The 130086-nt window shown below is 41.6% G+C and overlaps 5 protein-coding genes across 6 annotated transcripts; 3 read left to right on the top strand and 2 right to left on the bottom strand.

Annotated features, from left to right (window-relative positions):
* The first annotated feature begins 32212 nt into the window (after positions 1 to 32212).
* LOC114878857 (NADH dehydrogenase [ubiquinone] 1 beta subcomplex subunit 2, mitochondrial-like) lies at positions 32213 to 33076 on the top strand. The gene is made up of 3 exons (XM_029193133.2): positions 32213 to 32390; positions 32618 to 32738; positions 32815 to 33076. Exons 1-3 carry the CDS (start codon positions 32296 to 32298, stop codon positions 32881 to 32883), a joined length of 285 nt encoding a protein of 94 aa, XP_029048966.1. The 5' UTR covers positions 32213 to 32295; the 3' UTR covers positions 32884 to 33076.
* A 77-nt stretch (positions 33077 to 33153) lies between these two features.
* LOC114878959 (tektin-4) lies at positions 33154 to 35332 on the top strand. Its single transcript, XM_029193360.2, has 7 exons — positions 33154 to 33494; positions 33567 to 33850; positions 33942 to 34251; positions 34324 to 34538; positions 34606 to 34828; positions 34891 to 35045; positions 35119 to 35332. The coding sequence occupies exons 1-7, from the start codon at positions 33426 to 33428 to the stop codon at positions 35330 to 35332; spliced, it is 1470 nt and encodes a 489-aa protein (XP_029049193.2). The 5' UTR covers positions 33154 to 33425.
* Positions 35333 to 35374: 42 nt separating this feature from the next.
* Positions 35375 to 37502, bottom strand: LOC114878962 (thioredoxin domain-containing protein 5 homolog). The gene is made up of 5 exons (XM_029193372.2): positions 37034 to 37502; positions 36754 to 36900; positions 36541 to 36649; positions 36177 to 36467; positions 35375 to 36101 (listed from the first exon to the last, which is right to left on the bottom strand). The coding sequence occupies exons 1-5, from the start codon at positions 37213 to 37215 to the stop codon at positions 35637 to 35639; spliced, it is 1194 nt and encodes a 397-aa protein (XP_029049205.2). The 5' UTR covers positions 37216 to 37502; the 3' UTR covers positions 35375 to 35636.
* A 75-nt stretch (positions 37503 to 37577) lies between these two features.
* On the top strand, positions 37578 to 40998 carry LOC114878949 (leucine-rich repeat-containing protein 40-like). Its single transcript, XM_029193346.2, has 10 exons — positions 37578 to 37758; positions 38546 to 38739; positions 38820 to 39023; positions 39095 to 39218; positions 39329 to 39498; positions 39574 to 39716; positions 39792 to 39995; positions 40075 to 40407; positions 40500 to 40685; positions 40751 to 40998. Exons 1-10 carry the CDS (start codon positions 37578 to 37580, stop codon positions 40860 to 40862), a joined length of 1851 nt encoding a protein of 616 aa, XP_029049179.2. The 3' UTR covers positions 40863 to 40998.
* Positions 40999 to 41583: 585 nt separating this feature from the next.
* On the bottom strand, positions 41584 to 118821 carry LOC114878883 (storkhead-box protein 2). Of its 2 annotated transcripts, XM_029193155.2 has the most exons (9): positions 118511 to 118821; positions 118013 to 118321; positions 84622 to 84879; positions 73640 to 73835; positions 48460 to 48915; positions 46516 to 46722; positions 45493 to 45677; positions 44782 to 45255; positions 41584 to 44707 (listed from the first exon to the last, which is right to left on the bottom strand). In XM_029193155.2, exons 3-9 carry the CDS (start codon positions 84820 to 84822, stop codon positions 43526 to 43528), a joined length of 2901 nt encoding a protein of 966 aa, XP_029048988.2. In that variant the 5' UTR covers positions 84823 to 84879; positions 118013 to 118321; positions 118511 to 118821; the 3' UTR covers positions 41584 to 43525. The 2 variants fall into 2 exon arrangements, with proteins under 2 accessions (XP_029048988.2, XP_029048997.2); XM_029193164.2 differs by having other exon boundaries at positions 45493 to 45656; positions 118013 to 118821.
* Positions 118822 to 130086: the final 11265 nt, after the last annotated feature.

Raw genomic sequence — 130086 nt, 5'->3', positions numbered from 1 at the left:
GACACGATGATCTCATCTCGAGTAGAGTAGGGTGAATGCACGAGGGTGGTCCAAACATTCATGATGGCGGATCATAGTTATGGAGGATTACTAATATTAATCCCCACGGTACTATTAACCAATTGATCAATAACAGTAATCAACCATGAAATAGAACCAATGAAACTTTCGATCCAATTTCATTCGTTGAAACATTGACCCTAACATAACATAGCCATGTCAAGTTTCCTACCGAAGTGATGGGAGCACAACAAGAAGAACGCGTATCAATGTTTCTGTACCATTCATCTTGATAAATCAGTGGAATTAAATCTTCATGACTCATAATATTTAAGCATAATAAAATGAATAGCTTTATGATAATTGCTGGTAAGATAAAACGTGGTCTAGAATGCAAAGAGGAGAGGCGAGTAGAGGAACGAATGCGCTTTCAACGCGCGTACCTCTTTGGTTCGCGTGTTTCGGACCACTTTCAGCAAGGCTGCACCCTTTCTCACGCGGTGACGACGACACAGCTCGAGACTCGCCTTTATCGCCTTATAAAACGAACGTCTTACGCGCGCGCACGCGGCCGTAAATAACGACTGGCGATGCTCCACGGCGATACTCTTCTTCCTCTCGACAGCACACGCGAGAACCTGTACGTCGCGTATGTCACACGACTTGAAATTTTTCTTTTTTTACTCTTAATTTCCGTGTCTGAGAAAATGGAGGGCGATAAGCGTTCCCAAGCTGAGTAAACTTAAGATGCGAATCTACGATCTCGGGGTGCCTGGTCGGTTGAGAGTAAAACTCGCGCGAGAAACTATTAAGAGTTCATGCAAATAAAAAATCAGTTTCTTCGATTTATTGATTGCAAAGGAAATACAACGAGGATTCTCCGAAAGTCAGACGATAGCTGGCATTCAACTGGCGAGCCAAAGGAAAATGCAATTTGCATGGTACGCGAAACCGGGATTTCATACAATCGCGCACACGTTCGCTCGTAAATATCGGAAGGCAACGAGCGGCCAGAACATTTTTTTTCCCGACCGGTTTTACGATGCAACGCATGCAACAAATCAGTAGGTTTTGCAATTCCACTGCCGCCGCGATTTACCCCTAACTCCACGCGGCGATCACTTCACTTTTTCCCCTCGTTCTCCGCTGTATTACATTCTAATTTGAAAATTTCTAAATTTTCTCTGGTGCTCGTTCCTTTTTACTATTGGACGCATATAGGTTGTTTGCAACGCGGATGATACGATGCGTCATATCGCTGGAGGCTCTCGGATTAATTTAATGAATCAAGGAGGGAAGAAGATACGACTGGCTATAAATAAACCATGTCGGCTTATCATGGGTACTTTCGAACAGCCTCGATGATATTACGATCTTTTCTTACGTATCGCGATGATTTAGGGGTAAACAAGCGTTAGCTCGATCGCTGATCCTGTCAGTTTTTCACATTCATGAGCAGTAATGTAGGCTTTACAAAATATGTGGGCCCAAGAATGAAAAATTTGAACTATAATTTTATGTAAGTTAAAATTTGTTACCTTTGCTACCAATTTCTCCATCGTCGGACATCGTTTTCCGTTTCTACTTCCTCGGAAATGTATTTAATCACTTGGATAATTGGAGAACAGAGTTACGATCATCAAAAAACACCATCGAAGAAGAACCACTATAAGTTTACTTACAATCCGTACTGTTTACACAACGTTGTAAGAAAGCTCGCGAAACACAACCTGACGCCAGCGTAGAACCTAACGCACTGACTAATACCATAATTCCAGGGCAGCCCTTATTTCAAGCCCTAAACCCTTGAAGGTGTGCCCTCTGCAAATTTACGGCTAGGCACATGTGTTCGATTTCGTGGACCTGTTTGTACCACTCCTCCGACTCAGAAGGGGAACAAATCTTCTGAACTCGAATAAATGGTTAAAAAAGAATCTTATTGTTTTCGAATAAATATTCGTGTAAAATTAGAAAACTCAAAGAAGGATACACCGAAACATCTTTCTACAATTCGAATCTGTGGCACTAAAATAAAATGCAGCAGTCTGTGAAAACTTTCAAGCTGATCCGATATTTGAAATGATGAAGAAACATTGTGACACCTTTTCAAAGGAATTCCGACATATTTTCTAGAATGGTAGGCCGTCGGATGAACAGGATTCAACGGTGAACGCTGTCGTCGCGTGAGCATACCTCCAGAATTTTACGATACAAGTATTAATCATTCGAAACACGTAATGCACGGGTCGGTCGAACGGTGCGTTTACGTCGAAACAGATTTATGAGGAACGACGTCGACAAATTTGCGTTTAATGAGCGGCACCATTCCGATACGATGCTCTGTTTCAACCACAATAGGAACGTTCACTGATTCTGGTCCACAAACGCTTTTTAATTCCCATTTGACAATAATAATAATTGACCGATTTATCAAAGAATAATCTCGTTTTCTAGAGTGCTTCACGCTTGACTGGTTCGTTGCATTGTAATTAAAGAGTCAGTCTACTGGTTTCTGTGCACTAATTGTAAATCATTTTCTATTGTACACGCTTACCTTTGATGGAACGTAGGTGAGGCGGTGAACGAACAGCGGTGACTCTTTTTCGCCACATGAGGAAACCTGAACAGAAAAATGAGAAAAAGTTAGATTACAGATATGTGCTTCTTGCCATAACTAACAGATGAAAAAACCTTTTAGTAATTTTTTTTCCAATACATTTATTACTCTGTTATCTATGTCTGGGCAACGTCCCGTTCACCGTCGGCTACATATTAAGTTACAGAACTTATATAAAAACCTTCATTTTCAACCAGATTATTAATGAATCTCTGACATTCAATCTTAATTAAGCACTTTTAACTTCTGAAACTACAAAAAACCAAAGAGAAAAAGTCAAGCTACGAGATACCTTTAACTCCATTTTCGTTTCTCCGCGTCGACCAAGCGTCGGAATAAAATGGCGTCGCGGCGTTCCGTCGGATAAAACGCTCGATTCACATCTTCTGTTCGACTGGAAGCGTTCGAATAAATTCTAAATCGCGTCAGCTCGCCACGACGACGAAACGGAAACTGAACAAACGGTTTCAGAGGGTACGAAGTGAGGAAGAGAAAAAAAATACGAGGACTCAAGGGAGATCGTTACGACACGGCCTTGGATCTCTATTAGTCCCGCTTAATGTTCGACGATAGAAAAAAAATTGGAGTATTGACGGAAGGAGAACCTTCTGCGGGAAAGAAGAAAAAAATTTTGCTCGACATTTGGGACCGTTTCAATTGTCTGCTTGACCTTCGAGCATTGAACACAGTTCCTGTGTTCTTGAGGAAACCTTGCCGGCGGAACTGATGCCTCGTTGAGAGCCGACGGAAAGTTTCGACTGTAGTTTTATGGGAAATTTTGTCTCTGGTTCGAAGGAAATAATCCTTCTGATATCATTGTAAATGATTTTTATTCAATCGATTGTAAGAAGTTAATAAACTGTTGAATGTAATACGAATCTGTTTCTTCAAAACTTCAAACATATCCGACGGCTTTTGAATTCAAGTCTATCTCTCATTGAAACCCATCTTTTTTTCTAATTAATCAAACTTCATTGTATATGACAAAATAAACCCTCTGAACTTTATTTCACAAGTTCAGTTACAACCAATATGTCTTTAAAATACAACAACTATAAAACGCAAATTTTCCTCATCAAATTCTACGATATCCTGAAATAGCTATCTCTGATAAGAAAGTATCTTCCTAATACGCGTCAGCTTATCCAAAAAGAGCCCAACTTGAGCATTTAATTTCAGAGCCCGAGATATCGTAGAAAGAAGCAATCATCTTTCCGCGTGACTTCATAAATTGAACGTTATTCCGTCGAGACGCCAGGCGTCTCCTATATCGATCCTTACTTTTCGTTTACTCTTGCAACCCCTTTCCATCATGATTAGTCAGCAAAACCTTCTATCTCCAGTTCCAATAAGAAAAACTCCCCAACGGAGATCACTCTCCCTTTCCAATTCTTCTTCTTGTTTATTCTCTCCAATAGCGATGATAATTGACCCTGAAGAGAAACGTAACTGGATGTTTTAACTAGATTAAAGGATCCTGAACGATGGTCTGCTAATTGCTACCAGTTTGTGGCTAACAAGTTTCTCGTAAAAGACATTCGTCCTTGTTCTAATTAAATTCTCGCAGCATCAGCAATTTTTAGGAGATTAGATGAACTGGTAGCAATAATTCGATCAATTGATTCTAATGAGAAATAGGACTAGTGGGTCCTACAAACATTTTAAGTAGTAAGGTCAATCATTTAAGAGTCATCCAATCTAATTTCCCTATTTCTTCCAAAATTCAAGCCAAAGCCAAAGTGTTCATTCTTGAATACGAAATTACACGAATGAACGAGCAGTTTGGGATCAGCCATCTTTGCTGGCGACGCGAACAGGGATGAGAGAGGAGGGGGCGAAAAAGTCTGCTGGCAACGCGGCGATTCGGCATTAAAATTCAGGTAGACGAAAACCGGGAAAGGAAAGGAAGGATCCGGCTCGAGAGGGAGGTTGAAGAAGGTAGGGCTTAAGCTGGAGGAAGGCAGGACAAAGGACCTCCTTCTCTGTCTCTTTCTACTCTGGGGTAGCTCGTTTACCCCCCTCGAGGTAAAGGACGAAAAGGGCAAAGAAAAAAGTAATCGGTAGCATGCGAAGCACGCTTGGCAACCTTCGCGGAGCGTACATTCTACGCTCGTAATATACGGCTTCCGTACGTTGATGGAATATTCGAAAAATCCGAGACGGCCATACGGGTGATAAAACTATGAAAACGGCTGACGAGAATGTTGCCACGTGTGTGGTCGTGAACGTTGCATCGTCCTTCTGCAACCTCGTTTCCATCTGCATCGCGGATCTAACGAATCTTTACACGCTTCTTGCTTGAAAACCAGCATATTAGTTTAAACGGCTTGGAAACTTGGAACTTCTCTGATGAATCCTGTTATAAAAATTGTTTGTGTAACTATCATGGAAATGAATAACATTTACTTGACCTCCTCGATAGACAAGACATTGGTTAGAACAGAGTGAGTCAACAGGCTCGTTAACCTTTTAATAGTCAAACATTTGTAAACCTATTCTCTATCGCTAATCGAATATTTACAATGGCGGGGATTATGTTAACTGGCTCGACAAACAGATTCAAGAAGGGATACAGATCCCTTGGGTAAACTAGAATTTTCGTGGAATTGAAAGTAGAATATGACGACGAATTCACCGCTGAGGCCATGATGAGAGAAAAAAAATGACCACGGATGAACCGGGTTCCCAATGACCCAAGCAACCTACCAAAATATCCTCTTATCTGTTGCTTGAAGCGTATTTCAACGCAAGAAGAACGCACTCTCCTCTTTCACGTACACGTAGGTCGACTTGTGGGCGTATAACAGCCGATATAAGTGTACAAGACCGGGGATATTCTTTCGAATATACGATGGTGCCAAGTTTGTGCCATCGTGTCACACTCGTATTGGTATACAAGCTGACTGTCCCTTGGAATGCAAGACATTTCACGACGGAGAGCCTATCTGAGAAGAAGCAACGCTAATCTGTGTGTTTATCGCCCGACTCGCCGAGAGAAAGAACCAAATCCTTTCACGAGTCTCTGACCATTTTTAGTCAGGGGTTAGACTTGTACGTGATCGCTGCTAATTTTAAGTTTTTTGTTGATTTAAATAATAATACTATCATTTTGAAACAATTTGATGTTATTCAAAATCATTTGGAACCACTGCCATTCATTCCTCTCCCCTACAAACATAGTATCCATATTCCTGTATCTACAATTCATTCCTCAGCCTCCGTCGGCTGAAACCGGAAACGTTATGGATTATAAACTTCTTTCTTTCCCTAGTAGAAGACCGCCCACCCTCAGACTCCCTTGACACCGATGATCGCATCCCCTTCTCGATGCGCGATGGACCGAAAGCCACGTGAATACAATTACTTTGAAACTTAGGACGGTGAACACCCTCCGGACGCGACTTGTCTCCGCTCCTACATCATATTTTACAACTATCGAGCCCGCCTTGTTTCCAGTCCCTTTGAATCCGACTGGCTTTCAATGGTTTCTGTAAGAAGGAAACTGGATCCTATGTTAAGGGATATTCTAACGTTTCGACAGGAGTTTCCTCACAAAAAGACGTTATAAGCGTTTTATTAGGCACCAATGTGACAGAGAAATACTTTATATAATCATAAATTTTCTACAATTTTAATTGCATTTGCTTTCAACCCTTTCCAAACTTTCTCGTACCCGCCTGAATACCTGAGATAAAAGTAAAAATAAAGACGATGAGAGCCCAATGGAATCGAGAATCAGCCTGGAAGATAAGAAGGTGGAGCGACCATCGAGAAGAGGTGAAAAGAAAGAAAAAGAAGACAGAAGGTACTCGAGGTTAAAGAAGGAAAAAAGAAAAGAAGGGTAGAGAGAGGTGAAAAAGAACGAAGAAAACACAGCGGCAGAGAGGAGAGGGAAAACTCGACTGGTCTCGAACCGTAAGATAGGGAGGAGAAATACGCGGTCGTAAAAGGCGAAGCGCAGTCCCCAAAGAAAATACGAATTAAAGCCGCTAACCGGTGATCCGAGAAACTTCTGTATAATCGAACAGAGACGTCAAACTCCGGTCGTTCGAGTCTAAAAACCGGCTGACGAGCCAGAAACTGGTGCCACAGACTGTAAATATTGGAAATTAGATTTTTAATTGAATTACGGGAAGCATTTGAAAACATCGCTTAACGAGCTGCTACCAGAAGAATGGGTTCGCGTGATGGCCATATTGTTAGAGTTAGTTAAAACTCGTAAGATGGAATCGTTAAAAAGTAGAAACATGAAAATTTAAATGAGATTGATATTCTCTTCAAAAGCAACCTTCTAATTTTCTCGTTTATAAACGAAAGCAGAAACAACCAGCACCGAAAGGGCATCAATCATATGACGAGGGACGAAATACCTGTTCTCCAACCCCCATTCGACTGACATTTAATTTTAAAGCATCCAGAGTCCACTTACTCGTAACAAACCCCTGCCACAAAGTCACAGTGGTTACTCGAACGCACACCCTGTCCGAAAATATAGCAGATCCGGCACTCCAGCCCTCAAAAACGGGTATTAACCGAAGATAACAGGGGCTTTTGGTCCGTAAGCCTCTACAATGCATTGGTACCGTGCAGTTTCAACCCTTTCTCTCTGTCACTCCACGTCATTCTATTAAATCCACCCTTCTGTACAGTAACGCTGAAGCTCGCGGGAACGCCCGTAAAGGCCAGCCCTCTCCGTATTTAATTTACTGAATAATTGGAATCAAGCTGCCTCATTTGTGTGCCCGCCAACGCTCCCACCCCTCGCCTCTCCTGAACAACAGAGAAACCCGCCCTGCAATTTCCAACCTCCCCAACGAGAATCCTGAATCCTACGGGAGCCTGATGAGGAGATTTGTGCGCGTTCATAAAACTCTCCTCCAGCTATCCCCTTGGCCTCTCGGCTCATCCTCTTCCCTCCTCTTCGACCGCTAAACTCTACGACGGTGAATAAAGATGGCCAGATAATGGAAGGCTGGAGAAACGGAGGGGATTACTGTTATCCAGTTGGGAACCGGATCTCAATGGTTCGAATAAGCACTCTGCAAAATTTTCTCAAACAATTAAGCTAAAAAACCAACTCTTTCAAGGAGAGAAACAAGGAAGGACATTGGTATTATACGATTTCAATCGTATTTCATACGTTAATCTGAAGATCTCATCATTGATTAGAAATACTATGGGGACCTTGGCAATTCATTTTGCAAGGGGGTTGGTTGTGGTGCGCCTGTTCGTCGGACGAGCGTCTAGGGAGGAGAAGGAATGGGACGAGGATCCCAGGATCGCAAGTGGAGAAGACTTGTCCCTAGATGCGCAAGCGCACTGTAAAATAACCAGAAATCGATGGCGGCTGACTCGACCTTTGCTTTTCATACTGTGCACGTAGTTGAACGTCAGGAACACGTAGTCTGGTAGACTGCCATAGAATGAAATAAGGTGGAATGGTACAAAATGTGACCCAGTGTTATTTACCATGTTGATTGGCAAAATAGAAATAGCCATGGCTACCATGGCACAGGATAATATAAATTATTTACGCTAAAACAACTAAACTCGTCAAAATGAAAGATCCCAGATTTTTTATTTCATAAATTTAGAATTCAGCTTTTAATAATAGAAGTACTAATCCTGTCAGAGTGGTGGTTTCCCCATTGCTTGCTTTAAAATTACTAACATTGTGTTATAGGTATTTTACAATGTCATTACTTCATAGTAATATGCAAAATACTTCTTTGAAATTTAAAAATTAGAGTGACTACCTATGCGCACTACTAGCGGCATTTCCTCCAAACATCAGCAAGACTACAGTCGGTATTTCAGATGGTGACATAATCGATAGCGGACCAAAAATGGCCTGTACTGTTTTACCATCACCATAAGTACCCCATCGTACGGTAACGTTCTGCTTCAACCATGAGCAGTTCATTTATATTCGAAAATGCATATAACAATTCTTTTCCAATGTCTTTCAAATACATTTGTAATGATACGTCCTTTTATTAAGAAAAAATATCCCACTATAACATTTGCAAATAAGATATATTTATATATCCACTGAAGGATCCTTTCCTGACGATCGATATTTCAGATACCCACTATATTGTGTCTGACTTGTGACCAAGACATACTACTGGATCGAACAGTAAAACAACTCTAACATTTTTTAGACTAATAGATTTTAAACTAATAGATTACTTAGGATCGATAACTGTTGCAATTTTACCATTTGTTTTTTAATGAAAGCTTTAGCTTCAAACTTCAATAATTTAAAAATACAAATCAAGGTTAAACATTAAAGTTAACATTTAAATTTCTTATTCTATTCTTTAATATCCAAGACATTATAAAAGTTTAGCTATAAAACTCATGAAAACAAATTTTCTAACACAAGAAAAATTCACGAACAATAAATAAATCCAGCTGAAACTTTCAAGTATACCTCCATACTACAAAATGGTAAACTCGTCAGTGAGCAGCGGGTATCGTATGCGCGCGCATATGATCCATGATGGCCGCCGTTAAGCTGATTGGTGGGGAGCGCTGAGGCGGAGTGAATGCACTAGGAAGGGGATACGCCCGTGATTGGTCAGAGGAAAGGATGAACCAAGACTCTGCTTTACCAAAAAAGGTCGGCCATCATGGATTTCAACATGGCCGTTGCCTACCCGTGCAGGAACATCCTAATTTCTTTCGATCTTTCTTGTGATGCAGAAAATAAATTCGGCTAACAATTATACCGATTAATCAAACATTTATATCTATAATTAATAAATTGTATAACGTTTCATGAACTTAATTTATAAGATACATTTTTAGATTAAACATTATTATATTTTTTGTGAATAAAAAATAATTGTATAGTTAAAAACAATTTGTAAAATCTTAAAATTTGTTGAAGTATTGTGTTGTGGAGTGCTTGTTAAATATCAGTAACTATGTTCAACACAGTATTCAAGCATGAGGATTAATTGTCTTGCGTACCATTTATGAGCAATTAACAGACAGATTATAGCACCTAAAAACACAGCTTTAGATTCGTAAAAGCATGAACTCCCGACGGGAACTAGGCAAGCAATATACCTGTTTGTCGTCAGCCGTAAAAGTTGAAACCAAGTGATCCCTACACAAACTAAGTGATTTGTGCATCCTAAACGGAAAGAAAACAGTCGTAAATTTTAAGTATCGTCAACTGCATTTACTCTGTCAATACTTAATTCATTCACAAACTTCGTTTTCAAAATACTTCGACGTTTAACCATGTATCCGAAGAAGGGTTAAAAAAATGCAAGTACACATTTTGTTATTGAGAAAGTACTATTTTCACGGTAGCAATAAACGTGTGAAGGAAGAGAGAAACATTCAACTGATCCGCATAATATGGGTAGAAACAAGAATCATCATTCACCTGTTCATAAGGTCAATAGGTAATGTGATAACGACCGTTTATAATGGTTACGGACAAAGGAATTACCGTGCAAACCGACACTTAACGTTTATCGTGTCTCTTACCACCAGAAGTTATGTATACCGTTCTCTTAAAAGTGAATGGTAGTAAGTTGTAACAAGATTATTGACTTTAAATCCTCACGAATGACCCTATAGAAGATTGAAGATACAAATATATATTACCAATACCAATGTCTCGACCATATGACTGTGTTTATTCGTATGTATTTCACATACACAAATCATTTGGTCGTTTAATGTTGGAAGTGTGATGGTACCCTTTATACTTGCCATCAAAGGAACATTTTTTACGAATCATTCAATGATATATTTTTATTAGGTGTTCTAATAAAATTCATGGAAAAAGAAAAAGAGAAGCTAATCATCCCGCATCTAAGGCACGTGTTAAGAATCCAACGAATGAAAGTTCTTCGCGTGTTTCGTTTTTAAACTAAGCCTAATCGCGTTAATGGGTCGAGAACACGATTAAATTGGACCCATTTCGTGTGAACGAAGTGTAGACTCTTCTACTGATGAAAAGAACCGCGTGATATTTAGAAGGTATGTAAATAGGACGCGGTTCGTTTCCTTTGGTAACAATTTCGTGTGAACTAATCGTGCCACTAATGGAGCAGAAAAATAAATGGTCTGTGTAAATGTTAGCACGTGTGAGAACCTCGGCTGGATACAATTTGACCCGTGTTTTATGTGTTTTGAAGTTTTGTGTGAGCTAATCCTAATCACTTTACCGATAAAATAGAAAGATTATCATTAACACTATTCCATTGGTAAACTCTGTCAGAAGAGAAGCTTTTGCAAAACCGACTACGGTGACCAACAATATTTACCGGACTCACGATCGAAGATAAGTTTCGTCACGATGCGAGTATTATTTATTGCCTTACGGCTGGCAATAAAGATTTCATACATTCTCGTTTCAATGCTTTACTCGGACATGCATGATCCGCCAAATCTATTTGATGGCCATACTCACTGATAACGAACACACGGTTAAAAACGTACACGAGATAAGCTCAGGTAACTGATTCGCGTCCAGTGAAAGGCTAGCAATCATTGCTAAAAATACTTTATATAAAAATTTAACAATTAAACAAGAACGTGTTAATTTATCATTGAAAGAAAACAGCTAGTATAAGATATTGCAAAGTTGAGAAAAATTAAACAGGCGTGCAAAGTCGTGCACGATAGGGGATGATTCTGCTAAGGGCAGGTGTTTACGAGCAAAATAATAGCCACATTTTATGGAGCCTGACAACCGAGTACTATTACATCGCTCGTAATTGTAATTATTACTATATGCCGCGATTATACTTTCAGTAGCTCCTCTGCATGCTTATCCTAACCGTCACGATACATATCACGTAAACCTAATTCACCGTGTTCTTAACGATCCCTTTTCGTTTCGCGTGACCACTTTGCCAAACTGCGCCAAATAGGCAGTAACCGAAGTTTATTTTTTGGTAATCAAGGGAAAAGCAAATATTACGACACATTTTGCCCGCTGGAAGGACAAAATTAACTTAATGTCCTTAATCCTGTAGGTGACCAGTAGCTGAGTCACCAAAGACAATTAATTATAATATTATTAATCATTACACAATAGAACCAACAATTTTACGATATATAGTTAAGAAATTTATCTACGTCTAAGAAACTCTACATGCAAACGTCTAAGGAAATTGTCAAAGAAAGAACTAAGGGAACCGTGTGTGGATTTGGGAGAAAAAACACACATTCCGTTATGTATAGAGATTCGACGATAGTTTACACAGTGACTCTATCCTATCTCCGGAACTGTTCTCTAATTGTTAAAGCAAACACTCTGATGAGAAAGCCTAACGCAGAGGTGCAGCGGCTTGCCTTCGGTCGATCTTCTTTCACCGCCACAGCCGACGTGTTAGCGTTAGAATTCGCACCTCTGTATAAATTATTAACGGCGAATCCGTTAATAATACGATTACATGTTATGGAAGAGAGACACGTGGCGGCGTGTACGTTTGTTCACGTTTCTTTAATGTTTGTCACCGTTTCCCTTGCAATACCGGACAATTTCCCACGATAACGCATTCGTTGTTTCTATTTGAACCGTCGAATAACGGCGTTTCAAGTGTATTATAATTAAATGATAATATAAAATAGAAAAGTAAAGACTTACTTAACGAAAGTGATGGCAATAAAGATTACACAGTGAAATAGAAAGAACTGAATATAAAGAAACATAATGTATGAATGTTACCTTAACTTTTGCTTCGTCGTCGAACCATCGAATCGGTCGTTAAAGTGCCCGGCAACAAAATTCCAAGCCGATCGGTACAGCAAGGACGCGGTATCACTGCAAGCAGCTTTGCTTCTCACTCACACTTCCGTCCCGGCCATTTCTCGATGAACAAAGACGCATACAAACAATCTCGAGCGTTATCGCGTTCGTAAACCTATATCACACGGCGAACCGACGCGATGCTTCGAAACCCTTCCGATATCGTCCAACTACCTCTTCATATCGTTATCAACCAACAACTTTTCAGCACTCACTCGATAATTCTGATGTCGAAACACTGGACACTCGGTGTTCGAGCGCCGAAAAGAAAGGTGAGAAGTAGAGATAAGAGATGAAGAGAGAGAGGGGGACCAGGGGTGTGTCGAAATTCACCGAGTCAGAGGGGTGAAAGTTTCGATGCGCGCGGGAAAGAAAGGGAACACAGTGGTCAACGACGTCCCAGAGGAACGCGCTAGTCACAAAAGGAAGAGATGCGCGCCTGCGTGTCGTCAACAATGTACTCTGATGTTACTTTTCGAATGCATAACAATGGACCACGTTGGTAAACCGGGGCTCATGCTTTCTGGATGGGACGTACCGCGCACTGAATCAGTTGTTCCATCGCGCAGGTTGCTCGCCCCACCCTTCCGTTCCCCACTTTGCCGCGATAATGCCGTCCGGGGAGCGGCCGATGGACGGCATGGAACGTCATATCCCCTCTATTCGTTCTGTTCTACTCCCACCACTATTCTTCTCGGACCAGCAACGTTCTTTGCTTCGGCGCGTTGCTTCGACCGACCGGAACCCCCCACCATTGCTATCTCGTGATTGCTGGCTAGAGCAGTGCCAATATACCGGGTGTAACAAAAGGACAAGATTTACCAACAGTTGCCGAAATCAAAGCCGTTTCTAGAGATTATGGGATTTAGCAACTTTTATGAATTCACAAGATACACTTTCTGCACTGGATCATATATTCAATCAAAAGAATAGAAAAAATGGTATAATTTGAGAATAATTTTCAGAGTCATGGTTAGCTATCCTTTTTCTGGTCAGACATGAATAAAGAGACCTTTCCTTCTCAGAAAAGTATTCTTTGAAGAGAATTTTAAGTCCGGATGTAAAGTAATACGTCCGGTTAAAGGCAGTTAATTTTGGTTCGTTATGATCCTAGAAGACATTAGCTTCTACTTACAAATAACTACAAACACATAATTGCATGTGCTACTACAGTTTAATGAAAGTACATAACTGCATCTGTTACAGGAAAATTAGACCCGAAATAGAGTCTGTAGAGTTCTAAAACGGGTAAGTGGTACACCCCATAACCAGCGCCATTAAAATTTGTCCGAAACTCCATGGATCCCTCCCAACACTCGAAAGCAGACATCCGCCGATTGGAGTGGCGACCTTTTTCCACGCTTGACTAATTTAAAAAAATTCAAACCTGTTTTCAAGCGCCGACCCAACCCTAGTTAAGGGCGACACAAATGTTTGATTCAAAGAGGGTGTGGTTTCTCAGAAATTCACTATTTATATTCTAGATCAACGACAAAAAAAGAAAAATCCATATGGCGAACCGAGGAGACCAGAAACAAAAATTCAGTATTCCAATATTCTAATAGATTTAAGATGGATTAAAATATTTTATTTATGTAAAATCTGTTGACTCGTTCGAGGGTTGAAGAAGATTATTTGCATTGCTATAACTTTCAGAAAGATGTTTAGCGTTTAAGGCCAGTTTCAAAAACCTTTAAACTCTATAAAGTTTATTTTAAAGTGCGCATTCCTACACGATGGTAGTGCGTTCTATTTTTAATGTCAAATCGACCGTGCTAGATGGAATGGCATCTCCTTAATCCTCCATTCCACTGATTTTATTATTCACGCCATCCATTCGATCCACCATGGTTGTTTCTTTTTTTTCCCGAGCGAACAGGACGCTCTCACGCAGAGTTTCAGCTCGCGTGGGGGTTTGACACTTGAAATAAAATACGAGCCAGTTCTGTCTCATGTCACGAACCGCGCCTACATAAGCCAGTTGTACCGAATAACTGAATACAAAAGAGGCAGATAAGTCGTGACCGTTGTCCTTTGAATATCTTGAAATTTTTTACTTAATACTGGAGAAAATTTTTTCAACTGAGATCAGAGTTTATGGATATCTTTGGGTTAGAATTTCTACTATACTGTGCCCGCAGCACAAATTGAGAAGGGATCAAAGTGGTCAAAAGGCTGACAGAAAACAATATGTCGGATTGATTGCCAGAAAAACAGAATGGTCATGCAGGGAAGAGATAAAAGAAGATTCGTAGAAGAAGAGGGGAGAAGTGTGGTACAGAAGAGCAGTCTGTGGAAGTTACCTCAAGCTGGGTACCGAATCGATCTCTCAGAGCCAGCCAAAGCCCAGGGTCCAACTAACATCCCCTCTTCTTTCTTCTTACTCTTTCATTCTGCACGCAAATTGTACTCCTCACAAACGGCTATCTGGTCTAAAACGATCCTTCTATATGTTTTACTGACCCTAGACCAACAACATCCAAAGGTGAAACACAAACGGATCGATGTAGGCGCTAAACGATCAGCTGATGACCAAAGGAACCTCAAGTGCCCCGGATAGCGAGAAAGCTTACAAATGCATTTGCTGCCTAGTATTTCTATTTAACTTTTCAATTAACATCAGCGCACGACTCTGCTATCGTCGTCACACGCGAGCACGTTTCGTTTCACGTTGAGTGGGAAACGCGCGAAGCTTTTGTCGCACCTGTTATTTAAATTCGTCGCTCCACCTGTCGCGGTCTCACGACATAATAAGCACGTGCCGTTTCTTTACCTTGCCCAAAGATACTATTCGATGTAACGTGCACCAATGGATATAACTGGAGAAATCTTACGCCATAAATGACTTTGTTATGTTATGGCGTTTTACAAGGTGTTAACGAGCCATTGATCAAGGCATACAGTAAGAAACTCATTATTTAACGAGCTAAGAAGTACGAAATACACTAATACTATGCGAAAATGTCCCAAAACATGTGGGAGTTCAGATTCTCACGCATTTGGAAAATATAAAACATAAATACAGAGGTTCCTCGACTGAAAGGGAGACACATTGTTTCAAGGTTCTTCAGAATTGCTTATTTAAAGAAACCTTTATAACGGTGTTGTAGGGTTGAACGCATTGCTACCTAGGAAAGGATTGCGGTTGCAGTGTTGCCGGAAACGGTCACGGGTTTTAGGCGAATCGAGGGAAACTAAGTATGAAAGGATAACTTTCGTGGCCTTGTAGAGGCATTCAAAGGAGTTCTTCGACGCTTCCGTATTTGGTTAACGAAAAAAAAGAGGTGAAAAAATTGCGGTCTGAAATGCTGTAGTCTTTTTGGAAAGTGAAATCTGGTCGACACTTCCTGGTGGAACGACCCACTTTTCAAGGGAAAACGCGTGAACTAGGATCATCAATTTGAGAGTGTAGAAAATTTCTTGGATAGTTTGTAAAAAAATCGTGAAAGAGTAATCGTGTTGTTCTGAATGCATTGTTTTTATCACGAGTTATTGGTCGATTCACTTGGATAGAAACCGATCGTTTCGCGCGTATGTAATCTGGTCGATTAAACGATCGTGACTGAGACGAAACAGGTGCTAGAACTAAAGTTATCGTCACTGTAAAAGATAACGATGTTCATGTATCATTCGCTAAACTTTAATACGCATATTGTTGCTTTCTTTTAGACTATAGACCACTGGAATCCAAATTTCCCGCCAAATATTTTATCATTCAGATCAACACTGATCACAAATTCAATTTATCAAATAACATTATTCAATGTTCATTCAGCATTTTCAACCCTCCGCAATATAACACCTCATCAAGAAAATATGAAAACAATTATTTAAAGAACTCACCGTTTGAAGAGCAAGAAGAAGACGTTCACCAAACTTCGCTGATAGAACTAGTAGAAACTCCTCGAGCGCAATATAGTCGCAAATCCTCTTGAGGGAAACGTGAGGACGAAAGGAGTAGTCGAGAAACTGGTGACGTTTAATGGGTATTACCGACTATGAACATCGCTAGATACGGAACAAGCGAGCAGATATAAGTAAAAAGGTCTTCACCTCTCTGAATCGAATCGAATGGGTGCGGGCATCCCGGTCGCGGTTCCGGGATTACCATGGACCCTGCGTCGGCGTCGTTGCACCTTGCAGCGACCGTCACGGCGCAAATTCATCCCGTCCCCCTTTCTCCGACCCCACCCGTCTCGATGGACGTCGCCCTAACTACTCCACTTCTGTCGCCCCATCCTGCCTACATCTTCCACCGCCGTTGCTTCCTACTCGATACCTGTGTGCCGTTATGTGCGTAATACAGGGTCGTTTCGGGATCAACCCTCCGCTCAAAGCGCACCCTTACTCGGCGATCCGCCTCGCGTCCGTTTCTCGTCTTCTCGCACCGCGACCACTCGGCTATTGCTGAAATATTTAAACATGGTTAAGTTGAATGATATACATTTTGAAATTTATAAAATTTATTGTAATTAAGCTTTATTTGTGAATGACACGCTATTCGTCATTCGTTTGAATGATTGCCCGGCATTTCTATAACAATGGATACATAGATGGACGCGTGGGCTTCGATAGGGCTGTTTCGAAAGCACAACATGGTACACGAGGCATAAACACGGCTAGCAATTTTCTTGTAACTAAATGAAAATAAATTCACGACCGACTAATGCCATTCCCTTCGACAGGCTTTGCTCGAACGTTCGTGAGGTTTTATGAACGTAAATTACAGAGCCCCGATGGCCGCCTCCTGCCAACGCCGACACTCTCTGTATTCCATAGGCTTGGTAACTTTTTCAATTTCACGGTCATTGACCTAACCCTTTCTCTACAACCCTCCGGGCTATATCGTGTAAATAACAGATAACAGCAGATTGGTCGAAATTAATGGAGAAATTCGATTCTGCAAAGGAAATGAAAGTTCGATGAAACGCGGTCTGATCGTTGTCAAGGTAAAAACTTTACTACTGCCAGAACTTGAAGAAGCATAAAAGAGTTATCTCCTTCACGACTACGTCGTATCCACGGTTTTACTATTTCCTACTGAATTCACAGACCCATACTAGCCACGGTCTCAATTGTTCCTCTTCTTTGTCAGTTCTGTCGTTTCAAATTCTACCAATTTCTAGATCGGATCGAATTCTACCCTCAGCTTTAATTAACAGACTATGAAAGATTTTAGAGAAAAGATGTAGATCCAAACACACGCATCCTAAAAATCAATAGAAGAAACAAGGGTTTCTCTAAACAAGCCTTTTCCTCCGTTTCTCAAACACGAACGGCACAGTTTAATGAGTTAATGAGCGACGATAATTTCGTCCCGCGACCTGGCTGCCATAAATCGCCGTGTAAACCTTTTTATCGTCCCTACCGCTACAAACTCGAATATATCATTCGCACCCAATATAAAGAGGATCGGTCGTCATCGAACGGCAACAAATAAATAAAAAAATTTAACCAAACCGTGACATGTTTCGATAATTATAGGATCGAGGTATAAAAATAATTGTAATTAAGATTTTTTTTTAACACCACAGTGTACAACGGTGGTTGCACTGGTAAGAAGAGATGGTTGTGGTGGTGTAGGCGGAGGCTGGCTGAAGTTGGGTCGATTTTGCCTTTGCCAGCATGGCCGAGACACAGCGAAGGGGGAGGAGAGCTAAGGGTGAAAGCCCGTAGGGCTGTGTGCAAGCCAGAAACACGGTGAACCGAAGGCAACAGCCAATGGTGGTGGAGAGTGAGAGAGACCAGAGAAACGAAAGCACGGGGAAGGGAATTTATGCCGTTGCCTGTCGTCGGAGGTTGGATTGAGAGCCGCGAAGCATAAATAACGACACGTCAACCCCTACCGAGGGGGTAATACTCTCGCCGTGGAACGAGGAATCCAGCCAACGTGCTTAAATTTTATCAAAACGAATCGAAATAATGAATGTCTTGTAAAGTGTTCGAAGCTGGCTATAACAAAAACTAGAAAATTGATTTCAACCATGATGGTTATCAAAGGAACTATGGTAATTCGCATGATAATAACGCATAGTTTATCACAAGCTGGAGACTACATTCCACGATTATCTACTCGCGACCAAACCTCGTCCTCACGGTATACCTTTTTCATAGCTTGTTTAAGATCTCATAAACTACCGCTTACTGAAACTCAAAGTGCTCGAGTCGAAGCGAGGGGTTGATATAGATATGTGACCGCTAAGAAACTGAAAGAATGACTATATACAAATTTTCTCTCACGCCATAGAAATCCGAACAAATCTCCAATTAACACTCGACGTCGAAAATTGTGTTGGGTCATGGTGGTAAATTGAAGCTCGGTAATCAATATAATCCTTTATGTCGACGTTTGCAAAATTACGTTTATCGTTCCCCAGAACGTCCTATATAACACGGTGTTCCTTTAACAGCACCGCTGTATTTCTTCTTATCCCCCTCTTGTCCTTTTCCTCGACGCTCGCCATTGGAATCATTTTCGTTCCTGTTCAGGGACAGCATGAATCCAGTCCGCCCTCGGATAGCCTCGTGTCAGCCAGCCTTAATTCATGGCCATCTTAGTTATCTCGACGAGTTGCCAGTATCTTCTTATTCCCGTCGGCAGAAAAGGAACGCGACAAAAATCGGAGAAGACACGATTCGACTCGGCCCATCCCATAAACTAACATTAATTGAAAATCTCGTATATACGCCAACACGGGAGGACAAAGAGACGGTGAACATGGTGGAACGTTCATGTCTACTAGATAACATCGTTAACGATCCGGCCAGCCATATCGAGAATGCTGGAATTATCAGAACCGACGGATCGTCACTTTACTGCAACTTTGTGATTGATCCGAGTTTCATGGGGAATTTTAGGAACTTCAGAATTTTAAGAAGCAATTTTCCATTCAAAGAAAAAGCTCAATTTGAGACGCCAGTATAAGCAAAGAAAGATCCATTTTTCTCTAGGCAATCACGATACAGGTAGATATCAAGGCACGCACCAGGGTCCTCCTTTAATCTCGACAATAAAAGAGCCAATAATCCTCGCGAGCAGAGTAATCTCGATCCACCCTCGAGATTCGTCGGTGAACAAGTAGAAAGGAGCGAAAGGAAGATAGCAAAGGATGGGTAAGAAAAATCTTTCATGAATAAGGGATGAGACGAAATCCTGTGTAGTTGTGTCAAAGCGAAGAGTCTGAATGACGAACGGAGGCTCGGTTTCGGTGTGCACTGGCCAGCTTACGGCGCCATTAAAATAAAATAAAGCCTTCCTCTGTCTTCCAACTCGCACCCGCCGATGCTCGACTCTCCCTGGTCCTCTCATCCCGCATCCGTTTCTTTTTCTCCCTTTTTATTCTCTATTTTGCTCTTCCTTCGAACCTCAGCCTTGCCTCAACGCCGCAGCCACGTTTCCTTTCAGTCCTCCCTTTTTCGACTTCCTCCTACCATCAGCGTTTTTAGAATACTTGCCAGCGCGGATAGCCAGGGCGTAAACGTAAAATCATTGCTTGGTATACGAGCAGAAGAGCCGTCTACGCGTTCCTCTCGAGAGGGTTCGCGTCGTTCGTACAGATCACGACGCTTATAATAACACTTAACCACCGACAGTGAATAGCCGCAAGTTGAAACTTCTCTTCTTGTGTTCCTTTCACCCCTTTATGCCCTCTTGCACCGACTCTTCCTCTTTTTGCTTTTCGTTGGTCCTCGTGGTTGCCTTTTGATTTTTGACAACAAACTGCAATTCTTTCATTCGATAGTTCGATTTAATGATGTATTACTCAATGTATTAAAATCAGCTAATTCTATAAGGAAAGGCTTTAGTCTTATCGGAGAAGTAAGAGGACGACAGCGAAAGATAAGAGACAAGAACGACGCTCTCTGCTCAAGAACCTCTTTCATACGAACGCAACGGAATGATTCTATAGCGCTACCATTAACGAGTCGGGGTTATATGCTGACGCTCGCTTTTTATAGTTATAAACTCGGGCCACGTTCGTTTTCCATTCCCCTCGGATACTTGGACGTCACGATAGGGGATGACTGGCACCAATTAGGCTCGATATAGATGTAACTCGCGATATCTGCTTTTCCGATTCGAGGGATCGTCGGATCGACTCGGATTCTCCCCTCTAGCCCCTTAATTATTTATACAGGATGTTTCAATAAAACAGTTCCTGTTTAAACGAATAATAATTAATTTCTTCAGCTCTTGAAAGAAAAAATGATACTACGCAATGATGGCTACGCAAGTAAGCCAAGAAGTTCCGCGAAAATAAGTAAGAGCTTCGAAACAAGCTCAGAAAAGAAGCGACTAAACATTCCGCGGGGATGAACGCGTGTTTAGTTTAGGACGTTGAGAACAGGGGATGGATGGCTGAGTTAACAATCCACGCAGGGGTGGGATTTGTATGTTTAAGGGCGGTAACGACTAGAAGGGAGAGAAAAGTAATGTCCTGGTCTGGAAGACGAAAAGCTAGGTCCACGAGGAGAGTGAAATACTCCGGATATTAGAAACGTATACGCAAACTCAGACCACATGTACGTTCTATAAGGGTTGCTCCGCAACTTCCATTTCCTCTCGTAAATCTTGTCGCTGGTTTTTGCGCGCTATTCCCCTTCTGTACCTACATTGTGTATATTAAGTCTGATGGAAAAATCTGTAATATCCCGTGCAGACATGATTCGTTTCTGTTCTAAATGTCGTCAGGTAGTCTTCTCTTATTGTTGCTTTTACAGTTTCTCAGCGATATGAAAAGACTTTATTTATTAGAGGTACCAATGATCACTGCTAGCAGTTTCAATTCTTCAAGTAGTTAAAAAATGGAAACGGAAGAAAAATACTCGAGATAATTTGCAACAGAATTCAAAGATAACTCGTTATTATTCCTGAGGGGGATCTTTAAAGCGTGAAGAATATAAGGGTGGTTTTTAAAACCCTGGTTACAACGCAATTATCTCTTGTCGGTTTCAGATTAAACGAACAAACGGAGTTTCCTTATCGAATATAAAATAGTATTAAATATTTTCGAATAAACGTTAGTCCTTCGATTCATAGATAACAACTTACTGATGCCAACTAACAATTCTTCAACACATGATCAATTTCACCTGTCTTCTCTCATCAGCCATCGATAACATTGAGAAACGAAAAACGATGTTTCTTCAAGTCAGCAATGTAACGACGATCCAAGTATTGTTTCACGGAAGTCGATCTAACCGAAGCGTGCTCGTTCAACTGGTCGTTTGATGGGCAATAGACACTCGGTGACCGTTCGACCGGTCATCCAGCAACGGACGACCGTCTCTCCTTCTCCTTCTCGATTATTTTTGTTGTCGTCGTAAATCCTTTTAAACGCGCCACTCTTCTGGATCTTCCACGTATGTCCACACCTAGCTACATCTCCCTCGACGACTATCGTCTCTCCTTGATGTCTCACTTAGCCATTCGTTGGCAATCGTTTTACCGATACACACGCATGCACATCGCTCGACAAGTGATACATTTCGCGAACGATTACGAGCCTCGATAGTTTTCATCTTAACCACCAGCTTTACCTGTTCACGTTTCGCTTCTTTACGCTGCGAAAACACGACTGCCTAACCTTCTGCCACCGAGAACATAATCGACCCTCCGTTGAACCACAGGGAAGCTGATTTCACCACGTTTTCTCTCGAGTTTCTATTTTTTTTTCTCTTTTGGTTTGTTGTTGTGAGTTATGGTGGATGGTGTGGGCTGGATCTTTACTGACTACGTATGATTTTAGGGTTTCAATTCGTTTCCATTCCCATTTTATTTCTCTTGGTTAGATATTTTGGATATTATTCTTCTTCCATATATTAGATGAAACCAAATGTTCGAAAGAGATATGCTTCTACGGATTTTCGAAGTGAATTTGGAAGAACTAGAAGGAACCTTACGTCTGGAAAGCATACGGCAGTAAAGTAGATAGCCAGAAGGTTTCCAGTGACCTTAATTAGTTTATTGGTAGGGATTACGTTTTGGTCGGTCAGTGAAAAGCCCTTTTTTTTCTATATTCCAGGATCAAAGGCTGTCGGTCGAAACGTTTCCGCGTTCCTTACTGTCGGCTGTTTGAGGTTTTCTAGACGGTCCAGATAGTTTCACTCGCTTTCGAAAGGAATAAAAGGACAATGGTATCTGGAATCGTCTTGAAACTTCTACTGGTTTGCGTTTTTACGTAACTCTTTTTCTTATTCTTTAAAAAGTATTTATTCTTTAATAATTTTTCATTACTCTCATGAGTGTAACCTTCTTGTTATTAAAATCAACAAGAAAAAGGTTTAAGGGGGACGAACCTGGCACCCTCTGCGTCCGTGATATATTCCGTCATAAAAATGTGTGTATAAATATTTCGAAGCAAATCGTGCGTGAGAAAAGGGATTACCAAAGCCATGTGTGTCTTCCCGCCGCCACTTTGAGCTTGAAAAAACGAAAGGAAAAAAAGAGAAAAGAAACAGAACACTGGTCGACAAAGTGGCTTCCAGCGGGTAAAATAGTTCGCCACTCCCACGGGGGTTGTGGAACTTGAAGCTGTTAAAAAAATGTTGAAATCCCACCCACTGTACAGTTTCAGCTCGCCATTACAAATAATTCGAAACCAGTTCCCATCGAGGACCACGAATCGCTCTTGTCGGGTGTGTCACTACGTTTTAATGCCCTCTTCAACGTCTAGAACGGAACCGCGGTGTCCCATGGTCGTTCGAGTAAAATCGTTAAAGTGTCTTATCTGTAGCTCGAAAATTCCATTGAAAAAGAAAAAAGAAAACGAGCCGCTCGACCAGAACCAGACCTGCATGATCGTACTTTTGCTTCGTTCCTTCATTTTGTCTTTGCATTTCGTTTCGAAAGTATCGCTTAAAGATGCCGTCGGATACCGAATGTTTTAAATATAAATTGTTGTAACTTTCAAGACGCTCGTAATGTGAAATTTCGTGAAAATCTTGTCCAATTCCTCTGATAATATACATCTCTGCTGATATTCTGTTACAACAACTCGAGTATACCTCCATTGCAAGAACTATAAAATGAAAACGGTAGAGGCAGAAGAAAAAAGATACGCGCGAAGAAGAAAGATGGACGGGGGCCTAAAAAGCCAGTTCGAAAACGAATCAGAAAAAAAGGAAACAAGAGAGTAGTAAAAGGATGAGCAAGCGGCCGCCAAGGAGATCCCGCGAGTAGATAATTGTGTAAGTGGATCCTGCTCAGTTTCTTCCCCTTGAGAAGAGATTATTCCAGCGGAATAATTTGGAGGATCTACTCGTAGCGTTAACGAAATGCATTGCTATAAACTTTAATCCGATTCTTCGGTATATCGAATAAATTTCTGAAGTCTCGTCCATGGATGGACGACTGTAGGTCTACGAGACCGAGCTCCAGAGAACGAGCATCATCTTCCTCGTATAGTTCACAACATATACAGGCAGTGTGATGCAGCGGTAGCATTTATGAGCATCGCCAGCGTGAATATTTATGCGAGGACCATTATCGTCTACATAATACCGGGTATGGCGAACACGGATAAGCGAGCCTCGAACCTGACGCACGAGGACTCGCGTCTCAGGGCCGTAGCGAGAATTATAATACTTCATGAACTTTTGTATAATGATTGCTCCTGTACTAATTATCAAACAACTCAATTGGTGTAGAATTTAGATATTTAAAGCCAAATAAAATAGAACCAGAAGTTTGAAGTCCTAAAAGCTCTCAATCCAAAAAGCTATCTCGTTCTTAAACTTCTAACATAGCACTAAGAATATCTAATCTGAAGAATTTACTAATATCCTAAACAGAAGCTGAAGAGCTTCCATATCTTTCTAAAAATTTCCAGTCTCCAGGTTCCACTAAAGTCTCCCTAATTCGACCTCGTTACACCGCCAAAGAAACCTTCTCATCCATCCCTAAAAAGGTAGGCATCATAAATAACCCTAGCGACAGAATTTCCTCTCTTTCAAAAACCTTATTTTATCCACTTCGTTTTCCATGTCAGAAGACGTGTACGCCATTTTCTTGAAACCTGATTCGACTCCGGTTCTCCACCCTGAACGAAGGTTAATCGGTAAACCGCTTTGAAAATTTGATCCCTTCTCCTACGGTCCTGAAAACGCCCATGGCACCAGCTGGTTGGAGAACCATGGAGCACCGCGGTTGGTATCTGTCCGGAGGAGATACGAAACGCCCATGGTGTTCATGGTAAGCGGCATGTAAGGCCAAGATCCTAAATCACATTTGACTCTGGTAATAGGATTGCTTGGAAAGCCTAAACCCTCGAGGAATGAAATCTGTCTGATAGTAAATCTACCTCTTCCTACACCTCCACCTCCTTAGTATTCTCCTCCATCTTCCCTTTTCTTCCGACCCCTCTCTAAATTCATCGCGGTCCAACGTATCATTTGATGCATGCATGCATTCCATGCTCGTCAAATAAAATGAAGAATAATCGGAAAATATCTCGGTGATTTGGAAAACGAATTTGAAAAGATTCTTCGAAGGCTCGGTAGCTTTGAGCAAAAAAGTGAAATCTTCAAACTTGAAGATCCTTTTTCCCAGCTCCTCATAAAACCCTTCCGCGCTGCCAGGAAGTGAAAACAGGATGGAATGTAGGCCAACGGGTCAGTTTTTTTTTCTTTGCCGAAATAACAAACGATGAAAATTCTAGGCACTCCGCATGATGTTCTGTTGCCGGGATAAAAGGCGCGACGGAAGATGAACAGAAACGGGTCATCCTTTCGGCGAAGAAAATTGAAAGAAAAATTCCAACCGGAAGAGAAACTAACGAAATATCCCCGTTAAAGAAAACATTTCCATTTACTTGAAACACTTGACGGAAAGGCCGTCTTAGTAAAATAAACTTTTGCTTTATTTTGACAAATTCAGCCATGATTGCTGTAATGAATGCTATTGAACAAAATAAATATATAAGAAACTTTTTAAATTATTAAAGAACATCTCGTTACTCACCATGGAAAGAACAAAATCCATAGAAAATAGAATAAAGAAGAACTCCAACTCGTGTATCGGACATATTCGTCGGCAAGACTCGTGGCGTCTCGTTTCACGTGTTAATAAATAGCCAGGTTATTACCGGCAAGCTAATTCCTCAGTCACTCTCTTCATTTAACGAAGCCAATTATGGGAGGTATAAATGTAAGCACTTAATAGTTGTATACACAAGCGCACGCGCGAAATTCTGCTGTTAAACCGTGACCAAATCACGAAACGTCATCATTTTAAGGGTAAGAACTAACTCACCCTCCATTCAAACAAACGGTATTCCTTTCTTGTACGCACAGGATCTTTAGGAGGAGAGATTTATGATTTTTAAAGATGAATAGTCATCAAAGATTTCGAATCTAATACAACTCAGGGATGATCGACGGAAAAAAACTATTGAATTGAGACGGAAAGAAGAAAGTGGACGTTACGTTAGATGAATGATCAAAATGGCACTAAAACGTCTCGATACCCCGTTCGTGTATCATTCATTCGACGCTCCCGAGTAAGACTGAAACCGCCGCGAGCGGTTCATGCTTAAGCAACTGCTCCGCTTAATTGCCGCCATGATACTTTTATTGTACGTTAATTCCGTGATTGTCGTTACGAAATCAATTTGCCACGATACTCGAGCCCTCGTAAAATTTATTTTAACGCGTATTATAAAAACAGCGTTGCTCACGTGGCTCCCCTGCATCGATACACCACGGGTTTTCTTCGTCACTATGTCGGCAACTGTACTTTTATTTAAGTTAACACTCATAAAGTCGTCTATGGGTCTTTTTACACCTAAAAATCAATTATAGAAGACCGACAAATATTTTAGAAGAATTTCATAAGTTAGACACGGAGGAAAGAGATTATAAAGTGCGGGTCTAAGAAGACTTAGCGACGGCCGTTCGTATAGCTACTTTGATGATGAAAGAAAGAAGATTATTCTTAAGAGTACCTCATATTCAACATGAAACACCTTCAAAAAAGCGTTGATTTCCCATTTTCTGGAGGTTACACGACGGAACTATGGAACGCAATGCAGTTACACGTGTTGCCCGCGAACAACTGATGATTCGCGGCGGCTTCAAATCGTTCATGGTCCGAGGCTCGTCGCCGGTTGTTTGTTCGACGAATTAACACGGCTCTCGAACAAACACGCGGCTCAACTTTAAAAGCTCCCTAGCTCGTACCTCACGAACAACCTTCGTTGGTAGCCTTCGAGCTAGCCGTCGCCTTTTGTTTTCTTTCTTTCGAATGGAAACATGGCTGATAAAATTCGTCGAACGAGGAAAAGTAAATATCGCGACTGCTTCGGGACCCGATGTTTCCTCTCGTGAAACTCGGACGTCAACATTGGGCGACACTTTGAACTTGTATCTCGAATGTAATATTGAATTTAGAATAAACCTATTGTTGAAAATGAAAAACTTTCAAAGTTTCATATTTTCATTGTAATCCGCTGTATTTAGATTATTAAAACAATTATAATAATATTTCAAAGTTTTGAAACTTTCAAACAATGAAAAAATGTTTACATAGTAGAATTAAATATAATTGTATACTATAATAAAAAGTGTATAGTCTAAAACGAAAGAGAATAAGCCACTATAAACCTTATTGAAAGTTGCATCTGATTGTGTGCGTTCATAATTTTTGAATGCACTTTGGTAACAGAAAGTGCATAATCTACCGAACTGCCCCCTCACGTCGTTTCCTTAAGTTTATTTTTTTACGGTCTTATGAACAGTCGATAATATAGAATCTCTGTACCTTCTACAGACATATACAATTCCTACTATTCTAATTTATATAATATTTGTTTAAATTTTAAAAAATGAATTTCACTATTTTCTATTAAATAAACTTATTATTCTCACTAACACTCAAAATGAAGGATAATATTTAATACAAAGATAATTATAATAAAATTATAATAAAATCGTTATTTCCTGTACACATATTTGTTATCACTGTTTTTTCAAAAAATTAATCAATTAGTAAATTCTGAAAGAATAAATGTTTGCTAAGTTATCATAGAAGGATAAGGATACAATACTAAACTTGGACGACTGAACTAAGATTTTGGACAAATTCTTTTGTACAACAAAATAACATTAAGTATTAAGCCTTCTGAGGCACGTCGTACAGGACCATCTAAAAAGAAGTATAGGCTGTTAAAGGCTACCAGTTATTACCGCCCATAAAATTTTACGAACCGAAAATATCAAGTCCACTCTACGAACGATAGTGCTCTTTGACTCTCTTCCGGTATCCTCGGAAGATGGAAACTCTGTACCAAAATAACTTTAGAAAATTTCTTTCTAACACATCGATAAACTTAATAAACCAGATTTATAATAAACCAGATCGACTCATTAATTATATTCAAAAACGTATGAAAATAATAGCTTTACATCATTTCTAAGTTTAATCGTTGTATTCAAATTTTGCAATCGAAAATAAAAAACATTGGTTTTTATAAACGTGACAGACACCAATCTTAAGTATGTGATAATTAAATGTCTGAAGATCATTATCGAAGAAAAACGACAACCTGAAGTGTGCAGTTCAAAACTTTCCTGTAAGAACGTTTGAATTCGATTCCGATTGGTGAATTTTACGATTAAGAGACGATTGCTGTGTCGAAAGAACAGCGAATGTTACTTTTATCGATTCCACGGATAAACTGATTGAACCAACTGACGATTCAGCAGCTGCTACCTCATCGGTTGCTGAAGAAGGAGGGTCACCACCCTGTCGCTTTTAGGGAGAGACATATTGGCGGACGTTACTACCAGAGAAGAAGCAGCTTCTGCGATCGTTTCCAAGGAAACTAAAGACATTAGCGTGTCAGAGAGACCGTAATAAACGGTTCATTCTCGGTGAACTGGTCCCATGACGTTCTTGCGCGGACATTTTCTCTTGGTTACCACTTCAAATACAAAATGGAACACGTGCATCGAATGTTGCGCGAAATCACGACAATAATAGTGAATTAACACGTTATAACAATGAAAGTCCAATTCCAATTTATTATCTTTAATAATTGGAATTACAACGTTAATTAGAAGTTACAAATTTCTTATTTTCCACCGGGGTGAAGACTTTTCTCATTATTCTTTAGAGCACGTTTTACAACAGTTCGTTCCATTATTTCGTCTTCTTTTTTCTTCCTTTTCGTTCAAGATATTTTAGACTGACCGTCATATAGGTGCAATAAAATGGTAACTATGACGGTCCATTCATCCGAATCCTTTCGTTGAAAGAATTTCACGTCTCTGGCACGGTTTCTTCGGAGATACGCATCCCCACGGTGTTATATCTTCAAATTTTAGCTATGGTCTTCCTTCAGCCTTCTTTTATTGCCTTTTTTACCTTTTTTCGGTTCAGTTTTCGTCTACGATTCTCCTCGGTACCAGTCCGTTTCTATTCTGCGGTCGAGTCAGAAGTTTGTTGCGCAACATTCGGTATTTTTTGTCCAAAAAGTGTTAAATATTTGTGTTTTGCTTTTTTAATAAACTCTCTTCTACGTGATCAGTGACATTCCGAAAGAATGGTAATTATTGGATGATAAGGATAGAAGTGATTATAAACTTTTGTGATTGAAAGGTTCATATTTAAAAGTACTTTTGAAAAATGATTGTGAGATGACTACGACGATAGTTACATAGCTTCCCTCACTAAAATTGCACAAATGAAACAATCACATCAGTACTGTTTAAATAAAACTTACTTTCACAGAACTACACATATGAAAATTAAAACATTGTCAAAAAAAATCACGAACTTCATAAAAGAAAAATATGCAGCAAAAACACTAAATGACTATAAATGTTAAAAAGTATGTGAATTTTAATAAAATGACTAAATTTTGTGTGATATAAGGCAAGAGAGTGAGATTGCGTTTCGCCATTTCTGGCCAGGGTGAAATTATCGAATTTCTCCGAGGGGTTGCATCTCTCCCGCCTCTGGATCAACATGGCTGCTCTAGTAACCATGGTAACACCATCTGACCATCGTATAAACCTCGTGAAACTCATGCATTGGGAACAGAAGGGGCGGTACGAAATGAGGGTGAAACTATCGCGAAGGGTGTGCTCGAGAAGAAGTGGTATAACAAAATATTCTTGGCCATGCGTCAGCCATTAAAAGGCAGATCATATATTACTTATTAATTTTCCTGATATTTCGTGCCATGACTAATCCAGAAACCATGAGAAGAATGTCTTAAAATGTTAGTATTATAGACGATTATTTAAAAATTTCACAAAAGAATATTTTAAATTAGATACGGCAAATGGACGCTTTTAAGGCATAGAAAGACTAACACAGGGATTGCAAAATGACTCTTATGTTACATCAATTTGATAGTTAAAATCTGACGAAGATGACTACATAAATGATTCATTGATATCCTTAATACGAAATGGTTGATGATTAGTTACAGCAAACAATGATTCAAAGTGAAATTCATGTAATTCTCCTTCATAAATTTCAATAAACACATTCCTCGATGAATGCCATTAATAATATAATGAAATATTCACAAAATGATTTCATTTTGGATAGAAATTTCAGATTTATTCTTTTCATTCATAATCAACTCGCTTATAATAATCACCACATTATTCCACAAGCAAACAAAAAGGAACGCATAGCAATCTTCGAAATGGACACGATAAAAGCCTATATCTTTTCCCTTCGCTCGATAGACTATCCAGCAAATGGATCGCCAAGATGAATATCGTTTTCTCCCCATGTGTTCTAAGGGATGATGGAAAAACGAGTTTCCGTAGAGGTAGGAATTTGCAATACAACCGAATTTATTGGACAGTAAAGACAAAGCAGCGAACGTTGCGTTTTTCGAATGATAAAAGCAGCCTGGTGACTAGATAAAAATTCCCAAGTGGTACCGTAAAATGTACCCGCAACACCCTCCACGAGAATCATAAATAAATTCTGGATTCTCACAGAGGCCTGTAAACACCGGCCTATCATTGCGATACTAAAATTATAAATCGACAATCAAGATGCGGTATCACGCGTAACACGAGCATGGGTGGGTAACAACTTGAATTTCAGATACGAGATTTCATTTTAATAAAAAGAAGAATAAAAGGAGGATCCGCGGATTGTAGTTTGTTTCATTTGAATTACATTCACATACCAATTACCAAGCTGTTAAAAACATTTTCTGATGTTAAGATCTATTAGAAGAAGCGTTAATTGTTACTGACCATTATAATTGCGAAAAATCATTAATATTATTGCCACACACATTCTTACTTTTGTATTATAAAAGAAACCCACTCATATTCGCCTACCAAAAGCATGATATGATCAGTGTAGAATCTTGTTGATCTTTCCCACTGGAATATTCTTAAAAATCAATATCTCCATAAAAGCAAAATTATTTAAATTGAATAGTACCATAGAAGTACCTTCAAATCTCAATTACCTATTAAAAATTCATTTCTAAACATATATCAAAATAGAGGAAACCACCATGTTTACAACAGGACCTATATAATTTATTGGATCATATGTTCAATTTATAAAAAATACATTTACATACATTTTTTATATAATATTCTACCGTTGTAACGAATCTACGTACCACCTAAAGACTCCCTTTTCTGCCGACTAAAGATATTGGTCCCGAGCTACTATAAAATGTAAGGAAGAAGTTACGATACATGGACCAATCGCATGTTCTCCTTCAGGGGTTGCTACCGAGAAACGGGTGTCTCGTTGCAAACCATAAACCCTTCAATAGACCAATGGGAGCCTCCCTTCGGACACCCCAACCCTCACTTTTCAAAGCCAGCTCGTTCTAAACGTAATGGCCGAGCATCTCGCAGCTGATATACTTCAACGACTTTCATCAAAAGTTAAGTTGCCTTAAATTAATCTCGTAAAAAGCGATCGCAAAGAATGACGGACGAAAGCAGGTTCGTTAGACGAAAAAATAAAAGACTTTACAGTTTCGTTGAACCAAAGAAAAGAGAATAGAAAGTGATTTATCTGTGTGTTTTGTTGAAAGTATTGTTGCAACAAAGTTATATAGACATAACTGTTACCATTTGGGTGCATAGATTGGATTTCATTTAATTTATGGCAATAATTCAAAGTTTATAAAAATAAGTGAAGCATGAAATATGCAAAATAATCAGTAAGTTAACTTACCCTTATGTTCCTTGATGTCCATGATTTTGAAGGTTGGAATTATAGCTGCTCAATTGTAGATCCCTTACTCGCGTAAGTACATCTAAAATCACATATGATTTATGTAACAATTTGTTGTAAAAGCATAGTATGAATAATGTTTATCATTAAAATATACGGTAATATATATACGGTAGTATATTTTATGATAATAAATACTTAATGATACGAAACACTGAGCGTTCCATTAAAAATTAGTAATTTATATACTCGAGAAAATAATTGTGTGAATAGTTAAAATACTTTTGCAAAATAGAAATAGAAACATTAATAAACAGATGTACATTTTTCACGTTGCAATGTGCCAACAGCTTATTTTAAATTCTCATTGTTTAACCCCTAAAATTACCAAATAATTAAAAAAATAATGCAGAAAATACTTACGATTAACGACACCAATAATAACGAAGATTCACTTATGCGTTACATTCTACTCTACACCATAAATTGTAACGAATAAGTTTATTTATTAGTCTGAACCTTAGAAATTTGAACACTGTTAAAATGTCGGATTAACTGCACAAGATATGCTTCTACAAATTCGATTTTTAGAAGTATCGTACAATTAGATTCGATTACTCGAAATATCGATTAGCACTAAGTTCCGTCTGTCGTTGACAGAGGGTGCTTCCTGTCACCTATGGATGGATCTATTATTGAATAGAATTTTTAGTTGAGTGAAAAATGTTGCTATCGCGAAGTGCAAGAATTTTGAAAAATGCATATCAACTTAAAGGACACAAGAATGTTGCAGTAAATTTAAATCGATCCCATTATGAGTATGTTAACACATACATTACATAATCTTTTTAAAAGTAGGGTTATGTTTCTATCGTTTTACATTGATTAATAATATTTTGAATACTTAAGTTTGGTGCATGAATGTAAATAATAAGTATTCTAATTATGTTTATTTCAATCAAATTTTGTCAGCCCTTTAAATTGCTTTTGTCTCAAATTTAATTTAGTTTTTAGTTTAAGAATGTTAAACATGTAAATTTATTAGATGGAGTTATCGTTCTGTACCTCCACGAGATACGAAATGGGTAATAACAACTGAGATAGTTGCTGGTATAGGATGGTGGTGGATTCTGTATTCTTTCTGGCACCACAGTGACCATGTTTTTGTAAGTAACAATCATTTTTTATTTACATTCGTAGATTACTACAATAGATTATATAATTTATTTTTTATATATTTAGGGAGAATTTGAGTATCCACATCCAGATGATTGGACTGATGAAGAGTTAGGAATTCCTCCAGATGAATGAATGATAAATAGGATTTATGTATATGTACAAAATACACGAGGTTTCATATACACTAGAGGATTTACATCTTTTTCTTCCATGAATCAAAGCAGATATATCTGATATATCAGATATATTAGTTGGCATGTAGCTAATTTGTATGATACTGTTCTAATAAATATATCAAATAAATTATATGATTAAAAAATTAAAAGTTTTTTTACAATATCATCTTATTAAGTAATATGTGAAAGTGAAATGTAAAATTAAAAACGATATATTACGAACTATACCCATCTTAACTATACCTCTCTTATTATCTATATCATAAAAAGTTAATTTTTTCAAACAGATATTTCAATCTGAAAGTAGCTATTAGTCTGCCCTATTCATTATCGCGAAAGATAACTTTTAGATAGGAATTTATAGGTGCGACGAGTTGTTAAATCGATAAATCTTATGCACGGATTGTCAGATTGCGAATATCGTTCGTAATTACAAGAAAAGACGAAAAATTTATTGTGCTTTCAATAAATTTCGCTTTTTTGGACTGTTTAATAAAAATGGATATTAAACAAGATTCTGCTAGAGAAACTTTTCAAGAAACTTCTAATAATGGAGGCGGTGATACGGTACATTCATTTATCGAATAAATTGCTACTAATGTATAAGAGCAATATTTCTTTAAATAAATTTCCACATAGCGAGCTATACCATGCCCGATGATGGAATCTACAGACAATGCAGCAGAAAAACCACCCCCTTATCTTCCTCAACCAGGAGATGAACTTCCGGCAAAACTGGATGCACAAATGGATGCAATTGGTCCATGGGCAACAGGTCGTGTAAAATATACTCCGGAAGATGGTTTAACAGGAGTTAGACCTGTTGCCGACCGATATTCGATAACTCAATTTGGAGCACCCCAATGGAGAGCTAATAATATGAGATTCTTTCAACAGTCGAACGAAAAAATTCAGGATGCACAGTACGTAAACGAGCCCTATCCCTTTATGACAAATTTTGTAATAATTTAGTCCTAAGAAATGTGAAACAACAGCAGCTTTCCTTTCATTTAGACTTGCTATAAGCAAAGCGAGACGCTGTGTCGATCAATCATACAGAGAAGCGGATAAAATTCAACTACAATCGACGGATCATTTGAAAACTCGAGCAGGGTTGGTGTATCGTTGGAAAATCGATCTGGAACACGTGTTAAAAGATATCACGGAAGAGATAGAATTATTGGAGGCTGAACATCGACGAGTAAAGCAATCTTTATCGGTCCTCACCATTCCTGAATCAATCGCTGGAGAATTTTTACAATTGCGCTCTAAGCGATTGGAATCTGACCTTATTCGCGATGAAGTTGAAGAGGAACTTACAAAGGTTAATAAATATTTGAATGCGACACGTTTCATGTGCAACAGCCTAATAATTATTGACGAATTATTATCGTAGGAAGTAGCCCTTTGTTCAGAAATACGTGATTTACTTGGTAGAACTCGGGACCAAATAGAAATGCAATTAACTGAATTAAAAGCAGCTAAAGTCAGATTAGAAGTCGATTGGACCGATAAAACTGATGCTTATGATATCGACGCTGAATGTATCAAACTGAAAAATGACTCTCCTCTCATACTATGGAAACCCGGAGCCACGAGATTTCCAGGAGAGTGCGTATCATCATTAATTCATTAAGAAATTTTATTAGAAGTATCTTTTATAAAATCTGTTCAATAGACAATCGACACCTTCGAGTTATGAACATTTCACTCGAGAAAGTTTATCCCAGGGAGAAACAGCTAGACAGAGATCTATAAACTTAAGATCCACCTTGGATGCTATATACAGGAATTCGATAAAAGATCTACGAGATCAAGCGACTCGTGTAGATGTAGCTCTAGGTGAAAAGATTAAACTTACGGAGGAAGTGTGTCAACAATTAGAAAAGGAATTACTTCATGTAAGTTTAGCTTTTCTCCATAGGTACATTACGATACAAGGGAGAAATTCTCTGTTTTTCAGTGTTTGTACGAATTGGCAAATACGGAAAAAGCGATAGAAGAGCTTCGTCATTCAACACGAGGATTAGATTGCGCCATGAAGGTAGCACAGACCCGATTAGCGAACAGATTACAACGACGTAACGTGGAAAGCTGTCGAGACACTCCTCAATTCGCGTATGTACTAACATATCTAATCGTATGAGAAAGAATGAAACGTAAGAAACTTGACAAAATACGTTTTGTTTAGTCTCGTAGAAGAAGTGAAATTGCTTAATGAACGCACATCGGCTATGCTAGCAGAATTAAAACGAGCCGAGGAAACTCAAGCGGGCTTGGTTAAAGCGAGAAGCGATCTTGAACGAGAAATAATCGTGAAACGTAAAACGTTGTACATAGATAAAGAACGTGGACAAATGTTGCGTTCGTTTTATCCTTCGGCCGCGGCTCTTTCTGGATTTTAATCATTTTTCAAGAAGGTATAATATACAAATACAAAAGAGATATTCAGATGAATACGAATGGTTTTATAAATATATTTTGGAAGTACATGATTGGTTCACGCAAAAATATAGTAATTTTATAATGTTTTTGTTTTGATATTTTATACAAAAATGAAAAATATATGGCCTGGATTACTTCGGGGTTTCTTTATATAATATACCGTACATGTATAATTTAGTTAAGTATTACACATTTATATTTAAAAAGATCTTAAAATTATATGTATTGCTTTAAAGTTAAATTAATCGCGTGGAAAGTACGTAATTATAGTTCATCGTGCGGCTGCAAGTAACTTTCTACAAATTCGTAGAGATCATCCAAGTTACGAGCACCATTATATTCGGCAACTTTAAGTCCATCACGATATAAATATAAAGTTGGAAAACCATCTACTTCCTGTTCATTGCACAATTCTTTACTTGCATCGAGAGTGCAATCTACTTTGATTATATGCACATCTTCGTTTGTCAGAAACTTCTTTCCAAGATCTTCCCAAATTGGCGCTAAACGTTTACAGTGTCCGCACCAAGGTGCAAAAAATTTGACAAACGAAATGCCGTTTTCAATACCGTGTTTGAAACTTTCACCAGTTAAGCTAAGTAGTACAGTATGAGATGCACTATCTGAATTATCAATTTTAACATTAATTTGATCATTCTCCTTTCCGAGCATTTTCGATACATAGGCCTTCAACTCCTCGTGAGTACGTTGTCCTGAATATTTATCTACCTGAGTGGTCATATTTGAACGTCAAAATATGCTTAGATGTAATAGAAAATTTCTAAAAGAAAATGTAAGCCTCACCTTCTTTCCATCTTCTATCCAAAGCAATGTTGGATACCCTTTTATGTCAAACTGTCTACAGACATTACGGTGTTGTGTACAATCCACTTTGGAAATGCTAACATAATTATTATTACGCAAACTATTAGCTAACTCCTCCCAAGTAGGTGCTAATTTTTGACAATGACCACACCAAGGGGCATAAAATTTTATAAAATGATAACCAGTGGATACATGTATATCAAAAGTATCCTCTGTTAATTCCAATAAACCATTGACTGCTTCAGGAGGAGATGGTGCAACATCATTACTCTATATTAAAGAAATAGAAAGTACATAAAATGAATTAGCCACAGACAGATGTGACCACAAACTTGATAATTACCCCAAGAGTGGTTCCTAATTGATCATTAAGAAAAGAAATTAGAGATGGCAAATCTCTTGTCCCTCTAAACTTGGTACCTCTGCTTTCTCCAGCTTTAAAAAATTTTAGCCTGGAACATTATTAATATCAAAATTTACTTGTTTTTATAAAGACACATTTCTATGTTTTATACTGCTAAAACAATTGTATGTAATAATTTTATATTACACATACGTAGGATAACCAGTAACATCATGTTCAGTACATAAAGTGCTATCAATAGTACAATCTACTTTAGCAATTTTTATATTATTATCATCCTCATTTGATATTTCTGCTAATTGCTCCCAAGTAGGTTCAAGTCTTTGACAATGGCCACACCTATCAAAAAACGAAATATTCCTTATAAATTAAAAAAAATATAAATTACATGTATAGTACACAATATTTAAAAACATTTATTACTTCAAAGATTTTTTATATCATATATACATATGAAACATATTAAACATACCAAGGTGCATAAAACATAACAAAGTGATTTTTCTTTTTAATTTCTGTTGAAAAATTATCTTTGGTATATTGTACAGTGTGCACATGATCATCCTCTTGTTCACTGCTAACTTGACTCAGCATAAATATAATTAAAAAAAAGTGCTTCTTTGACATAATGAAATTCAATAAATACGTAGACATAATCAATTAATACTTTATTAAAGAGCTAAATATTTAAACATAAATATTATATCACTATCAGAGATGTGATCAACAATAATTTAAAGAATTTTAACGCTTCATTATAGTAGATTAATCTTAAGGTTACAGCGTTAAAAATTCAAAATGTCTACGTTATACCTGTAGAAGCTACGAATTGTATACTGTTTTAATTAAAATATTGAATTACTATTTGATTTACTGTCATAGTTTAACAATTCTTTCAACTTTACACTTCCCAACACTTCCTTCCAGCCTCCTACACAAATGGATCGAAACCGCCGATTCCGCCCCCATATATATGACACCATGCACTAGCGACAACATTGTATCATGAAATTCCTATGAATTATGTGTCCACTGACAATAAGAACAATATGAGTGATGCTAAAAAGAAAGTCGATCATTTAGCAATATTTAAGCAACGAACGAAAACTGATGACAATGCGGAAATGTCTGAGGTTACTATTATATCTGCGAGAAAAACTGGAAATTTAAACCTCTCATCGAGAGGATTGTTTACGGGTACACGCAATATTTAAACATGAAATTTTATTCAATGTTATTTACACTGATTTTGAACTCGTTTGAATGCTTGATACCTTGATGTTGCACTCTGATATGAATCAATGTGCATGCTGTTCATATTCGTATTCCATTATTGTTTTTTATTTTTGATTTATATTATTTCAGCATTCATAAGAAGAGTACAAAGTGTTTAGTTCTTAAGGTAAAAGAAGATTTTTAAATATATACTGAGATATTACATTACTTCATGAATCACAATTAGAATCTTAGATATATTTATACATGATTTTATTATTTGTTTTAGTAATAATATTGTAACAGGAATAAATTCTTGGAAGTTAAATATATAGAAAGATTAATCCACCATGACAGACAAATTTGCATCCTTGACTTCAAGCTTATCAACAGCATTGCATCATTGATAGTTCTATTATTATTAAAAAATGCAATGTTAAAACATGAAAAGATATTCATATCATTTCTTGTATCTTTACGTGCTTTTATTAAATGTAGCATGTCATTTTATTCATTAAATAAATATTTTATACAACACATTTTATAGTCATGAATTTATTTTTTTTTTTATTTTCATCCATACCTATATAGCTTTGCATGTTAGACTGTGTATAATGCAATAGAGCAAACAATATTTGATATCATGCAAAATTATTAGATATGGGATATAAGGTAAGTTGTAAAAGAATTATGTTTGATACATATCAATGTTCACAATTAAATGACTACAAATTTTATGAAATATTAAAATCAGTTAAACTTATTATAGTACCTGACAGAGTATGGAGTATAAATGAATTAACTGATCAAGAAGTAAGAGATCTACATTATGAACTTGATTATGTACATGAAAATGAGCGATGGTGGGAGCAAGAACCACTTAAGACATTAGACTTAAGCTTTAATAGCTTGGCAATAATTGATTCCAAAATAGAATGTTTATCAGAGCTGACCACATTACTTGTAAGTATTAAAGTAACTACAAAACATTAAATGTAGTACCATGAAATAAATACTTGATTAACTTAAGTTCCTTTTTATAGCTACATGATAATTTGTTAGAGGATTTACCTTCTGAAATTGGAAATTTAAACAAATTAAAAATACTAAATTTATCAAATAATAAGTTGAAACAATTGCCATCCCAATTTTACCAATTGAATGAACTTCAGGAGTTACGCTTGAAAAATAATAGCATAAATATACTTGATCCAGCAGTTGGAGACTTAATTATGTTAACTCATTTGGTAACTTATAACATATTATTTGGTATTATATTTCTCTACATCCACATTTTAAACATATTTCTTATATTTAGGATCTATCCTACAATAATTTATCTGAATTACCAGTGGGAATGGGATATTTAGTGAGATTGAAATCTTTGGATTTAAGTCACAATATGTTAATAGAATTACCACCAGATTTAACAAATATGAGAGGTATGATTTAATGTAACAGAGATCTTACTAAAACAAAAATAGCTTCACACTGTTTCTTCTTGTATAACACAAAAATTTAATAAAAATTTCCAATATTCTTTTGAAAATAGCATTAAACAAGTTGGATGCGAGTTGTAATCAATTGGAAGTGTTACCACCTCTGGGTGAATTGAGAAAGGTAGAAACAATGATGTTGCAAACTAACAAATTAATAACATTTCCTGATATATCTGGTTGTACATTATTGAGAGTACTACATTTGGCTGACAATAATATTACAGTATGTACTAATATATACTGATCTCAGGTTATTGGTGGTGTAAAATTTTCAATAATTAACCACCATATTTTCTAGGAAATTGACATGTCTTGTTTGGAAGGTGTAGGACGATTAAAAGTTTTAACATTAGGCAATAATAAAATTGAAACAATACCAGAGGAAATAATGAAACTTGTATATTTAGAAATTTTTGATCTATCACACAACAAATTAACTATGTATGTTACTTGAAATAAATTATTATTATTATATTTCAAGAAAGCATTTTTAGAATGATAATGTTTCCTTTATAGAGTACCAAGCCAAGTTGGTATAATGCCCAATTTGAAACAATTTGTGATTGATGGAAATGATGTACAAAATATAAGAGCTGATATAATAAGGTGTGGTACACCTAGAATTTTAAAGCACATACGACAAAGTATTAAAAGTACAAGTAACTTAAGTACAAAAGAATGTGTGATAACAGACGCCAATCCAAGTATATATCCAGATAAGTATGTATATACTTTCAAGTTTGAGTCAAAGTGAACTACTTTTGGCAGAGATACTTTCAAATAATTTCTGGTATTTTAGATATACAATGCAAAGTACAAAGCTGCTTAGTTTGGCTGGACAAAACCTTATTGAATTGCCACACGAAGTGTTGGAGAATGCATGCAAAGCTGATGTAAGCATAGTGGATTTAAGTAGAAATAAACTTTCTGAGTTACCTGATCAATTGTGTATGATAGCCACGATTGCTGATTTAAAACTAGCATCTAATGAATTAACACATATACCAGAATGGATTGGTGAGAAATATAAATACCTACAGGCTTTGGATTTAAGTAAAAATTTTCTAGAATCACTACCTTCTACACTTGGTTTACTTAAATATTTGCGAGAAATTAACATTTCATTTAACAGGTAAACAACTTAACAAACATTTACAAATATAATTGCACGATTACTTATACATATTTATCAGTTCTTCAAATGTATGAATATATTTAATACAGGTATAAAGAAATACCAGAATCAGTTTATGATATTGATTCTTTGGAAATATTAATTGCAAACAACAATTCAATTACAAATATTGATGTATCATATTTACAAAAACTACAGAAGTTAGCAACATTAAATCTTGGGAACAATAATATTGGCTATGTACCACCAGAGTTGGGTAACTTAAAGAATATAAGGTACATAAAATGTATTATACATATATTCAAACAAAAAATTAAATTATATAATTAAATTCTTATAGAAATTTAATTTTGTCTGGCAATTGCTTCAAGCAACCACGGCAAGCAATTTTGGCAAAGTCTACAGAAGAAATTCTTGCTTACCTTAGAGACAGAATACCACGTTCAAATTAAAAAGCTGTTGAAATCCATTTAAATGTTTAGTCCACTTGGATGAATGTTGTACAGAATTAACAAAATATTTAAGATGCCAATTATAAATTGTTATCTGAAGATCACATTTTATAAATAAATTATTTTTAAAACTTAATTAAATATATATTTATGTATCTCACGACCAATAAAATAAAATTACCGCCTATTTCTCAGAAAAAAAAGTATTTGTATTTTAGTTTTTGACCGCCCTGAGAGGAACGGTACTGCGCAGACTCGAGCGTCCGAACTAGATGGCTCTTCCGTCTTTCCACCATTCGCGTGTGTACCACCATTGCGTTAAGAGTTGCGCGTCGTGTAACCGCGGGAAATTTTATATTGTCAGTTATCTCTTTAATTCTTTAGTTCAATTTAATGTTGTATCTTACAGCGTTTAAAATGTTACGGTTTAAAGCGCAGTGTTTCGATAGTGTATTTTATATAACGTCATAAAAGTTGTTTAAAGTGTAAATTAAGAAGTTGTGAACGACTACTGATCACCAACTGTCAACCAACCTATTCAGACTATTTGGTGAGTCTCTTTATATTTTCGTTGTTTAATAATGCTGCTAATTTTGCTGTCACGTAAGATTAAGAGAAGGGCGACTAATGATAAAGCAATTATCGAGCAACAAACCAATTACGATACATATAATAATACATAGTTGGCCATGCAACGCTAGATTGAAAAATGGCGGGCGTGTACTTTTTCTTCCTTCTTTATTATCATACGCTTTCGTTGTTATAATTATGATAGAGCAAGATTACACAATAGTACTCTACAAGTTAGTTTTGATAAGAAATAAGGGCGTAAAAGGCTCGTATCCTTCCGTTTTCGTGAAAACTGGAAGACGTAGAGGTGTATCGAAAATTACTATCGGTGTTAATCGGTAATACAACGTACGAAATATACAAAGCAGACACCGGTCACCAGTGTCTAGTTACCTACCGTCTTACGATTACTATATCTTTTATCGTTAAGGTTAATAATTGTGATTCGAATGTTAAACGGTAAATCCGTTTACATCGCGACTTCTCGTTGCCGCGACACGCCACGAGGTCGCGTTGCAAGCAGTTTAAGGCGATTTAAGTACTATGAACGGTTTTGGCACTTAGATTTACGATTGCACTAATTAGAAAATGGTACCGCTTACTTCCTGAATTGGGAAATGCACCTATTTGTTTGCACAAACTGTGAATCATAATGATTTTGCTACACAGATCGTTTGTTCGGTTTTCGCGTCACGACTATTTCATTCGGTATAGACGTTCTGCGCATGCGCAACAATTGATTCAAATGGATCGTTCTTCCCTCGCAAACGAACATTCTTTTCGATCGAATTTTTTCCTTGAATTTCTTATCGTAATCGTATAAAAAGTACATCAAGAATACGGAATATTTATTATAACAGTCGACACATGGTCGGCAACAAATTGCAACATTAGCGTTTAAAAAATCATGGCGATTGTTATAATAAATATTCTCTGTATATTTTGAACATAGAAGTTATACGTAGCCTGGTTATTCTTAATACGTTTTCAATCAATTAATCGTATCATATTTTTTTTCGTTCGCGATTTCACTGACTATGTCTAAATTTTACGCACAGTTCGCTGCACTACGCTTCCACTTTCTACTTTGGCATATCAACCGAAACGAAATATCGTTAGACGTTTTATAGAATGGTGCTCGTTAAATTAGCCCATTTTAGCACATCGTTCACGAGTTTTTACCTTAGATTGATCCGCTATTCTACACGTCGACGCTACGATATTGGCAGTATTTGGATTCGCATAAAATATCATCCGTCTCTCCTTTATATCTCTCTCGTTCGATTAAGGCAAATTGTCAGGCTATCGTACGCGCGAAGTATATTGCTTTAGCAAATCGCTTTAGCTTGGTAAAGCGATGCAAAACTGCCAACGTTACGACGCTGTGGTACCCGTTTATAGTTTCTTTTGCGTACTACGTTCGATTGAAACAAGAAATGGAGGCACGATGAGATCTGATACACGCGATGCATTGTTCCGAGGTCTAATGAAAAATTAATATTATTATCTCTTGCGTACCGGTCCGATTGAATTGAGGCGAAATGAACATCAATGACAAAACGCAAACGACAATGCAACGAGCGTTCAGACTTAGAGTTTACACGAACGAAGTAACATTGCTTGTGCGTTTTATGGAAGTCGTGTTGAGTGGTAAGCTCGAAATAGTTAGGATTAAGTTAACGAATACTATCCGTGGAATGGCGATTGTTATTTCTACGATACAACACTTTCATTGGGATACTTATCGAACGTTCAGCCGCGTAAGCATATAGATGATCAATGGAATCACGGTGCTCGAGAATCACTTCCGATGATTATTCACGTGTCATTCGTGATTGAACGAATCGTATGACTATCTTGGGTATAAGAGACAACGTTGTGACCGTACGATGTACGTGAGAACATAACAAATTTTTTATTTATTGGTAACTGTTACAATGCTCTCTATATGCTTAAGCAGTACAGCACGTTCTCTCGTTCTTCCGCGTAACATTTCTACCGCGACGCATTTCTCCGCGACATCATCGTGCTAAAGTTCAATCGTTTCACTGTACGAAACAAATTTAAAAAAAAGAAAGAAAGAAAGAAAAACTTTAAACGAGCCCAAAGTCGGTATGAACAGTAACGTCGCAGTTGTTTGGCTTCTCCGCTGCGGCCATGTTTACTTCGACCAAGGTGTCCACGCTGTTGATAGGGCATCCCTTCAGAATCTTCTGAGCAGCTAAACTCGTGAACTGTACTTGCATGTCGCTTAAGCTCGGATACGAGTAAAGATCGCCTCGACTAACCGTTTTTTCTAAATTCGGTTCCGAGCCTTGAGGTGCTCTTTGCTGTTTCGCACTCTCGAGATTCTCGATGTAAACATTGTTGAAAGAGCCTCCGAAACCATCGAACGATTTAGTGGGCGAAGGTGGATTAGACGCGATGTTGTTCTTCGAATCTGGACGAAGAAGGTTTCTGTAACTTAAAGCGTCTTTCGACAAGGACAAACTCAATTTTCGTGAATTATTCATGGCATCGTTGGTGTTCTTCATGCTAGACAGAGCAGAAGTAGGGTGCTCGTTTACCAATGAATTCTTGTCGATATTGTTGGTCGATCCGTCGATCAGGTGTGCTTGACTGTTGTTCAAACGATTGGTTAACTTCAGTTTGTTAGGCACTTCCTCCTCGACTTTCGGTTTGTTCTCTTTGTCGGACTCCGACAACAGGTGGCTCGGTTTTGATTCTTTGGAAGCGTACAACGACGACGGACGTTCGATTTTGCTCGATTTGTTCAGCTTTTCGTCGTCGAGCTTCGACTTGAATAGCTTCTCTTCGTCTATCTTGCTCTTGAAGATTTTCTCGCCGATCAGTTCACGGTCTTGCTTTTCTTTGCAATCGAGCGTCTCCTTGTCGGCGAGCTTCGTCTTCACCGTGCCGTTCTCGAACGTGATCACCGATCTCATGGGAGAGTTATTCTGTTGCACGTAGATCTTTGTGCCCGGCGAACCGGATATGGTGGTCGTGCTGGTTGCGTTCGATGCCAGTGTCACGCTGTTCTGAATCGCCCGTTGTTCCTTCGACGGACTGACCGGTGTTAGATTAGTCGACACCTGTAGGGTGATGGAATTTTGCGCCTCTTGCAACGGTGTCAAGGATCCTTGTTGAACCACCTTCAACGGCGACGATTTAGCCGGAAGCGTGGATATTTTCAACGGCGACGAGGATAGTTTACTGCTGGAAATCGATTTTCCACTGGAGTGAGACGAATGACCGGACGATGTCTTTTGCAAAACCTGTTGAGACGGTCCATTAGTCGATTTCTTCTATTACACGCGTAATTATCGTAGTTCGAGTCGAAATTCTTTACCTTGTGCTGAGGTGATCCGTTCGTTTTCATTCCGCTGACGGTAGAATCGTGACTCGGTCTCCTCGAGTTCGATTGCCTCGTACTGGATCTGCCTAGGGTGGCGGTCTTAGCAGGGCTCGCGTTCGCGGTGCGAACGGAACCGGAACTTCCGCCGCTTCGACTCGGCGACGAGTTGGTCGAATTTTTACCATTTTGCGTTTGATTGCGGCTCTGATACGATTCCTGGTTGGTACTCGGCGGTAGGACACTTGCTCGGGACGTGCATCTGCTCAGGCTGGAGCACTTGGATCTGGGCAGCGTCGAGCAAGGTGATCGATGTCGTCTGGAACTCCTTGGCGTCGAGTTGGCCAACAAACTAGAGGAATCGCCACTAGCTTGGCGTCGGTGTCGCCTAGGTAACGTGGCTGAACGTACGGAACTCGAATCGTCCCATACTTGGAAACTGGCCTGCGATTGATCTAGACCCTCCATCATCTGAAAACGTTACTTCGATTGTCGTTGATCGTTCTTCGCGTTCAATTTGTCGTCTGTTTAGAGAACAAACAACATAGATTCCTTTTTACAAACGAAAGTAGAGTAAACTATATAATTATCACTTGAACCCTTGAGTATCACGATAGGGTCAGATTCTTCTTAGACTTTCTTTGTTATTTCCAGAGACTAGTCGATAAATTAGTATAGTTTACTCTATCTATTCTCGATTCGACTCACCGACGGGCTTGCAGCTCTCGTTTGAGTTGCTACACTGTGCAGATGAACGACTCGAGGATTGAACCACTCGGTAGGAGGATACTGAGCGCTGAACGTGCCCATTAAGGGTGCACCCTTCCTTCGTGTGCTGCGTCGAAACAGCCTGGAGAGTAGACCTATCTTCTCTGAAAAAATCCCGGAGAAACCTTGAGAAAAAAAGAAAGGAAGAGGCTATGTCGCATTTCGTTATTGAGAGATCGGGGATCGGGGAAGGGCTTGCCAGCTAAGGGTGACTAAGAAGCTTAGTTGTTGGATGTTCAGCTGTAGCGTCGCGGATTGGGAAGAGGGTGTTAGATAGAAAGAACGAGCCAGAGCATAGGAGCTTTTATTTCAGAGATAAATGAAGCAGACGGTAGAGAAAGCCCATGGATAAATGATTTGCTTGTCGCGAATAAAGACGTTCAACTCGGCTTGGAACGAAAGTTTCGTTTTAACTGAAAGTCACGATACTCGTGCTCTTCTACGCTTGATAAGCGTTCGCCTTGCTTTTATCTCTATGTACATTGCAACAAGTTCTTCTCGAATACCTCTATTCCATTGCGACGACTTTGCGACCGTGTAACAACGAAAAATCTGTTCGAAAGGAAACGTCGCTATTACGGGAGGCCATTTCACGGATCCGTTTTACTTGATCGATAAAGACTTCCTCGACAATTTCACCGGCGTATACATAGTGCACACATTGTTGCAAATTACTTCTCAAAGAAACAGCGTGCGTCACTGATTTCGTGAAGTTTCTTTTTGTTACAAGGGTTTGATCTTTGAATAATTTATGTAGGTTGTCGTTATGAAGGAAGTGTTTATCGGTCAACTTAAAACGGGCTCCGTTTGATTGTGCCGCGCGAAACAGGACACGCTTTCTTCGATCAAACACATTGAACCACATATCGAAGCATCTGGGTTTAAAAGAAAGGAAAGCTAACACGTCCCGATCGAGCGATCATCACCCAACACCAAAACAATCCCTTCCCCGATTCGACTCACTGGTTGGGCTATGGGGTGCGCTGTCGGTGCTCGCGTATTCCGCGCTCGACGAAGTATCGCTTCTTTCCGGCCTTCGCGGCAGAGACCGCGAACTTCCGCTTCTGTGCAAGCGTCTGGCGGATCCCCAAAGTCGTAGAGAATGTCGCCTTTCGAGGCGGCCTGGCATCGATCGACATCTTGCGAACAGAACTTTGTCGTTTGGATTACCTGAAAGAAAGTTTCTAAATAATTGTTGAATCCCTAAAAATAGTCTACGTTTCAAAGCCTTGACGAAAGTCGATGAAAAGCTCGTTAACTCTAATTTAGCTATTTTCAATCACTGTTCCGATCATGACTCGTGAATCATCTTTGGTCTCTCGATTCTCATGACGCGAGAGTGGCGAACTCCGAGCCGCGTGCTCAAAAAGTGGAACACCCTCGTTCTTGATTTTCATCGTGGTACACAGCCAGAGGCGGTGGCGACGACCGACCGACTGGTTGGCTGCTCGGTTGGTTCGCAAGCGTGAGAATCACTCGAGAAACGAGCCAGAGAAAAGTAGGAAGATTATATACGTGGCCCCCCACGTGATCCCGACAGCGTGTGTAACGGTAGACAATGTCGTGACCAATAGCTAATATATCGGTTGTGCTAAACGCTTTCCAGGGATCGTCGAGTTGCCACGGACGGTCTCTTACTCTTCTCTCATGTCCCTGTGTAAGTGTGCACGCGTCTACCTGCACGTTTGTGTATTTATATACCGGTTGTTCGCGTGTACGTCCTTTATACGCGTCTCTCACGATGTATGGTAAAAGGCGAAGGAAGCGTGCAAGGTGCCGAAGGTGTTTCCGTGTCAATGCGCCAGAAAATTCCAGTTTGCTCGTTGCACCGAAACTTTGACCGACCACGAAAGGCACGAGCATTGCTTTTAGACACGTACAGCTGGTCGCATGCAAAGATTCACGTTGCTTGCCTTGCCGATCAATGCACCAGTCTAACAATGTAGCATCGTTGCACGCGATGTTATACCATTGCCCAGGTGACAACAGTCGACGATAGCCTTAATAGGGAATATATGCCCACGTATTACCATTGGCGTAATATCTGCATTAAAAAGCGGTATACTTGGAGCACCTAGTTCGTTTAGACGAAATTCTTAGTTACGCCAATGCGTATTATCCTACAATGCTGAAATCACCATAGTTGGTCAGCAACATAGTAGATAAAGAAAATCCATTTGAATTTCAAATTCGAACCCTTCTTTGGATAAATGGTATTCTAGAGCCATTCTTTAGCTCAAGTGCCATTTTATCGCACTTTTCAACCACTTAAAAATCTGATAGGATAACAGAGGATTATATAGACTATATCGAGGGGCATTAAGGTACGCTTAGTTCAAAGATTTTCACTCGTATAATGCGAAAGGGGGTCGAAACGGGAGACATAAACTCGTGGCCGAGACGACAGCCACTCTAAATACCAAGATAAGGTGGAGCAATTTAAATCGAACCGCGACAATTTTTTCATCCGATCCACCGCGAAGGAATGCAACGTCTTCCGGCGCGAGCTGCGTGGCTGCCAAGGACGACAACAACATAAACGCAGCACCGGACCCGTCCATCGAGTTCAAAGAAAAACATCTCTCCCGGTGCCTGCTAGCCAACTCCTCTTGGACACTCGGAACCATTGCCGAACACGTGCCCAACGAGTTTGCCCGGATCGACCAGTCTGCACGGCTCGGCGAGTTACTTCGGCTTACGAACGCCTCCTTTCCTCTGGCAATATTTTTACACTAACCCAGACGAAAGCGAGCTTGTTTTACTGCGTTTCTTGGTGCAGCAGCAGTTTTCAGACCTTTTAAGACTGCATTTGCTTGCAAAATACAAAGAAGGGTGTTCTTTGTGTTTCATTTGCAAAATATTTGCAAAATCATTTGAATAGAGAGGCGAAGCTTCGATATTCCTTACCTCCACATATCACATCCGCCAGATTCGTTTGCACAGCTTGATGCGTCACGTCGCCATCCCTTAGGGTGAGCATTTCCCCATGTACGAGCGCCATAGCCTCGTCGTTGGACATGAGCATGCTACCCTGACTTCTGGATCCGCTCACCTCCCTCGAGCATCTCCTCGAACTACTAGAATCGCGTCTGAGCCTCCTGGTTTCCGGTGTCACCACGAAGTATCCCTGTGAGGTGTGATAGATCTTTCGTTCTTGCATCAGTTTCGCGAGTGCATCGTAGACCAGCTCGCGACTTGGTCTCTGCATGGCCGGAAAAGCGTTCCTTAACGCGGATCTGAGCGTGTCCAGAGTGGCCGCTTGCCTCTGTGAAGTTAACTCGAGAATGGCCCAGCAAAGTGCTTCCGGCAGGGGTGTGAATTGTCCCTGGGCCACTGGGGCAACCAAGCAATCCTCGATATCGCCTGAAACGAAACAAAGGGTTAATTAACGTTGCCGAAATCAAATGTTTCAGTTGAAACTTTGATCTACATCCTTCAGATCGCAGACAGAATATTTTATAAAGATAAACGTTAGGATAGTGATTATGGCTGGCGAAAAATGGTCCAAGGTTGTAGCTAACATGAAAGAGCCTCGGCAAGTGCAAAAGTTGTTAAAGGCAGGAGCGACAAGATCAGAAGCACGACGTGGCTATTGGATTTTTAAGGATCTCTCGTTCATTGAAATTCTCCGGGCATATTCGCTCGACAGAATGAAACCGTAATAGCTAGTTGGTTGCCAGGAACTGGCGACATTCAGGCAGCTGCCTTTCTAGTTCTAACCGAGAGACGGTTCGGGTTTCCGAATGCGTGTACCGGCTACAAACGGAGCGTTTCATTAACGAACACATGTAACCTTCTGCTTGTTCAACGCGTAATGTTTAAGGCTTGTCCTCGACGGACTGGTTAGATCGTGTTTCCTTTTGCGAAAACTATGCAGGAAGGTTCGTTTTTTATCCTTCTAACTTTAAGATCGACTAGTAGAATGTCTAAAAATGTAAGGAAGAGTTGCCTTAATTGAGCCATCAATAAAAAATAATTTCTGATCAGTTTCGATTAAAAAGTGTTCCAAATTCTGAAACTTTCTCTTAAATTCTTGCCTCCGTTACTGTTCATATCCATGGAAATGAACGATTGAAATAGCCGTGGTTCCGGACGATATCGTACACTTTGTATTTCAATTTCAAATCCCGTTTGATCCTCTTTTCAATATCATGCAGAGGTCCGGTCCGATGAAACTCGTCTCGCGCCCCTTTGTAACAGATTATTCTGCATAATCCCAAGACGGTTGCACAGATTGAAACTTTAATACAGCGGCTTATGTAGAATTTCATTTTCGATGAGGACAAGGTGGTGGCATTAGGTTCGCGAACGAGTAGACTGTCGTAGATCGTTGCATTCGCATGCGAACGACGTGCTTTTGCAATTCCACTTACAGAATATTCTCGCGAATCTGTCGTGCATAGCATCGGCACAACGCGCGCGTAGGTATGCCTTTTTAAATTTGAAATTTTATGCGATTCCCGCGAAACATTAGCTATCCGATTTCTTCTTAAAATTACATTTGAATGATACAAAGGTGCCGTTACTGCCGCAAGCTTCAGCTCATTTGGCCTTTCACGATATTCATTTCGAGTATTTACATATCCTGCATATTTTGCCAAAAGCAAAACTATAAGTGGCAATAATCGGCGATAATGACACGGTGGTTTCTCATTCGTGACAAACGTGTTCTCCACCCACTTATAAGGTATCCGTGAATGGCATCTTTAATTCCTGGAAAATTAGATAGAAGAAAACATGTACCTACCACGCCGTGTGATTTCAATTTTCATGAAAATGCCCGCGAGTGATGGATTCTCACGCGTGTTAAACAGATACGAAGCGTAACGATCAGTTTCAAACAGTGGAAGCAGAGAAACTCTGAAGTAGCAGAACAAATCTGTTTCCAGGTAACAATACATAATTAATGTCGATCCGAGTGATGTTTCACGGCAAGGTAATTAAGATGGATGGAAACAGAAAATGTCAAGAGAAGGGAAAGGTTCGTCTTTGACGCGAAATTGAAGTGTTTGTTCTTCCGGTCACGTTCTAAGGTGACTTTCCAACCCCTCGAGTCCTTCGCGTTCTCATACATCTGGTCCACGCCCACGAAAAGACTATGGATTATTCTAAGCTCGCGACTCTGAAGGTCTCCGAAATTCCCGTGGTATCCGCATCCTCGTGCTAAGAATATTTAATGACGATACGAACACAATGTGTAGCAAACGGGTTTGTCATCGGTGGCTCTGTTGCAACGCGTGTACAGGATGTAACAGAAAATATCGGCACAAGTCTCGATTTGATTCTACCGAATGATGTATTAAACATCCAATTTGTCGAAAGTAGAACAACCTTTCAACCAAATTTGCTGTGTCAGATATAAAGCGTCGTGGATGACGTTCTCGAGCAATTAAAAGGGAATTAGCAGTAGGTAAATTAGCGAAGTTTACTCTGGAACCTGGATTCTAGCCAGGTCATTCGACACAGTTCAAAGTGGAGCACTGCTGCTAACGATAATGAATAAACAATTGGAAGTTATGTTGAGCAAACAAGTTATCGATTTCGTTACTGCAATTAGTCATTTTCTATCATTGTTCTTTCTCATTCACCCATCGAATTCCCAATAGCAATCGCAATTTGTTAGAACCTTGTACGCGAAATGATCTCTCATAAATTCAGCAATATCGTGTCTGGTTTTTTACATGGTTGGATTAACAGATGGCACAGATGGTACGCGAATTCGCCTCGATGGGATAGTTACTCTATGAAAGTTAACTATCGTCTCTGTGTATACGCGCGTTGAGCCTCGTGACACAATAAAAATATACGAGTCGAATACTTTTATCCGTTCACCCTCGTCGCTTTCAGCCTTGGCGAGGCCACGAATGCATTTTAATATATTTCACCCTCATCCCTGCGTGCCATATGCGGATTTCGAAGGGTAGCTCGAGTTTCTGCACACGGTATTACGTTGACCCTTGAGGAATATATCGATCGTTCTCTCCAGGATTGAAAAGTATTTGCTAAACGCTAAACAGATGTACGTGCGTTGGAATATTTTTGTCTAATCTAATTCGTACTTGATGTATCGGTACAGAGATCAACGATTTTAATATCTGTTGCGTGAAATCGCGTAGCGTACAATTTTTCCAAGGGCACAGCTTTTAATTTGTTTAAACACTGGTGTAACAATGAGTCTATCGGGTGGAACAGGTCGGGGTGCACGGATCACTGCCATTTCCGTGCACGTACGATCGCGTTCACTGTTCTAGTCCCCTAGTTGCTTTGAATCCTCGTTTGCAGACAGACAGGCAGGCAGGCAGGAAGGAAGGAAGGTAGGAAGGAAGGAAGGAACAGAGATGTAATTACGTGTCCAGCTACGTCAGAAAACGCCTACTCGGCTATTCTCGTTAAAGGGTTGTCGTAAATAGGCCAGAGACAAGTTCTGCGTAGAATTACTGGCGAGATCTCGAACGATTTCAGCTACCGTCGTTTTCTCGTTTGTTCGTTAACGAGCACTTCGTTTCCCCCTGACCATATCCGCTTAGAAATACTCGCGTGAAACCTGTTTGCTTCTTCACGGTGATCGTAACATATCGGATAATATTAGATTTTCAATTTCTATCGCTGCTTGCTAGATGGCCGAGCTCATCATACGTGTTCGTGAAATCACAGCAGCTTTGATCGTTGATGATCACGATTCGTTCGCGACTTTCTCACGGAATATTCATATACTCGCGGCCATTTTAATGGAAAAGTTGGAAACGATCGTTACACGAGGTCCAGTTGCCCACTTCCCTGGAATTTCTCTACGGCCCACGGACCGAGTTGCACACGTAATTATACAAAGAGGTAGCCACCCACGCGTGCCTTTTATGGAACCAGCTCCGAGACGAGTCGCGAGCACACCGTGAACACTGAGAACGGTACCGACAGGTGCGCGAAATCGGCAATTTACGAGCCGTGACTCGAAATATACGCGATTTTTTCGTCGTTCCATTAATCGCTTAAGCTATTAGGATAGAACGTGTAAATAATACGCAATGTTCAATTTCAAATTGAAAATAATGCAATATATTTTAGAATCAAAGAGAGTTGCAAAGTTTCACGATAAAATACTCGCTTGGAATTTATTCAAATTTCTTCTTTCCTCGACTTTGCACGGTGGAGACGAACGCATAAGAGTCGCCGCACGTTGCGGTTTGAAATTTATTCGCGAGCGTGGACGGTTTCGTACGTGGAAGCGTGTGTACAAGTGTACGGGGCAGTAAATGGCCCAACTAAGACCGCGTAATGTTCTGCGTGGGAGAGGCCAGTTTCGATCTCGTTTGCGAGATCTTATCCGGCGCGAGCAGGCTCGGAAAAAGATCGAGGATAATACCCGCGTCGTTACATCGAGAACTGCCAACACAGGGATCACGAAGAAACCGAGAAACGTTTCGGTTGCACAATTTTCGTGGGGCTGTCGAGGAACAAGGGACGGAGGGGGAGGCCGGGTTGGATCGTGGAACTCGATACGTCAGTTTCTGGGGCGTGGAACATCGTGTTCCTCGTGAGAATCTCGTCCCGGACGCGTTTTCAATGCTTTCCACTATATTCTATGTAATGCAACGTGCCGCAAACAGACAGAGACAAGGAAACCGTGGAAAACGGTACGCGTCGCTTTCTGACGTCCTGTTAATTTCAAGTTTTCCGAGTGTAATTTTATATTTCCTCTACATAATCGGGTAATTATTAAACACCCGACGCGCTGCGCATCCACGAATAATCGTTACTCGTACATCACAGTGACACAAAGTATTTATCAAAAGAAAATTTCAATCTCTTCGTTGAACAGAAGATGCTGCAGAATGCAGAAGGATCTCCCGCGTGGCAGGATATATAGTTTACCGTTGTCGTCGTAACGATAAAGGTAGAACGCTTGGCGAGATATCCTGTCGGTAGACACGGATGAACACCTGCCAAGCTGGCGGGTCTTGCTCGCCGCTATTATTACCAGTTTCCCTCTCCACCTTTCTATCATTCCGCGAGGCCTTTATTATAATATCCGTACGGCCCACACTTGGATACCGCACTGGCTCTCGAAGTAAGAGGCAGACCCGGTATTCGGTCGATTCGCCCACGCGAATATATCAGTCGGGTATCACCGACAAACAGAGACAGCCCGGAGGCTGTACGGTACGAGAAGAGAGAGAAAGAGAGAGAGAGAGTCGGGTCGAGAAGGAGCGCACTTCGAACTTCGAGACACACGGTCGGATCACTTCCGGTGTACTGGTACACGGTGCAGAACACGATGCATATATCCTTATCGCCGTGATCCATCGTGTCGGTCGTGTTGGCCGACCTCCGCCGCTTTATGGGTCTGCCCATGGGAAATGGCAAAGACCACTTGCAAGGAATCACCTCGTAACAAGACGACCTTTGAGTCCCGGCCTATCCTCTACCAGCCGGCGACGCTGTTCTATGCAAATCTAAAGGATGCTATTCGTATCCATAGCCCTCTCTCGAGCAAACGCCCTCCTTTCTCTCTCTCTTTCCATTCCACCGTTTCTCGTGATCTGCCTTTCCAATTTCGATTCTCGATACGATCTACCTTTGTGCTCCCTTGATTTCGTGCCAAAACACACGCACGTACTCTGTACGGATGAAAAGCTGGCTAGCGGAAGGAATGCCGCTCTGATTTGTTACAGAGTATTAGGCTCGTGTATTGGAACAATTAAAAGTCGGATATCCCTCTTGCCTTGTTGCTAAATTTTCATCCGTTCACCGTATAGACTCGGTTCAGTATTCGACGATGTTTCGTTCGTGGAAGGGGTCAGGATGATTTCAGATTAGTATCAATCTTCTTGGGTGAGAAATACACCGAGTGTTCGTCGCCTTTTGATCACTTATATACATGGTTACCGCGGCGTAATGAGTTTTACCGTCGAGCTTGATGGATTATATTCGCGACGCGTGTTTGCGTGGTCGTCAGTCTGCCGTATTCATTAGGAAAACGTTATACCTTTCACTTCTAGTCGCGAGCAAACAGCCGTGTCTCTACGGGTGTACGGTAGTCTGGCCGGGAAATAGCAGAGTGATTAGAGGATATTAAGAGCAATTAGAGGTATATTCTAATGACACTAGAGCGACGTATAAGGAGACACTGTTTACGACATTTTGTTACCTTTCGAATTTTATTTCGATCGAGACACTTATTTTTTTTGGTTATTTAAAAGGAATTTTACACCAAGGATGAAACTATAGAGAAAGGAAATGAATCAGCTTCGGATTCAGATCCGCACCCTTCTCTAGACCGTGCTTTTATCTACGATTCCCTCGAGAAAGGTGTGGTTGGTGGCAGCTTGGTCAAACGCGGGCTAGATTCCTTGCTCCGATTTATGTATCCCTGTCTGCGATTAATATACTACCGATTTAACAACCGATCGTTTTGTTATCCGAGGCGAGGAATGCAAATACGTTGCGTAAGAGGCGCGAGAAGTCAATCGTCGATAGAAGCACGTGTTTGTCCGGTCGTGTAATAACCATGTTGTCTGGAACGGTTGCCTGATTTAATCGTTCGAATCGTTACCGAGCAAGAAACACCGAAGCTTACTTGGCGAATTACGTAAAAGAAGGTAGCATTGCTAGCAAGTTTCACGGAGGGTGTTAATAATATTCGGGATACGTCTTAGGGATGAAGTTTCAAGTTATGAAACACTCTATGTACACAATAATAGGAAATGAATCGAAAGTTGAACGACGTAACCGAGATCGTCGTTATCTCGTAATAACAATTGAGTTAGGATAGCCACGGTTTTCCCATGGATTTCTGAAATCCGACGTTCGAGTCTGTTACACAGAAGCGATCCATGCAAACAGACATTTGATTGGAGAACAATGGCTCGTTGAACGCGGTGCTTCGCGGGGATGATTGGCACTTCTCGTTGGAATTGGCCGAGTCTATGTATCTTGGTGCCCGCACCGTTGCGCCTTGCCGCACGGACGGTCACGAGAGATGATATCTCGGCTGAAACATATCGAGGTACCCACGACCTTTAAAGAATAAAATCGTCGACGGAAGAGACGCGCGAGACAAAAAGGTCTGTCGTTGTAAATTTCATGCAAATCTTGACTTTCCGTGAATTCGTCGGCTTTCACCGGTGTTCGTGAAACTCTCGCGGTCACAGGACACAATGGGGTTACACGCAGCTTCCCTCGCGGCCTTTTATGAAATCGTACACTCGATGTCTCGAATGGTTTCTTTCCTGTCACTTCTAGTCACGATGACATATCATTATACACAAAGGTCGGGAATTTAGTTGTCATGCTACGTTGAAATATAATTTCGAGGCTCGCATTAAATTTAAATGTGATTGACGTAATTAAACGATATTCCACTTATCTCGAGTGGTTTACGTTTATAAGTGATCGAAGTGCACTCGTTGATCGAACATTCGGAAGGAACTACTGACCGACATCGCCGCCTAGATGCAAATAGGTTGTAGTCCGGTCTCGTAGGTAGGTAACCTTTGAGTAACGACAGTCACGAGGAGTGATGGGAGTCGTGATCTTCGAGGTGAATTCTGCGATTGGATCCGGGTCGCGACAATGTGGTTACCGTATGGTTAGGACGATCTTCGCGTTCCTAATGATCGTCGGTTAAGGCCTCGTAAAGATCCCTGGGTTCAGCGGATAGGCCTCGTCTTTCTGCGTCGACGAGGAACCTCGTCGGGTCGTTAGGCGATGCATCCTCTCTCTTTCGATACCAAACGGAGAAATTAGAATTTCACAGAGAGCTTGTTTTTTTTCTCGCCAGGCTCGATCTGTTGTCGGTCGCATAAATCAGCTGCGAGGGATTGGAGCCGTTTCGAAAGGCCTCTCGGAATCCGATGGCTAACGCTTGTGAGCCTGTCTGCGAAGCTAATGACTTCTTACGTGCTAAAAGTTCGATTAAGTTGATCCCGCTTCGGTTTTTTCCCCGTCAGAGTGCCGTTCTACTGCTCTAACGTTCTTGTCGAAGAGAGCGTAACCATTAGAGAAAAAACTTTCGATTTCTCGCGGTTCTTGTTAAAAAATACAGATTAACATTAATAAAACCTGTTTAGAAACGCGATACAATCGTGCTAGAACTTTGGTCATACTTTTTTCGCGATAAATACTGATAAACGATCCCTGCGCTCAAGAGGGTAATACCACCAGGGGTATCGCCGAGACGAGACTAAAATTTATGGCTATCCTAGGCGTAGGTTGTTGTTAATTTTAAGCTATCTCCTACGATCCCGGTCCGCTTATTTCTCATACTTGCCATTTTATACACTCCCACATGGGGTTGCACGCGACTGTTGCGCAACTCAAACCCCGTTGCTAGAATGAAAATGTCTCTGTGATTCGATGATACAGGCCAGGTGTGTCGCTCTAACAAATTTATGTTCAACTTGTTACCTTTCCGCTTGTGTGCACTAATGCAATCGATCGCGTGCACCGATGGAAAGGTAATTTGATAAAGTTCAACGGATGCATGCAAGTACGTTTAAAGCACTTCACTCATTTGCGTTTAATGTGTGCTTCCTAGACAGAAGTCTCGTTAAAGTGCTGTTATATAAAGTATCTATGAAATTTAAAGATAATTTCTTTTTCTTTTTTCCATACATAATCGGTACAAGGTGTGACGAAAACAAAAATGAGAAGCTGATTAGGAGGATAGGTCGTGCTCGTTGATATCACGTATCCGGTAATATTCAATTAAAAGGAATCTCTCGATTCCGTGGATTTTTCGTCGACCGGAACGAGGATACGAAGAGAGGCCATGAGAATCAACTGCTAGCCTGGATTCCGCCGTCCGAGGTTGCACCGCGTGTACCGGTACCATTAGCTCTTGCCGATAAGGGCGTAGCCGCCGATTCCTATGTATATCTGATGTAGCCCGTTGCTGGAAATGGCGTCTCCTCGTTCGCCAAATACGTTTATTAGCGACGAACAGATATATCTTCGTTCGTTCTTGAATATTAACGGCAGACGTGTCAGACGAAAAATTTTTCGTTGCTCGAAAGAAAACGAAAAAGTTGAAATAGTCTCACAAACTTTGATCACGAATTAAAATTGGATCTCTCGTATTCCATTTGCGATTCCTTCAATCACGGTACATTTAAATCGTTACCGATCCTATGGATTCAATTTCTGTGCACGATTCTTTCGATTACACCCAACCTACAATTTATTTCACCATTCGTCGGTGATGTTTGTTCATCGTACTCGAGATTGTGATAACATAGCAACAGAGGAATCGGAGTTTCACTATCTCCGTTCCACCGACCATCCCAATAACCTATATACCGAATGGTTACGTGAATCGGTTCGATTTCGTTCGATACGGGAAAAGAGGAGAATGCAACTTCTCTTCGATATTCAGTGCCGACGAAAAAAAAGGCGGCTGGTTAACAGGTCTCTGTGTTCTTTATTGGCACACCGCCGGGCAGCCGATCACGATCGATCCGATTTCGATAATGGTGGAGGCACAACGAGGCAAAAAGGGATCGGCCCTCATACCTTCCAGATAGCCACCAATAAATTTCATTTGGATTCGTATCAATACACCGAGGTGTATCGTATCACACCGTATCATCGGTATTCTATCGGATGTTAATTGCGCGTACCTATTATTTTTGACTGTTCTACAAATTTTGTTACCCTTCCTTGCGAGATAAAACACTGTATCGTGCCGAAACACCAACTCCCCCCATCATTAGTACGGTTTCATTTCTTATTGTTAGCCGGCTATTGTTTTCTTGAGCAACAGGTTGCGCAACGCGGTTGTTGTTGCCGTTTTTCGCGCAATACTTTATCCATATGGCAGGTTTGAATTATTGAATTCTGAATTATCCGGGCCGATTTGCCATTTACTTTGAACCGCACACGGTGCTATCGGGTCTGAAATTATTATCCTTTGCTCATTTCTTTTCGTACGCTCGCGATCGCTTTGTGCTCCGGCTATTGTATGATTTATGAAACAAGCTTGCTCAAAGCAGGATGGGAACGGTGCGATCGATTTCCGTATACCATTACATATAGAAGACGTTTCTACCGGTAAATAATATACGGCTAAATTGAAATCATTATCGTTATCGCGCGATTCTCTCTGTTAGCTTTGCCTCGATCCTCCAACCTGTATTTACATCCTTAACGTTGCTTTCAGTTAGTCGATTAACGATAAAGAGATTCATTACCCTTGCAAGCAAAGTACATACCATGTTTCTCTATAACGTTACCACCCTTAACGTTTTGTTTCAGTCTTTTTTATCAAGTCGTGGTAAAGATTGAAATAGTTGAATTTCACCGCGATACCCATGCTCGTGCGCTAAATAGACTTTTTCTCAGTGAAACGCGAGGCTGTGCAATCAAATCATTCATGGTAGCGCCTAAACGCGATCGTAACAGAGTTAAAACTGCCTGTTACACAGTCTAAAGATATATCGTTAGCACGCGTTTACACGTGAATAAGAGGCCGGTTATTAATAACAGCCGCGATTCTGTCGTTACTTACGTTATCCTTGATACATTAACACGGCAATAACCGATGCATAAATTTAGCAACAATCCTTAAGCGAACGTGTTTCTCGCGGAGTAGGGAAACTATGGTACACGATTGCAAATGAGAAATTCAACGAGTCTGGCCTACACACGGACCCGTATAAACGTCCCTAACCGCGATCGCGCGTAATTTACCTTATATAATGTACGTATCGTTTGACCTTTTCCATCGTAATTTACGGAAATACTTCGAGAAACATTTCCCCGCTGGATCGATAATCTACGGCGTGGAAAAGTGAAAATTATTCATTCACGTCATCGGGGAAAACATAAATGGCCCGAAATTGATAAATCGTCAGATGAATTCCAGAAAATTATAGCTGGAAAGTTCAACGAATAGGTCAGGGATTGACGGCTTCTCTCTTAAAGAAACATTGAAAAACGATATTTTCTGAATAATGAAATATATTCTCGTTCTCTCCTTATTATTTCTATGTGAAAGGATTAACGAAGGCAATGTCGCGTCGCAATCTTTTCACGGAACTTCTTGAGCGTATTAGTCTAATAATATTTAAACGTCGATGATTTTCGCGTTCGCGATGCAAATTGTCCAGTTACATTGAAATTATCGATGCCGTTCGTGTCGCGGCACTGGAACGTCATTAACTAGAAACTAACGGTGGTCAGAGGGGGAAATAATTTTTCTCATTATACAATTCGAACGTTCGTTCGATCGCGGAAAGTGAAATCGACGTTGTCGGGACAGGTTCAAGTTTCCGTCTGGTGTTCGATAGAGCGCTCATACCTCGATACAAGACAAGCACTCGGGACGATCGCTCGTGTCACCGTTATTACGCTGGAACAAGTAGAAAGTCTTAGACAAAAAAAAGATCTCCTCGTTTCGCGTTAGAAAGATTTCGGCCAAATGAATTTTTGCAAAACTTTCTCTGTTAAAGGGGCGTTTACGTTTGCCGATTTACGGTCGACCGGAAGGATTTGCAAAGTCAAGGCGCGAACAGAAAACGGCGAATTACACTTTAACAAGCAATTGCCGGCGTGAATTGGTTTGTTCTCGCTGGTAAATTGGACAGTATGGAGTGGGCGATGATACGCCTCATCAATCACATCGAACCGACTGTCATGCTTTCTTGACATTAGCCTACATATGGCCATTAATGGAGACCGAACGACCCGTTTTACCAACCTTCCGCCACGCCTCTCGCTTCTATAGACAGGTTAGCGTACCACCGATGTAATTACGTTCCTTGTTACGCGCGGTCACACCTATGGAAATTATTGGCATCGAGATATTTCGTTAACCAGCAAACCAGTCGCCTCTGTGCGTGTCAATGACCTAAATTCTTCGCGGTTCTTTTCGTGGTCGCGAGTAGAGATGAATTCAAGTTTAGCAAGTACAAATCCATCTTAGTTCCTAATGACGTTTTTGTTCCTTTTTTTTTTAAGTGCTAATCATATAGTTGCAGCAAGTCGCGATAGATCGATGGAAGAGGATTGGTTGAAAGGTCGTAACTTGAGTCGCGTTAAACAGATAGGATCCATAAGTGTGACGAGTGAACGGAGATTTCTTTTTCGGGTCAATTTTCGCGCTGTACCGAGTTACAATATCCTCTTCTGCTTTCTCGTACGAGACACGCTAGCTTCCTCCTGCAATTTTTTTACCACGAACAAAATGTGCCTACTTTATTCGGCTCTAAGGAACGCTAATAGTTATCCGCAGTTGAATGTTGAAGTTCAGCGTGATCCATTAAAACGTGGTATTTAGGAACCGGCGTGACATTTGCACCGTTTCTTGGAATTTCGATTTCTTGAAAGCAATTCGGAATAAAAAATTAGAGAGACGAGGCTACGCATCCTTCGACATTTTTACGATTGGGTTTCTTGGACGAATTTAGGCCGAATTTATGGAAGAGCAAATTTCGCAATTACGAAACCGCGTCAACGGGTCTCACGTAACGTTGCACAGTTAAAAGTACCATTTGTCGTGGCGTATTTTTCTTTTCTTAGCTCTTTTCTTTTTCGTTTCTTTTCTTTCTTACTACGAAACAAGCGACACGATTTAAAGGACATCGCGCGGGTGAAAGCAAGACATGGAAATCCACTCGGAGGTGCCTTCTGTGTACGAACAGTGCCGCCGAGAATACTTCAGCGAGAACGTCTGATCTTCAGACATTCAAGGACGCGAAGCTACGCAAACAGGTGTTCGCCAATGAAGCGAGGAAAGTTTATTCGCGACCTTGCGAAGTATCGCTCAAGTTTTCCTTTATTTTCAGTTCACCGAAGAAAGCGAGTTACCATTGATACGCTTGAACTTTCCAATTCTCTCTTAATTAATTTTCCAAGATATTTCGAGCGAACGAGCGAATTAGTTTCGTTTAACATTAATTTTAACTAACAAGATCTCACGTTACCTCGATTCGGTGTTCACCGTCTAATTTCACGATGCTACAATATACGAGGACTTGACGTGCACAGGATAAACGATGAAAGCAACGTAACGGACAATGCTAGGAGAAATTCCTAAATTATCGTGGCTGCATCGCGGGATCGTAGTGAAATGCAGATATTTTATCAGGCAATATCGTACAGCAGTTTAAAGTAATAAAATTTGCGAAGACGAGCCGAAGATCGGGAAGATTTACGAAGCAGATTCAGCCGGTGATCTATGGGTAACCGTGAATCGACGCCGTGGAAGACGATTGTGAATTCGCGATTAAATCTTCGTGCTCGATCAAAACATTGTTTCTTACCCGGCGACAGCCAGCTGACGCGAAATCGAAGATTTCCCTTGAAACAATGCTACTACTGTTTTACAAACCCGATCGACGATGAAGATTAACCCTTCGAGTACGTTGAACCCGTGATTTGACAAATACCGTTCAAATTTTTACGTTCTTGATAGAAATAGTAAAAAACAAATCTACCAGAAATTGTGAAATAGTTTAATCGTCCATGAAACAGTTTAATCGAATTTCCACTAGACGAGCATTGCATCGTGATACTCGATCCCATTTACCTGGTCGGATTACGAGCAAAAGTGTTACTACGGGACGCAATTATTCCGTTCAGTCGCACGATGAAAATTAAACGTGTTTTCTACGATATTCATGCTGGATCCACGCCAAAGTGATAGCCTACATTCGAACGACTCTTGAATGGATTTCAGTGCAAAAGCGCGTAAAATCGAAGCCGTGTCGAAGCGATTGTTGAAAGCATCCCTCTTTTTTTTTATTGGCAAGGGAGAACGAGTGACTAGACTATTTGATATTTTACTCGTTCAAATTCGATGCTTTTTACCTTTCTCTGCTATGGAAAAGCATAGGTCAAAAGTCGCAATATTTTCGCATTACCACGTCTCTGAGAGTCTGTGAATCACTGGAGCACTTCGTCATTGATTTTATAGCGGAAAGGGTTAGAAGCTCGTCGATCGTCGAGTAGAAAATTACGAGTGGCAGATTCATGAACCGAATGGTGCAGCACCTCGGCTGATGCAGGACAGTATCAGTAAACGAGAAGCCAGTCAGAAGTTATATCGACAGGCTTATGAATAACAAATATCCATTGCCCCGCGAACTCGTGTGTAGGTAACGTGTAGACGTTCGAATATCCATGGGAACTGGATCGTTCCGAGTACGCAGCTCTTTCTCTTCGTAACCACCATCGAACGAGAAATATATGTTTCCTTTTCCTAGCAGGGTATGACACAGTATCCAGCAACCCTTACCGTCTGTCTTCTTATACTTCCATGTAAACATTTCATGAAACTTTCTCCGTAAATTCTGTGTCTTCTTCGGCTTCATTGCTCTGACCTTTCGAATCTGAATCATTGATCATCATGTGTCAGATTCTTTATATCGCTAACTTCTTCTCTCTGCGACGACGAATACTGGTGGAAAGCAGTGTTTTCTCGCATTGTTTCTGTTCGAGGCTGCACGCTCGATACGTGGACGTGATTGCCCACAATCAGAGCACCGTTAACGAGGGTACTGTTTTGGAAAATTTGTATGAATATCGGGTCGTACCTTTGAAAGTGCACTTTCACTCTCTCCAATTACGAATCCGTTGGAAACCTGAATCGGTGCATAGATCTTCCTGTGGTTTTCATTCAGTATGCGGTTTGCTTAAATACGTAAACGTTTTCATGCTGCTGGTCGAATATACCGAGGGTTATTTATCACCTGGTATGGCGTTTTAAAAAGAACATTTCATACTTCGAAAAGGAATGAAAACAGAATGGAATGGTATGACAATGAAGACGCTAATGGTACTAAAGTTAAATAAAAATCTGAAACCAGTAGTTTATCGAAGAAGGTTTAAAAGTTCTCAGACACCTTGCATCCTTGCACCCAAGACTGCAAGGCCGTCTATGCACAACGCTCTGTGTGAAGATTGCCGATTCTCGTTAAGATGCAACGATAACAGTCAACGCGGTCTCGAAAGTAAACGGAACGTTGTTACACTCGCGCGAGATAAAGCAAGCAAACACTCTTTGCATCATGCTCCACGACAAACGAGAGCTTATCCTTCTCTTCTTATTAAACAGGCCAGTCGACGTGCCCAGATTTCTGTCCAACCCGGCGCTATTTATGTGTCTAACACGGCAAAAGTAAAAGGCCCATTTATTACAAATCTGTACCAACCAGACGATAAACAATCAGGTGAAAATCCAGCCTAGCAAAATAATCGCGCGCTGTCTTGATTTCAAGATAAAACCTACTTAAGTCATCTTTTTCTCATTTTTTATAACACTTCTCATTTGTTTCGTTTCTTGTTGCTGATCACTTTGAAAAAGAGATTTGATTCGAAGTTTCTCTTTCTATCGGTTAGAAAAATCCTTTATTTTCTTTTTTTTCTCGAAAGAAAAGGTGCGTGTCATCGTGGTTGGAAGAGCAGAAAGGTTCGTTTCGAATGGCGGAACACCGGCATGAACCGCGCGATGTTCCTCCTGCTAACCGAGAGTTTCCCTTTCGCAGACAGAATGCCGTGTTCTTCCTTTTTCCTCGACGCGCGGATCCCCTGCACTGTAATTTTCCACTCGTTTTCTCTGACCATTGAAAATTATTACCCGTCTCGATAGAATCTTCCGATCGCCTAGATTCTCGAGATTCTCCTGGATTTTGAGAGACGTACCAGCGAGAGTGTTCGATTCGAGACGATCTTCGCGATACGAGCTGTAGAACGTTCGAAACGTTGCCTGATTGCGATTTATACCCGTGCCAGGATATGTATTTTATTCCGTTTGATCTTGAATCCGCTTGATTAGGTGTCAACCCGTTTCTAATCGCAGCTATTGCATTCGAATTTCACGTTACGATAAAATGTATACGAGAAATCTAGTTGAAATATTTCTCCAGTCTAGTTTATGGGTGTTTCTGTATTTTTCACCCTTTTGTCTAGGTAACTTAGAAAGCGATATATTTTGTTAGGAGTCGTATTTTTGAAAAACAACGTAGCTAGTTTACTCTTCGTTAGACAGAATAAAAATACCGAAAAATAAAGCATCGTAGAAGCTCGTCGACAAAGAGGAAATAAAGCGTGGAGGAGAAATTACATTTACGCTGGGGTCGAGCAGTCGGTTGCGGTAAAAGTATTACCCTTCGTTGAGAATAATCAAATAAAGCTGCAGCCGCAATTGCTGGCGCATCTCGTAAACAACGTGTGAGAAAACGCGTTCGAGTCGAACGAGCCCGTTTATGTAGTCGGGTATGCGCGCCAAGGGGAGGCTGATTTACATTTATTATTAATCCAAATTGCAGGGCGAGAAACTTGGCCGGTCGGCCCTTAAATTACATCACGGCAATAGGAGTTACCCTTCGAGAGATGTGGGAAATGAAATTCGAACACGTAACTGGCTACGTTATATCGCGAGTCAAACGCGCCGCGCCGCGTAAATCGTCCCGGGGAGAAGAAATAAAAATTAGCTAATAAAGCACGCGTGCGTCCTTTCGCAGTTCCCCTTTTTCATTTTCATTATGAGCGATCGCGTTTAATCCCTCCGAGACGACGCGACGCTTTGAATTGCAAATCGAAATTTCGTTTTGTAATTCGACTGGTACGTTTTTATCCTCTGTATCCATAGAACAAGAACAAACAACTGACGGTGTGATTAGTAATTACTCTGGAATCTCTGTTATTGAAACAACGCGGCGATCGTTCAATTAAGGCGATACAATTAAAGTTTTCTCACGTTCGATCGTGGCGTTTTTCTTTCGAACGAGCCGCCTTGACCCGAAGGATCTATCGCATCGATGCAAGCTAGTTATTAAAGGATTAGACGGTACTACGCATCATTGGTGGGCGTGTCCAATAGAGATCTAGGATTAATTTATTAGCCGATGCAATTATCCGTTACTCAATGTTTCTCGTCCTACAATACAGAAATCACACGTACCGCTCGACGTCTTGCATCCAGGTAACGCGATGTTGATTTAAGGCTGTTACATTCGCGATATCTCGTCGAAAGGTGCTCGCTACCGGTCTTTAAATAATCATTTAATTACAATCTTATTATGCGGCGCTCGGTTTACTTGGAGTCTCAGTTAATCTCTATTTCTAACCACGAGAATTGACACGGAAACCACGGAGAAGTAACGTTTCATCCGTAGAAAATGATACAAATAACTGGACGTGGATTATAGGTATCGAGGAAGCAAGTACAGTTACAGGATCGTTTCAATTAGGTATGAGACGTTGAAATAAACGCGTAGCGAAGAGAACTAGCATTATCAGACGTAGTAATCTTTTTCATTTTTACACTATACTTGAAATTAAATTGATCAAAAAGAACATATCTCGGATTTAAAAAATCTTATCTTCGTCTGTTTATTCATAACGACAACGACTTCCTTGCAAAGTGAAATAGTGTTGAAGTGGAGGCGAAAGTGTGTGCAAAAGACGAGGCTGAGAGGCTTACAAGCTTATTAGCAATCATCTTGCGCAGTGTTATTGCAAGCAGGAGAAGGTTATGGCAGTAAGATGAAAGGCGCTTCTATCCCACCGTCATCAGTTCAATTGTCACCCCGAGAGACGGTGAGAAAGCGGCTGCCATTCGGCAGGAAGTTGTCACTCGAAAACGCCGTGGGCCAGGGTTGATGGTCCCCATAAACATTTACACCACGGCAAATGTATAGCTACTTGGTACACGACACGGCGCTGTTATTTTATTCGCTGTGCGCCAGTGCCGACTCGGCGGAAGAATCAAACAGGGGAACCGTGGGACCCTGTTCCAAGCTTCGTATATAAAGAACAGAGCCAAGTCTTATGGTTCAACCGAGCAACGTTGCTCCGTACTAATGGCAATTTACATGAACGTCCCACGGGGCCGTTCGCCGCGAGTGGCAGAACAAATAAATACGCGGCTAGAAACGATTTGATACACGCTGATCGCGAGTGATCCATGGACCCCTGTTCGCATAACTTGCCGCATTCTGAATAAGACTGTGTTTAAAGCTTGTTCCACTGACATGTCAGTCTTAACTTGTTCGAACGCGTACAGTATCGTTCAAAACGCATACGACATGATTATTTTTAATGATGGGACAGAAATTATTTAAATTATTCAAAGCGTTCAAGCTAATATTAAGGAAGACGCTTAGGATAGATTATCTTCCTTGAAATATTTTAATGATTTCAATTAATTTAGTCGATATTCCACTTTTGAACGGGAGTGTATGCATCAAATACTCGCAAATTACACGCGAAATGTTTCTGCGTTATTCGTTCATTTTACCGCTCGTTTCCGAGATGTAATCGATTAATCGAAGCTTGACGCTGGTACACTTTCGGATCTCGTTTCTAAATTTTACGGACACGTTGATTGCGTGCACAGGTTGCTCCGATCGGTTTTCTACGTTTATCGATTCTGTTACGTTCAACCGGTGCCCGGGGGTAATAATTAAATTTCAAGAAGGAAATCGAAACGGCGCGGTGCCGGTATTAATCCGTTGTCGAGACGACGAAATATTGTTCGCCGAGCGTGATTACGTGTGTCGAAACTCGTTTCGTTCGGGTAAACCGTAGCGAGTAGTAGATTGAGAGACGACCAGGCCAATAGCGTGAGAGGATGACCTTATGATCGAAGGGATACCCTACGGGCTTTGACATAAACACGCCGATTCTTGATCACCCTCGTTCTATCTTGCTGGATATTACCAATCGTGCCAGCCCTCCGCATTAATTTCTCCTTCCGGCGACAATTCTTTCACGCGATCGCGACTCCTTCACCGATAACTGTAATTACCTCGCTGTAATACTTCTACAGTGAAGAACGAGGAAAGGAATCGATGAGAAGGAAACTGACAGGAGGGTCAAAATCTTCTGAGTTCAGTTGGTGGAAGACGAGGGGGAAATACGTATTGGAATTTTGTTATCAAACTCAACCGATTTCGTACATCGGTGAGCATAGATTATGACATTTCTCATCCAAATGCAATACCGTGATTATTCCCATCGTCGTCAGGACCGAAAGAATCGTCGTAACGCGAAACCCTACGGGGATCTATTTTTCTGTCCGTATAATTCACGATACTCTGGTCGATCTAATTGCACCGTGCACCGATCGATCTGAATAGAAACGAAGCTTGCGTACAACGTGTGCAACAGGAGCTCGTTGCTTTTTTTTCTTTCCTTGCACGACATATGAATTATCTTCGGTCTAACGAGCTGCCTTATCTGTTCGAGGTATTAACTTGTCCGCATTAGCATCTGGAATTCTCATTTGAACGATCCACGTGGCCAGGACCTCGAAACAAGTACCTATCAGCATAATGCATGCGGCTGTACGAAGCGTACGGCTATCGATATATCTCGATGGAATGCGCCAATTCCGTGGCGTGTGGTGAAGCGAAGCGAAGCGAATCGGCTCGGCGATCCCGCGAGCAATCGGCAGGATATCGCGGACGCTCATAAACCACTTTCCAAGTCGTGCTATGCCGCTCATTGTTGCACGATAACGGAGACCTCTTTCCAGGTGTCCAACGCGTCGTATGCTAATGCCGCATACCGCCACAGCTTGGATTAAATTTATGGCGAATTAGACGTTTTCCCTGCTTGCTGGCGGAAGCGCGAGGGGACCGGATCGCCAAGCCACGCCGCGTCGGGCGTGAAAGTACATGCTCGTCTGTCGTCGTGTTTCATTGTCGCGCGACGGACAACGCGCAACGCACACCTGTGTGCATGGGTGGACAGCAGCCGCGGAACGAAAACCTCCTTGCAACCGTCCATTACAACCAACGCGACGATTTTCACCGATAAAACTGATAATAATTGATCGTTCCGATATCGAAATAACCAGCTTGATCGTGATACGGGGCAAAAAACGAACGAAGAAACCGTGAAACGCGAACTGGTAATTGGTTAATTCCGATCGATTCGCTTGATTTATGCTTCTCGACCAAGTTCAGTATATATTTAGGAGTTTGAGTTAGGTTCCGGTATAAAAGTTTCATGTCACGCGATTCGCGTACCTATCACTAATATTTGCAAAGTATATTCGGATTACGCAAACTGGTCGCTATTTTCTTGGATCTCATCTCCAATGACGATTACATTTTTCATTCGAACTCGTTAGGAAGACGATAGCTATTAACATTACGACTTTCTACGCGGATGCTTACACTTGGAATACGTGACTCCGTAACGCTGATACAGGGGATCGGATGGTCGGTGCTCGGTGTCAACGATACTATTAAGTTTCCAAGAACGCGACAGATCTCCTGGAAGATTCATCGAGTTACAGAAAGAGAGAGAGAGAGATGGAGAAAAATTGGCAAAACAGCTTGCGTGGACATTTATTTACAAGGTTATATAAAAGCGAAACGTGTGCACGGTCGTTCGACATGGATATCCTAATTAGCAACGAAGCGGTTCAATAACGATCGTACATTCTCGTAAATCGAACCACCATGTTTTTAAGCCTTATCAATGAATAATAGCCGTGAATGGCAACCTTTAATGGCCGGTTCTTTAATGCGTCGTTTCAAAGTCGGATTATCGGTAGACCACCTAAACGTTCGATATGTCGTTCAATGAAAATTATGCATGGAAACGCGCGGCTTGTCGCGTGTATTTATCCAACAGCGTGCCAGCTTAATCAATTGACCCGGAATGCAGCCAACGGCGTACACGATCCCGACTGATTTATCGCCTCGACCCTGTCCGACCGTATGCATTTCAGTTAGGGTAGCTTAGAGGAGAGGAGAATAACGTTTCTCGCGCCATTCAACGTCCCTTTCGCTGCTGGAACACGGACAGGAGGGTTGGAAAATGCTGGAACCTGTATTGCGATAGCCTCGTTTTCGTACGGCTTTGACAGGACAGGTTCGTAGGACTTCGTCCAGCTCAGCTACATAATACGTACGTTTATCGTTCGATTATTGGAACACGCTTAACGACTTGGAACAATTAGACAATTCGAATGCCAGCAATGTTAAATCTTCCCTGATTAATCCTAGCATAGTGGATTACTGAAGTAGGGAGATGAATTGATACGTATTTTTATTTCAAAATGAATTTTTATTCTCGTTTAAAGTTTAATTTTAAACACAGTATGTTTGAAAGATGAGACACTTGTCGCTAGTATGTACGGGGCCTAAACGGCCTTTGCGGAGGTTGGCAGAAACTTGTAAAGCTAACAGGTAGAAAAGAAGTTAGCCTTGCTAGGTTGATTGCTTGCGTGGTTGAACGAACCGATCCGACTCGCTTAACAGTCTGACGGCTGATGTGACGTATTCTTCACGATTTTGATGCTTAACTATCCGCGTCATTATTCTTCGCTTTATTCCTGTCTATTGTATCGCCTGTTAATTACAAGCTACGAGGGATTAATTCTTCTCTGGGTAGTCTGTAACGAATATACGAGTAAAATCGAACGCTTCGATCAAACGGTATCGGATCGAAGAAGAATCGAACATTTCCATAAAGAAGAATCGTCGGGTTTACATCGATCGCCAACGGCGTGGCGGTTCGACGAATGATCGCGCCCGGCAATATCGCGAATAGATACTTGGCCAAGATAAAGCGTGCCACGCGGAACGCCAAAGTGGCTCGCGTTTTCTGCGGAGCAGAATTTCTAATAACGAGCAAAGAGGGTCGATCTACCGGCACGCAGATTGCGGATCTCGTTTTATCGTGGTCGGGAGTTAGCATCGGCGCGTAATGCGTGTCCTTAATGCGTATCTTTCAGGAAGCACATCGCGTATACTCGATAAGTATCGAGCTCAGGCATGCGACCAAACCACACCACGTTTTATGGATTCCTAAAGCGTTCTCGCGAACGAACGATACGACTGACTCTGCTCGAAGGAAGAAGATAGAATAGAGAGATCGGATAAGACCTGGCGCTGTCCACGAGCTAGACGACAGACCAATTATGTTTGCCGTCGTGAAACTCGTCTTGCTTTGCGCCTTGCGTCTTTCTGCACGAGAAGCGTTCGTGCGCGCGCCTCCAACGCCGGAGAAATCGGGAATTTATCAGGGCATTAGCATAATACACGCCTGTGATTTCGACGGGAACGGAAGCGTGGAGAACGAACCCACAGAGCGTCGTTCCATCGTGTAACGAGTCGACTCGTGTAAACAAACGGAATCTTTCGACCTACGAGATTTTTCAAAGAACTCGTGCTCGTTCCATTGAATTTCTCATGCGAACCAGTCCCGAGACCCCCGAGATAAGTGCTTCAACTCTCGGAAGATTTGTTTGGTTGCTCGGCTGGCGGCCAACCAAACGAATACCCTTATTTTTTCCCTCGGTCTCTGGAACACGACGAAAAGCTCGAGGACGGTGGTGGTCATAATTTCCTGGGAGCATCTCGTAAAAATAAGGTCACACGAGGCTGGGATAATATCTGGCTACGCCAGTGAGACGTGGATATGCGCGTGCATTAGCATAAGCCTGGTATGCGAGATAGTCGCGCGTAGGCGTGTGTATAGATACGAACGGACAGAGTGTAAAAACGTGGAAACAGAGTGAAAAGAATGCCGACAAGGAGAATGGTCGAGGTGAGAGAGAAAGATGGTGCAAGGCAGAGAGGAGAAATAAAAAATTGGCAAGAACGAAGCCACCCCTGTCTGCTATTTTACAGAGATATGCACACTAGTGGAGAGAGACAAAAATATAGAATTTCGAGCGTGAAATATGCAAAAGAAAGGAATAGAAAATCATGAAGAGAACGGATGAGTTAATGACCCATGCCAGGTCAGAGGATCTAATTACCTTTTAATAAACACTCGCGTCTTTAGCATAATGGAGTGGATAGGAACCCGTTCCGCGTCGAATATGGATATAAATCTACGTTAAGAAGCTGACTATCAAAAACCTATTTAACCAGCGCATACTCGCGATCGTAAGCGCGTGCAAACGCGACTCGCACTCCTCGCTGTGCAGGCTCGTCTATCCGCGGCGCGGTTAAACTGTTGAAGATAAAACTGGAAGCGTAGTCGCGCGAAGATAAGCTGCGAAAGATAAGCTAACTCCGCGATTTAAACACTGCCCTGCTGCCGTTGGCACGGATCTCCTCGAAGGCGGCAACTTCGCGCCACGCCTCATTTGCATTACCATCGTTGCCTCTTTAATGATCCACGATAAAGTCGTCTCGCTCAATGGTTCACTTTTTTTTTCTCTCTCTCTCTCTCTCTCCAGGCTGATCGCTTTTTTTCGATAAAGTCTTTGCAAGGTATTTGGATCGTAGCCTCGAACGATCACGATTAAAACTGCTCGAGTAGGGATGTAAGAAAGGGGTAAAAAATCATGACGCGTATACTTGAATTTCATCTCTAATCTCGAGACTGAAGACCTTTCTTCTTCCTCTCGGTGAAGCGAGGGTTTCGAAGGCTGGCGAAAAAAATATTGCTGAAGAAATTTCTAACGTAAGATCAGGGGGTGGTGAAGGATCGATGCCATAAGCTTATTACATGGTCGAGCAAGTTGAGCCGCGACACGCGATCAATTTCAAGCTTGCGTTGGCCGGTGAACGGAATGAGGCTCGTATTAGGGGCCCGATCGTTGATAATATTCGACGGGGAGGGACGGTGGTGTAACGAACCAGGCCGCGAACAATGTACGAATAATTTTCTAAAGCCGTCCGTGGAAAGAAGTCCCCGCGAGAACAAGCTATCATTAATTATATGCCCGTGTCCGGGCATGTTGGAATGCATATACATTAGCATAAGCCCGATACGCGAGATAGTTCGCATGTAGGTGTATACAAGCGTGTACAGTCGATACGGAGAGGGGAAGAGGAAGAAAAAGAGGAAGAAAAAAAATGGTAGAAACGAGGGAAATGAGGAAGGAGATCGTGGCGAGAGAAAGGAAGAGAGCAGATGAAGGAGGAAGAAAAGTGTAAGCATATAAGGAAAGCGGTCCCCGGATACCAAGGATGCTCTATAATCCTAGCAGATAAACGATGTAGAACGTACCAGGCTATCGTTGTTACGTTTCTTTTACACGAGGACACCACCGACCAGAGTGCAGAGGAAGCGAATCCCAGGGATGCATAGGCGCGTGCAAACAGCAGGGTGCATCGAGCGTGTTTATCAGTAGCCTGGCAAAACATCGCTGAAATCTTTGCCAGACGATGCAGGGGATAAACCGAAGAATTCGATGACTTTGCGACTTAACGTTGCGACCGTTACGACGGCTTGAATTTCGTTCCAGATGGAAACAGAAAACCGTATTTTATACGGTGTTTGGTAACTGTTCACGGAGATAAGCTATAAAACTGCGACGTTTTATTATCGTTCCAGGACAACAAAGTATTTTCATGTTTTTCTGAGAAGATACGATGATATTCTCGGGCCAAATTTGTAAAACCTCTCAAAATATTCTGATGTATCGACTAAGAGTAGTCGTACGAGCGCAAAGGGTTAATTGTGCCGTTACGCCAATGCGTCTTGGAACTTACACGCATTAGCATACGCTTGGTATGCGAAGTGGTAGTGCGTAGGTGTATATAGACGCGGGAACGCGATGCACAAAAATGGCAAAGGTGGCGAGGAATGAAAAAAGAAGGCGGAAAACGGGCCTGGGGGAACGGGTTGTCGAATAAAAGGCGCAAAACACGACACGGCACACCAATCGACGTGCTGTTATTATACGGTGTCGTTATAGGTAGAGAAATTTCGCCTGGTGTTTAGTAGCGACAGGTAGAACGACGATAGCTAAAGATACCTGGTAGCGTACACCGAGGGCCGTGGAAACACCAGTTAACCCCCGTTGGACCTCTACAAGGAACGCGGTGAAGTAAACGCTGATAAAGTCGAGAACGGTGGTTGCGTAAAAGATAAAAGCCAGAGATACTCGAGCTTCTCGATTTAAACGTACCGTTGCAAACATTCATCCACGCGAGGACTTAACGCCACGTTCAATTTGCATTATCATCGACTTTCCCCAACGAGCCGAGATACCACCACTTGCCGTAACAATTTCGTTTATTGCACGTTTATTTTCTTCATTTACTGCCTGGCAGACTGTCTTTATTATCACTCGATCGAATATTCTAATTATTCGTTATTGTTTTTTGATACGTTCTTTACCATCTTGGGTGTTTCATTATCATATCGATGATTTGTTGAAGGTGTTACTTACCCAGACAGGTGATCGCATGATCGGCTGGTGGTCGCAGGACATTTCGAGCCCAGGCTGCCCTCAATACCTCGAGGGCACAGGGTGGTCCACCGACCATTAATACGCCAGGTGCTACGTGACCCTTGTACCTTAGTTGCCGGGTTGCGTCCACCAAAGCTGCGTTCCACCAACATTTCGAGTTTGCCTCTAAAAAGCTCTGAAACACGAAACAAGCACTATATAAAAATGTACCAAGAGATGACAGGATAAGAAGCTGATACATGACATAGACCTTCGGAATATTATGTAACATATGGAACAGATACAGATCCCACAAATCGTCGGATACAATGTCGTAACAGCGATACATCTTCCATTACGAGGACGACAATCGTAGAGAAGATAGAATCTCAGGATTCGTTCTGTAAAATACGGTCGTGCCGTTAAGTGTTTACTGCCAAGAGTGTTGCTCACCCTTCTCGTAACTGGAAGCGAAACTGTGCCACCCTCGTAGTTCGCCTCGATCCCCGGGTAGTTACCGGCCGTATATATGGGGGTAAGCCATGATGGGGGTCGAATAAGCCAGACAGTGCTCATAAACGAACGTCCCCGCAGGATTTTCACCGACTATCGCCCTTTTCCTACCCCCCTTTCTTTCCATCATGACGTCCTCTATCGTGTCGCTCGTTCCCTCTGCTTCACGGTAAACCATGAAATTAGAGAGAAGTGTCCGAATCGATTGCTCGATTCATGGAACCATCGTGATTCATTGTGGCCTCTGTGCACGTGGAACACACGGTGCATTAAGCTTTTCTCCCTTTCGTGATGTTTAATTCCACTCGAGATAAGGGCACGAGATTCGCGTGTCATGATAAATCAAACAATTTCTGATACCAATGGAAGATCCAATTGTTTTGAAAATTAATCGAATTCAGTATTTATATTGATGCGAAAGGCTTGAATCTTCGAAGTTTGAAGGGTCGACTCGAATTCTTCGAAATTGACATTGGTACGCTGCATAGATTTTCGAGTTCGATTTGCCGCTGGTAAAAAAAAGTCACGCCTCGAAAGCCCAAGTGCCATTACACAAACGTTTCTGGGAGGAGCTCGTTGAACGCTTTCAATCGGAACACCGAGTGAAAAATATCCTGTCAGGTGCAGCGTGCCAACCCTGTCGAGGGTCCTCCAGCGTGCTCCATGTTCAATGTGCAAATAGAGAAGGAGGGTGAAAAAAGGAAAAGGGGCTCGTTTTGTCAGTGTTCAGTACTAAATTGGTCGAGAGATCGATAGCACCTAATGCCACGGTGGACGTGATTAAAATTGAACGATTTTGAGAAACGAGTAGCAAAAGTGAAATTCTATCTGAACAAGTTGTATAATATAATGGGTAGTAGTAATGAAATTAGTCTGAATAAAAATTTCAAACGAGATACAAACTATGCCTAGTCACCACAAATCTTCCAATGCATCGATACTGCTATCAAGGAAGTAAGAGGAAGATAACTGTAGATAAGGCATAACAAGAACGTTTCTATTTCTCTGAAGCAGTATGCTTACGTTGAAAATCAAGTAACGCAATCGTTTTCGTACCACGAAAACGACATCAACGTCGCTATCTTGATCGCGACTCGGTGAAAAACATCTCGTACGATCACTGCTCAATTCTCAAACGAGTCCTCCGACATTTCTCATAATGCGTTGCATAAGAAAATATCAACTTTCTAGCGTATTATATAAACCATAATAGTGTTGTTCAAATAAGCTCGGAGTCTTCATCCGAGTACCTATATGAATAATTATTACATCAGTTATCAAAATATTACGTTATAATGTCCCAATAACGAACAGGTTCATTTACACCAGAATATCGAGTGCGAGAAATTTATAGGCGATATTACGGCAAGATAGAAACCAGAAGAGAAAAATAAACGCAAATAGAGAAGGAAATAAAGTAATTCCCTGTCACCGAACTTTTATTTCCCGACGTCCGGTTTGGCAAGGTATCACAGTTATCGGGACGATATCGCGGAAACGGAAAATATTCTCCCCGAGGGGTCTCGGAAACCGAACGATGGTACACAGAAAAGCAGTTATCATTTATAACGTTTTGCGAGACTTAAAAATATGTTGCAGTTCCTTGCTACGATCGTTGTTTCTCGAAGGGAGTTTCGTATTGGTCGACTGCACAGGGACAAAACGAGACTCGATGCCCCAGTTTGATCGTCGATATAATTCGCAGGAAGGGGTTCTATCGTTCGGAAGTAAAGGCTCGATACCGATTACGCGTTCGATTTTCAATCGGTGAAACTTCAACACCGCTGCCTCAACGATTCTTATCTACGATTCATTCTCCTCGTAAGAGAAAAATGACTAACACGGAGATTCGTAGAAGGCTCGTACGAGTTACAAAATTGTTTGAGAGGCTAATCGAAGACGGTATTTCACCTTTTATTGAAACGTTACTTAACGCGATGATTTAACAGATTTATCGGTGTCAAGGCGGCGTCAAGGATAACCGAGGATCTCGTAATTCTGTACGAATGCAGCTGCGATCGGTTTCAGGGTAACCGTGCGATCTTAAACGCGTTAATTTCGGCAAGTGAAACTTTCGATTACGTCAAGATTCCATTTCACGATACGTAACGAGAAACAGTTCGTCGTCGACGAAGCATAATATTTTGCGGGTTCCTTCTTTTCCTGAACTCTTTCTCTCGTTGCGAGATCTCTTCCGATCCGGCGAAACCTCATTTTTCGTGCTCGGTTGAACAAGCTCGCCGAATGAAAGCGATTTCTTTCCCCGTCGCCGTATTATTTTTACGTTACATTGTCGCAAGCGTGAAGTCGTTGCTTCCTGCGACGATGGAATTACAAGTTGATTCGTTTGGAAGAAACTTCTGATGTTTGACGAATGTTTCTCTGCACGCAACGCGGAAAGGAATTCGTAACAGGAGGATCGGCGTCGCATAAACTCGCGGCAATGAAAATGGGCCTCGGTGCATAAAGAAAGCGGTCGGGGAGCGTGTAAACAGTACGTAAACTCGATCATCGTTCTTCCTGGGCAAGCATTAGTAACGATAACATTGGCAGAGAGGAAAGTAGCAAAAGGCGGAGGGAAAGAGAAGAGAAACGCAGAAAGTACGAAGCGATCCGAAACACAGACAGAGAGAGAGAAAGGCTAGGCTGGCAATAGCGTTGCTAATCGACTCGCTGTTCTTGGTGCACGTTACGTTCATATCGCTATTTCCTTGCCGGCAATGAACTTGCGGCAATTCGCTCTACAGGGTATACGGTCGTTGGCTGCCCACTAATTATTATGCAATACGCTAGCCATGCTCTCGCGAGCATGCTTATCCTTTTAGAGCCGCGGCCAGAGGAGGCCGCGATGAACGCGACCACTCGAAGGAGCTGTAGAAACGAACCTCGAGCAAGTTGCCTCATACTTTGACACCGTGAATATTATTCTCTCGTCCTCGAGGACTTTCCGCGTTATTCATCGGACTGACAGCTCGCTGGCTTTCTGGCCGGTTAATAGAAAATCCTGGACAATTGATTAACATAATAGCTAACGGCGTCACGTATACGTGCCTCTTTCATTTTCTTATGGAGCGATCACTGTCAGAAATATAAACGTATATCTACTGAGAATATCAAACGGTTCGACAATTCGAATCTTGCATGCTTCATAGCGAACAACTTTCCAAATAAGTGTTGCTAATGTGAACCTATTAAGGTAAATCTGTTGGTTCGTAACAAAATTACGTCACGATACGTTTACGTTTGGAAGGGTGTACGAAATCGAAATCAAGGAGACCCACTTTTCCTTCGAAAACGGAAAGTCGAGGGAAATGTCGCGGAAGCGTACGTCTGGTAGCAGGCCTTCGGATCTGGTCGTCGCGAATTTTAATCGGTGGCCCCTCGATGCCTGTGTGGGCACGCGAACATAAATCACGATAACATAATTTATATGCTAATATCGCGAGTGCAGCGTTCGGGGGGGAGCAATGCAGACCGAGGGTTTTAACTGGGTGTAACCGTGTACCCGGTTGCTCGACATAGGCGTCGAACCTTCGATATACTCTTTTTATCGATGAACATTGAAAGGGAAATTTTGAAAGCATTCTCGATTCAAATCGTTATTATAAAATAATCAATATCGAATGTGTCATTGTACCTATATTGGTTGCAAGTAACCAAATAAATGAATAAATGAATAGCACCTGGATAAAATATGTTTCAGAAGGACGCCAATGGAAGTAGGGGGCTCCTGGCAGCGTCGTTCTATGTCATCGTAAACTTGAAACTGGGGGACTCGAAACCGGAGAAACAGAAAGGGAGCAGCTTTCATGATGATGGAAGGGGGTAAGTCTCGTAGGAAAGATTTTTTTGCAATTAAATTGTCAAACAAATAAAGGTAGACTCGCCTTCGAGGTGAATAGGCGTCCCGCGGATAAACGAGTTCCCTTGCGAAAGGAGAAAAGTCTCGTCTGCGCGTTGTTGATTTACGAAGTTGACGACCACGTGAATTAGAATCTTGCTCGATATCCTTTCAACAATTTCACGCATTTACTCGGTTAATGAACAAAAAATATAATAAATGAATTAAAACGACGTATACTCGTTAGATAGAGCGATAGGCTGCGATGACACGAACCTGTATGTACGTACATACAGATAATCTTTATCTAGAATCGAGCTTCGATGTAGTAATACATCGATCGCTTAACAACCGATCGCGAGGGCTTCCTTTTTCCTAATTAATATCCGATTCAAGCCAAGCAACATCGGGACGATCGTTTGTTTTCTTCTTGTTCCGCACTTGGTACGCGTAACGATTAAATTAGACCAGGCTGATGGAACGTTCAACCACGTTCTCGATCAGCAGCTGAACGAGTTTGGTATTAAGAACCATGGGATAATGTGATTAATACGTTCGGAAATTGTGTGTTTGACAAAGAAATTTATCGGCAATTATACCTGAGGGACTTGAAATTCCATCGGTGGTTAGCGAGCCGATAAAAGTTTCAAAGGATTTCGTTTATTTATCGCGTTTGATTCGCTTTCTTGCGTCGATTTCCAAACACCGGTGTTCGCGCTTAATCGAGGATATTCGAGGAAAAAAGTAGTATCCAGTGAAATGCGATAAAAACGACATATTTTTATCAGTGTTCCAGAAATGGGTCATAAAATGAAACCAAATCGTGTAATGTGTAATGACCTGTATAATGGTCGAAACAAAAGTTGATCGGAACATCGATGTTTGAAATAGTGGCCGATCATGGGCGATAGAAAATGTTTGTAATCAAATATCAGCCGGACGGTGGATAGTTATAAAAGAAGCGAATGTAACAAACCGGTATCCTTGGTTAGAGTGCGGTTATGGGCGGGTAAGGCCGGCACAAAGCACGGTGTTTTTGCGGCCGTGCTCGTGGCAGAAATCGCCATGCGGATGGAAAGTGTCCGCGCGATTGCTGCATCGGCCATCTTCAAGGTAACGTGATCAACGTATCGTAATAACGGTCATTTAAGAGCAGATCGAAGCGATTGGTAGTCGTGAATCGACGAGGAAACACGCTAGAGAGTAAATATTCCTTCCACGCGAGAGATCCTCCATCGACGCGTATACGTCGAATCAAGAAGAAAATTAATCCTTAATTGAGGATAACCTGCCGCACGCGTAAACGTCTATAGTCTTGTCGAATGCTCTTTTTCATGGTTTCATGGTCGGTACGCTTGGCTGTTTATGTAAACGAGGAAACAAACGTGGGTCGATCGTGTGGCGGAGTGTCAGCAACCGAATCGTCATCCATTGCGGTAGTTGTCTCCAAGGCAATATGATTAAACGTAATAACGGTAATTCCAGAGGAACATGGTTATTTGCATTTCTTTCGAATTCGTTACGGTATTTAGGAAGCATATATTCTCGTCGTTTTCAGTCGTTAGCGACCATGTATTTTCTTCAATTTTTGCTATTTTTCGAATGCAAGCGAGCGAGTTAATTGAACGATTTTAAATTTGCAGAACGCCGCGTTTCATATCTTTGCATCTTCGATTTATTTCCATCCAAAGAATCATCTCTTTCACGACTGTATCGTTATTACGATCGAACTCTTTATATTCCGCCTATTGTACTCCTTCAAAGCAACTTGTATTGTTGCTCAAACTGACACCAGTGAAGAGGTTACTGGGTTCGCGGGGTTATCATCCTGAATGGATCCTAAATCGCCGAGGGGCTACGAATCGTTCGGATCGATGGAACAAGCGTAAAAGCGACTGTATAAGTTGCTCACCTCGAAGAAGGCGTCCCTTATCTTTATGCATATTTCACAGTATTTTCCGTTCTCACAAGGAACTTGACCGCGTGTGTATCGCATCTTTACGAGTTGCCCGCCTTGGAAAGGTTTCCGGAGATGCAACGTGCACGTGCACACGCGCTATTGCATCGAACATGGCCAGTCATACGCGTGTTTCAAAGGGTAATACTTGCTCTACCAGTTACCAAGAATACTATTTCCAAGATCGACCAGGAACTGATGCGGTTTAACGAGGTCCGTGCTCGAGGAAATTATCGTCTTATCAAGATGTTTCAACCTGTAGTCCACAGTTGCATGTATTTTGAATACGTTTGTAACATGTTGCAAGATCTAATAGATGCTCGGTACGCGCTTGCAAAAGAACCTAACTTCTGCCAACATGTAGCAAGGGTGATCGCTTACTTTCGAATGAAGAAAACGAAAAACGATTGTAGAATCAGAAGCGTGATTTTCAATCTTATCGCAGTTGTCGTATGAAGATACACTAGTGGAATTAATTCTGGATACTTTTAAACTTTTACTTAAATTTCGCATTTATTCAAATTATTTAACATATAATCATTTATATTTTATATTTTAATCATTGTTTTCTAATTTTAGGGCGTTGCTTATATAAAAAAAATCAGTAAAAAGATCATTTACAGCCATACTTTTAATATACAATAAAAAATTTTTCGTGTTGTCAGGCGCAAAATCAAAAATAACAAAACCGTTTAGATATTTTTTAATTAAAATTTTAAAACATTTACAAATCAAATCATGTGAAAATATTAAGTATAAACATTACAGATTACAACAAAAATATTACGGTATCAATTTAGCATACCAGAATATATATTATTGAATATAATTTTTTATTATTTAAATAACAAATATGAAATAAAGAATATTTTTTATTCAAAGTGTCCAGAATTAATTCCAATAAGATTTATAGCAATTAAGAGGCGATCTTGAAATATTACCTATAGACAGCAAGGATTCCAAGAGTAGGTTACATAAAAGTTAAAATTCAGAACCGAGAACTCGAGTAATTGCCCAAAAACTTCAATAGGAATGATTCAACGACCAAGGTTCACCTGTCGCAACCATTCACGGAACCTACATGATTTCTGTATGTGCTAGTAATCGGTCAAGGATACCCAATCATACGCTTTTGCGAAATAAATTCAAATTAGCAAGTTCATAGATAAAAATTCTCTAATACTAGTTCATTAACATAGTTAGCACGTCGATCGTTTAGATGGTCAGGACTCTGTCGGAATCGTTGAGATCTTTTCCATGGTTGGCTGAATGGTTCGGATGCGAGACACACGTGGAATGTGATCGACACGCGTCTTGCATGTATAATCAGGCATTGCGGTGCTATTACGCAATGCATAGTGTACAGTACCGAGCATGGTAGACTTCCTTAGAAGAAATAGTCTTCTATCACCATTTACCCTAGGGAAAGCCAACCATGCCTCGTGCTGTATCACTTGGTGTCCTGGAGTACCTATCAACCGTTAAGATTTTAAGCGTTATTCCAATCTAAAATATGCTTTAATTTCGCCGAACAACCGTTACCGGATATTATCTGAATGCATAAACAATAGCGGTCCGCCACGCCGTGGCGTTGCTCAAGTATCTGGGTGTTTATCAACGCGTCCGTTGCCGTTTCCCGACCGGAAATGTGGGATTACAGATATCAATGCATTTGCATAGATCGATAACTAGGTTGCCCCGATAATTGAACCACAGAACAAGTTGATACTTTATGCTTTCCTCTCGCACATTTACACCTGTGACTATAATTAAATACCTCGTCTATGATATTATCGTAGAAACTTTCGACGCAACATTAAGTTGTTTCAACCGTGTTTTCAATGGTTAACCGGAATACGGTTTTCGAAACAGATACTTTCTTTTGATCGTTCGACCACAATATTTATATTAATCCAGCGGTTTTGCTTCTATTTACAAGCCATTTCCGCGTTAGGTTCATCTGTACCGGAGGGTAACACGATTCCGCCTGGTGCATCCCGAGAGATGCACGTTGCACCTTGTTGTCGTGCAATGGTGTTTGCTCGAAGATCGCGTTTCACGCTCAGACGAGAAATGTACTGCAAGTACGTGTGCTCCTGGCATAATATCCACAATAAAATGAAACATGGTTTGATTACACTTTACTTTAGGTGATACCAAATTATCGATATATATTTTTTTTAATATAAGTGTCAAACTTTATACGCTCATAACTTTTTAACCACTGGATTCCTAAAGTTAAGACTTGCATTTTTGGATTATACACATCAAAAACTGTAGATTTAAAAAAATTATCGAAAATTTTGTGTCCCTAAAGTAAAGTTCAGCTCAAGGTTTCACTCGTTCGGTGTAATGGAGTACGCGTATGCATTGCTTATGCATTGCAATTCGACCTGTTTACAGTCACATGAACATTGTTTCCAAATTGAGAGAAGCTCTCTCTCAAATTTCTCAGTAAACTCCTTCCAAAAAAGTGTTACCATAGTTTAAACAAATTTATGAAATGTTGCCTTTCATCTGTCGATACAGACTCGTAGCAGAACTCACTGTACACCATGACAGTGTTGAGTTCGCGTGTCGCGCTTTCACTCGCCGGGACAGGTTTAATTCCATGTCTGATCATTTCACAGATATTACTAATTATAATACGCTCAGATTTTTTTTTGCAAACGTTCCAACGACTCTAATTTAACGTCTCAATAATTGGCGAATTTGTTACGGCCGGTTCGTAGCTAGCAACTAACTTTCTTAATCGTCCCAAAGTTTGGTCGTTCACAATTAACTACTAATTCGCGAAGTAAAAGGTAGAAAATTAGATTTGTTCACGATGTTTATCTAAAACGCGTCCACCGTTTATCGATAATATTCGAGGGGAGAAGTGAATCGAGTCGAACACCGAAGCGAGATGAAATCTTTATAGAGCGGCTCGATCGTTCGACGTTCGATAAAATCTTAAAAGTCAGCTGTGTCGAACAATAATTAACCGCGGTAATAAATAAACCGATATATCGGTATTGTGAAACGATAACAGTGGCCATAAATGAGCCAGTTTCTACCGTGCCACTAATTAGTCTGCCAATTACGCTCCATTGATCCAATATTCACCGACACACCGGGTGTTACGTTATTCTTATCCTTATCGAACAAGAACACGATTTTATACGCACTTGTTTCCGAACGTTCGATCGCGTTTCTATGGCATTTAAATCACCGTGTGTTTTGTCATTTATGAAACAGGAAACGCGTAATAGAATGTCGTACCTCTTGTCGTGTGTTTAACAGCACGTAAGCCGCGTTCTTACAGCGTTTCTTGGCACGATGCCTTGAGGAAGTTGCAAGAGGAAGAATAGAAATGATTTTCATACGGAGCGATCACGCGACGATATGCAAATCAGAAGACAAAGGGTCGTTGAAGGCCTTCAATTTCTGCTAGATCAATTTTTCCTCGACAGTTGCTAACAGACTAAAAATATTGCCAACAGAGACGATTTTTCGTTCATCTTCAAGGAAGAAAAACTACTTGACACTCCAACGTGGAGAAAGTTTCCTCGTCAATTTTAGGGCGATTCAATCCCCCAACTTTTTCTTTCCCCCATACTTCTTCAAGGGTTCCTAATGTTTCCTCAAGGTTAACGCTTTCGAAATTCTTGAGCACAAAGCCTAAAGAAGTTTCACAATTGGATTTACCCGATGGCAGGTGTTAAAAGAACTGAATTTAACAGGAAGTCGAGTTACAATAAGCTGTAGGTAAGAAAAAGCAACTATCGGATACGCTTGCACAAAGATAGCATTGTCGCGAATCGAAGCAGACGCTTTTACAGTGCACGGTAAACTACCATCGTCGGGTCTTTTCCGACGACTATGCTGTGGTTAACTTTCCCCGGAGGGTGCTCCACCCTTGGCGAGTGCTCATTGAAACTGAAGGGCGCTCTCCCGTTGAAAGGCGTGTCCCAATTTTCTTTCCTTTGCCCGGCGACGTCAAACTTCATCGCTAACATCGACTTACACTGTTCGATGAAGAAATAGAATTCTATGTGGTCAATAGATAATATACAGAATCGAACTTTGATACTTTGCGAAAAAATTTTCACGCCAATCCAAGATTCGTGTTTCGCGAAGATTTGAAATAGACTTTGCAAAAAGGAAAGAGGAAGGATTACGAAACGTCGAATAGTTGGCAAGACTATAGAACATCCGCCACTTAGCTCGTCTCGTTCTATCCCTCCGTTAAGGTTGCCTCGCAAAATTGCTCGTAATTCATATTGTCTCATTCCGGCGTAACGGTGCATCCAATCAACGCCAATCTTACTTTGGAAACGCTGAGTTGTAAAAAACCAGTGAACAGACGAAAGAGGAACGTATCGTCCCTTGCTCGTCGTGGCCTCTCGTCGCCTATGTCAAGCGTTTCCGAGAGTAATTTCGACTTTTATACTCGGCACGAATAAAACGACCATCCTTTGGTCCATTATGAAACGTACCGATTAAGCGAGGCAAAAAAGGAATAAACCGTGTAACTAATCACATTTGTTGGCGAACGAAAGCTTGTCAGACGAAAAACAAAGTGGTTAATATACATTCCATAGTTAGCTCGAAGAAATGGAATGCACAAAGATATGTTGGTGCATTAGAGGAGCTAGATAATCCACGATAATACGGCGCACGTTGACTCACCTGAAACAAATTGTAGCCTTTATCGTACATCCACATCTCGTCGGCTGGATGCTCCTTGGGACTCTCCCGTTGGCTGGCGTTCAGAATCTGAGGAGGCGGACCCCTGGTCAGTTGAATCGCCAGGGACCTTTGTAGAAGCAAGAGGCATCGGGACGGTCCCGAGCCTCCGGGGCCTGTTCCGTCTCCCAAGATCGAGGCCATTTTTCGAGGCCCTCTCCTAACGATTCCGACGACTCGTCGGCGGTGGCATCACGGGTTCTGGAAAATAACGAACGAACACCTTTCTCAGATTCTCGTATAACCTTTCGACAAATTTTAGGATCAATCATCTCGTTTTATTTGCCAAATTTTTTCACGATCACTAGAGTGCTCGTCGTGCCGTTATACCCGTTCGCAAAACTTTCGCGGGAGCACAAGTGCAACGTACACTTGCAATTAGACGTGGCGAATGGATGGATGGGTTGCTAAAGCACCACTCTGCATTAGTTACATTATTCCGAGTGGTTCGAGCCACTTGAAAGATCCTCGCCTTTCGACGAACGTTCAGTTAGGCTCTAAAGTGCAGTAAGTAATGCTACTTGAAATTAATTGACGCCGCGGTAGAGTTAAACGTTACATTTAGAAAAAAGATAGGAAACTTATACGCATGTCAGTTTCAATTTTCTGAGAAATCAATTAAGACCTGTATAGCGTGTCAAGCTAGGCTAACTGATTAAAGATAGAAGGTCGGGATAAAAATAATCCAGAGATGCGGAAACGCTCGTTGTTACCGAGACACGTTCGATTCACCCTTCGGTTCTCGCTCCGTTCCTCATTTCCTGCGAGCCATAAGGCAACGTCACGTTTCTCTTTATTGTATCAACAAACTACCACGCTGGCCGTCTAATTGATTTACGCCCTCTGCAGTCAGGGTAAAGGAATCTCGTCTACGGTAATCCGCGAGGTCTTCTGGGACGAGAAAAGGGTAGGAAACTTAGGGGATGGTACGTTTTCTGAGAAGAATGATGCGCGAAGGGTCATGATTAGATCGGAGCGACGAATGTCAGACAAAGATTGTCCACATACCTTCTCTTTGAAGATGCTACGTTTTATAAATTTCATTGTAGCCGAAATGTAGTGCATAGTAATTCAATAATCCCTTCCATTATTTCCAGTTCAGAAATAGTACATTAGCGATAGCGTGACCATCGTGGTCCTTGAATATTCCATCGCTTCATATCGCGCCAAGGTACCCACACGCTCCAAAACGCCTAGACCTTTTCTGGTAAAACGAAACGGCCGTAAATTTGGCAGGAAAGCCTGGCAATTACGGTCGCATCGAATTGTGGCCCCCTGGAAGGAATCAGCGAAGTAATCTCGCACCTTTGGCTACGTTCCAAGGTGCAGTCGATCCAGACAATTTCTCTAATATAGTGTTGCAGTTTGGGCTCCGTCGAAGAAATTCGACCGCCCGTGGAATTCGCTCACCAGTATTTCTCACCCTTCGCTACTTTTGTTTGTTCTCCGAGACCGGTCAGAATTTATCGTCGCCGCAAACTTTTTGACGTTTTTACAGGAAAAAGGAAAAGAACGAAACAACGTTTCTAGTGTTTCGACATTTTCGTTGCTGTCGGAGTAACTTTTCCTTTTTGTAGAGGTCTTTTGCGAATTTATTGCAATGCTATTATATTAGTGGTTTTGTTTTTTGAGGTACCAATCATCGGTGACTCTCACGGAAGTCAACCATTTAAAGGATCAGTCGAAAACGAAACAGAGAGGTACATTGGTATCGTTAAGAGAACAACAATGTAACTTTCTCACTATTCAATTAGTAGTTCGTTCATCATATTTTATTATCACACGGATCTTGAGAACCTGCGGTACCTTTTCTCCCGCGTTGTGGAATTGAACGGTAGAAATTGAATGCAGACTTAAACGGCAGTTAGACACGCGATACCTGCCGGGCAAAATTGTTCCGTTATGTGTTTTTTTGTAGGTACGGTCGTTTAATTTCTGTCGTTTCACCTTGTACCAGTTTGCTTCGAAATGGTTCGACTAAAAATCATTTCCTTAGCCGTGACTCATCGACGTATGTGCACTTTCTTGCCAGCCTGTAATACGTTTTTATGCTTTGACGCGTGAATGGAAACGATCTCAATAATTGGTGATTTAATAAGTGGAGAATATAGCAAATGATATGGAAATAATTGATTTGCTTTGCCGTTATTCATTTTATGTTTAACCGGTTAATTGAAAGACACCAGTCAATTCGTCAGACGAGTGAAAGTAATGATATACTTAACGATTGATTTTTCTTTTTTCATTTTTTTATTATATTTTAATGAGAGATAATTATTAACATATGTCACGTATAAGATAAATGAAATATACATACTATTATTAGAAAAAGCGGGTAGCCCCGGACATTTTTATATCTTTATTGTTACGTTATATAGAAATACAAATGACATATGACAACATGGCTTCTGTGCTTAAAAAACAATTGCAAACCAGTAATTGTATGCACACCAAGCAAATTAGATCATTATATAAATTTTAGTTTCGCTGAAGGTATCCGGGGCTACTCGCCTTTTTTCGAATGAGTAAAAACAGAGGTTCCAGTTTATTGCTTGTTATCTTAAAGTTATTTAAGAAATATGTTTTTTTTGTGATATAATGAATCAGATAGACTCTATATTTATTACCTGAAAGAGAAATTTGATTAAAATTGATTGCTTCTATGTTTTTTTTGTATTTTATTCAAGTGTCCGGGGCTACCCGCCCTTCCCCTATATTAGAGTCAAAATACCGAGTATTATAATTTAGAGATTGATTTCAAAATTTGAAGCACACATCTAAGGAAATTCCATCGAAAGCAGGTAATGTAGTGTCAGTGACTCCGTTTCACCTCGTGCCAGTTTAAAGAACGGAAGACGTCCGGTCTCGCTTTTGCACAGAGGAGACTTCCTGCAGCGTGAGTCATCGTCGTGTCTTTATATCACGACGGATCTCATTAAGTTGCCGTCAGTCATGCCGACTCCGCTGTAACCGCACGTTCCTTGAAACTGACCAGATCCAGATCCGCCAATACCTCGAGCACCAATTTTGTTCGGCAACGCGCGTGTCAAGAGAAAGCGTTCGCCAAACCCCTTGTTTTTCGATAGAATATCTAGTTCTCCAATCCATTCGATACCAAGACTTAGATGCTGATAGGAGTACATATTTCTTTTATCAAATTTTATTTCTCATCATTTGCCAACCTGATCGGCATAATATTCCACCGATGCATTTACATTCCCATCCTCGTGGCTCGTCAACTTCCCCCACATGCTCGAATCGCTTATGGGGTTCCGTAACACAAGGATTTCCTCAATGGAGCGATTTAAATGCATACCTTACGTCAATCTTGTGCTTTTCCCAAGGGATACCTCGTCTTATCGACGAAAGTGATTGCTTCGTTTCGCGAAATGGTTTCAACAGAGTTTATATACTTCTTTCTTCTTTTAAGAGTTAAGAGTTAAGCTTAGTTTTTGCACTTGGTTTCTCTTCCATTGATTTACGTTCTCGCGTCGAATAATCGAAGAGAATCCATGACTCTCGACCTCTGAGGCACGATGAACTTGCAATTAATTGGCGTACAATAACGGGACGATCAAGATCTCACAGGCTGTACGTTCAAATATCGTGGGTGGATTGCTTCTGGTGTTCCATGGTAGGATGAAAAAGTAGGCCGCACGGTTCATCTTGCACGCTGAAGAAGACTAGCGCGCCTTGGGAAAGGCGACGACGGATCGTCGCTCGGATAACACCGGTAATTTCTTTCTCGTTCGGTACCACCTAAAAATCCTTCACGATAATTAGTACGTCTCTAATTACTTTACGGCTGCGCACAAATGATATCCGCAGGTTTCTTTCATGTTTATACATTTCTCATGATTGTTCAATGACGTATGATATATAAAAAACTAATAAATTATGCATCTAATCCAATCTGACAAGTTAACAAGAATTTTATTACGCCTATTCGTAGAGATTGAGCGTAATAGTTTTCAAGCCATCGATAAAAGCAGAGTCGTTCATGTGCATATAAATAATCGTCGATACTTTTCTCGTATAGTGTAAGTAGAAAATATGTATTTGCATAGGCAGGATTTTTACGCGGGATATAAATCACTCAGCGCTTTCGATTCGTTGTAACATCAATTTGCCAGTCTGTCGTTATTCATGCATTGGTCGGTACGGTGTCGAATCGCGTACGCCAGTCGCGGAGTAGAGACTTGCATATATTAACTGTTGCCACGTAGCTTTGATGTAGCACCGGCTCTCTGAGAACGGAACGAGGAGGTTCGTCGAACGTCTAGAAAGCACATCGCGGACCATTCCTCTCGTAAACCGTGTAACGGCCACGATCGGCCGAGTACGCGGCTAATGGAACGCCAAATAAAGGCAGACGTTCGTCGTAAAGAGAAATTAGGTAATTAAAAGCGAGTCCGTGGTAGATGCAGTGTACTGTGTAATTTCTGAAAGATTACCACCCTACGTTCGTTTCGCAGGCAATGTTAATTCACCGCTTGACGTGACAATAAGGGAATATTGATTATCTCGATCAGAGGACGAATTAGTATTTTAAATATTTTTCTTTTATTAACAAGGAAAATTCATCGCGTTCGCGATTTTACGTATCCAAGCACGTACATGGAACAGATGCGCGTATTAAACGCGTCGGTTTCGTGATTTATTAAATCACATGCCGTGATAACAAAGCACGGACGCCAGGTTGTATCGCATTCATCGATTCAACGTGACTTCATTGTAAGCATTACGAGAGGCAACAATGAAGTTCCTCGTCTACGTATCCGTACCAACGCGAGACGTATCCACCTACCCGAGTCACTTTGGAAAAATCATTCGCCCTCGTGCGGCTCGTGCTTTGTCCGATGCACGTAGATAGCGAACGACTGCTAAACTTATATACCAATACCAGCTTAAATTTGTATCCAGCATGGTGTAATTATATAACCGATGACCAGGCGGGGTGTATAATTACGCTCGAATTTCCCTTCGAGCGATACTTGACAAATATACCAGATACGCGGTACCGAAAGTAAGAAACGACTGGTAAAAGGTATCGAGACAAAGGTACCGATTGTATGGAGAGGCCAGTTTTAAATGATAATCGATTCTTTTTTATGATTAATGCACGTAGCTTCGCGATGATTTATCCTTTATCTTAATGGTCTGTTTACGTAACGTTGGTACTCGGAGTTTGTTGAGAGGAAAAATGTACAAATTCATTAATGAACACAATAATCATTCGCAAGAGGAACTTGTTTCTCTAAATGAAACAGGCTTTTCCCGTGTCGTGGGAATACCTTCGCGCGAAACAAAAACTCGAGAATTAAAAGGAAGTCGTTACACGTACAAGTCTTTGTATTCCTGCAAAGAATCTCACAGTAGAAGGAAAAACCTATCGTTCCATCTGTAAAAGTAAAGTCGATCTTCATAAATCAGATACACTCTCTATCGAACAAAAAAAAAAAAAAAAAAAAAAGTCACACCATCCATTGCTAGACAAGACTGTACCGATAGATGTATTTCCTTTCGCCTGTTCAATTTCTTTCAAATAGAATTTCAAATTCCGACGCGATCTTTCACGGATACCCGGTGACGTATCGAATGCATCAATTCGCGGCTGGATACATCCGGTATTCATCGATTCACCGGAACTTGGATGGTGGCGGAACGAAGTCGAAGGCAGGAGGATACGCGCTCCCTTTCGACGAGCAGAAGAAAAGTCGCGCCGCATGCGGTCCGCTTCGGTGCACGCTGTCGGTCACATAGAAGAAAACGTACGCGATTACACGCACACATACATAGGGACGACGTATACATAATGAATAGCGTGAGGCATTATTTTCTGCGGAGCGTGGATAAGGTTATGAATACGTAGCGCCGCGAGCACGTATAACTCTCGTGAATACGTATCTATCCGGGACCACCCAGGTCCTCGCGTTAAATCCTTGCCAGCAGCTGCCCATTCGTCCATTACGCTTCTCGTACAGGTATCCGGCGAACCAGAGGAGCGGAGACGAGAGAAGAGGAACACGGGACTCCCGCCTCGTTCGCCGTTTCCTTATGGACCCCCTTGCTACTTCGATCTCTCTGCCTCTGATTCTCTGCCTCTCCTCGTTCGTTAAGCTCGCTGACAACGCGACCGGCAGGTGTACACCTTTCAACGTTTCCTCCGGCTATACTCTTCCATGATTTAGAAACTTCTGATTTAGAAACATTTTCGATGGAAATTTTATCGTTGACGGTTCGATGACAAATTGTGGAAAATTGGTTTAACTTTCAAGAAGATAAGTAGATAAATATCGTGTAGATATCTGCATAGTGCTTTAGTGAAATATGGTCGGTGAAAAACGAAAGTGTGATAGGAAGTACGTACCTGTTCGAAAAGAAGAAGAAAATATAAAATCTTGATAGGTAATGAAAAACGAGAAGTATCCGATGAACGCGTCTCGAAAACGCGACAGTCGGCAAGCGTAAATCTGCATTAATTGAAAAGTTCCTAGAAGGATGGCGCCGATAGCAAGTGCAAATTAGTCCGGTGGAAGGCGAGTAATAAATAGGAATTCCTACCGTTTCTCTCGCGGCAATGCTAAACGGCTAGGATAGGTGCGAAATCATTTTCATACGAGGCTGTGAAACCTGTACTTCCTTGGTGCTCGTGTTGTCCCGATAGTGAATCCGACACGCATCAAAGCCCATTTACTCTTACTCTACGAACCTCCTGTATATACGTCTTCAGAAAGTAGTCAATTACAAACTGCATGTATAATGTATGATTTCAGAAATAGAAACGTCCAGTATTTACATATTCCTTCATACGATTTTTAATTTTAATGACAATGGTTCTAGGTCTATTTGTCCTTTATACTTAATTGACGTAAAAAAACAAGCTTCCCTAACGAACGCGTTAATCGTTTTCAGGACGTCGAGTTCTTGGATATCGTCAATCAATTAATTTAATCAACGGTTAATCGATTTTCATCTCCAGTCTAATTTGACGAGAGTCAGCGTAGAAAATTGCTCTTATTAAATGCACCGTCCCTTGGACAAGGCTATAATGCACGAGATAATTTCATCCCCACGAAATTGCTCGCGATTGTCTGCTAAAGCGATCGTCCTTCGTTGGTGAAATAGAGCACGGAGTTATCGTTACTCTTACTACATGCATTATGCATTTACTTTCATTTCATTTGTTGTTTTATTTATCCTTAACGCTTTTGCGGGTAACAGTGCCACACGGCTGGGTCCTCGTTAACGATATCCAACCTGGAAAGTTGGCGACCATTAAATCGAGCCGGATCGATAATTATAAAACATCATCTCGTCTTGGATAAATTATCATATAGATTATGCTATGAATGCATTGATTTTATGAATGTCTTTCCTATACACCACCAAGGTAACTCTTAGCGAGCGTAAAATTTTACGTTGATTCACGAGCGGATGTTAAAGAGAAGATTCAAATCGTCGGTCATTCGCGGGAAGCTGCGAACGATTAGCGCAAATTACTCACTCGAGCGTGTTTGTACATCTACGTTAATGAAAATTGTAAATTCTGTGATTCTCGATTTTTCTAGAAATTATAGGAATATCTGAGGATGACACAAAATTTAAATTTATTAAAAATAAAATTACTGGTTTAGCGAGCAGCTACCACTTTTCATTGAATGTCTTTCGTTGCTAATATTTCTCACGGTTACTTTTCTTACGCTAGAAGAATGATAATTCACAGATGGCTAAGATCATTCTCACCTGAAAGGATGAAACATCCATTACGTAATTGGTCGGCGTAAAAATAATCTTGCTGCTGAATCAACCGGTTACGAAACTTTAAAACAGCATCGTACAAAAAGTTACTAACGGGTTTATCGGTTATGTTTGTATATCTTGTTTATCAATCCTTTTCTCATGCAGTTTACGCAACAGTCAACTATGAAAATAGAAAATATAGTCTCAAAGTATAAAGAAACTGTACCTACAATTTATTTTGGTCTTGTTCTACCGTTTCGAACGAACGTTTCAATGCACTCCAATAAGAGAGAGTAATCGTTTATCGCGTATTTTACAATTTACCATTGTAACACACGTTGCCTATCTCATCCTTTACTATCGATCACATAGCGATCACAGAAAGTACGTACAACGATATCCATGAATCTCTGTCTCGAAAAACAGATTCTATTCTATGCAAATACAAACGTTTCAACGTTCCTAATCTTCATCTTCATTTCCTGTATGCAACATTGTATAGCAATAGCCAATTTGTTCGAACAGCACGTATAGTCCTTGAATTTGTAAACGAAGAAAATTCTGAATAGATACCAGGAAAATTACCCTGGTACCTAATGCATTTTATCTGAAGATCAAAAGTACCATAGACACGTAACAACGTCTGAATAGAAGATCGCCAGAAGAAACTAATCAAAATAGGGAAACTCAATAAAAGGAATGATCGTAGAGAAACGTAGCGCTATCACGAGAGGTGATACTCGAAGAAAACTTTCCACCAAGCGTGGTAGATGATTTTTCGCGGCATCATCGATAGACATCGGCCACGTAGAAACCTGTTGCTCGATTCATCGACGAGCCAGGGAAACCATCGAATCCTCGAGCCTCGGTTACGAACACGGAGGAGCGTGGAAAAAATTCAGGAGGCAGCGACCGGGGTCACGAGTACCCGAGAGGCTTCGTATCTCCATAATGACAAGCAACGGTAAAACGGCGGATGACGAGGATGACGCCGAGAGAAGCTGATGCATTCTCGACTAAAGGATGTCAATTGCAGCGAACCCGCTAGCGCATACGCGGCTCACCGCGAGGATAATTCGCCTCAACAATATAAATTGCACCGCACGTGAACGTTATTGAAATAACGAGACGAAGAGAAAGGTATGTCGGTCCTGTTTCGACCAAGGGAACTCGCGTCCCCCTTGACTTGAATCTTTTAAGAGTAACGTTGGACATTTGGAAACAGTACCGGTTATTAATATTATTCGAAATTGAACGGACAAAGTCATCCGTCCTCCCAACTTCGCTAATCCTCAGTTTCGTGACAGTTTGGTATTTCGTGAAAATGGGTATCGCGTGTGAAGCGGGCTGAATTCGGTCGTTAATGCTTTATGGAGTTATGGATCTGGGTCTCGATCAGCGATAGGCAAATGTAGCGGTACCACAGCGGCGTATTATAAATTGCTGCTGATACACGCCACAGTGTTAGCCACTAATTGCCTGGCCGTAACATTGCTTTCGTACAACATTGTGCTCGAGGGTTTTCCATAAAACCCGATAAACCTTCACCGGCAACACGCGAAGGTCAACGAAAGAACATTGTTCCTTAGTTCCGTTCTTCTTCGCAAGTACTGTACGAAAGACCAGATGGATTTCCTGGTTGAACGAAGGAAGGAAAGAAGATCAGTGGAACGAGGAATCGGTGCGAATATCGTTAGCGAGGTAAATGGTGCGCGAAGAAAACGAGGATTCTCGTCGATGCCGTTTCAACGAGGTGGCTTCGTAGCGACCGTTTGCACCGATAGAAAAATGTCATCTACGGGGATCAGGTTCTGCAGCTTGCTAACGAACAAACGTAAATAAATCGAGGAATATGAAGCAGCCGCGTATCTCCTCGGGTAAAGGATGTCAACTGCAGTCGAGTGTGACTACCGGTTGTCGGGAAAGTAACACTAGCCAGCAGGATAAATTGCATCGGACATAACGAGAGACGAGATCCTTGACGACGATGGTGCAACGTCCCATACTTCGATAACTACGACCTCGAATCGTACCAATAGTAGGTACGTGTACACATATTCGATAGATACACTTGCTAAATAACATTTACGTTGCACAAATCCTGCCTGGGATTACCAGTGCTTCAATTTATTTACAAGTATCAGCTAAGCCGTGCTATATTTTTCTAATCGTAAAACCTATTTTATGCACTGACGCAGTAAATAGAGCTGGTAGGAAAAATGCGAAACGATCGAGGAAGTTATTTATAGAATATCGAAGGTAGGATTGGGGGGGATTTGAATTTAGATTCAAATTGACGCTTAGCTTTTCACATTATTCTTATTGGAACGGAATATATTTGTAACTCCTATAAACCTTTACGGCTACAATTCGATATGCGAATAAAGAGATTGTCAGAGGTAAGATCGAAGCCTCATTTAGAAATCCTCAGACTGATGAAGACAGATTGCCTCCCTCAACATCCGAAGACAAATTAAGACACGATTGAAAGTAGCTGGTAAGCAGGAGAAGCGAGACGGGACAGCGTATACGATGGAAATTTACGAGGAAACGACTGCTTTCAGATTACCAACAGATCAAAGATATTTTTTTTTTTTCTCTGAACGAGCCGTGGTAAGAGTGCGAACGCGGAAACGAACGAATCATTAGTTGAACAACGTGGTTCGCGGTAATAATAAGTGTCACGAGGGGCCCGACGAAGAAAGCTCGTACCTCTGTGCGACGCGAAGGGTCGAAGTTCATCGGTGGCAGATCTTTAAAACATCCATGATCGTGAAGAGCCACACGGCATTATTAATTGCGGGAGCGCATCGACCGCGTGTACGACGATCATTACGCTCGGTATCGTCTCGAACCTGCATTTTCTTCCTTCGTTTCTTCGTTGCAACGGCGATTAATCGACGATACGGAGATTAGAGGGCTAATTATAGGCGCGTGGATCATTATCGATGTGTCGTACGCGTCGTGCGCTGCTGGCTATGACAGCTCTTACCATGGAAACAGGAGTCAGCCGTTTTCACTTTCCAGCGAATGCTCGATCGAGCAAATCGACGATCCAGAAATTCATGTATCTTGAACAGATACCAAAACCACCGATCTCGAATCTAACCAGTTTGCTATTCGAAACGTAAGAAAGAACTTGAACGATAAAAACGCGATAGAAATTGATTCGTAACAATGGATAAGGCGCTCCACGTCTTTCAGAAAGTTTTTCGTTCCGTTTCACGCAAACTAGATCACACGCGACACTATCAACGAAGAACAAACAGGTAGATCGTAATTATACGATAAATATTCGGAACAAGGTTACGTGCGCAAAGATACACAGCCAGGATTGCCCTATCGTTAACCATCTGAACCCATAGATAAAGGCGAAGGAACACTTGCATAGATAGGCATCTCTCGCTGACGTGTGCAACACGCGAAAAATATGGAGGTCGGCGTCGAGAGGTTCATCTATAAATGGATATCCTTTGGAAAGTAACATACGTTGGATCGAAAGGATCGAAGGCGCGGGGGCGTGCAGAATAATATTTCACGGTGAAAAATTGTTCGTTCGAAGTGTCGAGGACGTTTCAGGGCCGATAAAGCTTTTCCAAACAGGGATACCGATATATACGTTTCTTCTTCAACGTAAACAGGTTTCACTGTGATACAGTTTATCATTCAGTTTATAAAGTAGGTAGGATATATGTTAAATGGAACGCGTCCTGTATGCAAATAGGCGCTTTGATGATAATTACACGTTCAAAGGAGGCTGTATCGTTAGTACACTCGAAATTTAATTTTATTACACGAGCCACCGAGAGGCCTGTAATTAACAAGCATATCACCGTGCATAGTTCACGATCCTCTGGCTACTCTCTCGAGCTCCATTTAACGATGCACCTACGATTAATCAATCTTTCGTAACCTATTATTCGTGTTTCGTGATTACGAGTAGGTACAATGCATTCCGTTCGAAATCATTTAAAATGATCCTCCATCAGCCTATCCATATTCCCAAGAGTTAATTTCAAGCACGAGCATTATTTTAGCAGCACCGTGTTCGCGATTCGTGTATAGCGAAAGGATTAAGTGGACAGAGGATCGCGTGTGGACACAGGAGCAGAGTAAGTCGAAGAGTCGATTCGCAGGCTTTATGGTCGATCGTGGACCGAGGTGGGGACCATGGATCGAGTCTGGAAAGGTGATTTTTAAATGGTGGCGAGTAGCAGAGAGGAAAGTGACGGCCGTAGGAGGAAAACAATCCGGTTGCTAGCCGCGTGTGTTCTCCTGTTGCAAAGGGACCAGCTAGACGAGTAGTTCCTCTCTACCACTCGCTATCATTAATATCCTGCGGTTCGCGAATAGGCTCGCGCGATCGTTAAATCATTTACTCGATTGTCGTAACCGGAGCCGAGAGCTGCACTTGCTCGTTGGAATTGAAATTTATTCGACGTTTCCATTCCGTCCTACTGCTGATCACTCTAATCGTTTCTCGTGATTTTTAATCATCGGCAGTCTCGAATTTCAAGCCGTTACAAATCTTGCGAGTAGGTTTCTCGATGTACTACCAAGATTGTAATTTAGAATGGAAATGAATCGCGAAGGTGGTCGAAAGTAATTTTCCTTACGGACAAGTGTTATTCAATTTCAGTTTAAGTTGATTAGCTAGTCAAACAGAAGATAACGTATCTCGTGTTCTGTCAGAGAACGTCATTCGACGTCAACGGGTTAAAAGCGGACAGGATATGCCGGTAGACCGAATGGTAGTTGTAATTATGAAATTTAACCGGCATCGAGGAAATCATAGCCGATTAAATATCATTGTTTCCACGAGCGTGTAATAACGTCACGTAAGAATTGGCCGAGGATATTGTTGTTTTCCTCTGGCGAGTACTTTCCGCGGAAGAAAGTTTCTCGTAGGAGGGAAACGAGTCGCACGAGGTATCCACGCGCGTTACTAGAAAACGAGCAACTGGCTCTTTGTTGGACACGTCGGTCCACGATCATTAATATCACTGCCTTCTGGGCCAGGTAGTGCTTATGCAGCGACTAGACCAATTACCGTTAGTTGTTCGCTGCCGTTGTAAAATGATTTATCGTGGATTGTCCTCGCGTTTGAAATTTATAGAGCGAGTCTCGTTGGTTCTTCTCGTGGTGGAAAATAATCGTGCTGATCGTGCTCTCGCACGCTCATTATCGAACGCGCTAAATTACACGCGAGATCTGCTGCTATCGGGCCTCAATTACGTCCGGCTTTCCACGAAATAACGAAGTATATTTCGAACGATCGAATCGTTTTGGTCACGCTGCCACGCCGCGCCGAGGCGAATTTATTGTTTGAACGTCGAACGAGAAAGCGATACGACCGTTTCGTTTCGTTCCGTTTACACCCGAGACGAATGATGAATTTCAACGACGAGACGTAAAAGTCGTTTAAAACGAAACGAAACACCGATCGAATTGAGTTGTAATTAAATTACAGTCGACGACCTGGTCGTGTTTCAACGCTGGTTAATCCTTGTGTTAATAATCAAAATGTTCACGGTTATTTTAAAAGTCGGCTGGTCAGGCAACTTAAGTATTCCTATACGCTCTCAATTCTATGATACGACGTCGTCTGATAATAAAGAACAAAGAGTTAATGGATGTGTAACCCAGATTCTGTCGAGCCAAGTCCAAATTCGAGGAACAAAGGCGATCGGTTAGCCGTGACAGAGCTGGAATCGAAAAGTCGGAAGAAAGCGAAAGAGAAGCAGAGGACCAGAGCGTTTTCCCTCCTTAACGCCGTTGCTTCACGCCCGTCGAACGCGATTAAACAGCCGCCTTGTAACGTTCCTCCATGAGATTTCTACCAGTTGACTCTCGTCTGACGTGCGGTTGGCCTCTCCTGTAACCTTATAGTCCAGGCACCGGTGTGCACGCACGATCGGCAGACAGAGAGACCAGAATCGAACGCACGAGACGAACGATTCACGTGCAGCAGGCTGCACGGATCCTGGAGAGGGGATCCGGTGAGAAGGGCTAAATCGTAGCTTTACTTTGCTCTTTCTTCCTTTTGGGAAACCGATGGACCAGTTGTCAAATTTTCAAAGGAATACCGTACAACAACCACTCCTTTGTTAACACGATTGTACATCATACTCTGGTCTGTAATTTCATGTTTGTACATCAGCTCTCGCTGTACCATGGGCGCGTTTAGCACATACATACCCTGTTATATGGTTTTTGCTTGTCTTTCTCATCGCATCGTAAACCTTTACGATTATTGGTAGTCTCGGGAAAGCGTGGAAAAAGTTGGAATCGAGCGCATCGATGCATCCGTCTTCGTGGAATATTCAAATCCATCGGTATCCACGTTTCTCTCACGTTTCATTCTTAAAATTAACCAAGAGAATCTGGAGAGTATCAATGTCATCTTCTTCCAACGTATCCCGAAACGCACGCGTTCCAGGACAAAAATACTTGCAAAGAACGTATTGTGAGAGAGAAAGCTTCTCGAAGCTGTTCTGAAATGGAGACGTACAGCTTCGGTTACTTCCGTTTGCGTACAGCGAACCGATTCATTACGCTAACCGGACGCGAGCCACGATACTGGCGTATGTCAAATGTTTACAAATCTGACAGATCCATTCATTACATCCACCCACGTCGTGCAGACGAGTCGAGGCAGCTGAGTACACAAACGTTACCTTATTGCCTATCGTTTCGCGTCGAAGCTCGCCTCCTCTTCGTTTCGGCGAATTTAGAGATCCGCAAGCGGAATACGAAAACGGAGCAAAAACCGTAGCCGCTGTTCGTCGATGATTCCAATCCTGAATAGACGGTCATTCAATTATGTAGAGGCCGCTGTTTAGCAGAGCCGTTCGAACAAAAGATAACGAGCTCTTTCCCTTGCCTCCTTCTCTCTTCATGGGCGCCGCTTTACGGATTTTTCATCGAGAATCGGCTTTTTGCAGCTCTATCTTGCTGCGCGCCTCTGGCTCGACTCTAAGCGGCCGGAACGGTTCAATTGTCCTTTAACGGATCGATAATCGTTTTACGTGCGAACCAACTGGCTTTTTGCCGGATAATACTTCTGAATTACAAATCGAAGGAGATGGCTCGAAGCTTCAGTATCTTTCGACGTTGTCTCCGGAAATTATTAGACAAATGGAATCGCATAGAGTGTAATAACATCGTGATGGAAAGGAGTCATTCATAATTGACCAACGATCATCGTGCGAAGGTGTTAACAATTGCACCTGCGAGCGTTTCCAATCTTCTTTTCTCTATTTTCAATTTCACCGCGCTTTAACGGTCTCCTATCCGCCTTGTGCATCATGAAAGCTTTCTCTGCTCGTATACAGAGTCGCAAACTTTTCCTCGTAAGGAAGTTCCGTCGACAAACGTTCCCGCCAGGCAAAACTGGAAAACGTAGAGATCGGCTTCTCACGGAAGAGCAACGATTGGAAAGAAAACAGAGAGAAACGTGAGTCGGTTCGTGTTCGATCGTATACGAGAGGGCGAACAGCCAGGGGAAGAGGTGGCGATGCCAGGCCGAAAGAGGAATTCCGGAGGAAGATGTACGCGCTTGCGATTCCACGACGGATTTCGCTGGAGGGTTCGGGTGTGGTCGATCGTAGGATAATGCTAGCGAGCGGAGACGAAAGAGGAGATACGAGAGGGAAGCTCGCTTCTTCTCGAGATCGATGCCCAAAGGCGAGACGAGTTTAGCTTCTATGCTCTGCCTAACATCGATAACCTCGCAAGAAATACTAGATATCGTGGAATGAAACTTTTAGCCGATCGTTTCATTCTTTTTCATCGTGAAAAAGTTAGATGTTGAAGAATCATCCTACAAGGAAAGGTAGGCTAGTGACCGACATCAATTTCCTTAAAACGTTGCAAAAATATTAGTTGCGTGTTTTTCTTTTAAGCGCACCAGGATAAAATAGCATCCGCTGGAATTCCACGTACGAATTAACTTGAAATGAAAGTTTAACGCAGCAAGTAATAGCCACCCTGGTTACCGTTATCCCTTTATTTCATCGCCGATCGTAAGACTCCCGTTGTCGCCCGTAAACCTCTTCGTACGAGCTCGCGTGATTCTTCTACCCGTTCGAGAAAACTATCTTCCTCGTCCCCTCTTTTTCGTTCAACTTCTCACGATTATTATCCTCTATGATCAGCTACATCCAAGCCCTCCGGCGTTGTAATATCCACGCACGCACGTGGATCCACCTTCGAGATTTTCCTTCGTGCACCGTCTTTCCGATTCTTCCTCTTCCGGGAAGACCGTTGGGTGCCCGCAACCGGTCTCACCCCTAAACGATCCCCTGCTTTTAACCGCCTCTCAGCTTATCGGTTCTAACAATGAGTAATTAAATAACAATTAAATCGACATCGGTTCGAACAATACTGTGTTTATCCCGAAGATCGGGATCGTTATCGAGAAAGCAGGAAGCCGATGGTTACGAACAGAATTCGTGAAAGTTTAGAGTTCATAAGAAAATGTAGAAGCTTCGTGGTCTTCTTCGTTTCCTGGAAAATTTTCTTCTCCCAAACTATTCGATAATCAGGTACGTTCAACGATTAACACCATTCTTCCATTTCATTCTCCAGAATCCAAGCCTAATCTTCTCACAATCGGATCCTAGATTTCAGCCGGTGATCGCTATAGCGCCAAACGACACAGAATAATCCTATTACTACAGCATTCTTGCGCGTTTCATTCATCGTTCATTCCACCATTGTTATCCGGTCAATGCGGAGGATGAACGTTGAAATTTCTCGGTCGGGGAGCCACGGAAAGGTAACGGCGGCGACGGTCAAAGATTTCCCTGAACGTCGGCCCATATTGTTCGAGGCTGATCGCATTGTTCTCGACGACGGTGTGGCAGGTAGACTTCGAGGTTCGTTTCCGCGCTGGGACGTACTTTCTATCCGTCCTGGTGGACACGCGACCGTGCAATGGTTGCCGTGCATCCAGCTGCCGGACGACGCGTGCCTAAATGCAGGAAGGAAAGTACCGATCAGAGCAGAAGCCGAACCTTCTGCTAGGAATCGTTCGATCGTAAGATCGAATCGAACCGACCGTTGTTACAGTTTTAACGGTGTCGCGAAATTCCGTCGAATAACGTTTCCCGACAGCTGGACATCCCGCTGAATTGATTCTGAATGACCTGCTCTTCTACATACGCATTCGTCCACTGGGTTACAGTGCTTGCGGTTACGGTAGTTAGATGACGAGGCTAGTTTTCGAGGTGTCTATCAGAGCATAACTAAATGGGTGTGTAATGGAAGGTAGTTTGAAGAGAATACAGGAAGCTTCTGTGTAATGCGGTTAAAAAATTGATGTAATTATGTAAGATACTTTTTAATATGCAACGAGAAACGGGTATTTCTAATCGGATAAAAACTTAACATATTCTCGATCTTACTGATATAATTATCCTATGATAATTTTTAAAAATTCAGTTGCTTAATCGAATCGTTCGTAATCGTACAAATAACACCCACGTCCATAAGAGGATGACAGAGATCCTGTGATAATTCACACATCATCCATAAACCGACGTGGCAGTCAAATTGTTAACAAATCATTTCTGTGACTCATAGTATCCGAAATAGTTATCCAGCTTCCTCCATCATTACACGCAATCAACCTACTTTTTTCGAACGTAGGAAGAGAGTTGTATAGGTTTTAATTGAATTCCGCGGATGAATCGTTGTAATAAATGCAACACCGATTCCTTGATATCCAATCAAAAGGTTCGAAACGAAGGTGCCAATGCGTTTAAGTGGCAGTCTTCGTTTGGTACTTTAATGAAACACGAAATTTCATCCCTAACGAGACGTCGCTGGATTGAAAGACCAATCAGAAACATTTACAACGTTCCGTGTCCTGATTGATGCAATGTTCGAACCGAATATGGACGTGACAACGAACGAAATTGAATGGTCATGAAAAATTAGCAAGTCCCATTAATCACACTATCCAGTTAAAGCTAGTCGTTGTTAAGCTTCGTTCGTCAATTATGTAGGCCGATTGGACATTAAGATGTCTTGGAGCGATCAACAGTACGTTTATTTATATCTTGGATCTGAGCAAAGTACTTTTGCTTCTTTATTGACTCGTTTATTCACTTGCAACCTAGTTATATTTATTTACAATTGTAATAATGTCGTATTTCAAGATGTGCTCCTCTCTGGCGGATGTTTCACATTCAAATTGACACACTCCTTTTATGGGACGACGACGTTTTATGTAACCGCGAACGCGTTACACCACATGCGCCCATTTTTGGCAAGGAATTGCTCGGCCGTCGTTAATTATCCTGCCTTTTTTTTTGCTGCCAGTGTTTCTTTCTGGTCGTGGCACGAGCAAGCCGAGGTGTGGCGGTGACGCGAGGCACCGAGAGCACCGGTGAAACAAAGTCAGACGCCTTTCTACTTAACAGCATCGATGTCCCATAAAAATGATGGGTCATTACAAAAAAACTGTGTCGCTTTTGGTCCACGAGACGCGCCTTAATAGCTTCACTTTGTATCTTAATAGCTCTGGTTGCTGGAAATCAAGGATATTCGGGTGCTCTCGAAAGCCACGAAAAAGTTGACCATTTTAGTCATGAATTTAGGAACTTTTTTTAAGATATTCATGAAAAAAGTTTGAATTTAAAGCACAGAGATAACGATGTAATTTATATGGGTAGATTATAAAGAACGTTAATCACTCGAGGTGATAAGATAGTACCAAAAGAATACCGATACCAATTTGAAACTTTAATATTTATTTTGAAAACGAGAATTAAGAACACAAAATTGCTGAATAAACTAGCCACGTCGAGATGGAGCAAAGGTGAATATACAGGATGAAAAGCAGAAAGTAAGTTCACACAAGTCGGAGCAGTGTTCTTCCCATCAATCGTGGCGAGCGTTCTTCTTGTAACCGAACGAAATGGTAGCCGAAACTTGCTTTCCATTCACCGTTCGTCCGGCCGCGGCCGTGGTCGCTTCGGTTCATAACGAAGAAGAAATTCGTGTTAGCGAGCCTCCCGCGTGAGATCAGGTCGTTGACGAGGAGAGAGAGAGAAGGAATGAAAGAAAGAAATGAAGAGAGCGAGAGAGAGCAGGTTGAGAACCTTCGAGATTCAGGTTCTACCCGGTGCGACCCGACAGAGCGGAGAGACTTGGGTGGCATGAGAGCGTGGTGGTCGCGCCCTATGCTAACCCAACCTCACATAACCTAAGATCTCGACTCTTCCCTCCTTTCTTCTCTTCTCTTCTCTTCTCTTCTTGGCTAGATTCTCACCGCTCGAAACCGCATCGACTCCGTGGACTTGTTTCCATAAGATCGTGTACTGTTCAGAGATCAGAAGTTGGTTAGCGTGACGGTATAGGGCAGGGGGGTACTCTACTCGCTTCGCCTGATTCCACATTTGACGCTTCTGAAACGGTATGCGTTCGTACGGTACCAACATTTCCATATTGGCGAAAGGGAGAATTCATAGTTAGATTCTCGATGGCATCCCTTAGGGTTCCCAAGATAGTGAGATATCGCATGAATAAATCAGTCTTATTCATTAACTTGGGATCCGTGGCTTAAGAGTATCAATGAAATATGATCAAGTCACGAAGCGTACAAGGAATCCTAGAAACCGTAGTGTCGTTAAAAATGAAGGAAGAAAATGAATGAAAGAAAAGTGATTTCTGTGCGAGTGTTAAGTCACGACCAAGCCATATCCTGCAGCAAATGGCAACCAGCTGTCCGGTCCATTATTCAACGGGTCCAGCTGGAAGGAAGCATCTTCCAATGGTATGTTCCCGAGGCCAGAAATCCAAGGCCAACGGAAAACGAAACTCTTTCGAGATGATCAGAAGGATGGCAACAAATCTTACGTAGTCGCAAAGGGACCGCCTCGACGTCTAGTCCCTTAAATAGATATTCCAGGATCCTTTTCGTAAAACGGCCTCCTACTACCTGGAATTTCGAACCTATCCTAACTTCCACGCACGAATCCATCCAGGTAGGCTGACCTAGTCGTGAGAATCGAGGTTATATGCAACGTAGACTTCCTTTGGGTAAGGGTGAAGATCGAGGGAGGAGATCATCATTCGCTTTCGATTTTGGGATAAGCTAGGGAGTCTGAAAAAATTCCTGGAAACCATTTCGAAGAATCAGGATTCTAGAGATATTAGTATCTTTCCATTCGTTTTAAACGATTCGGTGTTAACAAAGATTTCTCATCACGTTCTCTCAATGTCCGACTATTCTACCGTTTATTCGTTATTTCTTCCTGAGATATGGTGTTGTACCGTGAAAATTCGATTCATCGATTAATCGATTTTCAACGGTCTCGTTCGCGACCAGACGAGCCAGGGCAAAGGTGAACTCTAGGACAGTCGTGAGAGTAGGTGTTTCGCGAGATAAGGAGCAAGGAGGGAACAAGAAGCACTACCTATAGATTCACGATGAAACACTTGGAGCAGATCTTTGATCTTGCACGATCCACCGACCTAATTAATGGTATGCGGGTCAGCCGCGGCAATAATTGAGGGAACCGGATGCAGTCGAACGTCTTTCCAGTACATTATCATTCAAATATCTTTCCCCTTGTTGTTCGACCCTTAATCGTGACGGTGCTGGGATTAGATTTGGATCATTAGCGTCTGTGAACGTCGATTTAGTGCCTATTCAAAAGAAAAATGACTAAAAGCTGAAAGTTTGAATTCGTATTTTAATCTAATCTCTCAAAGGAAGCGCACGATCGCTCTGACCCTCGTACCATGTAAATTATAGTAACTTAAGTCACTGCAGCGATGCTTCTTCTTGAAAAAAAAAAAAAAAAAAAAAAAAACACCTCTATAATCGTGTACAATTTTCAAAGAGTTAAGTGGAAAAATGCAAGAGGAAGAAGACGAGTTGGAAGCGGAGATTGGGCCGATAAACTCATCGTGAACGCAGCACAGGTAACAAGTTATGAAATGCAATTTGCATGCGACCGAGATTCGCGTACGTGGACCGATGCCACGATCCAGCGAAGCCAACAGATTTCGTTCGAAACCAGTCCTGAACTGGATTCCACCGAATTCGGGGCCATGGCCCGGCCTCTGAAACGGATCCGCTTTCGATCATCCTCGATCATCGAAATTGGCACGTCAGCCGGTGCAACCGGACAGCAGAATGCATGCTGCGGTAGCAATTCCATTCTCTGCCCAATGGAATTTTACATCGATCACGGACTGACACCATCTTGGATGTTTTACATACTCGTTTACATTGATAATTAAAATACGACACGAACAGAGGTCGTTGAACTTCATCATCGACAATTTTACGAAGGAGAAGAACAATTGATTCGCACGTATGAATGTCACCGTCACGGATGAACATTGTCGCATCGAGAAGAGAAACGGCTAGCTGGAAATCGCGTTCCTAATGAACAGGTTGTTTTGTAAATTACACGCGATTTCGTGAAATCGATGACTGTGCAGGAAATAATAAGGCATACGCGTAGAGAAGTTACTTTGTCTCGGTATCTGTATCGAGAATCGTAATGAGTTTTTGATAGAAGAGTAGCTGGTTCTCACGAGGGGATACGCGATGTAATTACTTAATTGCACGATAGGATGCGAGTCGAAAGGAAGACGAGTATGACGATTTCGATCTTGCATTTAGCTTGACCTGCCGTGATAATTACTATCTCTTTCTCAGTTTTTTTTTTTTTCGTGGAAATGATTTTCTTACTTTATTTCTCGAGTTTTATGCAAAATCTTGAATATCATCAAGGATTGTTTCTTAAAAATTTTAATTTGCAACTAATTCTAAATGTCTTTTTACGCGAACGTAAACTGTGCCTCTAAGTTAGCGTTTACAGCATTCAAAAATTCCTAGTTACCGCAACGTGGAATCTCTTTTCATCGTTATCAAAAGACGCTAACGAAAAGATGAGAAATTCCAGTTTAAACGGCGGTGGTGTTTTGGAGAGATGCAACGCCTTCCCTGCGAAAAAGGCAACGGAACGAAAAGAGTATGGTAACAACGGCACGCGTGTAGGTTGAAAAATGAGAGTAACGGCACGAATCGTGTTGGTCTGCAGGCCTGCATCTGCATTTGATTCCCTGCTATAAGCTCTTCAGGGTTTAAAGGGAGCCTCGCTCGTTTTCATACGGGATCGAGCTACGTTCAGCTGCCTTCATCCAGGGATTTTCTCTTCGAAACTTTACGATACTCTTTTTTAAATCGATTCGTTTAAATTGTGCTGAGCTAACGCGTTACGCAATTCAACGATTTTGCAATAATCCATATTACTACTTGTCATACTATTAAGTCTTACTGCTACATGATTTATTATACTTGGCAATGTTGAATGACAGTTGATTTGCTATCGCGCGTTAAATCGTTTCGCGCAAACGTCTTTTTCTTCAAGGAGGAATTTCTAATTGAATCATTCAGAAGGTTAACATGATCGCTCCCCCTGTTTACTCGATGGGAAAGCAAACATCGACGCGTTCCTTGCTTCCATCGGGCTGGCACAGGATTAGGTAGGAAAATAAACGATACGCCATAAGTTGGGAGAGCATTCGGTCGCTTTCCTCTATAAATATACCGTAACCGTGATCTACCGTGTATCGAAGTGCTAGCATTTTCCACATGGTCGCATCTTGCATCCGGAAGCAGCATGATATTAATGGAAACACCGGCCTTGACTGCTTTAGAACCCTTCGTTTCACCTCGGTCATTTATTATTTTAGACGCGATTGTTTGTAAATCTAACGAGCTCTTTTATAAATTCACCGATAACATCTACATCTCTAATGGCTGCCAGTAGGATCGCTATCTTGTTGCAGTTTAATGATAATGGATAGTCTGTAAATTGTAAGGGAAGAAACCGATGTCCGTAGGAACGCACTTTACGACAGAGCTCGCTTTCTAATCAACGATACAGCTTAGATAAATGTATTAACCCTTTGACATAATATTTTGAAGAACAAGGGATTTATTTACTTCCATCGAGGTATAATTGTCTGTCAAAAGGTATCGATGTCAAGTTTAGTCTCAATTACGGGTGATCTTGCGCATTTTATCCTGGCGTCGAGGCAGGGTCGTAACAGCACTATGTCGACCGTTACCTCGAATCGTCCCTCTCAGGTGTACCACGTGCACGAGCGTGCCGTTGACAAGCTCGCCATGCTATTATCTATTCGTGTGTACACGAGCGGTGCGCGCGTTCACCTATGGGAAAACTCAACGATGGTTCCCATGGTACGGCGAGGGACGCAGGGCGGTCACGGTAGGACCGTTAGCAGGCTTCAAGGATATCCTGTGTCGCGTGCAAGCGAGCCGCGTGAATTACCTTATGGAGCCTATCCGATGCCCAGGACGAGAAGGGATCGTCAAGGATTACCGGTAGTCAATGACTGGTGTTCTTTGTTGACCGGTTCCAGTGCACCGCGAGAAAGTCGATCGAGACGCGTTTAACCCTTTCGCTGTTCAGGCTACTCCATGATCGATCGTCAATACTTGCTGAATAATTGATCTCATATTTCGATGTCTTCTGCTAACCACTCAACCACCCTCGAAAGAAACGCTTCATTTTATGCTTTATGTAATCCCATAAATATTACGTAAAAAAAAAAGAGATTTCTCCGTGTAGTCGGGCAGGAAACGTAACGATAAACCCGTGCTTTCAGGTTATCGAGCAATTTAGGGAAACTGTGGTTACGTAATCCTTTAAAACAACGCGCGTTAAGCGCGTATCTGCGTTATTACGTGATTATTTTGGACGCTTCACAGAGAGAGTTGCGCGTTTTTCGATGCAATTGCCCAATTTCCGTCCGTTTCGAATCGTGACCGCGTAATGATCAGTTCGTTCATTACTAATTATCCACGCTCTAATTTTTTTCTCTCTTACTACCGCATTATGTCCGAAACAAACCCTTAATATACATTCGAGCACCATCAATTTTGTCTGCAAGTCATATTAACGCGTTGCGTATCTCGGTGCAGTTCTACCTTCGAGCACCCTAGTCTTTACGAATGCACTCCACTCCGCGGACGAGAACCACGCGGATAGCTGTACATATGTATTTCTGATAGAAAAACTAGTTCCAATACGCAACCGTGTCAAGTACTAGAAAAGCCGCAATGCGACGCTTTTGACGTCATTGGTGAAAAAGAACTACGTTCTGGGAATAACTCTGCTTCACGATATACTATTGCTCTACTTTTATCGAGCCCTCCAGTCACAAGTTGATTAAACGATGCTTATCTAATAATGCCTCTCAGCGACGTTTACTGAAACGGCTGCGCCGCGAAGGGAAGGGTTTCGTGGCTGGTTAGCGTGTCTTGTTTTATTGGCAAAATCATTCTGGATAATGAGAGATTATTAAAATAATGGTAAATTAGAAAACTTAAATACCCATTAGTGCTTTATAAGGAGATCTTCTGGATTTTCACTTTCGTAGTTTAATAGTTAATTATACTTTTCAATTTCATATCGTACCTCAGTGCATCCTAAGATTCTCTTGGGAATTTTAAGCGATTGTTCTGATGAAGCTAATGTTTAAGGAGCTCGGAAAAAATTCTATTCGGATCTCGAATTCTATTTTGCTAAGGAGAAAGCATGCAATTCGAGAGCCACCACGGTCGTGGGTGTTGACGCGTTTACGTCGAAACAAATCACTTGTTACGCTTAGAACGCTGTTGCTCTTTTCATCTAGAAACCGGATTTTCAAACTAGAAACAGCGTGATTACGCGCATTAATCAGTTATCAAAGAATAATTTTGATGTATGAAATGTCAAGATGAGCCAATGAAATTTTATTTTCCTCTGATGGAGCCATTAAATGAAAGTCCACCGCGAATAGAAAACTAAATCCCTAATGAGATCGATTTCTAGGAAAAGTCACAATTTATGGAAACCGATTTCAATGTTATCCTTTTCAGCAAATTGCTAATGGAATTATGTTATTGGCCAGAAGTACTAAATTAGAAGTCAGTGAAAGCATAGGATGTAGTTAAACAAACAAAAAATTAAATAACGTCGACAAAAAGAATGGAATGTGTTTATCGAACCTTTCACCAGATCGATGAAACTTTAAATCGTACTAATTACGATGAGACTCGTTTCCAATTAACTTTTAGTGGTAATAAATATAAATGTAAACGAACCATCATGTTCCATAAAAGTGGCTTTCATTTATAAGAATTCTATATCATTTACTGTTGCTTTCAGGACGTCGACTATTCTAATTAACATATCAATTATTAATGTATTCGCGATTTTATATTTGTATATTAAGGATAAAATGTTTCGATCTTTCTTATTACTGTTATTCAAATATCAAGAAGTTCGAAGGCGAATGTCCCATCGAATCCACCGTTTGAGTTAATAAATCGTCGATAGAGAACGATTCAGCAACGGGTTCAACGATTTCTACTTCGTGTTATCCAGAAAATACGAGGCGATTCATGATTTCAGTTCAAGATCGAAAGATTTGCAAGTGAATCGGAAAAATGGTGGACGTAAATCTGGCGGAGATCGGCAGCAAAGCTATCGAGCGAGGAACGGAGCGGGCATGATTTGTGTTGCTTCTTAAGAACGATTCTCGTAGAAAGTCAGGAACCATTTATAACCTTGCACGGTTAGAAAATCCAGCAGGGTACTTTTCGCGATCAACGTCGTTCAGTGTCGCGTTGATAGGTTTACGCTTTAACGCGTACCAGCTCGTCAAGTGTCGCGTGTCTCGACTTCTGGCGCGAAGCTGCCGGTAAATCTATTGGCATTACGTATAAATAACCGGATACAGGGAACACGACAATCGGGAAATCGCGTTGGCAAATTTACGGTTCACCTTTCGACGAAGATCAACGCACGTTTATCGTGGATCGAGCGATCGACGAAAACGCGTGGCTTGCGAATTATATAAATCATCGGTTTCCTTTTCATTCATTGAGAATCGTAAAACTGGCAACCGACGTCTAAAGGTACTGCCACGCCATATCTACTTTTTGTTTTCTTTTTTAAATCCTTGGAATGCATCTGGAGGATTGTCACGCCTCGAAGCTCTTGGTCCTTGGCAAGGATCATTCCAAAAGGAATTTCTCCATAAAATCAGTTTTCATTGGAGAACAAAAGCAAATGAAATTGTGAGAAAGTAGAAACGTCGAGTGTTTAGGCTCTCTTAAAGATACTTAACATCGTTCGATCGTTTGAGCCAGCGTAGATACGATCACGCGAAATCCTAGAGCGCGGCAAAACGAAAAGTGGCCGACGAATAAGTCGTATCATATCACAAAACGGTGTTCGTAGGCGGATCTCGAACAGCGGTAGGCTCGTTTCACTTGCTACGATTCGCCGGGTAACGAGCATCCTGCTTTGGACTTGGTAAATTCTAATGAAATACGTGATCGAACCCAGTGAAACCTGAGAAACGTTCCTCCTGACCGATATCGAGGGCGCTTTTAATTGAAACTTTCAAATCCATCGAATCACGTAGTCGTAAGATTTTTCCCCGGTTAATTTTCACGCGTATTCGCGCGGACAAACGAACGATCGAGTTGCCAGACGAGTTGGCAAAAATTCGTTATTGCTTCTAGCCGAAGGTGTAGACTCTCGTACGGTATCGATGATAAATAACGAGTCGATTCGTGCCTCGATAAACGCACGATACGTGAAACTCGTATCGATGAATCATTCAACATTACAGAACGTTTAACATTTATTCGCAAGAGGGTTGAAGAGCAAGAAACACACGATCAACCAGAAAACTTCTTAACAAAGTATTCTCGTCGAATGAGATCGTCCATTCTTATCGCGGGAGACAAAGTTTTCTTCACCAGGAAACTTTACACCCTTGAAGCTCGAGGAATCTCTCGACAATGGCCGCCGATAGACGGAACTTTTGCATCGCTTTTGAAACAATTGAATTTCAAAGCGTTGCGCTCAATGAACTCGTCGAGCAAGTAGAAAACTATCTCGACGCTGGACGTCGTTGTCGGCTGATATAATTTGCCGCTTGAACCCTGAGGATTCTTCGATGATGGAATAGTTTGTGGAAGTTGTTCGTAAGAATATTTTATCGAATTACAGTCGACGCGGATTCGTCGATAAAACTTTTCCAAGTAGAAACGGGATGGTCGACGACAATGTGCGAGAGATAGAAAGAAAGAGAAGAGGGAGAGAGTTCCTCGACCTATTCTCGATCATAACGAGGCTAATGGGAGAACGATCGTCGGTCGGCTTTTCGAAATGGCGAGCCGGTAATTTCTCCTACGCTCGATTCCGCGGGAAAAACAAGACCGGCTGCAGGAAGAGGTACGATCGACGATTCTTTCGCTACACCGGTGTCTTCCTTCTATACATAACCGCTGGCAGACATTATTGGCCAGATATGGCTAAGGCAAACGCGTCGAAGAAACCTGAACGAACGAGAAACCAGCGTATCCAGAACCAGAAGGACGGCTTAGTCACACTCTAAGCGACTCCGCTCGAGGACAACCAGCGACATAGCATGGCTTTTCTAAAGTGATTAGAAATAATTGCGTTCGCGCGAGCCTCGCCGAGATACTGCTTGGAAAACTAACTCCCCTGGGACGGAAGCTCCAATCTCGATCGTATGTTTCTTTATTAATCGACCAGAGCTCGCTAATTACCTCGACTACAGACTCCCTGATAGGTGCGTCAAGCTTTTCCTACCTTCAACTTGCGTCTTATTAACGATACACCGAGCACCTGCTTATTTTTTTTATTTTGCAACGTGATCGATACTCGTAATTACACGCGTTGAAACGCAAGCATACGTTAACCTTTTCGTCACGACGTTCGTTGCGTGATATTCGAAGCTTGATCGTTAAAATTTGTTTCTTTAAATTCGTAGAACATTGGGAGGTTTAAAAAATATAAGTAAAGTAAAGATACTTGAGTTCTCGGTTTTTGTTCTTCTAAAAAAATAAAGGTGACAGTTGACTGATGATGATGTAGCGAATGAGATAACTGACTACAACGCAGAAAACTGAGGGTAGAGAAAAACAAAAAGATATTCTACCAATTGGATATGTAAATTTTTTATTTTGTTAATGGTGTTTACACTTGAGTACAGTTTTGTTGCTCCGTAGAGCACGATGTTGAATTCTTCAGCACCGTGAGCGATTACATCCGCTGCAATGAGTGATGCGTACAGTGGCCGAGACGGATATATTCCTCGGTGTCGATTATTTATGCCTCGGGCAAGATTTGACAGCGGTCTAGTTTTGAAAAGTTTGCGTTTCCAAACGATCCTAGCTTCTTTTCTTCCACGTTTTCTAATTGATAAATGCGCTCCTCGGTCAATCTCGAGACACCATGGTTATCGGTGCTGCGACTAAAGACTAATTGCCATCCACTTTCCGTACACGAATAGTGCAACGACTTGGAAATTATGCTGAAGTAGAAATCGCGCAGTTTGCCAGGGCAAAAAGTCCAGAAACTGTTGCTTATTAACCTGTTCAAATATCGCGTGGGCGATACACGATATTAGCTCGAAGGTAACTACGTGGTCAATCACAAAGGTAGTGGCCTGAATTGATTATTTTATCGGCAAAATTTTGTTATAAAATATATAGAAATAATTTTGTTTAAAATCTAACGAGAAAATGATTAATTACAATCAAATAGACATTTATATCTCACCACTGTCAATTTGGATTAATAAAATAGTCTGTCTCATTAGTTTTCCAATAGATCAAGCGTTTATCACGTGGATAAACGTTCTCTTCCGTTCTATAGGCTGACATAAATGAAACCGCGTTCGGTTTTGCAAAATTGAAGTTAATGCAATTTAAAACACACGTTTGTAAGTGAAAGGATAGCACATGATAATAACGTGGATATTTTCTAATGAACAGCGGATACGTTCGTCGCAATTTCTCATCGCGATCGTTTCTTTTTCCATCGAAATACAAATTACTGCAGCAATTAACGTCAAATATCTTTAAGCGTTCAATACGCAATTAGCGAAAACTTGTTGCTTACAATCCACGATTTTTTACCTCTCATAGAGTAATATTAATTTATTAATCTTCTAATCGTTATTGACGTTTATGGTTGCTGCAGACATTCGTTATCGTGTGTTGAACCATGACCTTAGAATTTCTGCATGAAAATACTGCACAGCATTTTCTCAGATCTCATTTCAATCCAGGATACTGCACCGTGAGTATAATTTCCAGTTCCATCGGAAACGAGTGATGAAGTGGATGGTACATACGTAATTCCAGGGCAACTGGTTAAGGTAGCAACTTCCTAAGAAAGACGATTCATGTCAGGAAAGATCGCGTCGAGTGAGCGGTGAAATCAAGGGCCAAATCGTGTCCAGGTGTAAGGAGGACGATGGAACTGGCCGATCGATTACGATCGTAGAGGACATTCCTTAATTGGACGTCGATGTTTCGGCACGCGGATTTTCTAAACCGATTAGAAGTAATTGCAACGACAGCTGCCCCCTCGGGCTGGAAAAGCAACACAGGGAATGCGTTTTTACAAGAGCTGCGCTATTATTAATGACCCCTTAGCTCATCGTTCGATTGGATCGTTGGAGAAAATAACTTATCTTGCCGATCGACGAAATCATTCGATTATCCCGTCGTTTATTAATTATCCGTGTTTCAACGAGTATGACACGTGTCTGTGTCAATTGGAAATTCATCCCGCGACGATTATTCTTCATTTGTCGACTAAAGCGAAGTGCGTTTACTTACGTGTGAACTCCGTTGCGATTGCAGATAACGGATGCACGGGTGCGAATCAATGGCGACAGGAAACGAAGCCTGAGAGTGAATAGGCGACACGAATTGCCTGCAAGGACGTCGTCGTTCGCAGAGGTCGAGCAACGGTGAGTACCTCTTTTTTCATGAAATTCAATTTCTATGGGAACAATCAAAGGGTTAAAATCCCATTTTCAGCGGTTACTTTCAAATCACGCTCGTTTCTTTGATGGTATCTAACCGACGTTGAAAGTATATCGCATTACCGTGTTTTACGAATTCAGGTCAAACGTGGAAACTAGAGTTTTTCAAGGAACTCGCGTTTTCCTGCCAGATATATACATGTATCGCGTGCCTAACTATTCATAAACGAGCCGCATGGAAATGGTGAGCTCCTCTAAAGAAAGAGAAACGAACAAGCGTGCACACGATTACTCTGCAGTCACGATGTCGTCCGCGAAGCGTCTTGTTAGTAGACATTGAACTTCCTTTCACTGTGTAATTGAATTAATTGCGGCCGATTTTGCCGTGTTGCTTTGCGTTTATTGTTCACCAACGTCGACGATCTTCCTGTCTGCCTTTCTCTTTCAACCCTTACACTTTGTCTAGGCGGTACAGCGACCCTCGTAACAAACGTTGACTTTCTTCTGCTAATTTCAATGTAATTCGGAGCCATTCTTGCGTGATTATTAAATATAATATAAAATGAACTATCAAAAGTTTCGAGATTCTTGATCAATAGCGACGTTTTGCGGCAACGGAACTTGGTTTCGCAGACAGATTTCCCGTTCACGCCCGAGTTCATACGCTTTTTGTCCCCGACAACTTACTCTCGGTCGATCTTGCGGCTGAATTACAAGCAGCTTCACCGCGCGCTCTTTGCTCGTCGCCTTGAGAATCGATGTAAACACCGCCTAAACGGCGATTCTCGTCCGAAGCGTAAAAGGTACACGAACGACTCGCCACTTGGAGTAGACCGTAATTTTCCTCGCTACCAACGAGCAGGAGAGATAGCCGTTCGTACCTGATAATCCTTTACGACGTTTCGTCTATTGTTAACGATCGGTCGCAGCTTGAAACTGGGATCCTTTTCAAGCAACCAATGATCTTACAAAGGCTCTTTGCATTTAAATCGTTGAATTTTCAAACGACTTTTCCAAGTTTTTCAGACTGAAATTTTCATCGCAAGAAAGCCATTTTCAGTCGATCGAGGCGATAGAAAATTCGTTTAATCTTCTTCCATCGGTGGTATGAAAATTGTGAAAACCATCGGTATAAGTTGCGAGCAATTGAAATTGCTATAAAGAAGATCACGATGACCTTTTCAAATGAAAATTCAACGACTCGAAGTACCGCAATCGTGAACTCGAATATGCGTCTCGGTGGTACACAAGTTTACGACTTCCTCGATCCTACCACGAATAGATCAATCTTCATCGTGACCATTTAACGCTGCTTTTTGTCGTTTGACAATCAATTCGAAGCAGATATGATAATTTCACGAGGAGTTACGAGCCGAATGACTCACTCGCCATTTCTCTTCTCCTTAAACGTTCATTCTCCCATAAAATTCTTCTCTCGAAACGATCGTTCCTTTTATCTTTCACGGATCTTGCCAACGGAATTTCATTCAAACGGCCAGTCGCACGTTTTGACCGTGAAACGATGGATTGTGCAAAAACGTACAAACGTTGCGTCACAGCTCAACGAGATCTATCATTTGCATTCTTCTTCCGGCTGCTAGATCAATCGATGATTAGGTCGAGATTACAGGGTAGATCGTGGTAGGTGTTTCACGGTGGTAGATGAAAATGGCCACGTTCCTGCTGGTCGATCAGCGAGACATTAACGCTTAAACACCTGGTCACGCGTTACCGCGTGTTTTTCTCCATAACTTTTAACATTCGATTGCTGTTTTACACCTTCAAATTACTAGGTTCTTATCGCGAAGGTAGTATTACGTATTTTGATTGGATAAAAAATGTTGCATTAAACGCTGGTAATTTCCTTCGTTTACACCTTTAACCCTTCGCCTTATGATTTTCCTTGGTACTTATCAATTTGTAAATTTATGTATTTACCACTCGGGCGTTTCAGTTGATTTCAACTTTGAATAGTTTAATCGCCTTTCGTTTATCTTTTGTTCCATTTCATGGAGCTTTCATAGAGAAACGGAATTGTTCTCGGAACAATTCATTGAGGCAGCAGATTCCTAAGGTAACAGATAATTGAAGGGACGAAAAGTGGATTAGGCCACTTTCCTGCGACAAGGGATGCAGTCGGGTTTAATTATTGTCAGCTTCGCTCGAACTTAATAACCCTCGGCTTCGACGAGTAGATTACGTTTAATTACTATTATGACGCTCGCCGGCATAGAACACAATGTAAATAGGTTTTGAATGGAACCGTGTTCCTCCATGAGGAAATGCAACTCCGATCTCCCACCGGCGACTTTTGCATACAGATTGCGATGCACCTTTGTTGCATTGTTTCAGTGAACACGGTTGCATCTCTACTTAACACGTTAATTGCTACTGTGGAAATGGATATCAGTAGTAAGACGTATTAAATCGCTAGCAATTAAGCGTATGGTTAATTAATTTTCAAATTTATTTGTTTCATATATCACGTACGTTGTTACGGTATTTTCAAATTTACGGATGCAAATTTGAGAGTTTTAATCGCAACGTGATCACTTCTGGCCTCGAGACCTTCCGTTACGTTACGTCCACTCTTTTAACTATCTCATCGAAGGGTAATACCGTGTTATATCTCGAGGTCGAGGTCGGCAAAGTTCCGAGTTTCATAGTCCATGAAAGAAAAAAAGGGTCACTAACCTTTTAACCGACCTTATACCCTTTATATCATAAGGGCACAAGATAATGTCGATTACATCGAGTAATAGCTTATCTTAATTGGAATTTCTATTCCTTTAACTATCCAAAGTTAAGTTAATAACTTTAAGTCGCCGAAAGTTCAGCATCCTCTCAAGGATTGACACGATGTTGAAAAGGATCTTCTGAATGATCGAAGGTCTCGTTGATCATAGTCGCGTGATTCTTCGAGTGAATTGAATCGAGTTGTTTCTCGGACCAAGGATCCGGCGTGATCCTGACCGTGCTACTCGAACGATAATGGGAAGATGAAAGATCACGCCGGTAATTTTCCCTGCTCCGTAATGCAGTTAGGATGATTTATTTACGATCGATCCGACGACGTGGGCTCCGTTCCTTTTTACTACGCGATTATCGTTACGAAAGACTCTTCCACAACACGAAATCACGCGAGTTTTTTTTTTTTCTTTTTGTTTCTAGATCGAGCGTAGTCCTTAATTTCGTCTAAATTATCGGGGGAGATAATCAACAAGATATCCGAATGAAAGTAATCGCGACGCAAGGTAATGGCAAACGCGAGAAACAAGTGAAATTATAGCAAGGAAGTCGAAACAACAGGCTGAAAGCACCACGAGCCAAGCATTTTACCCCAGTTATTTGCTCAGCTGCGTCGAGTAGGATAATCGAACGATCGCGTGCATTGTTGATACTCGCGTTCAATTTCATCATCTCAATTTCCGTCGAGATCGTTTCACGAGCATGCGTATGTACGCGTCGTTATCACGCGTTCACTTTTCAAGCCATCCCCAACGCAACCCCATCTCTCTATCCCATCAATTCTTCCCCTTGAAAATGAAGCACCACGTCTGGTCCGCGAGATCTCGAAGATTAATCAAAGATTCCCCGATGGACAGATAGGTAAAAAAGACCCCGAAGAGAGTCCTAGATGTCGAAAACCAATCTATACACGCGTTGCGATGCGCCACAGGGCCTGACCGCTCTTGACCCTCCATGGTGGTGGAATTTATCATTAAACAGGACTCACCTCGCCACTGATGCACGCTGTTGCTCGTTCGTTCGTCCGATCGAACGTCGAGTCCAGTATTCGATTCGTGTTCCGAGGACGAATTGCTGGTAGTCCGAAATATCCAAGCAGGTCCGAAGCAACCGTACCACCAACCACCGGAGAAACAAGTTTTCACTTTTATACGGAGTCCTGCACGAGTCTTCTCTTTCTTGAACGCGCGTGTATCACCGTTCGTTCGCGACGAAGGCAGCCTCGTTCGTGACGCCGAGAAGAAGGACGAAGAAGAAGCGGCAACCTTACCCGGCCTGGGTAAGGAAATAAGAAACACTGGAAGGAACACAAGCCGATCACCGATCGCGTCCAGGAAGAACCGAGCGACAGAAACAGAGACGAGATTAAACGGGGATGAAAGAGAGAGAGAGAGAGAGAGAGAGGAGACGGATTTCGCGAGATCCTTGCCGAGGACGCGGAGGATCTTTTTCTCCCGAGGAATCAGCTCCGAACCGATCCTCCTACCTAATGTATATTCCACTGAACGATCTCTGCTCGTTTATCCAGAAGTATCGGGCAGCTGGTTGCTGGTGTGTAGCTCAGTCTCTCACGATGAAACGAAATCGGAGCCGCGAGAAGCACGGGGTATCCATGGGGTATCGATGTCGAACGAGTGCAGGATCGACGAGAGATCATCCGAGCGAACGACGAGCGTAGTTGTCGCGATAGAGGAGACGACAGGTGCAGGCGGTTGCAGCTGGCACGGTCGTCGGCTTCATACTGAAGGGGCGCCTCGACGCCGCCGGCTCGACTCGATGCTGCGAGAAACTGGCTCTGCCACTGGCGACGGCACCGAAAACTCCGAACCACCGCCGACACCCGGCTCGCTCTACGCTTGCTCTCCGCCACTGTCCTTCTCTTACCTCTCCTCTCGATTTTCAGACTCGACAGTGGGGGTCGTACACGCTCCTATAAAGCCGCGTATACACGAAGCAAGCGGACAGGAGAAAACTCTCGCTCCGATACGTCTGAAGATTCACTGTCATATGTTCAATTCTTTCTTTTTTTGATAAATTGATAAATTCATGGTTCGTCTGAAAAAAATGAGGATTCGAGGCGTGTAGTAGCGTTAGATTTTCATTTTGGGTCAATTTGACCCACGCAGTTAAGGAGGGTTAGCTTGGCAAGGGCCTGTTTCCCCTCGATTCCACGCCTACCCTTTCCCCTTCACACATCGCCTTCCTCTCCATCCACCTTTCCCCCTTCGAACTGCCATATCCACCATAGAGAATACTCCCTTTCCCTGATTCATTCCCCTGTCGAGTCTCCGTGGAGTGGTGAGTTCTCTTCGGTGCTCACGGACACACCGAATGGTTCGCTGATATTCCAGCACTTCGCAGCCGGTCCTCGATGGACGCTGGGCGAGTTCCACGCGTTCCGGTAGGTCGGTGCCGGCTAAGAACCGGACCGGCCGCAAAAACCATTGCGTTTCGAGATGAGGGAGAAGGAACGCTTCGGGCTGCTACCGCTGGCACGGGCTTACAGTCTGGAAAAATGTTTCGCGCCACGTCTGGAAGCGCCGCGCCGACGGGATCCTTGACTGCCCTGTCGGAGACTGCTGATTTTTTGGAGCATTCGAACCGGGTTCGTCGATCTCCGCTCGCTCTTGCTTTATGCCTTGGTCACCTTTCAAGGAACGAGCTGACTCAAAAGGATGTACGCGTGCAGATTATGCTTGGATCAAGGAGTTACGAGTTCTTAATCAAGCGATTAAATCTATTCTTGGAATATAATAGCAGTAATCAAATGGTGGGATAGCTTATAACAAGCATTCATATTTACAAAGTTTTTTCAACAAATTTTTGTAAAAAGCATTACAGTAACTTGGGAGGCCCACCTTGTCCCCTTTAAAAATTGTCTACATTTGGACTCCTTCTTATACTATTACCCCTTTATCGTCCCCGTACACCGACTTTCCAGCTGTGCACTGTACATAGGTGTTTCTCGAAGTTCCCTGAGCCAACGCGAAAATAAGGCGATTGCGAAATCGCCTAGACATTCTTGCCGGCCTATAAATTCGAAATAGCGTCGGCGATGCTGGAATAATAATGTCACTGATAAAATACCAAAGACCAGAGCCGGAGTAACCGTACTTCATTCAAGGCATTAGCGTCTGACGAAGGTATTCGCACTGTCTGGTAGAAGGACAAAGTGGGAGGGGCAGATAGACGGACGGAGAAAGAGATCACGCAAGAAAGAAATGGAAAAAGGGAAAGGAGAAAAGGGAAGATAAGAAGAGAATCAGATGCACAAGAGTAGTGTTGGGACTGATACCACATTGATGCATATTACTGATAGTATTCTACGAATTTCAATCTGATATCAAAGATGTTTGGTATTTTTATAAAATAGAAGAATTCTACTCATTGGCGTAACTAGGAAGGGGGCCAAGGTGAGCTTGGCTCGTTGAAAATACAAACTGGCCTCGTTCATTAGAAATTACGCATTCGCGTATCTATGTCTGATTTGCCCTACCGATCGTTTGTGACCTCCGCTGCATTCGATGCGTTAAAATGATCGAACCGAAGCTAGAACTCTCGAACGAATATTTGGATACGAAATTGTTTGAGAATCATCGATATTTATCGTATCCATCCCATCGCTAGCCAAGAGTGGAACGAAATGATCGCTGCGCTGACGAAGGAATTTATAACTTTCGCACTCGGTGATACAGGCTGCACGGTCGCCGCTTATCGTCCAGTTGCACTTGTTTTGCCCGGCTATCGGCGTAAAGATCGAAAACGTGCCGGTGTCGCCGGTGATTTCACGAGTCGTCGAGTGTTCGCGCGTTTGCCGAGCGACACGAGAGAGGCACCGACCGACCGACCGTACGAACGAACGAACGACTTTCCTTCAAATCGCCAGGACGTTTTACGTGCCGTCGCCTGACATTTACAGTGAAATCCTGGCCGAGGCTTGGTTACACCATTTGCCTCAATGACATCTCGGGGATCTACGGTTTCGCCTGTTCCAGAACCTGTTTACCTCTTCGTTGTTCCTGCTTCGCTTCGGCTCGCGACGAATCCGCGACCGACACCCGTGTTCCTCCGCGAATCGTCCATCCATCCACCTCGACCAACCCTTCCATACAACTTGAACACGCTACGATTTAATCGGACTTTCGTGTTTGCAATGGATACTTTTGCGGACAGTTGTTGAAGGTAGTAGGACATTCTTCAAATTTTAATGGTCGCTTGCAAGAAACAACTTTAAATTCTCGTTAATATATTATACTCTGGCAACCAACCGAAGGTTGTAAATCTTTACATCGTACAGTATTTTTTACGCAGTTGTTTAACTGGAAGCGTAGGCGGGTTGAGGGACATTAAAAATCCGCTTGGTACTCTTTTTCGCCGTTCAACTGTTAGACTTCAACTGTTAGCGCGAGTCGATGCGTCGCATTGCGCCACTAAAAACGAAGCTGCGTGCGCGTAGTGAATTTTAATTCGCCGAGATTAGTATGTGAACTGCTCAACTTCCTGCCTATAGATGGATCGCAACGCGCTGTAAACCGGAAATGATGCTGAGGATAATTACACCGGTAAAACGACGAGGATACTGTTTCGCGGTATTCCAGTTGATCGGCTTACCGTGTGTCTACGACGTGATAATGCTTTGTTACGTGTTTGAAAATGAAGGAAAAATAGTAGGAACCTGATGAAAATTCAACGATCAAAGTGTTGATATTAACTGAACGAATCTATCATAAATGCATCAGTATGGTAATCAGCGTGTTTGTTCTAAGAATTCTTCCGCGGATGCCCTTTCACCGATTCTGTAAATATTACCAGGGTACGTCAATAAATTTTTCCATGGCTTGCGATATCGATCCACGTGGATCGTTTGTTTGCCGTTGAAAAATTTGGAGGGCCACGGTAGCACCTGAACAAACACCAGTGTCCTATTAATCGGCGAAGGCCTTCAACAGCGGGAAAACTCGAACCGCTGAACCGCTTTCAAATATTTGAAGAATCTGTTTCGATACCGCTTCGTCCCTGAATAATACATTATCTGCCGTAATTAAACATTGTTCCAGAAACGTGTGAGAACCGGAGCGAATTATTCTATGCTGTTCTCTATATTTATAAAGGTACATATAAGCTGATTATCATTTTGAATATCTAAATTTCATTACAACTAGCCGAATAGAAACGAACGTTTCACTTGCTCGAACAATCGTAACGAGACAAATTTTCCTTGTTTTCTATCAAAATCTGTAAAGTAGACCAAACGAGGATCGAGAGCATCGTGAAAACGTACAATACCGGCTAAAAGTTCCGCTACATGATTTAGAATTAATATTAAAATAAATATTAGCAAACTAGGTGTGATGGGTGGTAGTTTTCGAGTAGCATAGCTAGGGATAGAATCTACTTCCACTGTATCACCATTTTCCTTAGAGAATCTCTCCGAAATGAGCTAGTAATACAAAGCTTTTTGTTCGTAGTTTCCCGATTCCTATCGATTCTAATTCCTGGTAATCCCGGTTTCACACAGTTTCCCTTGCTTTACCATATTGGAACACCCGCGCTCCTTTCGTTTCGTTTCGTTTCGTTTAATTGCCACTCTCTCGCTTCTAGCGAGCTTATGCCAGACTAGAAATCGCCACGAAGAAATCTAGCGTGTATTCGTTGCTCGTGTGACGTCGTTTTGCCGTGAGTGGCGTGAAAACGAGCAATTTCGACTAAAACGAGTCGAGTAATTTAACCGTGGAAGCGTTGCTTTTTTTTCCTCGCAGTTTCATTGGCGCGATTCCACAGGAAACAGCAGGACGGAACACGTGTAACGCGAGCGTGTAAACCACGGAAAATTTCGTTCGTTTACCTCCCGGGGACGACTTTGTACGAATACCAAGTACCTGGCCTTATTCACCGGTACCTTCTCTCTTGAAACGACCAGAGTCGACGGAAAAATTAGCATAAACGACGGGAACGGGTAACACTATTATAGCTGTGCAAGATGGTGGGAAGAGACTGGTACGTCCTCGTGCCTCGGGCTAGTTTTTCAGGAACCGTTGTCTTGCAGCGGCCAAGTCATCGCGAAATACACAAACCGACGATAAGTGTTGTTTTTACGTACTTCTACATGATTTTAGTGGAAACGAGAAGTGATTTCACCCTCGTTCATTTAAATATTACACTATTAGCGATCTTTTCACAATTTCCCAAGGCACGTTCTCCGGCTATCTCGGATAGATCGCTTATTAAGTGTACTCAGGATTATTATAATCATTATGCAAATATCCTTGTTATCCTTGGAAGGGGGCTGTAGGGCGCGCAAGAGTGCGCATTACGAGTCTATTTAAAAGAGCCTTCCAGACTTTCGTGGATAATTAAAGTAGCATGTTGAAAATGGTAATTTATCTCCTCGTTTCTGAATCATCGAGACACGCTAGTTCCGACGATCTTTTTCTTCTAGATCGCGGCATTAATCACTGCCTGTTGAAGATTATTCCTTGTAAAGCATGCACGTATATAGTCGTTAGAAAGCGCACACAAATATCCCTTGCTGTTCCATCTTCGTTCTTCGATTTATCAATTATCCCTCTCATTTTGCCATGTTCACGTCAATTTATCGTCATTTCCTTGAACTGTAAAGCAGAGTGACGCGTGTTGCGTTTAGGATTATACCAATATATCTCTGATTCACGAGCAATTGTTCGACGCCCGTGCATAAATCGGTGATAAGCGGTTGACCGTATCAAGATAGAAAGCAATCTGGCCACGAGCGTCGCCGTTCTGTCCCAGATGAAACGAAGAAAAAATTATCCTATTAGGAAAGCACAGAAGTCGCGGCGTTTAAATACGCCGTTCGGTTTGCGCAAGAGGCACGGGTTAAGTTAACAGAGGCAACGGTATCTCGTTTGACCCCGTAACAACGACGGCCATTTTATGTATCCGTGTATTAGGAGCGCGTTTCAAGATTCCATCGATGCCACCGGAACGCAAATACTGTCGAGCAACGATGCCGTATGGTAAGGACGACACGTATCGGATGAATCTCTGCAGGCGACGAGGCGAGCAGAAGCTTCGGATGATTGCGATTGCTCAACTCCAGCTACGTGCCCTTGCGAATTCTTTCATAACTATCTGTGCCATAGTTAACCGCGAGTATATTTACATTGCCAAAAATTGATGCCACGCACGCGTTTCGATCGAGCTGAGAAGAAGCAGAGAGATGATCGCGACACCGACGCGGCGGCAATTAACAATGAAAAAAGAGCACGGTTAGTCGAAAGGCGAACAGATTTCACAATAACTTGTCAACGCTAAGCGAGCGAGCGTGTAAGACGCGCGAGTCCTGGATCGATCTCGTCTTGCGCAATGATCTTTGGATTGTTCGATACGACACCGGATTACACAGATCTGGCCTGTGTTGCGTTTATTTGATCAGAGTGCGTTGACTTGGCCCCGAGGCTCGTGTCGCCACGCTTCACCGAGCTTCCACGTTCGTTTCTGTCTTTTGGCGTTTAACGATTGCTGCGGATTATTTCCTCGCCAACACGCACCTATGTACGTATACAGGGTGTATTCATGCAAATGGGACAACAGTAGAAAACACCACTTTGTCTAATTTAATTTTATTTCATCTTTTATCATTTACAGCTACTTTGTGTACGTTGTGGTTTGAATGATAGCTACGTTCGCGGAACGATAGCTGAAATTTTCTGCAACCTCTATGCGGCTGAATTTGCAGCGTTCGCGGAACACGCCGACAGGAAATTCCGCGAACGAGGCAATTTTTGGTGACGGCTGATTGCACGGAGTTTGCACACGCGAAAATATCAAGTGATGGATGTGCATGCGATGTTTCGTTGGACTGCACTTTTCGTTCCGGATAACGGAAATTGCAAACTGTAATAATATTTCCTTCCGTTTAATAAGCTTCCAGGAATAGATTTCGAGCACGTCAGGAGTCGAGTTTCCAATCGTGTAAAGGATTTACTTCCAGTACGGCACAGATTAGCAAACATTATTTATCATTTAATCGTTTAATCAGCAATATGGCTAATTGCTAGATAAACCGTTTGCTTGTAGGAGTTTAGATATCCATACGAAAAAGAAGACCGCAAACAGGTTATGAGGAAAATGATTTTAAAGACACCGAATCGGTGGCGCAAAGTTCACTGCATAAGCCTGAAAAATTGACGAGAAATACTGATGTTGGAATGCAGCTTTTGATTTATACTCTTTATCGCGTCTAACGGTTGCCGTGTAACTGGTCACCTTATTGCAAACAATTAATTATCTGTTTAACGCAACGGGTTCGTCGCTGATGCGATGCTCAGTTCCTTTTTGCGCGCGGGAAATATCCTAACCCGTGACATTTGCGTGCCGAGTCCGTTTCGTTTCCAGGACGAAACGAGTTGCTAGTTATTTTGTTGCTTTTGTGCCTTTGAGAACGCGTTTCAAACAGCGTGCAATTTGTACAGCGCGCGGAGAAACGTGTGACAATGATTTGACGATTCAGATTTAAGAAAATCAAAAATTTAATTAAGAATAATTTAACGTCGAACGGTGTTTCTGATTAAATGAGCGAGCGAAACGGGTTGACATGAGGCGACAATTAATAAGAACGCGTTTGTTAAGGAATCATTAGCCCGATCGTGGTAACGATTTCCACGCTTTCGTTAATTTTCGAGGGCAACAGCGTGAACCAGCAAAAAACGTAGGAGATGGTCGAGAAAGTCCAACGCAGAAGAAGAGAAGCTGTGACGGGAAGACGAGCGAACGGGTCAAGTTCTGCGTGCCTCGAAACCAGATCGGCTGAATCACGGCGATCCATTTATGGGCGAAGCGCAGATTGGCGTTTAAAATTAATATCGGTCGTCGTCGAACGTCACAAAAGTTTTGCACGCTGAAGAAAATCGTGCCCGATAGTTTGCCACTCACAATGGCGCAATTATTTTGCGAATCAACCAATGAATTGATAAAAACGTGGCTCTGTTTTCTGTTAAAATTCTATCGTGTAATTTATTGTTCATCTGCAGATCAAGGAGTCACTGATAACAGTTGTTTTTAAGAGGTACACGAGACAGGAAATAATGAAGGATCGAATGAAAACTAAACATCCATGCTCGCTAAGAAGCATCGTTCCCAAAAAGGCCGGTGACCGTTAAGGTCCGCGACCTCAGCGATGAACCTTCCACTCGAATCATGGATATTCGTACAAAGCTTTCGTGACCACGCTACCATTCTTTGTAATTATTGCTTTTAAACAATTTTTAAGAAAATCGTCCAGCAGATCGCATCCAATTAAAAGAATCCTCAATTATTGAACGAAGTCGTTGGATATGTTAAACGGAACATAAAATAAGAAACGATGGAATTTTTGTCGTAATCACGTTACGAGTAATTAATTCTTTCCATGGACGCGTTCCAGAAGATAGCTGCGTACGATTTCGCAATTCCCGTAAAAATCCGCTCCGATCCGTTTCGAGTAACAGGCAGTCGACTTGAAACGGGTTTTCATTTTTGGCTCGGATTACTATTAATGCCAATTAGCGGCCGTTATCGACGGTGGACGGTGGAGTGTGACGAAACGGTGCAAAAAAAAAGAAAGAAAAAGAAGAAGAAAAAGAAGGATGGACTCGTCGCAACGTTCGCAGAGCCGGTCAGCTAATTGGCCAGCTCGATCGCAAGAACACAGTTGATATTTACGCAAACGCCTCCATTCTTGGCGAAACGATTATTAGCGATTATTTCGCGAGACTGGCGTATAAATCTCGAACGTCGTGTTCAATTACTACTGTCATACTTTAACGTCAGCCAAGAAAGTTTCCGCGGTATCGATGACCCGCGACAAAGTTAGCCATTGCGCACGTACAACCAGGTGTCAATTCGCTCGAAACAAATCACTCTTCGAATTAGTCTTGCTGGTATCTGTCGCTATCTTTTTCTTCCTTCACCGACAGGAACGAATGAAAAACTAGTCGAAAACGTTCTAGCGTTAAATTGTTCGCGCTATTTGCCTGGAATCTGTTGCTTTTTATCCCCTTTTAATCTCTTGTTCTTGTGAGATCAAACTGTGATTCGTTCTAACAGTGAATTGGTTGGGAGCGAAAGTTAGATGCGAGAGTTTTTGCCGTTCTTAGATATTCGCCGAGAAAATAGAACTTGAAAGCAATTGAAAAATCAAAAATCCTAGTTCATGGTCGTAAAATGGAACAAGACAACATTTCGATGCAGCTATTTCTGACTGCGAGACAAACATCAACGCGGTCTTTTTGCGAGCAATGACGCTGCTGTTTAACATTCATAATCCTTGTTTTTTTCAAAGTCTCCTCTCCGTCGAGGATAATAGAACGTCCCATACAAAGAGATTCACGGAGACCGTGGTTGTTTTCAATGTCCAAGCGTCGAGACAGGCTTTTTCTTCGTCCATTCGCGTGTCTATTTTAACGAGTGACAAAACGAATCTCTCATAGTCCTTACTATAGGATGTTCAAGAAGAAGGGTTCAAAGTTCAGAAGATAGATATTACCCGATAAATTGATAAGGATCGATAACCAATAGTATCCTTTTAATTTTTATGAAATTTTGCAAGCTCATAGAATTTTTTCCCATAAGCAAGCATCTTTTTTTTTTTAAACACACTGTATAGGATACGCGTGGTTTCACAACGACCTTGGTGGCTTCTTAGGAGCGTGTAAAGGCAAAAGGTAGCGGTAGAAAAGTAGGAGGAGGACGTAGGTGATCTTACCTTGGTTGAAGTGTCATCGGCGAACAATAGCGAACAAGTGTTTTCTTCTGCGTTCGTTGTACTCTTAGACCGCGGCGTTGTGTTACATTGTGTGTTGCTATTATTTTAACCCGTTCCGAACGGTGTTGCACTCGAAAAGAAGCGGTGCTCGAGCAACGACGACAATAGGATTCAGGTCGAAGCATTATGCGCCGACAGGCTCGATTTCTGTCTGACTTATTATTCTCTAATAAGAAAGTTCAGTACCGTAGCAATGCCGAAGATACGAGGAGGATTGAAATGAAAATCGTAAATAAATCCGCTCCTCTTAGAAAGTTATTAATCTGACACTTCACCTGCCGTTCGATATCGTCATAGTTATTTAAGCTAGTCAGATTTACGACTCTGTATAATTGCCCGTGTAACATTTCCAACAGCGATGTAGGAAGCGAAATGTTCACCTCTTATTTTATCCACGAAATTATTTGTCGTATAATTACGATCGACATCCTGGTTCTCTGCTCGCTCGAGACAAGTTGACAACTGTGAGTTGCGTAACTGGCATTTCACGATGGAAAAATCTTCCTAGAGGTTCTCGAATTTACGATTCTATTCACGTGCTACTCCCCGGGAAAGAATTACAGCGATTAAAAGGGTCATTGGACGAAGTAATTAACGTAAAACCAAGAGGAATCGACGTCTGGAAGTAGCAATGAAATTACGGATACCTGATCCGTTGAGAAGGTAATTGCCTGCTGGTTACAGGACAGAAGACACGCGAATTTTACGACGTTTGGATTAGCTTGCAACGTTTGCGAGCCATCTTTCACGTGTCGTTGGTCTATTCTTCTCATTAGCGTGCTCTTGACACGGTTCCGATGTGTTTGCCTATGTTCGAGAAACAGGGTAACCTCGAACACCCGATAATGTCTGAGGAAAACGATAGAAGGAAAATGTATTACACTCTTCGTTCGCATGATTTTACTACAATGTTGTGAATCTTCGAGTTATGTATTGAGTTTGTAGAATCAAAGTAATTAATTACTTGAGCTTATTTCATTTACATAATGGATTCACAATTCAAAGTAAAGGAAATAGGTTACACTTTTTAATGTATCGACAGCAATTAATATCGTATCACGTCCTTTACCAAGTCGCATTACCAGTTCTTTTTTTCGTGCATCTAATGTAGGTACCAAAGAAAGCAATCAACAACGAAATCTCATCCCGTGGTACGCACGCTTCGCGAGGAATGCGTGCACGCTCCGCGTTCGTTTTTCCCGCTTGGAAATGCTCGGAGAGTCCGGTACGCAGATGGACGGCCTTATTCGGCTTATTTGGCGAGGACAGAGGCAGGTGCCGCAGGAAATCAACGGGAAAGGGGTCGACCGGAAAGAGAAACTGTGAGCTAATCGCATCGAGAAAAGGGGTTGACCACTCGTATGGTCATTAAACAGTCATAGCTACTCGAACGACTCTTGAAAAATTCTTCCTTCTTATCGAAATTCGATCCTTTTAATTGCTCGCCAATAAAAGATCGCTATCTTTGAAATATCCGATATTACGATACCCGTTGCAATTAAGAGAAACATACTTATTGCATAATAAAGCAAGTAACTCGCGAATATATGCAAGCTTTATTAGCATGCTCATTTGCAATTTCGACACGCTGAATTTTGGATTTAATTGTTTTCTCTTTTTATTACCAGCCATCCGGTTTCCAGTCGTGGAATTTCTGGTACTGTTAACGCATTCGTAGTTAATGGCATAATACGTCTTTCCATAGCTTTCAAAATTTTTCTCTGAAAACGGTGCCATTTATAGAACGACCTGATACTACAGGATCATAATCGTCTGATCGTTACCACGAGTTTCTATTAGCCTCGATCTTTGCCACCCTTCTCACGGTAACTGAAACAAATCATTGTTCAGCGGATCAGATTTTCTTGTTCAAACAGGAAAACTAAAGGCGAACGATTCATCCGCGTATTGCACCTTCATCAGCCACTTTCTAAACTGCACGCGACGGATGAAGCGGCGCTAATGAAGCTATCTCTCAGAACGAGCGTGGTCGATGTAAAAGTTAGTTAAACTCGCTCTTACGCGAAGCGAAGCCATGTTAATTAAGAGACGAGGTCACCTACATTGACAGCGAGACACCCGTTGCCGGTGAAATGTCGGGCAGACGTTTACTTTCCGCTTCCCAACCGGTGTCGAGTCGATCTCGCTGAATCTCTTCGCCATTTCATTCTTTTCATGAAAATTTTTCATTCGTTCCAAGGTGTCAGGGAAGTTCATCCGAATAAAAGTACGACACGGTTTCCTTCGCGTATATGGCGGAAGCAATGTTGCTTTCTAAT

Source organism: Osmia bicornis, chromosome 2, assembly GCF_907164935.1.
Source record: "Osmia bicornis bicornis chromosome 2, iOsmBic2.1, whole genome shotgun sequence".
NCBI classification, from domain to species: Eukaryota; Metazoa; Arthropoda; class Insecta; order Hymenoptera; family Megachilidae; genus Osmia; species Osmia bicornis.
The sequence above is the reverse complement of the archived record's forward strand: the minus strand, read 5'-3'. Positions and strand labels throughout refer to the sequence as shown.

Excerpts from the sequence above, each read along its gene's own strand:
- LOC114878857 (XM_029193133.2), top strand. The coding sequence starts at position 32,296 with ATGTTGCTATCGCGAAGTGCAAGAATTTTGAAAAATGCATATCAACTT. Across the intron at positions 32,391-32,617 it reads TTAAATCGATCCCATTATGA|ATGGAGTTATCGTTCTGTAC; the intron begins GTATGTTAACAC and ends TAAATTTATTAG. Across the intron at positions 32,739-32,814 it reads ACCACAGTGACCATGTTTTT|GGAGAATTTGAGTATCCACA; the intron begins GTAAGTAACAAT and ends TTATATATTTAG.
- LOC114878959 (XM_029193360.2), top strand. The coding sequence starts at position 33,426 with ATGGATATTAAACAAGATTCTGCTAGAGAAACTTTTCAAGAAACTTCT. Across the intron at positions 34,829-34,890 it reads TAGAAAAGGAATTACTTCAT|TGTTTGTACGAATTGGCAAA; the intron begins GTAAGTTTAGCT and ends TCTGTTTTTCAG. Across the intron at positions 35,046-35,118 it reads CGAGACACTCCTCAATTCGC|TCTCGTAGAAGAAGTGAAAT; the intron begins GTATGTACTAAC and ends CGTTTTGTTTAG.
- LOC114878962 (XM_029193372.2), bottom strand. The coding sequence starts at position 37,215 with ATGTCTACGTATTTATTGAATTTCATTATGTCAAAGAAGCACTTTTTT. Across the intron at positions 36,901-37,033 it reads GTTATGTTTTATGCACCTTG|GTGTGGCCATTGTCAAAGAC; the intron begins GTATGTTTAATA and ends GTTTTTTGATAG. Across the intron at positions 36,102-36,176 it reads GGATAGAAGATGGAAAGAAG|GTAGATAAATATTCAGGACA; the intron begins GTGAGGCTTACA and ends ATGACCACTCAG.
- LOC114878949 (XM_029193346.2), top strand. The coding sequence starts at position 37,578 with ATGAATTATGTGTCCACTGACAATAAGAACAATATGAGTGATGCTAAA. Across the intron at positions 39,499-39,573 it reads TGGCTGACAATAATATTACA|GAAATTGACATGTCTTGTTT; the intron begins GTATGTACTAAT and ends CATATTTTCTAG. Across the intron at positions 40,686-40,750 it reads GGTAACTTAAAGAATATAAG|AAATTTAATTTTGTCTGGCA; the intron begins GTACATAAAATG and ends AAATTCTTATAG.
- LOC114878883 (XM_029193155.2), bottom strand. The coding sequence starts at position 84,822 with ATGGCCTCGATCTTGGGAGACGGAACAGGCCCCGGAGGCTCGGGACCG. Across the intron at positions 73,836-84,621 it reads AAGGCTACAATTTGTTTCAG|AGCTTTTTAGAGGCAAACTC; the intron begins GTGAGTCAACGT and ends TTCGTGTTTCAG. Across the intron at positions 48,916-73,639 it reads TCATGCGATCACCTGTCTGG|GCGATATCGAGGATTGCTTG; the intron begins GTAAGTAACACC and ends GTTTCGTTTCAG.